Source organism: Coenobita brevimanus, chromosome 66 (assembly GCF_032717465.1).
Source record: "Coenobita brevimanus isolate Jiangsu-jjx chromosome 66, ASM3271746v2, whole genome shotgun sequence".
Classification (NCBI taxonomy): domain Eukaryota; kingdom Metazoa; phylum Arthropoda; class Malacostraca; order Decapoda; family Coenobitidae; genus Coenobita; species Coenobita brevimanus.
The window spans coordinates 1,190,372-1,334,550 of record NC_137019.1 but is presented as its reverse complement, the minus strand read 5'-3'; the positions used below and the strand labels follow the sequence as shown (position 1 = coordinate 1,334,550).

Sequence of the window (144,179 nt, the reverse complement as noted above, 5' to 3'; positions counted from 1 at the left end):
TTAGGTGTGAAGGGTTGCAACTGCTGATGACTGTTAACTCTGGGTGTGTCCATCTGTTCACCAAGTGAGCCGCCATCCATGACTGGACTGCCATAAAGGGTAGTAATTTACCTTAAGTCGTTGAGGAATCAAGGTGGGTATTACTGTCATTTTTCATTAGAGTAAACCCTTGATATAACAAATTAATTGGGGGAGGGGTGGGTCGCTATATCTGAAAGTTCGCTACATACGAGGTTCAGTATTTCCGAGGGATTACCAAACCAGTTCCCTATGTAAGTGGAGTCGTTCTGTCCAGCATGCTACCTAAAGTAATTCAGTGAAGTTTTACGTGGAGAATTCAATGGTTTACGAAGTTGTACATGTGAATATAATACTGTATGAAGTTGTACATATAAATACAATATCTATAATAAGAATACAGTATAATGTAGTACTGTTGCAGTACACTTACTGTCCCAGGAAGGGATGCTGTTGCCACTGTGGGCTGATTTGCGAACTTCCCCCTCATTTAGCGACCTTCGTTCGCAAAATCCAGGGGAAGCTCGGTCGTGATTTGTCTGTTTGTTATATCCGAAATTCGCAATACCAGGCGTTGGAATGTGAAACAATTGCTCTTACCGGCCTCACACTTCATACTGAGCAGGCTCCTCCTGCATACTGCAAGACTCTTCTGATGATGTCACCACTTGCAGCGTAACAAGTGTGTGCGTGCACACACACACTCTGACAGCAATGTGCACTAACACTCTGTTTCTCTCTTCTTAATTTGATGAACGATTCCAAGGACGAAGCTGATTGGATTATTGGCGTCCAATACACACTATGTATGCAATACTTAGGCTTTTGTTTAAGTGCCATTAAGACCCAGTCTGTAGCCACATACAAATATTTGGTGTCCCTTGAAGTACTATAATCCTTCTAGTCCCAGCTGACTGCTGCACATAGCCGCTCAGTCGAGGTACCTTTCTTGGTGAAATAGTCAGCCAGTTGTTGTGAGGTGTCCATCCAAGACACTTCATCAATCCCCCCTCGCTCCAACATGTCTTGCAATGCAGCAGTATCGTTGTGCAATCCCCTGTCTTCAATGTTCCTGCAGGAGTAAAGGGCGTCCACCAAACTCTTGTTTTCGATGAAACACTTGATCTTGAAATCTCCACACCATCACAGAATTTGGCAGTTGCATGTCCTGCTTCATAAATTTGCCACAGGCAACCTGCCCTCTTCCTTAAATGCCCAGAAAGTTTTTTTTTTTTTTTTCCACATCCCCTGGGGTCTAAAGAAATTTCTGTATTTCTACAGATTTTTGGAAGGATCTACAGAAATACAGAATTTTGTGCTTAATCTACAGATATTTTGATATATTACAGAAATTCTCAAGAAATTTTACAAGCAATATGGAAAGGAATTCAATTTACAAATACCATAGAGAAATTTAGCAGTGGGAAAGTGGACAGTCCTGAAAGAAAGCGTATTGTATACAGTAGTTAACCCTTGAAATGTAAAGTTTTCTATGAAATTGTATTTTCCTTAATTTCAAATCATGTCGCTTAAGCTATATTAGACTAGTACTTGCAATATAACAATTAATATACTTATAAACTGCTTAATCTGTGAACTAATACGAAAATTTCAATATTAAATATATACATTTTTCTACTATCGAAAGCGCCGGTGTACTGCCATTTTTGTTTACATTCTGAGGGAGTCGGAAGCAGGTATGTTAGAGTTAGTTTCGGAAGTTTGGACATATTTGGAATATATTAGTGGTGTTAGCGACTGTTCCTACGGTTATCTAATATAACAAGGTTATAGTTATTTGGCCTAGAAAGTTATGAGCAAAACGAAAAGTGAAAAAGGAGCTCGCTCTTTTAGCCCTTGTTTTCAGTATAAGTTTTCACTTAGGTTCGTGTCTAACTTGACCCATAGTAACTGTGTGTTAACCCGCATATTATGAATTTGGAATATGAAAATTCATACCATATTCTTAATAAAATATTAATCTTAGATTATTCGTATGGAATTAATCATTTTTTTTTTTTTTTTTTCTTTTAAATAAAGGCACAGATAACTTCTAAGACATATTTGCATACCTTTTGTCAATATATGCGTGAAATTGTGATCTACCGGTACAGAATTTTTTTCAAATCTCAAGAAATTTTGTGGATGATTCTACAGATATTTTAGGGCCAGCACCTGGCACACCGTGAATCCTCAGTCCACGCCTGCCTGCCTCACGTGTTTGGTGTACTTGTAACCGCGCAATGATACGAGCCTCTTGCCTCCCACTTGCTTTCCACATGGCCCCAGGACGTAAGCCAGCCCCACCAAAGGCTAATAATACAATTAGTAAGAACTCCAAAGTGACAAAACGATCAAGAAAAGTTATGACCTTAGCAGAGAAAATTGTGTTACTGGACAAGCTAAGAAGTGACTGTGCGAGTGTTTGCTATCACCAGTTACTGCATCTTTTTATTTTGTACTGTTTTGTGAATAAATGTGTAGATAATTGTGTATGACAGTACAGTGTTTACGTTTTTCCTTCATAATGGCGTTTGTGCTTTAAATCTTGTAAGAAAGTATTTCGGGATGAGTATGGAGGTTTCGGGACAATACGCAGTCACAACAAACACAAGACAATTCGCCTTCATTAATGAAGATAGCTATGGGTGACGCTAGAATATAATTCAAAACCGACTACAGTGAGGAAGAAACAAGTTAATTATTGACTAAAGATGCAACTAATAAATAATATCCGGAACCTACGCTACTGAACATAGACTTTGCGGGATCCCCCTGAAATATAGTTATTAAAGTATTGATTAATTAATAATAAGTATATTTATGAAAGTATTGATTAGTATATATATATATATATATATATATATATATATATATATATATATATATATATATATGATCATTTCGAGATGCCTGGACACACTGCGTTTGAAAGACTGGAGATCATAGGAAGCAGGAAATACAAACAGAGGGAGACAGTTCCAGAGTTGACCTGTTGCATAAATGAAAGGCTGGGAGTAACGGTTAATTCTTGCATTAGAGAGTTGGACAGAAAAGGGATGAGAGTTTGCTGCAAGACAGGTGCTACGTGCCCGTCGTAAAGGTGGGGGAATGAATGCAGACAGTTCAGAGGAGCAGAGACCATTGAAGTAGCGATAGAAAAGAGATAAAGATGCAACAGTGCGATGAAGAGACAGAGGTTGAAGGGAGTCAGTAAGAGGAGGAGAGTTAATGAGACGAAAAGTCTTAGACTCCACCCTATTGAGAAGAGCTGTATGTGGGGAGCCTTCCCACACATGAGAGTTGTACTCCACACAGGGACGGATAAAAGTCCTGTATAGAGTCAACAGTTGTGCGGGTGTAAAGAAGGAACGGAGTCGGCTTAGCACACCCAATCTCTTGGAAGCAGGTTTTACAAGAGATGTAATATGATCTTTCCAAGATACATCCCAAGTAAGTGAAACCCCAAGCATGTTCAAGGATGATGCAGGATTAAGCTGAATATTATGAAACATTAGTGTGTATACCTGTGGAAGATTTTGTCGGGTTGATAAGTGTAAAAACTGAGTCATTGATGCATTAAAAACAACCAGATTATTTTTACCCCAGGTCTGAGGGGGCTGGGTTTACGATGGAAGAGTTGAGAGGTAGGATGGGACTGGAATATATTGGTGTTGTGATGAGCAGAGGTAAATTGAGATGGTTTGGGCATGTGGAGAGGATGGAGGATGATAATTGGGTGAGAATGTTGGGAAATGTTAATATTGGGGGTGGGCTTATGAGGGGTAGAGCGAGAAAGACATGGGACGAGGTCATTAAGTGTGACCTCAGGGTTAAGTGACTGAACAGGGAGGCTGCAATAGATCGTGCAGCATGGAAAGCCGCCATTAGGTGACCAAGGCCGACTCATGCAAGCATGTTGGAGCCTTTAAAAATGAAACGATTATTATTATTATTGTTGTTATCACTATTATTATTATTTATTATTATTATTATTAATACAGACTTCGCAAATTCTTACTGCCATGTAATTAAACCTTACTGTTCCCAGGTTATATTATTCTTGCTGCTAACCAGATACTTTTGTAAATCAAGGTTTGGAAGGAAAGGACTAATGTGTACTATTTTTTCAGGTGTGTTAATTAACCCAGCTGTGGAAACTGCCAACAGAGACGGAGAAAGGGGAGAAGAAAACCACAACCAGGTGCCAAATTAATACCAACCAGCTGCCCAGTCACGGTAATACCAACCATCTGCCTCCACTCTCAGGTAAGCATCCTATTGTGACCTTTTTGAATTTTGCCAAAGGGACCTGTAGTATGGGGCCTTCTGCTCTTGTCATAATATACTTGCTACCACCAGACTCTCGTTTATATTAGGAGACGGCCATCATTGTGAAGGAATCTATCTACTACCCAGTTTCCCACTATCTATCTGTTTAAACTGCCATCTGTCCTTATTCAGTGCTGAGTTGTAACAAAAGATTAACACAGGAATAAAGCCAGTCATGAAGAGTTCGGTAAATAATGCAGAGCCGTCGGAATTTCTTGTTCTGCTGGGAATAAGGAAGTACTTGAGGGACTATAACCAAGGAATTGAGCTAGATAGATGATGTAAAATGGATTTGTTCATCTTAGGTCTTGTGTACTAGTAGTAGTTCAACCCCAGGCACAGCAGAACATTATCCCAGTGGACTGCAGGCTGAGTTACCCTTCTGTAGTCTATCATTCTCCTCTTGCGGGATAGGTGTGGCATTGAGAAGTGTAAATGTAGTCAGGCAGCCCTCCCCCCCCCCCCATCCAGCACCAATACACTAGGGGTTAATTAAGATCCATATTGAACTCCTCCACAGACAAAAGGATTAAGTTTGAACACACTTGAGATTATCTGCTAAAACCTTGCCTTATTTTCAGGGTCCGTCTGTGTTACTCAGGCTGCTGTTCCTGCGATTGGTGAGTTGGTGCTGCCATGCTGTCGTTGATCCTGGTGGTGCTGCCTGCTGGCGTTGATCCTGGTGGTGCTGCCTGCTGGCGTTGATCCTGGTGGTGCTGCCTGCTGGAGTTGATCCTGGTGGTGCTGCCTGCTGGCGTTGATCCTGGTGGTGCTGCCTGCTGGAGTTGATCCTGGTGGTGCTGCCTGCTGGAGCCGGTGGTACTGGCTAAATTTTTCTCATCATGCAATTTCTATACCCAAGGGTGGTTGGGGTTTATCATTAACGTAACGCCACTCTGGGATGAGTGTGGCTTGTTACTCTCATCTTGAATGTCGGGACCAACTTGCCCAGCCCTGGGCTCCTTCGCTGCTCATAGGGCAATACAAGATTGTGTGGTGAATGTTGAAAAATACTCAGTGGCCTCAAAACTCGGGAAATACCTCTGATAGATATAGAGGTTCCCAGTGCCGTTGATCCTGAAAACCTTTCTACATCTCAGTTCCTTCTACTACAACTACAGCTACAACCACCCGTCTGAAATGTGAGTTAGAACATTTTTGGTTGGTCCACCTTGACTTGGCGGAGAGTTTTGCCCTTGGCAGCCTAATTTCATCGGCCAGAAGCAGAGTAAGACAAGGCTAGCAATACTGCGGCTCTGCATCCTTTCCAGGTCACTTTTAAGCCAAGTTGAGATGGACAGAGTATAACAGTTGCTCCCCTACTTACGATATTTTAATAGACAACTCCTGACCCCATCGTTGGGTGGGAAGAGGAGTCAGGAATGATGATGATAATGCCTAATGATGATTTTAATTATAATCAGTGGCAGTGCTGGGCTGCATAACAAGGTTATTCCACCACTAGGGTATACAAGACCAGTTAACTTAGTCTAGGTACTGATTTTACTTGCCTATTGATGACGACGACGATGATTGATGATAGAATAATTAGTGCTAGGCTCCATAACTAGATCATTCCACCACTAGGATATAGAAGGCCAGTTAACTTAGTCTAGGTGCTGATTTTACCGGCCAATCAATGACGACGATGATTGATGATAAGCTAGGATGATGCAGTGCCAGGAGTCAATCCCTGGCACTATCAGGCTGGCAGCCACACAGCCGAATGAAATCTCAAGCCGATAAGTGTTTAATCTCAACAGCAATTCTTCTTAGCTCTTGTTCGTAAGTGGGAGAGCAACTGTCTTTATTCCAACTAACACCAGATGGTTTTATTCAACTGAGAGTGATGCATTGGGGGTCTAAGGATAATAATGAGCTTTATTTTTAAGTTATTTTCATCTTATATGTCAGGACGAACTTGCCTAGCCCCGGGTTCCTACGCTCCTCTGTGGGGCGACGTGGGATTGGATAATGGCTGATTGAATAGATTTTTAACTTATTTATATTCGTCTATGCTCAATTATCATACTTCTTGCACCGTAACGTGGCCTGGGATTTGTCCATTCACCTGCTTTTTTCATATATCTCTGTGGTAGAATAACACAGTACTACATGTGTACATCCATCCCACTGGACTTCTTCATGACTAGCATTCTGCTTGATAAACTATTGCTAAGATGCTTATTTTATGCCTGGGTAGAGTAACAAGAGTACAGTAAGTAAATTCCCCAGGTTTACCAGTAGCAGATAGTTTTGAAACCTTTCCCCTGCACTTCATGATTAGCATGTCTCCTTGCTAAGGTGTTGCCTCAGCTCAGCAATATTTCAAGCTGATAGATAAAGTACACAGATACACATAGATAGTAGATATATTGCAGTAAGTGTTAGCTAGGTAGATAACCGGTATACTGCAAGAATTTTGTGATGGAAAGGTTCCTCATGTTATTTTTGATGCCTTTGCTAGTAGTGTTTCTCTCACTTGAACAGTGTCTGGTGTTAGTTCAGTCAAAGTGGCTTGTCTTCTTTGTGGCTGGGGTGATTTCCTAACGTGATTTCTTAGCAAGCCTCCTGAGCCACTTAGAAGACACCCAAGTGAATTATACATATGATTATTGCTTGATTATTATGTTGATGTTTGTATTGTAATTGATGCACAGTGGACATACTTTTTTATAGCCTGTGGTTTGGCCAGTTGTTTAATACTTATGTATATTGTCGCTATGTTGTCCGTTTAAATCACCCACACCAATTGACCCTGCAGTTCTGGCGTTACTCATTGTTTACGAACCTCGGCCCGTCGATTCCCCTGTGTGGAAGTTATCTGCTATTTGACTGCCCTCTTTCCAACTCACACCTCCCTCCCTTGTATCTCTCCACTCCAGTCTTCCGTCTCTGCCATGGTCTCTCCTCCTCTTCACATCATACACATACCTTCTAGTCATTCTCTCATTCCCCATCCTCTGCATGGCCAAAGTATCTCAAAGTATTTCTCCTAATAGCACCACAGCACTTTTCCACTTCCTCATTTGTATATCTGTCTGTCCATAAAACTCCACACATTCCTCAGGTCATTTCCACTGCTCTCACTCTTGTGCGCCCTTCCAACAGGATCTAAGCCTCATTTCTCAACGTCTTATCACAGCTTTCAGTGATCCAGCAACCTTTCTACCCTGCTGTACCCATTCAAGCACATCCTTCCATCCTCACTCATCACTCTAAAGTACTTGGATGCACCTTCATTATCTATTTCCTCACCATCCAGTCTCACTCTGTATGCTGTGATTTCCCTCAAGACCATAACTTTACCCATACGTATATTCTCTTTAGGATTCTGTTTCTTACATCCTCAGACTCATGCACCAAGCCTTGCAGTTCACATTCATCACAATACAGTATCATAGTATCATCAGCAAGCAACAGCTCAGGAAGTTTCCACATCTTACCCTCCCTCACTAGATACCAATATATTCACATTCCTTCCTATTACCTCTCTTATAGCTTCATCCATATACAAATTGAACAGCCACTGAGACATGACATGCAGAAACACGACACACACAGACATGACACACAAAAGCATGGCACAAGGTATGACACAAACATGACACAAAGAGACAAGATTTTTGTCCTTATGCAGATTTATTTCCCTCACGTCACTGGCAGAATAAGATAGCACTGTGGCCCAACATCCTTTCCATAGCACTTCTTCATGACTAGCACCATATTAGTCATGTTTCAACTAGCATTTACAAAGGAATGATGGTAATTTACTACCCAGTTAAACGGAGCATAATTGTCAAAATACGTGCTTCCCCCATACCCGCAGACTGAGCCGACAACACCAGATATATGTGGGCAGCCCTGTATTTTGGTTTAGTAAATTGTGGGCTGCTGTTGCTGTGGTCCTGTATTCCTGGCTAAGTAGGACGGTGGCAGGTGTTTGGATATGCCTGTGTAGTAGTGCTGTAATCAAACCACTTCTCTGAACCAACATAGCATCAGTTTCAGCATTTTTGCCAGTACAGTATTTGCTGCCTATGTAAAACAGTGTCAGTTGGTTGTAGCTTATCTGTGTGTGCTGATCATCTACCTTCTTGAATGAGATGTGGCTAAATGAGCTATGAAACTTTGCTAAGGATATATGCGTGTCATTTTCCAGAGTAAACTCCTGAAAGATGCACACACACGTCTGAAGAATATTAGAGGATAATCTTGGTTGTAAGAATTTTGGAACTCCTATTGCCTCTTTTCTTTGATTAAATTCGAGTATTTAGTTTCTCCAGCATTGACTCTGATTCTTAGTAATTAAAATGAGCCAGGGACCACCACAACAGCAGGTATTATCAGCCCAAAAGATCGTAAATAACTATGGCAAATAAAAGGACTCTGCGAAAAAGCCATAGTGGTTGTTTACCCAACAATAAAAATGGGTGTTTTGTATATATTATCCCTCCTGAACTGTTGATGTTGGCTATTGTATTTGTACGCCAATTGTTATGCCCATTTTCTTGTTATATTTGCATTTTTATTATTACCATGTCATTGTGATGTACTGCACAGTCAGTCACAGGAAAAAATATGCTGAAAAAAATATGTACTCTTGTCCTTCTTTGGTTGATTGTAATTGGCGACAGGTCAACTTGAATTTATTTTTCTCAATCTCTATTTCCCTCTGCCTGTGACCTCCAGTCTTGTAAATGCAATGTGTGCAGGAATTTCAGATGTAAGATATCTTGCATTTGGCTCTCTTTTGTGTATTATTTCTTACACTCTTCAGTTTCTGCTTCTCTGCATTAAAAAGAAAAATGTATTGTCCTAAATAGCACTGAGATTTTAAAACTAACAAGCATCCTTAGTTAATGACCATTTATGTCAAAGGTTGATGAGCAACTTGAGTCGTTTCCCTTCATTTATATCCAAGAATAACAATCATTCTGAGTTTATTCCCCTCATTAAACATAGCAGTTGATTCCCTTCATTTAGGTGAGATATTAACAAGATTTTTCCGTGCTTATATACGAACATTTATCGTTAATACGGTTTATGTTTTTTATATTTTTTTTTCCTGTGGCTGACTATGTTTTATATATTGATGTGGTTCTTTATTTCTGTTGATTTATTCTATAGTCAGTTTGCTTCACCTGACAAAGATTCATAACCGTTAGCTTTATGGCCAAGTGTAGTCAGACTGGAGAGTTAATTTGACTAGTAACCAAGGAGACTCATCCGTACCCCATCTCTAAGTTTTGTACATCAGTGATTTAGTACTGAAGTGATAAAAGTTGGCTTGTTTTGTCAGATGGAAATAAACTGACTATAGTTATATGTTGAATTGGAATATGTTATACTCTTATCGGTACGTGGGAAAATGTGCCACGTGTTTGAAATTTTATAACTATATAGATTAGGGCGTCAGGCTATAGATAGATTGATAGATAGGTAGGGAGAGATCCTAGGGTGCCCATAGACTAACTATTTTGATATATCTCTTCCTATCACCCAGTCATTTGCCATATTTTCCTAAGCATGAGCAAGAACCAATTTGCCTGTCAGGTCTCTATCGTCTTTCAACCCAGGGCATCTCAGAAATCAGCAGTATTATGTGTTGAGCAGATAATTTTGTGCAGTATGCCTAGCCCTGGCTTCCTACGCTCCTTATGGGGTGACATAGGAATGGATGATAGCAGACGATGTTGTATAAAGTTGCAAGGTCTCCAACATGACAGCCAATGGTTGATACGTTTTTAGAATTACTATCGTTATGCTGATTCTTAGGCTATGCTGTTGATATTTCTCCTTCATTGTTGCGTTTGCTTGGTCTGTGTATCGTTTGGGTGTTTGTGATGGTGTTGATGTCTGTTGGGTTGGGTTGTCGTGGTTTATGATTAGAGAGAGCAAGGATGTGTGATGTCCCCATGGTTTTGTGTGTGTGTGTAAGATACTAGGATTTGAATGGTAAGTGAATGAGTGTATGAGCCATTTCATTGGGCTTGCAGTTAGTTTCACTCTCTCTTGGGTTTCCTCTTTGCTTTATGGGCCCTATGCATTTTATCCATGTGTAAAAAAAAATAAATAAACAGGTTAGGAGTGACTGCTTGAAAAAGAAAAAAAAAAATGGTTACGATGATTGAAAAATAATTGGTTACGAAGATGATGATGATGATGATGATTAGTTCACTTCACTAGGCATGGTACTGATAGTTGGCCCCCTTAATGCTTGTTTATTCTTTGCTCTTTGCTCCCACCTTAAATATTTCTGTCATGAGAGATAGAGAGACCCTGTTGTTGTAGTGCTAAAATCATTACATGCCTCTGACCCTCCTATCACCTGTATTGGCCGTCATAACCTTCCCTTCCAGCAAATTAATTCTCATGATAAATTGAATTCCTTTGTCAGTGGATGATAAACCTATTATATCAAAATTATGCTGTTTTGAAGAATATTTGCTATGTATTAGTAAATCTTGGCTTGTAATCCAACTTGACTGACTACAGAAACCCTGGCAGGCCCAAAGGTATATGTTGAAGGATTGTCTATTGTGGTAGTGTGGTGTGGTGTGTGGAAGGAGGCCTACACTGTGGTACATGTGGTGAGTGTTTGTAGTAGTGTGTTGTGGTGAGGGGGGGAGGCCTTACACTGTGGTAAATGTGAGTGTGGTGTGGTGTGGCAGGAAGCATTACACTGTGGGCATAGTGCATTGTGTGTGAGTTGTGTATTGTGTTGGCATTGAAGTAGAGAATGATGATGATTGTGTTGAAGTCTGGGTATACTCATTTCACTCTAACTTGGCACAAATTGTCATGTTTTGGTTTTTTTTTTTTGTTTACGTGTCCCACTGGCAGAAAAAAAACATTAGACCTGCATTCACTCCATAGCTTTTCATTGTGACAGGCATCATATTTTAATGCCCGTTTACTGTATTCTTACAACTCAGCATTCATGAGAGAGCATAAGCCATTTTTAGACCAAGTTAGAGTTGTGTTTCTCTGGGTATGGTTGAGTCTGAAGGGTGGGTGTCTGGTGATGGTTTTTGAAGGTTTCTGTTGTGTATCTAGGTAGTAGCTATGTACCGTCTGAAATAGTAGAAATAAAGTTTAAAAAGAAAGGAAAAAAAAAGAGTGGATGACGGCCACAGCCACATGGCGGACTGCACTTGGGCTACTGGACTGCACTTAGGCCACCGGTATTGCAGGTGGTCGGAGCCAGTGACCTGTACTGTGAAATGCCATGTGCTTTTCACAGCACAGTTCCTTTGGAATGGAGGCCGTTTTAAGGGGGTAGGACAAAATATGTATCCTTTTGAAAAATAGTGTTGGGTATAGGATGAGAATAGGTTGTAAGTACTCTTTGTAATGTAAGTTCTTATTACATGCTTTCCATAACTGTTCTTCAAAACCAGCATCATAGTTTAGTGCTTATATACTGTATTCTTACAATACAGCATCCATGAGAGAGAGTACAGGGCATTTTTAGACCAAGTTAGAGTATAAAGAGAGAGAGAGTATAGGTTGTGTTTTTCCGGATGTGGTTGTGTCTGAAGGGTGGGTGTCTCATGATGGTTTTTGAAGGCTTCTGTTTGGCTGTAGTGGCCATGTATATGTAGGTAGTTGCTATGTACCGTCTGAAGTATTAGAAATAAAGTTAGAAAAGAGAGAAAAAAAAAAGTGGATGACGGCCACAGCCACAGGTGGATCTGCACTTCGGCTACAGGTATTGCAGGTGGACGGAGCCGGTGACCTGTACTGTGAAATTCCATATGTTTTTCACAGTATGGTTCTGTTGGAATGGGGGCCGTTTGAAGGGGGTAGGAAAGAAAATATGTATCCTTGTGAATTTTAGTGTTGGGTATAGGATGAGAATATATATCTATCTGTCTGCCTACTGACAGCTGCCATAATCCTGTAAGGGGGGGCCATTTGACTTTTATTTATGGGGAGGGGCACTAGCCCTTCACCAACCCACTTGTTGACACATAGGGAGCACATATGGTTTGATTATATGGTTACCACCCAGCATTGTAAACAGTTTCTTGGCTTACCGATTTTTTTAAAGTACTTTTTGTAATGCAAGTTTTTATTACATGCCTTCCATAGCTCTTCTTCATAACCAGCATCGTATTTTAGTGTTTACATACTATGCATACAACCCAGCATCCATGAGAGAGGCGATACGTTTATGGCCATCCCATACGGGATTAAGGCGTCTGGCAATAGATAGATAGATAGATCAATGAGAGAGAGCACAAGGCATATTTAGACAAAGTTAGAGTAAAGAGAGGGTGAGAGAGAGTAGGTGTATTCGTGTTTCTCTGGGTAGGGTTGTTTGTGAAGGGAGGGTGTCTGGTGATGGTTTTTGAAGGGTCCTGTTTGGCTGCAGATTTGTGGATGTCTGTAGTGGCCTTGTGTGTATAGGTAGCTAGGTACAGTGTGAAATAATATAAATAAAGTACTGTATATATATATATATATTTATTTATAAAAAAAAGCTGTGTACACTCTGAAATAATAAAGTACTGGATTAAAAAAAAAAAAAAAAAAAAAGAGGTTGACGACCACAGCCATCGGCGGACTGCGACAAGTGCAGGTGGTCGGAGCCGATGACCTGTACTGTGAAATTCCATGTATTTTCACAGCACAGTTCCTTCTGAATGGGGGCCGTTTTAGGGGCGAGAAAAGAAATATTGACTATATCTTGTGAAATTTAGTGCTGGTGTGCAGTGTTATAGGCTTTGAATGGCTGTAGTGGCCAGGTAGGCAGTATGTACAGGATAAATTATTAACAGAGAAAAAAGGAAATAAGAAAAAAAGGAGGAAAAATTAAAATGGTTGCACATTTTATTTGGATTTAGGTAACTTTCTAATTTGGGGCAGTGGTCAAGTAATAGGTCTAGTACAACTTCCTTGGTGGTTTGAATGGCCGTAATGCTTTTATGTCCCTCTGACAAAGTGGGGCCAGACTGGAGGGTCAGTTGAACTAGTGATCAAGGAGACTCATTCCTGTCTCGGTACAAAAAATTTCAGTTTCATGGGTTAGTTATTATAAAGAGGTACATAGTGAGGTTGGGGGGAGGAGGCAGCCTTATAACTTTGTGTGGAGGTCTTGTTGGGTTGTGGTGGTGGTTTATGTGTTCGTGTTTTTCTGCATTGAGAGTCCCCTTGTTGTCCTGTGTCTGTGTGTTTAGCCACGAGGGATTTTTGGCACTGAGAACACCAGCTGGTATTGTAGTGGTGTTGGTCTGGAATGGGAAAGTCCTGGAGTTGATAATTTTGAAGCACTTATGTAGGGAGAAATATGTGAGGTAGTCAGGATTCCAGGGGCTTAAATGGTTAGTGAGTGAGCATCTGGCCCTTTTCACTGGACATGGCTTGGTTATATCAGTGCCACCACCTGAAGGTGTCTGCCCTGCACCGCAATTTTATAACAATTGGGTGCATAAGGTGAGAAGTGTGAATTTCGGGGGTAGGGTTGTGAGACAGACTGGAAAAAAAATACGAGACAAGGTCATAGGGTGGCTGCCAGAGATTGAGCAGCATAGACAGCCACCATTAGGTGACTATGGCCAATGAATGCATGTTGGAGCCTTCATGAATGGTACGATATAAATGATATAAAAATACTGAACTGTTTCTACAGGCCCATCATGTACACCTCAGTATATATATGCATAGCTTTGAAATACTGTATATATAAACACATCATCTGAGATCTAGTGGCACATTTTCCACACAGTTAAAAACAGAATATATGTAAATTGTGAGTTTTGTTTGTGTATAATGCCAGCAGTAAGTAATTCCTCATTTAATAATTGATATATATTCCCGTAAATTGCTGATTGCATGAAGTTAGGGTCGGGACCCAGCAAGAGGGACTTTTTCTCCAGCATTTAAGGATCATATGCAAGACAGAACTAACTAGCAAGATTTATTTGTGTTAAATTTTAAAAAATTATATTTTTAGATGAATTAACATTGATCTTTCACAGCACACCTTTGAGATTAATTAAGAAGTTTGTGAAGTGTATTTTTGAGTGACATTAAGAGAGAGACTGTGCTTAGTGAAAGTATCTTAAATGAGGAATTACTGATAGGGGTTTGCCAGTAAATTATTATTATTATTATTATTATTTGACCCACAAGCAGTTTTTGAAGCATAAACTAATGAAACCCCTTGCTGGCATTAATATTACAAAGGAAAACAAAGTTGAGTGTTTATTCTCTGTGTGTTTTAGTACTTCATATAGTTAAGTATTGTATTAGGCTTCCTCTTCTCCTCCTCGTTGTTCCTCTTTTCCTTCCTCTTCCTCCCCCTTCCTCCCCGTATTGTATTAGGCTTCCTCTTCTCCTTCTTGTTGTTCTTTTCCTCTTCTTTCTTCCTCTTCCCCTCCTCATTCTTCTCCTTCCTCTTCCCCTCCTCATTCTTCTCCTTCCTCTTCCCCTCCTCATTCTTCTCCTTCCTCTTCCCCTCCTCATTCTTCTCCTTCCTCCTCCTCCTCCTCATTCTTTTCTTCCTTCCTCCTCCTCCTCCTCATTCTTTTCTTTCTTCCTCCTCCTCCCCTTTTTGTATTAGGCTTCCTCTCCTCCTCTTCCCCCTCTTGTTGTATTAGGCCTCCTCTTCTCCTCGTTCTTCTCTCCCTTTTCTTCTTTCCTCTTCCTCCCTCTTCCTAACCTTACCACCCTGCAACCCACCCTACCACCCCCACCCTTGCTATGCCCTACCAGGTGTCCCTTGCTATTCCTGTCATCCTTGTCCTGTCCTTCCACCCCTGTCCTGCCATCACTTACCTGCCCTGCCATCACTTACCTGCCCTGCACCCTTGCACTTTCCTTCCCTCCCCTACAGCCATGCAATACACTGTACAACCATGCATTCCTACACCCTTGCAATATGCAGCCATGCCCTGCCACCCCTGTCCTGCCCTACACCCATGCACTGTCATCTGCACTCTTGCTGTGGCCTGCCATCCTTGGCCTGTCCTCCCCTCCTTGCTATTCTTACCCTGTGTCCTGCTGTTCTTGCCTATGGTGTCCTGCCCTTCCATATCTGCTATTTTTCCTTTGTGTGTCCTGCCCTTCCATCTCTTGCTGTATCCTGCTTGTCTTGCCTTGCTATGACCTGCCCTGTTGTGCCCTTCCATCATCTATGTCCTGCTTTGTGCCCTGCCCTTCCATCTCTTGTTGTATCCTGCTTGTCTTGCCTTGCTATGACCTGCCTTGTTGTGCCCTTCCATCATCTGTGTCATGTCCTTCCCTGTCATTGTGCCCTGTCCTTCCGTGTCCTGCCCTTCCATCTCTTGCTGTATCCTGCTTGTCTTGACTTGCTATGACCTGCTTGTTCTTGCCCTTCCATCATCTGTGTCATGTCCTGCTGTCCTTCTTGGCCTGCTCATCTGTGCTGTGTCCTTCCCTGTCATGTTCTAATGTCTTGCAGTGTCCTTCCCTGTTTTCTAAGTGCTAAATTTTGAATGTCCTGCTTATATATATATGCCATATATATATATATATATATATATATATATATATATATATCTTGTTTTGTTTGTTTTTATATATATATATATATATATATATATATATATATATATATATATATATATATATATATATATATATATATATATATATATATATATATATATATATATATATATATATATATATATATATATATATATATATATATATATATATAGTACTTATATATGTATAGTACTTTGAAAAATATCAGAAAAAGAATATACCAATAGACATGAATAGTATGAAGTGATGTCTCCTTCATACTATTCATGTCTATTGGTATTCTCTTTCTGATATTTTTCAAAGTACTATACATATATAAGTACTATACATATATATGTTTAGTACTTATATATGTTTAGTACTTATATAAGTACTAAACATATATAAGTAATATAAAAAAAAGGTATATGTATATAATAAAGACATGGTAGTAATGCATTGGTTTTATTTCCACTAAGGTACATTTAAGTAAAGAAGGTGGGAAAAAAAACTATCTCGATAAATCGGCCAGAGAAATAAGGACTGGGAACCCCAAGGGAGGGTTGCCAATCCGTATTTTCGTGGCCGATTTATCGAGATAGGTTCTGCGCCCTACCCCAAGATGCTTCCAAGACCGTGCCCTTCAAATCACTGTGTAGATGCCATGTCTTGTATTGCTCTGCCCATCTAATGCCAGGCAGAGCTATACAAGAACACATGGCATACAACAGAGTGATCAAAAGGGCTACTTAACATGCATTGCTAAACACGGTGTGCACCACGCAACGTGTGTTTGCTAAGGCATGTTAAAGCGGAAGCAATGCACCATTAATCAACATGCCATACAGTATACCAAAGACATGAGCCAATTAACCCCTTCAGTATGAGGACATTTTATTCCAGCTGATGCCACACGATTTTATTCAGCTTGGAGTGCGACCTCATACTGGAGGGGACATAGCCTCCCTTCAGTATGAGACCCCCTTCCTAAGCTGAGAAAAATCGTCTGGCAGCAGCAAGAATAAAATCATCTGGGACACAGCAACAATACACTGAGAAAAGATGTAACAGTACTGAAGAGGTTCAAAAATACCAACATGGACTGGTTGTGATGCAGGTTAAATATCAACAAAATCACATTCCACTGAACAATATTTACTCCTCACTAACTTGGCCCAATTTTTCAGTCTTTTCCAGCTGTGTCACATAAAGAGTAACTCGAGGCACAGAAAGGCAATGCTATTACTCATAATCCTTTTCACACTGTGCCTACTATCCTGTTTTAAGAAAGTTACAACTCATAATTCAGGCTGGAAAGATTTAAAATTTTAGGCCAAGCTAAAGTTCAGAGTATAATCTCAAGCAAACAAATAAAACTTTAAAAATATATAATGGCCATATTACTATAACAATGTGAAAGTGTGACATGCTATATCTACCTATAGCCAGACACCTTGATCCTGTGAGGGTACATATCTCCTCCCTGTCCACTGCCATCTACCTGCCCTCCCCCCAGATTACACCCCCTCCCTCTCCCCCCACCTCACTCACATACACCCTCCTGATTATGTTTCCTACTCTCCATTCCACCAACTTACACCCCCTCCCCTATCCCTCCATTTTGTTCACATACACTCGCCTAGTTAGTTTTTCACACCCCAACTTACACACACCTCTCCATCTCTATCTCATCCTCAGCTCCCCCCATCTCACTCACATACACTCTCCTGATTATGTTTCCTACTCTCCATTCCCCCAACTTACACTCCCCTCTCATATCTCTCTCCACTCCATCCCTCCATCTCATCCTCAGTCTCCACCTCACTCACATACACTCTCAGAATTAATCTTCCTACACCCCCCAACTTACACCCTCCTCTCTCATGCACCTCTCCACTCCATCCCTCCATCTCATCCTCAGTCTCCCCCTGCCACTTTCCCCACCTCCACCTCACTCACACAAACCCCTACTTAGTCTCACTCTCCATCCCCCCCCCCATTACACCTCCCTCTCATACCTCTATTCCATCCCTCCACCTCACTCTCATACTCCACCCCCAACTTACACCCTCCATTCCTATATACCTCCACTCATCCCTCCATCTCATCCTCAGTCTCCCCCTCCCTCTTACCCCACATCCACCTTACATACACTCCTAGTTAGTTTCCCTCTCCATCCCATTTCAATTTACAACATCCTCTACTCAATCCCTCAGTTTCCCTCTCCCCCCCCCCTCCACCTCACACATTAGGGCCGATTCACACGACACAGTTCGTCTCCGTACGGCTTTTGTACGTTATTTTATCGAAATCAATGGGGCTGTTCACACTATATTTTCCGTTTATTGTTCATCTTTTGTGCGGCTTTCACTCGTACGGATCGCCTACGTTTGGAAGAAATCTCTAACGAATGAAACGTATACGTATGGAAACGCTCCGTACCTCCACCGATCAGTGTGAACATCGATACATATCAGTCACGGTGTGTTTACAGACGACAGAGGACAACTTTAGCCTGTCACTGCTTTTGGCCATGAACAGTACTATAAGCAGTCATGAGTGACGAGAAGTTATTAGAACTGGTCAGAGGCTACGAGGAACTATATGACATGGGCAACAGAAAATACAACGATAACCATGTTAAACAAAAAATATGGACATTAATAAGAGAGGGATTGGAAAAATTGGGTAAGATATTTAAATATTTAACTATTTTATTATAACGGTGTGACAAATAGCATTTTATCCTTCATCCTATTCATTACCATTCATATGGTATCTCTTAACACCCTATCCATTACCATTCACAGGTTCTCCCAACATCCTGTTCATAACCATTGGTAGGTTCTCTCTCAACCCTCTTTACGCCCATGGAAGAGAACCAGTGAGACTTCAAGAATCTTTTAAATTTCTTTTACAGGGAATGCACCTTGTGGAGCGTTTCCTCCCTGTCTAGTTATGTCTACTAAAGAGCTTGCATTGCTCGTGACATTCATGGTTGTAACATCAGTGGCATTGTCACCTAAGTAGCTGTGCAAAAATGAATGTTGCAGCAAGCTGCTTTACACTAATTTCTGACGCTTCTTGTCGGAGCCACAGCTGCACGCAGACTGACGAGATCATGGACGTATAGTGTGAACAGTGACATAGCAAATGAACCATAACCCTACGAAGACGAACCGTATAATGTGAATTGGCCCTCTGTCTCTCACTCCAGCCCTCCATCTCATCCTTGGTCTTCCCTCCTACCTCACTCATATACATTCCTAATTAATTCTCTCCCACTCCACTCCATCCCTCAGTCTCCCAATTCTAATTTATGGTGCACAGACAACCAAATAACATATGATTTCTTACTAAACTTGTGGAATGTTGCCATAACCTACCTACCAATAACAGATCTATATGGCCACCTTATATTTTTAAAAGTAATGAAGTAATATTTCTCGCCTTTTAAGACTTCGTTCCCTTAAAAAACCTTGGAATAGCACTTCTAAAAAATTACAAGGTTACTTATGAACTGGCTGCTACAGTTTATATATAACCCTTGTTAACTTCTTGGTCATAAACAGACACACATCTTAACCAAGACTGGCTGAAGTTTAAATCTATTGCTCATGGTCTGGTGCAAGTAGGCAACTAATAAAGTACTGTATGTATAAAATCAGTAATGCTGTTCCTGGCCTACCAAGCCATTCATACCCAGGCAACAGGTCTTTTAGTCCAACATGACAGATGAACACTACAGCAGGTAATTCTTAGGCAATGTTGTTCCCACAACAATTTAAATCAATATTTTATGCAGGGAAGAAGGAACCAAATGCTAGAAAATCTGAACGACTGTTCCCTCCAACAAAAAACTAAGTTAAGGGCCAAATTCAAGATCGTTCATCTTGAGATGCCTGGACACAGCATTAAAAAGACTGGAGGGTCATAGGCAGTAGGAAGAGTGAAAAGCAGTTCCAGAGTTGACCTATTGCGTACATGAAGGTTAACTCTTGCATTTCATATCTGGACAGAAAAGGGATGAGAGTTTGCTGCTAGACAGGTGCTACGCACCCGCCAGGGTGGTGGAAGGATGCAAGCAGACGTTTCGGAGGGGCAGTGACCATTGACACAGCAGTACAAATGAGATAAACATGCAACAGTTGTAGTCACATGGAATAAAAATTGGCACGCTGCATCACTATGTGCCACTGATGCAATATGTCGAGATGTTTCAAATAATTTTTGGCCTGCACCAGGAGCATGCATTTATTTTTTTTTTTAGCTGCAGTTCTTTGGTTGTGTGTTTAGTATTTTTATTAAAACTTGCAGCAATATTTCACTCATTGGCAAAAGCAACTGACGTTAGATTTAAAAAGCACAATTAATTTTACTACCTCTCAAATATTGGAAATTATAAGACTGCCTTGTCAAAATCAACCTGTTTTTCATTAGTCTTAAAAGGCGATAAACTCTACTCCACTACACAAAATACTGAAACATTTATAATAAAGAAGCATTTACATAAAAGATGCATTTATTGGAATAAAGAAAATATGGTCAGCACATATAAATATGTAAGTAATGGATGTGGGATCATGAAGGGCCGCAATATATTAAAATCTACACGAGTGAAGTTCTGCTGAAAAATCATACGATCTGACTGACTGGCCAAGAGATGCTCCCACATCCACAAATATTGTACAGTGCATATACAGATGTCCTCGTTTAGCCACAGGTATGGCCTAAACTAACAGAATTCCCACCATACAACTGGTAATGGCAAATTCTGCACCCTGACTAAGATTTACAGAAACACTTATCAACTGACAGAATTGGAAAAAAAAAAAAATGATAGGGGGGATAGGGGTTGCATTGTTTGAAAAAATAAATAAATAGATAGAGGGGTTGCACTGATTTAAAAAAAAAAAAAAGGGAGAGGGGCAGGAGTGGGGTTGCATTGTTTGATGGTCCTTAACTATGAGGTATGACTGTCTCCTTGGTTACTTCGTTTATTTTCCTATCGCTTACAAAGGCTTCAACATGCCTGCATAAGTTAGCCTTGGTCACCTAATGGCATCTCTCCATACTACTTGATCTCTGGCAGTCTCCTTGTACAGTCCCGTATCCCGGAGGTCTCACTCTGACTTCATCCCAGGTCTTTTTTTTAGTCTGCCTCTCACAGACCCTAAACAAACACAGCTCTCACCCTCCATCCTCTCCACATGTCCATACCATCTTAACCTACCCCTCCTCATCACTACATCAGTACATTCAAGTCCCATTCTTCTTCTCAACTCTTCAACTGCAGTCCTAACACCCATCCCAAGGGCTGTCATTCAAGGATGCACTACAAACAAATCTAATCATTGTCATTACTGTATGTTTAAGCCTATGAACATCCTCATCCTCCACTGCCCAGGTCTCACCACCATACAGCATTACACTCCTAACACGTGCCACATACAAAGATCCCTTAGCACTGAGGAAGAGCCCTCTCAATGTCAGGAGGCAACAGCTCCCTGAACTTCCTCCAGCCACTCCTTACCCTAGCCACACAGCTAACACCAGCTCCACCTCCAGCACATAGCATGTCCTAAAAAACTCTACACACTCAACAGCAAGACTAATCCTTTCATGCCTGAAATCTCCATATGCTCCCCCCCCCACACACACACACTGCACACACCATGTCAGCATTTTTCAGTCTACCTCTAACACCACATACACAGCCTCTCACCAACACTGAACAAGTTGTAATTCCTTCCCACACCCTAGTGGTAATCCACACACGGCCACACTCCCTCAGCTTTGACAGTACCACCACCAGCCCTAGATACCATCACCCTTGGTTACTAGTTGTATCGACCCTCCAATCACACTACACACTGCCATCAACTGAGACAAAAGGGAACAGGGATCTGTCAGGTTTGATAACATGCTATAACAAATTTAACAGACAATGGAGAACGCTGCCTTCATGAGGTGGCAGTCTCCTTGGTTATGGCTACTAGTTATATCAATGTGCTATAGCAATACACTTTACAGCTACAGGAGGCTTGCTTTCATGTGTCTCCTTGGTTACTAGTCCTGCAGGTGGTAGGTGACTGTGATCATCCACTCACTTGATATACAGTGCAACCTCTTAAATTCGAAGTTCTTGTGTCCTTTTGATACTTTTGAAAAATTTGAACTTTTAATAAAGCATTTCTGTGGCTGTCTTAATTCTCATGGTTTAGACATGCTTTTGACACAAGCTTTGTTGTCTGGGCTAACTAGCTGGCTTCAGGCATCCTATTTTCCATTGTTAACACTACCATTTATCTCATCTCTTAACTCAAGGATCAGTACAATAATCGCTACAAACCATGAAGTGTTTCTTTTACATTTCCTTTCCTCATCTTGTGTATGTCCCCTTGTTCTAAAACACTTTGCAGTTGTATTCATATTTAACATCAATCAGTAAGTTTTAAGGGACAGTAATTATGCATTCATTTATTTACGTACAAACTACAGTACTGAACATGAATATTTACATCTTTCAGCAACCACCATCCACTCCTTGATGTAGCACTGCCCACTATCTTCATTATTTTTGTTTCTGTCCTCCTCCTCTCCCTATTTCTCGCATCTTTCCTGTCAATTTTTATTACTCCTTCCTTTTCAGGTGGCTTTACATTGAGTAACATGCCTAATGGCTTTCTGTAAGCCAGAAAACCATTTACAATGCTGGGTGGTAACCATATAACCAACCCATACGTAATGCTACACTTCACATATTGTGCACTGATTACACAGTTTATTTTATGACATTTTATGATATGTACAATTACTGCCAGTCTGCATTACTATAATCTTGCAGCAATACTGCAATCTCAGTGATGTAATACATAAGTACATTGTGTGTGTGTGTGTGTGTGTGTGTGTGAAAAAAAAAAGGGAAGATGGTGGTGGTTTATATCTACTCAAAAATATATTGCACAGTGGTTTAACTGTGATGCAAATGATCAATTAGAATTACACTAAGACTGCTGCCTACCAACAATTATGCTTCTGTCAAAAGTGAATAAAATCAGTTGATGTCTGACAAGTGGTGTTGCATAGTGTTGTGTGATAAAGGAATATTTACCATAATTCCACTCAAAAACTTAAAAACCTTATCACACTGCTTTGTAATGTCATACACTGTCAGGTTTAACACCACCACTATCTTTGACAAAACCTGCAATGAGTTATTTACTCTAGTTTCAGTTGGTACAGCACTGAGAACTGTCAAATTTGTCATACATGGTAGTTTCCATCACCAATCATTTCACAACACACACACTAAGTACTTGTGGCTGCATTCTTATACTGCATCATTTTTGTTCCCAGCACTGCACTAATTGGTAAAGCCAGGACACCTGTTTGAAGCCACAATTATGGTCAAATTTGGATAAGATAAAACTGACTCAAATAAGAAAGAGCTCACCCAAGAGGAGGAAAGGAAATTATTATTATGGGTGACCCCACACTTTATGGTGAGGTCATCAGTACCAGATGGGTGTAGCTAGGAATTTTTTTTTTTTACTAGTCTCTGCTTATTTCTGAGCTAAGTTTGGGAAATAAAAATGACATTTTCATAAATTAGGGCAATTGAACTTTAGAGGTTTGCAAACTTTTGAGGTTGCACTGTAGTACTACCTATTCTTCCTTCAACTTTATCATTCTGTTTGTCCTCACTCCCTACGTCTCCCTTTCCTTCCTGTCACTTTTTCTCTTCTTTCCACTTCATGTGGTTTTACACCAGGTGACAGGCCTAATGGTTTCCTGCAGCCCAAGAAACCATTTACAATGTTGGGTGGTAACCATATCACCAAATAATGGAGTGATGTGGGGCCTGCTATGGTGCTCACGTTAACTGGATTATGCAAATGCAGCATCCATCCAGGAACCAAACCTCCACACTATTCAACGCACCTTGCCGTTGCAGGGCTCTGTCTGCCACAGGGGAACACTGGTTCACTAAATGAGGTGGCAAGTCTGTTGCTTGCCTGTGGTTGATGGGTCTGCTTGGCCAGGCTGACTGGGGTTGATCAACAACGTACTTCAATTCACAATGCCATCAAACAAAACATGCCCCAATTCCCTCCCTTATCCTCCAAGGATGGTGGAGTACACGAGTCTCCTTGGTTACTAGTCTAATACCTCCCTATCATCCCATAAAGGAAAATGGTGGACTACAGGATAAGGGCCAATGCAGCCAGCAGACCAACATGTTCCTGTTCAGATAAGCCTGGCCATAAAATACATCACTTCAGCACTACCATATAAACCAGCCAGGGAACACACTGACAATTACTTGGATTTAACGTACATGAAAACAGCACTTCAGGACTAGCATAAACGAGGACTTTCTGTACACAACTACAGTTCTTTCACTTAAACTTGGCCAAGACATATCCTTTGACAGCTGACTTAACTTAGTTCAGTAGAAAAGACACAATCACTGGCTCTACAACCTTTCCACTGCACTGCATGACTAAGATCACTAATTTTGATCTAAGACAGTATAGCTAAACATGATTCAAAGATGGTAATTTTAGGTCGTTGAAACCTTTCCACAGCACTTCTTCATGACTAGCAAGGTATTTTAAGGCCAAGTTAAAGCAAAATGATTGAGATGCAGTTTTAACACATTACCAATCTTCTTCACACATACAGCATATTCCTCAACCCAGCTGGCTTCATCTTGCCATCTTGGTATCTTCTTCATAGATCTTGTTGGACGCCATCTGTTTCCTGCAAATACAACAACACATTAGCTGTGCTTTTACCTACACCCACACCCACTGACCTAACCTACAACACCCACAAACCTACTCTACACCTACACCCACTGACCTAATCACACACACACACACACACACACCTAACCTTCAAACACCAGCCAACTGGATTACCTAAACTCAAGATCACAAGTTTAAATTCTGTACCTAAACAACAAGAGCCTATCTGCACAGACCGCAGTCAATATTTAAGTTTCTCTTTCAAACTCAGAAAGTGAAACTTGTATTAAAATGCCTCCTTATGGCCAAAACTGACAACTGTTTAATAATCAGCTGATGCAACAGCTGACCTATCAAATCACATCAAAATTTCAAGCTGAGCAACTTTGTATTTCATAAGCCACTACAATGCTTCCTTCAAGTCAAACTGAAATGCACCCAATAGTCAGCTTAGGCAATGGCTGACATGATAAATCAACAAAAGTTCAGGCTGAGCAGCTTTGTATTTCATAAAATCACTCAAAGCTCTCCAAGAGCAGATATTTACACTTTCCTTGGAAAGAAAAAAATATTTATAAAAACTCCAAGATGCTTCCATATATCAGCCTTGATCACCTAATGGCAGTTCTCCATGCTGCTTGATCTCTAGCAGCTTCTCTGTCCAGCCCTTTATCCCTGAGGGCACCGACTTCAAACCTGGTCTTTCAGTCGGCGTCTCAACTTTACCTTCCATGTTCACACCTCTCACCCTCCCCACCCAAATGTCATCCCCCATCCTCTCCACATGCCCAAACCATCTCACTCTACCCCTCCTAATCACAACACCACTACACTCCAGTCCCATCCTTCCTCCCAAACTATCTCAGTCTACCCCCTTCTCATCACACCAATACACTCCAGCCCTATCCTTCCTCCCAAAACCATCTCAATCTACCCCTTAACTCTACCCTCAACACTCACACCTCTCCCCCGCTGCATCCAGTTGCCATCCTTCATTCTCTCCACATGCCCAATGCAATGGACAGTAAATTTCTATGACTGCACCTCTGTAGATATATACTTTACCAATGCCTTCACCCACACTGGATAAAACTTAGGTCATAACGTACCAACTGTTCCCTAATCTTTCTTGCATAGTCTACTGTATAGTATGTTAACTGCTCTAACACCTGTACCTAAATGACTTGTTAATTATGCTGAAGAAGGGCTATGGCAGAGGTTGGCAACCTGCGGCTCAGAAGCCACACGCGGCTCTTAGGACACTTTTGTGGCTCCAGAAGCTTCATGAATAACCATTTATTCTTTCAGAACAAAGGCATCATATTACACATGCAAGGCAACATTAGATTTTCCATTCAGCTTTGATAAGATCTATACTACAAGCAGATCAAACAATATCACCGTAATGTTTTGTTTAGATTTAGAATACTGCAGATTTCGGTTTATGAGAATTTTCTGTATTGCGGCTCCAAGAGTACTACATTTTTATGAAACAAAAGATCTATACTACAAGTAGATCAAACACTATCACCGTAATGTTTTGTTTAGAATACCGCAAATTTCAGTTTCAGAATTTTTTTTATTGCGGCTCCAAGAGTACTACATTTTTATGAAACTTTAAAACAAATGGCTCTTGTAGCTTTAAGGGTTGCTGACTTCTAGGCTATGGGAAAGGTGTACAGGCAAGGTAATGTCAATCTGGCATTGAGCTGTATCCCTCCACAAAAGGACAAAAAGCTATACCAATTTATGGGCTAAAATCGGTGCTTCCATCTCACTTAGATTTCTTAACCAAGGAAAAAATAATCTTGCCAGTTGGCTATACTGTTGTCTGTCCTTCATCTGATGGAACTGGCCCATTCTCACAAATTTAGTACTTAATTGATTACAGTTTCATTAATTTTATAGTTATGGAGGTAGGAATGAGTCTCCTTGGTTACTATATGTTTTCACTGGACATTACCACTTCCACATCAATACAGTGTGCTTGATGGAAATTCAGTTATATATCTATCTAATCTATCTATTGCCAGACATCTTAATCCTGTAAGGTGTGGCCACAAATATCCTCCACACTGTCCAGTCCTGTGCCATCCCTCCAACTCACACCCCCTCTCTCATCTCCATCCCTCCAACTCACACCCTCCCTCCACCATATCTACCCACACTCCTCCCTCATACACATATTCTCTCTCCCATATCTACTTGTATCTACTCTCCATCCCTCCAACTAACACCCCCTCCCATCTCTCCACTCCATCCCTCCAACTAACACCCCCTCCCATCTCTCCACTCCATCCCTCCATCTCATCCTTGGCTATAATGTAAGAATGAGTGTCCTTGCTCAATTCAACCCTCCATAGTTACCTGCCTACACTAACAGACAAACAGGAGTGACAGAAAAGAGAAAGACAGAAAAGAGACAGATAAGACAGACAAACATGAGAGACAGACAAGAGAGACAGACAAGAGAGAGACAAGAGGGACAAAGACAAGAGACAGGAAAAACAGACTGGAGAGACAGGAGACAGTACTATACCCATCACAACAGATTTCAACCTCTCCAACCAGTCGTGGCCCCTCTGCTACTCTGAGTTCTCCAGGCAGTCTCCCTTCACTCCTCTTGAACCGCCATCACGCTGCCATCTCTCTGGAACCCTGCTTTCTTGTACTTCACTTACACCCACACAAACCCAAGGCCGCCACAGGAACACCACTGCAATGATAGTAGGAATATAATACAAATTATTCACATTTAGAGTAGACAGTTATACAGTATATAGCACTACTTCTACCTTCTATTTGGCCTATATTTTGCCTTACGCAGTCCATCTCACAGTTCAGTGGCAGAACAAGGTAATGCTATAGAGTACTCTTTCCACAGCACTTCTCCATGACTACCAACATTCTACTCATCTACAGTTACAATTCAAAATTCATGATGCTATGATATTTTAAACCAAAAAAGAAGGGCAGAGCATCATATTCTAATAAAATTTTGTTACAGCCAGGTATTCAAAGTGAAAGTTGTTTTTATACCTATAGCCACTTCTGAATCAGTCACTCCTGCAAAAGAATACCAAGATGTGTTTGCATCTGACGAGCTATAGTTATGAGTTAGGATTGAGTCTCCTTGGTTACTATTCCAATTTACAACTACTAAAATCTGACTGGTCACTCCCACAAAAAATACGAATATTTGGTTGCATCTGACGAGCTGTAGTTATGAGTTAGGAATGAGTCTCCTTGGTTACTATTCCAATTTACAACTACTAAAATCTGACTGGTCACTCCCACAAAAAATACGAATATTTGGTTGCATCTGATGAGCTGTGGTTCTGAGTCAGGGATGAGTCTCCTTGGTTACTATTCCAATTTACAACTAAAATTTGATGCTAGTCCTGAACAAGTGCTATGAGTCTCCTTGGTTACTAGCTTGCTTTTACTCTACCTTGGCCTAAAATTGCCATCTCTCCATCCTGAATGCTGAACTGTTATCAGATAAACACTAGAACATGATGCTAGTCACAAAGAAGTGCTATGGGATGAATGTACAGCCATACCATTGCTTTTTTTCTGCCAATGCGCTATGTGAAATAATATACAAAGGAATGAACACCTGGGCAAAGCTATTGTGACAGTCTCCTTGGTTATTAGTCAAAACTGCCCTCCCAATCTGACTACACCTGGCCATCAATTAACTGAAAAGGGGCTAGGGAGCTTTACAAAGCCTTGGTCATGAGTCAAGAATGAGTCTCCTTGGTTACTAGCCAGAATTACCCCCCAAATCTGACAGCTTTGCCATAAACTAACAAAATTATGAAGAGCCTCCTTGGTCATGAGTAAGGAATGTCTCCTTGGTTACTAGTCAAAATTACCATCAATCTGACTACTACTTGCCATCAGCTTATTGAAAAGGGGTGAGGGATCTTTACATAGTTCCTGTATGGAATACTAGCCTTAGTTAGGGAATGAGTCTCCGTGGTTACTAGTCAAAATTACCATTCCTATCTGCCTACACTTAGCCAAAAAGTAACTGAAATTAGGCTAAGGATCAATATGTAGGGCCTTGGTTGTGTCTCCTTGGTTACTAGTCAAAATTACCCTCCCAATCTGACACCTGTCCATAAAGTAGCTGAAATCAGGCTAGGGATCATTACACAGGGCCTTGGTCATGAGTCTCCTTGGTTACTAGTCAAAATTCTCTTTCCAATCTAGCTACACCTGGCCAACCACTGACTGAAAAGGAATTAGAGATCTCTGAATAGTTGCTGCATGGAATTTGAGCCTTGGTTAGGGAATAAGTCTCCTTGGTTACTAGTCAAAATATGCATCAAAAGCATTAATCTGACTACACCTGGCATTAACTGAAAAGGAGTTAGGAGTTAGGGATCTTTGGAAAGTTGTCGCATGAAATTTGAGTCTTAGGGAATGAGTCTCCTTGGTTACTAGTCAAAATTACCTTTCCAATCTGACAACACTTGGCCAAGAAGTAACTGAATAAAAGGGTCAGAAATACAGTATATAAAGAGCATTGGTCATGAGTCTCCTTGGTTAATAGTCAAAATTACTTTTCCAATCTCTACACTTGGCCATAAATTAACTGAAAAAAGGCATAAGGATCTTTACATTATTCTAGCGCGGAATTTTAGCCTTAGTTAAAGAATGAGTCTCCTTGGTTACTAGCCCAAATTACCATCTCAATCTGACTACACAGCAATAAAGTAACTAAAAGGGAGTTAGGAATCTTTACATAGTCTTTGCAAGGAATTTTATGAACCTTAGTTATGGAATGATTTAATCTGACTACACCTGGCCAAAAAGTAACTGAAAAGGGGTTAGGGATCTTTAAGAACAGCCTTGGTCATGAAGCTCCTTGGTTACTAGTCAAAATTACCCTTCCAATATGACTACACTTGGCCATAAAGTAACTGAAAAGGGGTTAGGGATCTTTACGAACAGCCTTGGTCATGAGTTTCCTTGGTTACTAGTCAAAATTACCTTTCCAATCTCTACACTTGGCCATACAGTAACCGAAAAGAGGTTAGGGATCTTTACGAACAGCCTTGGTCATGAGTCTCCTTGGTTACTAGTCAAAATTACCCTCCCAATCTGACTACACCTGGCCATTAACAGAAAAGGGGTTAGAGATTTTACAGAAAGCCCTGTTCATGAGTATGCAATGTCTCCTTGGTTACTAGTCAAAATTACCCTCCCAATCAGGCTACACTTGGCCATAAACTGTGAAGGCTGGGGGTCTGTCACTAAAAACTCAAATTATTTTTATAAATTAGCTGGGAAAGTTATATACCTAACCCCTCCAGGTAGCATGCATAAAATAATAATAATAATAATAATAATAATAATAATAAAATTGAGAAGGTTCTGGCATATTCACCTAGTAAGTATCCAATTAAATGTCCCCCAAAGATGGTTGTGGTTGTGGTAGTTGTGGTTGTGGTAGCAGTCTCTCTACAGCTACATGGCCAATTACTGAACCCTCCAGATCTTTTTTTCTCTTCTTCATTATCAGGCTGCCTTCTCCCCAACTCTCACTCCTGAAAAAGAATATTCCTTATAAGCCATCACAAGAAAATCACAAAAAATATCAAAATATCCATACACAAACAAAACCACAATTCCACACACACAGATACCCCAAACTCCACACAGTAACCCCCAAATCTACACACACACACAAAATCTCCACAAACACAATCCAAACCACACATACACCCCAATCTACACACACACACACCCAAAAAACTACACATACACACCCCAAGCTCCACATACATACACCCCACCCCAGAGTTCACACCCAGCTCTGTCTGTTCTTACCTTTCAATCATGAGTATGCTTTAGAAACACTCAGGCCTGTTTACAATACACATTAAAATCAATATCATCACCACAAAAGCAATTAATGGAGAGAGAAAGGTAATTACTGGAAAAAGAAGGGAAAAATATCTTACCAAAATTGCATCCCCTTCCCCTGTGACTGCTGGAGCCTGACTGACTGACCAAAAGCCGGCACATTCCATCCACCCCCACATTCCTTCCCTCCCTCCCTCCCCCCCCCTAGTTTCCTCCCCACCTCCACCACCTCCTCCCTCCCTTCACAGCCCCTCTTTCCTCCACCTCTCTCTCTCTCTCTCTCTCTCTCTCTCTCTCTCTCTCTCCCCTCCTTGTCTTCCTTTTTCCTTTCACCCCTTCCTCCTCCCTGAAAAGCACTCTTCCTCCAATTCTCCTCCCTCCTGACATCCTCCCTTCCCTCCAACCCCACTAGTTCTCCCCCCCTCTTTCCTCCAACTCTCTCTCTCTCTCTCTCTCCTTTCTTCTCCTATGTCTTCCTTCTTTCTTCCATCTCTTCCTCCTCCCTGAAAAGCACTCTTCCTCCTGTCCCTCTCCCTCCTTACATCCTCCCTTCCCTCCACCCCCACTAGTTCCCCCCCCATCTTTCCTCCACCTCTCCTTTCTTTTTCTTTTTTTCTTTCCTTCCTCTCTCCTCCTTCTCTCTCCATCTCTTGTCATCAATCTTCCTTCCCTCTTCCTCCTCCTTGAAAAACACTTTTCCTCCATCCCCCCTTACCTCCTCTCTCCCCTCCATCCCTCCTTACCTCCTCTCTCCCCTCCATCCCCCCCTTTCCTCCCCCTCCTCTCTCATTAGACACACACACACACACACACACAAAGTAAAAAATAAAATACAATCCATTACGGACAAGGGAATCACCTATACACAAGAGAAGGATATTTGTGAAGCACTAAAGAATTTCCAATCAGTTTTTAAAGAAAAAATTTTTTAGAGGGGCTATGTGGAACATGCATGCCCACACACACTACCAGATATACAAATATCAGAAAAAGTAATACAGGAGGAGTTAAGTAAATTAGACAAAGGAAAAGCAAATGGTCCTGATGAAATTTCATGTTGGGTGATACATGAATGTGCAAAGAAGTTAAGTAAACCATTATCTTTAATTTTCAAGAAATCCTTGAGACAAGGTAAACTACCTGATATTTGGAAGAAAGCAAACATTGTTTCCTTATTCAAGAATGGGAATAGACAAAATCCACTGAACCACTGACCAGTATCACTAACCAGTGTTGTAAGCAAGGTATTAGAAAAGCTTATAAGAAAAGCTTGGGTAAATCATCTAGAAGAGCACAATATCATAACAGAAAGACAGTTTGGTTTCAGAAAAGGAAAACCATGTGTTAGGTACTAATCTGTTGAGCTACTATGACAGAGTAACAGACACATTACAGGAAAGAAAAGGATGAGTGGACAGTCAGTGGCATCACCAGGGGTCAGATTTTGGGGGGGCTGTGGCCCTGGTGTAGGCAGAGGGGGGGGGGTGAGCGAAGCGAGCCTATGCAGCTGGGGGGTACAGGGGGGCGCTGTAAGCCCCCCCGGAAATTTTTTCGGAAATTGAGCAGTTTTAGGGGAATTTTTGAGGCCTATAGATGAAGAAAAAGTAAAATAAGGTCTCACAGGCTATTAATAAGAAACTTATAAGACACATGAATATTGATGGGCCTAATACTAGGTATCAGTAAACCTTATGATATAATGTGTACAAGGTAATTGTATAAAGCTTTTTTGCAGATAAGTTTTTCTTAAACTGCTAGTATTATGTGGTATCATTACGGTTTCTTAGACTTACCATATTAAATTTGATAATTCAAAGAAGTTCAATGTATATAGATATAATTGCCAAGATTTATCTTCCATTACCGGTACTGATAGGAAAACAAAGCCGTACACTTTCCCACTCTGTACGTTTAGGACAATATATTTGCAACACTGAGAAATAGCCTAGGCCTAGCCAATTTAAAAATAAATCAATTAAAAAAATCCTGGCCTAAGCTTCATAAAATGACTACTGAAAAAGTTTGATATAGGGCTACTTACATGTCTGAATGGGTTCAGCTTTGGGGTTATCTGGGGTTGCTTCTGGCACCTCATTCTCAACAACAGCCACTTCTTGGCACTCATCTGAGTCATCTTTGGAGGCGCAGGTGCGAAAGAATTTCCTTGTCACCCTGTCCCTGAGGATTTTTAGATGACCTTTTCATCACCTGAGTGGCTGATGGCTGATATCCGCAAATGTATTATTGTAGAATAGCCTATAAAAGGGAAATGACATTCAGTTCTGACAGTCGAGTGTCGACTGAACCAACTAAGTACTGCCGACTCTTTGTATAAAATATAGGCTAGATCTCACATCCGTAAAAACAAAAATGAACAGGTAAAGTGAGGTGGCTAGCAATATGCCGGAACGTAGTAACGTCTATACAACCACTGAAACCAATACATTCAAATAAAGCCGAAAACAACACAGGATTTAGCCACAGTTCACGGACACTTCTCAATGTATACAAACATTTATTCCGAGTTTCGATACTCTGAACATTCGAATTTGAGAAAAATTGCATAGATCAGATATTTTAGACTGCATAATCCAATTTTAAAGCTCCGTGATTAATATATACCATATTATATATTGTAAATATATAATAAGTTTGATAAATTTAATACAATCTTGCATTCTTTGTGCAATAAATATATTTCAAAGAAAACCAAGCTTGGAAAAAGTATATGGGAAACTAATATATTATAACTATTATGATTTGAGTCATAGGTTTACGTAAATTGTGAATAACTTATCACATTATATAGTTATAAATAATATTGTATTAGACTAAACCTAACCTGCTTGGGCTAACCCCATAAGCCCTGTGGTGCTAAACTAAATTTATGTACTATGGGTTTTGTTAAAGAAAATGTTCATTGCTATGGACAGCAATGGGACAATAACCAGTTCATCTGGGTTAGGTTGAGTTATATATTTATATAATCTGTTTCTGGTTTATTTAATATTTTCATATTTTTTTACACTAACCTAAACCTAAAGTATTATTTTTTCGACCAGTTTAAACTTTACCTATCCCATTATTATTATTTTCTTATATTTATTTAATTATTTATTATTTAATATTTTTTGGGTCCATACTTAACCTAACCTGCTGGGGCTAGCCCTACAAGTCCTGTGAAGCCCGAACTCTGTATATAATGGGTAAATGATGTGATTGGTTCAGTTTGCCAATTCCAACAAGTAATGTCTGCTAAACCTAACTAAACTACAAAATTATTAGCTGATCTCGCGTTCAACATGATCTTCACTGGGGAGCACATAACAAATATAATAAATAAATAAATAAAAAATCTGCTTACCTATTATAGCGTGATTGAGGTCCAGGCAGAGGTCGCAAGTATGGTGTCAGGAGCCATGGCTTGCTGGGATATCCACTGTCTCCCAGCAAGTGACTACTTGGTGGCACATATCCTCTCTCGAACAATGCTGCCACTCCACTACCATTCAAAATACGTGCATCATGCACTGAGCCAGGCCATTTTGCAAAGATATCCAATATTCGATAGCTGGCATCGAATACTACCGGTACATTAATACTATGATATCCCTTGCGGTTGACAAACACGTCTTCCTGCTCCTTCGGTGCCACAATCCTTATGTGTGTCCCATCAATGGCACCAATAACCCCGGGGAAATTAGCGATGTTGAAGAAGTCTGCCTTGTTCGCCTCAGTAACTTGTTGGGTGGTGGGAAAACTGATGAACTGCTTGATAATGTTTATGTCTGCAAGGGCGCCAATGGTCTGGGTGATGGCTCTGCTGATGGCGGGTTGTGATGGGCCGAGGTCGTCGCTGCTGCACATTTGCATTTTTCCGGTAGCAAGATAACGTAGTGTTATGATGACCTTAAGCTCCGGGGTGAGTGGGTTTCTCCTCTTGGTGTCACTTGATAAGGCTTCCCTCACAAGATTGGTGACATACAAAATACCGTCCCTGTCTAGCCGGTATCTCTTGATAAGCTCAGCATCACTGAGCTCGTTAAGCACGTCCCTTCTTCGGAAAATATTCCTCGGCTGGGGATCTTCTTGCTGTGGTGCGGCCATGTTGACACACTTCTGACGGTCATAGGCGGCGTTAAGACAGGGTGAACCCGAACATACCATCCCGCGTCTTTTTATGGTCGTCCATAGAAGTTTATGGTCGACCATAAGAGTTTCTGACGGAGTTATGTCTAAAATGCGCCATTTTGTTTAGATATGTACGATGGACTTAGCTATGACGGTTTGTAGAATACGACATGGCTTGAGTCTGGCTCAAGCGCGGCTCGAGTCCGGCTTGAGCCTGGGCACCTCAAAAATGGGAATGGACGTTTGGCTTAAGTCTGGCTCGAGCCAGGCTCAAGCCTGGGCCTCACAAAAATGCGCCTTTAGCCTCTTCATATTATAGAGCTCAGTGGGTGGACTTAATGACCCTGTTGTTATGAGACTGAGACTATGAATATTATTGGGAATTCACCAGAGAAGATACTGTACCATGTGCAGTGTGTGGGGCGCCGGCGGCACAATCGCTGCATCATTACTATTATGTTGGATGTTTTTACGAACGACTTCTCGTTCTAAAGACATCAGCGACTGAGCGGGGTCCTCTTTCTAGAGTCTAGAATCTAGACCGACTTATTGCCTTAGTCCACCTTCCTTACAGTATACATACAATGGTACACTGAATGTAGATGGGGTATAGTGACAGGTCAATTAATATTGGTGTACAATATATCACATGGGCACTGGGCTTACACCTGAGTTATTACACAAGAGAATATCACACATATGGTGACGCTGTTCACACACTCGGTCTCTTTGGATTCTACGTGGTATATTGGTCTCTTGGCCACTCACTAGTATATTACTCTGGTGCTAGGACACTTAGGCATTAACACAGCACTCCTGATAAACTGAGTTAGAGACGCTTTATGGGTGGCTTTTCTGTCTCATTGCTTCTACATCGCATATCGGCACCGTCACTGTTAAGTCTCTAGCACGACACTGGGGTCTTGGGACGTCGTCACTGGGCTGCTGAGGCCTGAGCTTAACTAAGGTGGCGCCCGGGGGTTGGAGGGAGCCCTACTGGGGAGCCCTCCTGCAGAAGGCACGGGACAGCTCTCGGGGTCGTTGCGGCCCGGGCGCGTGTCTGTTCTGGGGTGCAGGGAGGCCTTTTCCTACTCTGGCCTCGACCTGGTGAGGGGCCCTCGGGACTGGGGCCAAACAGCGTCAGGAGTCAGGCCTGCCAGTTCTTGCTCCTAGTGGAGGGCTGACAGTGAGTGGAGCCAGAGCGGTCCCACCCTGGGGTACGGGGGCTGGCCCTGGGATACTTGGGACTGTGGTCACCTTTAGGTGGGGGTGCCGTCAGGGATTGGCTGCAGCACCTTGCCCGTGGGGCGTCCGTCAGGATCCGGGAGCAGGCTGGAGGGCGTGAACCATGCCTTCAGCGACAGGACCTTGCCACCACTCCTGAGACGGCAGCACCACCGGGGAAGCACACCTGGAGGGAAAGACATAAGGTCTGCATGCCCAACGGGAAGTAGCTGAGGGACATACAGTGGCCGTTCCCTCCCTGGTACGTGCAGTGGCCGTTACTGCAGTGTTACTCCCGTAGGAGGAGGAGGAGATGGATGAGGGATGTACAGTGGCTGTTCCCTTCACGACGCGCACAGTGGCCGTCATCGCGGTTCCACTCCTCCTGTCTTTCCCTGTCAGTGTGCGTACAGTGGCCATCATCGCGGTTCCACTCCTCCTGTCTTTCCCTGTCAGTGTGCGTACAGTGGCCGTCATCGCGGTTCCACTCCTCCTGTCTTTCCCTGTCAGTGTGCGTACAGTGGCCGTTCCTTCCCCGACACGTACGGGGCTGCACAGTGAAGGCAACGGATGGCATATCCTACTACTATGCTAGGAAGAAGGTGAGGGAATTGCATCCGACTCCCAAGCCTAATGTCTCCTATGCATTGGAGACTCAGATTGAACCTATCCCCAGCACTCCTGCCACCTGCTCTGCCCCCTCCTCCTGTAGTTCCAACTCTGTTTCTGACTGCAACTTCATACTCTCGGGCTGCTGCTGCTTCTCAGTCAGTACGACCTAAGCAGAAATCCGACAAAAGCATATAAATGTTTAATGAGATTGAAGGCAAAACTACATACACATAACAGTCTGTAAACCTAGCTTGAAACCCAAACTCTTTTTGCAATCATTCATGACACCCAAATACATCTGGCTTGTAGCCTGGGAATGGGGAATTTATCACGGTTGTTTACAGTGAAGGTTACAAGGTATTCTCTTCCTGCACTTGATGTTGTGCTGCCTTCTTTTTCCTCCACCCTTGTCATTCTTCTTCTGTGTCTGCCCACCTTTCTTCCTAGTTCATCCATCCTCCCTGTCGCTTCTTCTTGTACTCTTCATTTCACTTCAAGTGGCTCTACTTGTACACACTGTGACAAGCCTAATGGTTTCCTGTAACCCTGAAAACTATTTACAGTGCTGGGTGGTAACCATATTACCAAATAACAGAGTGAAGTGGAGCCTATTATGGTGCCTATTAACTGGGTGGAGGGATGCTTTTGTGGCGTCCATCCAGGAACCAAACCCACACTATTCTCCACACCTTTCTGTGGTGCCACAAGGGAACATTGGTTCACTGCATGTTTGCCTGCAGTTGATGGGTCTGCTTGGCCAGACAAACCAGGGTTACTTGACATCAACAACAACAACAATCTCTTTGTACACAGTTTACATTCATAACTGAAGCACTTTGTCACATACTGCAGATGCGAAGTAATTATGCCCATTTCAGTGTGGACTTGCAATAGTTCTCAAAGACTGCACAGTGCTGCAATGTAAACCTAACACAGGTCCTTGATTAGTAAAAACTATCTGAAATGAAACATGGCGAATTTGGTCACAGGTATTACTGTCAATCCACTACATTACAGTATTTATTTCCCTCCCCACCACCTCATCCTAGGGACAGAGGATTCTCACTTCTTCTGAAGTTGGATATTTAAGTAAAGTAAATGACAGAAGAAAGTGTTACTGAGAAGGAAATGGGCAAGGCAGTTAGATTTAGCAGCTAAAGAGGTAGAGGTAAAGTCATGTCAGCAATGGAGGAGTTACACTGAACCAAGTACACTGGTCAGCAATGTTTCAGATGCTAAATAAATCATTTTCTCATCTCTCAGTCAGTGGAAGAAGCTGCGAAAATGGCAATAATGTGTTGTGTACACTGAATGATTAAAAGCCATGAGGAATTCACACTAAAGGTTTTTAAAACAGATGAAACTTTGCAAATTTATTAATCCCAAACTGTAGTCCCAACAAAATGTAAGGTTCATCCTTTTAACACTAACTTAGTGTAGTCAAAACAAAACTGTACCGTACGTCATTCTTTTACAAAGTCAGCTCTTACAATAATACAGTTAACTCATTCTAAATGTGTCGAGTAAAACCCTGTTCCTGTTTAAAAGAACTATACTCCATATCCATTGCAAACCCAACATATGTTAACTGAACATCTACGTCTTGGAATGGCCTCAGGAATCACCTCCTAAAAGTTAGTATGTCAACTCCTGGAACAAATGTATATGGATGGGGTTATGAGAAATAAAAACTCAAGTTACAGAGAGAGGGTTGACGACAGTAATAAATGGTGAAGGATAGAGTATCTTAAAACTGAAATATGCAGATAATGCTGTGCTACCTCCTAATAGTGAACAAGAGCTTTGCAGACTAGTACAGTTTTGATGGTGTTTGTGTCATGCTAAGGAAGTAAATGCAGGTAAGTGTAAAGTGATAGTTGTAGAAGAGAAGGCAACTCCCAGTTTGCTATTTAGGTGAATGGAGAGAGACATGAGCTGATGATAAAGTTGAAGTACCTGGGTTCAATGACAGAATGAGAGAGGTAAATATGCAATGGAACTGGAATGTATAGCAAAGGGAAGGAAGTGCTATGAAGGCCTTGATATAAAACAGAGGCCTGAGCATGGCAGCAGAAATATTTGTACGTACTCTAGTTTTAGTGTTCACATTAACATAAGAGTGACAGACTTCAGTACAGCATGAAAAGAAAAATCAAAAGTTAGAGCAGTGGAGGTGAAATTACTGAGAATGTGTTTGCACTGCAGGAATGGAAAGGGTAGAAAATAGGTGATTCAAGAAAGGTCTGGAGTACAGAATTCTGTGGACAAGAGGTGAAGAAAGCATGCTCAGTTGGTATGGATATGTAGTGAGGAAAAAAAGAGTATATGAGTGATCTTGAAGGTGGGAGGAGGTATGGTACACCAAAAATGAAGGTGGACTGATATGGTAAATATGTAGTCAAGAAAGTGAGGTATGGAAGTTGACAAGACTAGGGAACTGACACAGAATCAAGTTAGTTGGATCAATTCTGTAAAAAAAGTGCATGGTAAATTGTTTGACATTCCTTCTTTAAACTGATTCAGATAAGTACTGTGAAGCACATATGTGTATAAAGGTGTAGCAGTGATACATAAGTCAAGATTCTAGGAGCTTGAATGGTGGGTGAATGAGAGCGAGGCCATTTCACTGGGTATGCTGCTGGTTTCAGCAGTTCTTCCACTAGCATTTTTTTTCTTGATTTCTAGACCCTACCTCACCACATCTGTGGGCAGGAGGAAAAAAAGATTGTAATGATGATGATGTGTGTGTCTGAGAGGGATGGTAATTCAAATTCAGTTGGAGATAAAAAGCAAGACAAAAAGAAATCTACCCAACAAGGAGATACCAACAGTGCATCATGCAGTGGAAGAGGGAGGTGTTAGTACTGCAGGTCTCAAGTTCTGTTCATCTTGTTACTGCCACATACAATATCCTTTCCATCATCAATGGTGGCTGTGACAAATCAGAACTCTAACCAACCTTACTTCAACTGAAATGCAGTCTTTTACACCATTCAAATCACCTTTTCCTTGGTCAATCCAGCATGCTTTTAGCAAACTGAAGAACTTATACAGCACGCCCTCATTTTATGATGAGGATACATTTGAAGATATCCATCACATAATGGTTTATTGTATACGGTCAATAATTATAACAAGGCATCAGTGGGGTGCTCACCATCCACTCATTCAATGTAGTGCTACTTTATGTGTCTGCCCTTTCCTCTCTTCCTTTCTTTCCCTTCTGTCTTTCTTTCCCTTCTGTCTTTCTTTCCTTCATTCTTTCCTCTTCCTTCTGCCTATGGATGACTCTATACTGAGTGACAAGCCAAATGGTTTCCTGTACACCAGGAAACCATTTACTATGCTGAGCGGTAACCATGTAACCAAATTATGGGACCTGGTGGTTTAGTGAGTAATTAAGGCACACCAATTGGATTGAGTCAGTGCAGGTTTATATCCAAGGGGTGGCTGGGGCTTATTGCTCACGTAACACCACTCAGGGATGAGTGAGGCTAGTCACTCTCATCTAAAATGTAAGGACCAACTCACCTAGCCCAGGGCCCCTACACTCCTCATGAGGCAACACAGGACTGGATGATGGATGGAAAGGATGGATGGATCAGTGAAGATACATTTTTGGTAAAGGGTCACCCACCCAACAAGGTCTAAAAACAAGTTTCTGACTGACCTAACGTGGTAGTTACTTCACTTCACTGCACTTCACTTGCTGCTTGAGCTCCAACACCACATTAGTCTTTCATTGCTGACATACACATGCTTGACATGCATCTTTTAACAAATAACTAAACTTGACAAGCCAAATGGTTTCCTGTACACCAGGAAACCATTTACTACACTGAGTGGTAACCATATAACCAAATTTTGGCACCTGGTGGTTTAGTGAGTAATTACAGCGCTCCAATTGGATTGAGCCGGTGAAGGTTTATATCCAAGGGGTGATTGAGGTATACTGCTCATGTAATGCCACTCAGGGATGAGTGACGCTGGTCACTCTCATCTTAAATGTCAGGACCAACTTGCCTAGCCCCGGGCTTCTACTCTCCTCATGGGACCATGTAGGACTGGATGGTGATGATGATGATGATGAAAACTAAAATTGTATGACAGTGATCATATAAACAAAAATACACTCAATTACTGACCAGTGAGGCTCCACATGGTACCATGATTATCATACAGTAAAAAAAAAAAAAAAAATCTATATTGAAAAAAGATCCCAACTTTTTTGCCAATGTAGTGACAAGCCAAATAGTTTCCTGTACACCAGGAAACCATTTACTACACTGGGTGGTAACCATATAACCTAATTATGGAGCCTGGTGGTTTAGTGGGTAATTACGGTGCTCCAGTCGGATTGAGCTGATGAAGGTTTATATCCATGGGGTAGTTGGGGTTTACTGCTCATGTTATACCACTCAGGGATGAGTGAGGCTGGTCACTCTCATCTTAAATGTCAGGACCAACTTGCCTAGCCCCAAGCTCTTACACTCCTCATGGGGCAACATAGTATTGGATGATGGATGGATGGGTGGATAAACAATTCAATGCATACCAGTTTACTGAATAACAAGGGCCTGCTCTATTCACCCTTGATCCTACACAAATCTGTGTTGAATGCTTGTGTGTTATGAAAGCTGTCTTAAGTAAATACAGCCATAGGATGCAGAAGTAGCAATGAATGTAATGTCAACACCAGTACTTTTCATGGTGCAGTTATGTTTTTATGAAGGAGTTTGGAAGCATCAGCATGCCTGTAAAAGTTAGTATTAATACTTGTTCTTTTTTGTTCTGCTAAGTGTTCAAATTTGATGCATCCATATCCATGACCTCTTCATGCCAACAATATTATTCGCTGACTCCAACGAATGTCTTCGAGGTACTACCACTCCTTAAAAAGTTTAAATTTTGAAGTGCATAATGTATACATAGCTTACCCTACACAATGTTCCAGTTTTACCACTTACACTACCCTAGTCTCTATCAAAATCTATCTTTTCCAATATGAAATTCTACCGGGTATTCATAATTCAAACCTGAAGAATAAGTCCTCAGAACTTTTCATGGGCAGGAGAATGCATGAAAGCCTACCAACTAGGCAAGATTATCATCACAAGTTGAAGGCACAAGTTTTCAAACTACTGTAGTATCTAAATTGTCAGATTAAAAAGTCATTGCACAGCAAATTATAATCTATAATTATAATCTATCAAAGGCAGGTAAAAAAAAAATTCTACTTAAAACTGCCCATAAAGTGAAGGATGATCAAAGTCGGGCATCAATTAATCCTTTCACTTTGATGATGTAATCTATATTTCATTCTTGCCATCCTAAACTGATTTTATTCATCTCATGAGACTTTTCAAACTTGAGGGGTTACAGACGGCCTTCATTTAAACAATAACTAAGGTGGGTAAGAATACATAAATTAAACAGATCAACAAACTGAAGCTGTAGCACAATCTCCTGGCTGACACCTGGCTCTGCTAACAAGCAGAATCTTATAAATTATAAACATCTAATAGATAATATAAGATGAATACCTGTGTCTTGTCATAGGTCGCATATAACAATCTTACGCATGCATTGTGCTGGTGTGAATATACATTCTACAATAAAAATTCTACATGCTTTCAATGTCAAAACTAACATAAGCATGGTTCAATAAGGCCTTGTACCATCACTACTCATACTACACCAACTGAATCATTGGTACACCTTTTTGAGAACAAGATAATCAGAGCTTTACTTGTAAAATGTGTAGTCTATCAACAGGTAACTGGAGGCCATTAAAGGATAAGTACCATAATAAACTATTTTTAAAATAAATTATTTAATTATTTAAAAATTTGTAGTAGTTGTTCTGTAGGCAGTCTGGCCGAACAGCCCCGAGTCCCTTAAGAAGGCCATGGCCGAGACTGGGCTTTCCCACAGAGCTCTCAAATAGTGTATGTTGTGTTGTTGGCATAGGTGATTGTGTGTAATGCAGTCTTCTATAATGTGCTTAATAGTATGGGGTGCTGTGTTGCATCCTGGACAGGCATCAGTGACAGAGTCATCCAGCCTCTTCTGGTAGCTTAAGAGGGCTGGATGGTGCCCACATCTCAGCCTGGCCAGGTGGACCCTGTCTTCACTAGGGAGATAGGATTCAGAAGTGTGGATGTCAGGAGGCTGTGCATGCAGCTGTGTGTTGTCTTTAAGTGACTGAATGGTGCGGAGAGTGATCTGAGTGTGGATATGCTTCTGGAAGCTGGACTGAGGTGGGCAAGGGGGGAGGAATGACAGTATTTGTGTATGGTATCGTGTGCTGGGTGTTGATGTTCCTTGGTGTGGGTGAATGTGCTGCCATGTAATATGGTGGATGTTGTGGGTTTGTGGAAGCTGTAGCAAGAAACTGGGTGCCTCTCATGTCTAGGTGATCCTTTACTTTTAGGACTTTGGTTTCTTGATGTAAGTGGTCTGTGGGTGTAGTAGCTGTGCAGCCTGTGCTTATTTTTAGGGCCTTGTTCTGTATGGTCTGTAGAGTGTTGTAGTGTGATTTGGTGAGGTTAGGACGAGGAGGACAGCATGGGGGCCAAACCACCCCAAACCCTCCCCCGGCCCCTCACGGGGCCCGAATACCTGGGAGTTTAAAAATTTGTCACACAACTGATGCGCACTGAAGCATACAAACTAACTATTGAGTGAGAAGTTAATATAACACAGTATTAGAAAAGAAAACGTGACTACCAATGCAACAAACTACTAAAATGTGACACCTGAACTGGTGGAAGATTATAGGGTAGCAGGGAAAAAAAAAAAAAAAAAAAAAAAAAAAAAAAAGCCAAGTAGTGAACTGAGAAAAAGGAAATGAAAAGTAGTGTGTCATAAGGAAGAAAAGTGGTGATGGCAATAAAGGCCCTCATATGGAATAGAGAACCAAGTACAGGGAGAAGCAAGAGGACTGAATGTGGGGGTACTAGTTTCTACACTATGGTATGGTTGCAAAACACTGGTGCAACATGAGTATGAAATATCATGATTGAGAGTAGTATAATGGGACTATTGAGGAATATATGGGTTGCACTGCTTGGACTGATAAGATTACAGAAATTCATGAAGGATATGGCATGAGGATGCCTACTGTGCCAATGAAAGGGTAAAAGATTAACAAATTATTTAAAAGATATAAATTTTATGATCACAAAGAAAGACTGAATATGATTAGGAATATAAAAAGAGTGTTCAGTAGACCTTACTATAATGGACCCAGGTATGGCAGATATAAGATTTAATGGACACTACGAAGGCCATCGAACTTCCGCTGGCTGTTAAATGGGTCCCAATAGGTCACAATACATGTTTCCTATCCTTTTTACTCCAACCTGGCCTAAATTGTGCCCCCCCCCCTCATCATGACTGCAGTGTTGTAATAACAAACTACAGTAATACTGTACTTGTCTTGAAGAAGTGGTGTAACAAGAATGTGAAACAAACTGCAAAAAGGCAAAATTATGGGCCAAGTTAGTGCAAAATGTGTATACTTTTTCATGTTTAGTACTAGAATATGCTATTGTACTCACTGATTTTCAAACATGTGCTCGAAATCCCACCTCAAGGGGGGAACCATCAGATATAATGGACTTTCGGCTTTACCCAATTAGTCCGTTATAGCGAGCGTCTTTTGTATACAGTATGCTAGGGAGTTTGAGGGTGGAAGGAGGTATGGAAGACCAAGTGGGTGGTTTAATGTGGTAACTGATAATGCAAAAGAACTGAAGGACAGAAATGTATGGATGAGGTATTTATACAGATGCATATGACCAGGGCTGCATCCTTCTTTAATCTGGACCAACAAAACAGCTCTTCTCAACTGGCACTGCAAAAGTGACTTAATCAGACAAACAATGCAGTGTGGATGGACACTCCCAGTGGGGTGGAACTGAGAACTGTAAGGGCCTGAGAGACGAGTAAATAGATCTATGACCCATCTTGCTGGGCAATCTGTTGATACCTCCAGTAATTTTGTGTTTTCCTCTTTTTTTGTTTCTCGATTATATCCATCCCATTTGTATGTAGTAAGGATGATGACGACGATAATGATGAAGACAAAGATACAAGTATGGAAAATTACCAGGCACTGAACAAGCTAAAATGTTGGCTGTAAGAGGTAAGTCTGACTTTTATCAAAACAACACGACCAGACTACAATATTGTACATGCAAGTCAGAGGTAATATTAAAACTAAGGAAGTAAACCCATAAAATAATAGCAAATGTCTAAGCTATTTACAAGGTGGTCTTAAGTCACCTACATAAAGCAAAACAGACATAACTAACAAATAACTGGAGTGCATATATACAACTTTCTTGTACTTTGAAATAATATATCTATGTATCCCTAACATTTGGTACAAATAAACTGACTCAAATATCTGCACAACTACCACACACACATCATAGACCTATTGAGTAAAAATTTCTTTACTCTCTCACTCCAATGACATTTTTCATTGTTCTCACACTTCCACCACATAAGTTTACTCTCTGAGTTAATGAAACTCTAGTACTAATGGCATTGATGAAGGCTACATCTAACCCTTCCAGCTCAAAAGTGTCCCCTAAGCTAGATAATGATGTTTGGTAGAGGCAAAAACTAATGTCATTGTAGTGTTGTTGTTTCCAAGAGACAATGAGTTAAAGGACTTATTCAGAAATACATGAAAATACGGAAATACATAAATTAATGATCTTTTCAAATTGTGTTGCATATAATATCAGCCTCTTCCCACTCTGAATGGCAGGAATGGCTTAAAACGATTACTAGATCAGATTTTATGGGTCTGACAAAATACAGTATTACATAACAACAAAACATAATAGGTGACAGTGATGTGCAAGTTATAAAAAAGGTAGGACACAAATATTCAAATATTATATGTACTGAACAACATAAATTTAAGACAAGCAATCATGACTATGATGCTATGAATAAAAAGTATCTGGAACAAATGTCAAACAAACCCAACATCAACAACAGATTAAAACTGTCCGAAGAGCAGACTAATATGTAGATTTAACACACACTGAATTCATAAGGTCAATACATCTTCCTTGTTCACAACAGTCTGGCTTAAGTAAAAAAGGCCATAAAATATACATTTATGTACCAGTACATAAAAATATAACAGTACTCCAATTTCCTAGAACTCTGCATATTCAGACAGTAAAACCATTATACAGAACCGTACTGCAAATTTTTACTTTTATTTTGGTTGATCCCAGATTTTTTTTTTTTTTTAGTTTATGATAAGACATCAACTTTCTGAGGTTAAGCACATTTGTTAGGGCAGATCATAACTCCAAATACTAAAATATTCAACAGCAATGCTAGCAAGTAGAATCAAAACAATTATGAATTTCATATCTAGCATTAAAGTTTTGTGAGTAATGTCATATAATGCAGAGTTTTTCCCAAAAAATTTGTTTAAAAAATCACCATGTGCATTATACCACGAAGGTCATGGTCTGGGGTAGGCCTAAAGGCTGTGGTGATAAGTACCAAGATCACCAATAGTCAGAAGAAAATCTCTCAATAGTCTTACTAATTATTAATCACATTACGAGTAATGCAAACTCAGATGAGAGTGCATTACCATAAATACATCCTAAATAAACAGTAAACAAAGAATTCTGTGGGTTAAACATCCATACAAGTGGAGCTTGGAGTGGCTGCACCATGCTAACTGCATTAGTAGCTTGTAGGGGAAAAAAATAAAAAAAATAAAAAACAGCTGATCATCTACTAATGAATGCAAGGCAGTGGTGCAAGATTTGTATGATTCCATAATTCCCATTTAAATAATTTAATACAAAATTATTTTCCCTCACAAATTTGCAGATACAGAATATAAATAATTAATAAATGAAACTCTAAATTTTTTTCCACTAAATATCCCTTGCCAAATCATGGTTGCGCATTATATGCCAGTGTACATTACATGGAGGGATATACGGTAATGCTTCAAAGTTAAGTCCAATGTCATCAGAGCTAAGCCAATGTAATACACACCACACTACCATAAAAAAATAATAATAACAGTAATAATAATAATAATAATAAAAGCAAAACATCTTAAAAGCAGTTACCCCAATGTTTTCAAAGACTGATCAAACATTTCATTACCCTTAACCTCTTCAATCAGGTGATGCAAAGTACCGGTATATAATATTCAGGATACCACTAGGCAATTTTATTTCGAGTTAGGAGGGAGTTCTGGCGGTGAATGGGTTAAAGATAATTAAGTTTAACTTTCAAATATGAAATTTCATCCCTAAACTGAGAAAGATCCATAATAATAATAATTTTAAATATGTCATCCTACTTAAGGAGTTAACCCTTGGATGATGAATGATTGCCCTGTGACAAGTAAAATGGCCTGGCATTATCCAAAGTACAACAGACAAGGCATCAGCAGCCACTTTGGTATTCATCAAGATATTAGGCATTTTTTTATTCTTGGATGATGGGAGGTGTCATTGTGGTAAGTCAAGTCATCTGGACATTGCATCTTTCATATTGTTTTTAGGCTCCAATGTGCTTGCATGCATCGGTCTTGGTCACCTAATGGTGGTTCTTCATGCTCCTCAATCTCCAGAAAACCTCCCCATTCAGTCCCTTATCCCTGAGGTCACACTCTGTGACCTTGTTCCAGGCCTTTTTTGATTTGCCTCTGAAACCTTGATGCTCACATTTCTCACCTTCCACACCTAACTGTCATCTTTCATCCTCTCATCATGCCCAAATTATCTCAGTCTACCCATCCTCAACACACCAATACATTCCAGTCCTATCCTTCCTCTCAGCTCTTCAATCTCAATCCTAGTCTCTCCCACCCCCCCAGCCCTGCATGCAACGATGCACTACATATCCATCTAATCATTGTCATTTCTGTATGTTTGAGCATACAAATATCCTCTTCCTTTACTGCCCAGGTCTCACTCCCATACAGCAATACACTACTAACACATGCCATACACAAAGATCCCTTAGCACAAAGGAAGAGCCCTCTCAATGTTATGAAAGACAATAGTTCCTTGAACTTCCTCCAACCTATTCTTACCCTAGCCACCACACACACTCCAGCCCCACCTCCAGCACATAACATGTCCTCCAAATAACAAAACTCCTCCATACACTCAAGACACTCCCCAGCAAGATCAGTCTTTTCATGCCTGACAATCTCTTAGACAAAGTAAAATATCGTCAGCCATCATTTAGGGGGTAACCGTGATATTTTGAACTCTTTGACAATGGAGAGCCTCCATGTGAAGAGTAAAATTATTGAGTGTTAACCAGATTAAGAAAAAACAGTGTCCCCTTTGGGAAATGTCATCATTGCATAACAATGTTTTCTCCAGTACACGTGCATATCGGTAATTACAAAGCTGACTTGCAGTCCCTACATTCTTACATTGTCTCCTGCTGCTCCATTAACTTCCTGTTGTAGCTTTCAAGGGTTGTTTGGATGGTGTCACTGGAGTACTTGCACTTCTCAGACAAGCAGGTACATGTGAAATGCTTATATTTGATCATCCAAAATTTCTCCCCATAATCGAACCTGTTAAAGTAGATGAGATAAAAATGACACTACTGCAGAATACTTACATTCCAGGACATGATAAGTCATGTCAACACAAATATAGTAATAATAAAAATAAGTAATCTATGCACTGACTGTTAGTGAGTATTAATATTTTTAATGGCTAAGAGATTGCCACCATCATCATAATTTACTACTACTATAATGGGGTGGAAGGTAGGAATAAGAAAGAGAAAACACTTATTAGGGAGAAAACACACAACAAGAAGATGATATAAGTAAAATGACCAGTGAAATGGACCACATGTAAATTCACTTAGCATTCAAGTCCTAGGATGTGAGTGGCCAAGAGACTTATCTGCCTTCCTAATGTCATGAAGATCTCTTCTAAGTAATACTCCACTAAACATCAGGGTTCAGTTGTACAAAACAACAAGAGCCAACTTAACTCTAACTGGGGATGCTAAAACATACAGGTATTGCAAAAGCCACTTAAAAAACATACGCATGAGCAAAACATACCCGAGTTCTTCATCAGCCTCAATATCCCGGTTGGCAAAAAGGGCTATTCTGGGGAAGGTTAGATCCTGGTGGTCAATGAACACTTTCACTGGCGTTAAGTTAGCCTCACAAAGATGATTGATGAAGCGAGCGATGTTGCCATAGGATCTTGCATCAATGCAAAATGTTTCACTATCCTGTAAAAGGACAAAGTTAATTTACGTCAAACTAAATGTATTATACCTAAAAAATATCAGGAAATATATCAGCACAGCTTTGGAAAGAACGCACTATTTCAAGCACAAAATATCGCAACAAAAGAGAGAGAAATTATCCAGCAATATTCAAGCACATTTAACGAGCAATTCAAATATGCTTGATTCTAAATCTATCTATCTATCTATTGCCAGATGCCTCAATCCCGTTTGGAGTGGCCACAAACAAATCGCCTCCATGTAGCCCTGTCCCCCGCCATTTCACTGCCCCGCTCCCAACTCACACCCCCCTCTCTCATATACCTCTCCACCCCATCCCTCCACCTTATCCTCAGCCTCCTCCTCCCTCTTCCCCCCTCCACTTCACTCACATACACTCTCTTCGTTAGTCTCTCACCCTCTATCCTCTCCACGTGGCCAAACCACCTCAGTGTATTCCTCCTAACGCTTTCTATCACATCCAAATCCACACCACAATGCTCCTTTATATCCTCATTTGTCAGCCTGTCTCTCCATGTGACTCCACAGGCTCCTCTTAAATAACTCATTTCCACTGCTCTCACTCTTGACTTGTGTCCTTCCAGCAACGTCCAAGCTTCACTTCCATACGTTAGAGTTGGTATCACAATACTGTCATGGAGTAACTTTTTCACTTCCATGCTCGCTTCCCTGCTTCTTATCACTGTCCTCAAGGAACCAGCAACCTTTCTTCCCTGCTGTACCCTTTCAAGCACTTCACCCTCCAAACCTCCATCCTTACTCATCACACTACCCAAGTACTTAAATGTACTCACATTTTCCAATTCCACACCATCCAACCTCGCTGTACATTCACTGACTTCATCTCTCTCAAAGACCATCACTTTACTCTTCCCTACATTCACCTTTAGATTCCGTTTCTTACACACTCTCCCAAACTCATCCACCAAGCTCTCCTTCATCTTCACTCAACAACACAGTATCATCTGCAAACAACAGTACAGGGAGTTTCCAAACACTACCCACTCTCACCAGGGCCACTCCAACATCCACTAACCTACCTTGTACCTCTTTTATTACCCCATCCATGTACAGATTGAACAACCATGGAGACATGACACATCCCTGTTTCAACCCAACCTTCAAAGAGAAAAATTCACTCACTTCACCATCCACACGCACTGCAGCCTTAGCACCATCATACATACTCTTCACAGCATTCAACAACTCCCCATCTACTCCATATATTCTTAATACTTTCCACAATCCTTGTCTATCCACCCTGTCATATGCTTTCTCCACATCCATGAAAGCCGCATACAACTTCTTTCCCTTCTCTAGAACTTTTCCACTAAAGATCTAAGAATGAATATCTGATCTACACAACCTCTTCTGTTCCTAAAGCCTCCCTGTTCTTCTCCAACTAATTCCTCTGTTCTTTCTCTAACTCTGTCAATATGTATCCTACCATACACGTTTCCTATTATACTAAGAAGACAGATGCCCCTATGATTACCACACACTTCTTTTTCCCCTTTTCCTTTGTACAAGGGAATAATTATACCTGACTTCCAATCCTCCGGGATTCTACCTTCCTCCCAGGCCAATCTGCACGTTTTCCACATCCATTCTACTACTATCTCTCCCCCATACTTCAGCATTTCACCACACACTCCATCAATTCCTGGGGCTTTCCCCAATTTAACTTTCTTCATTGCTTCCACAACTTCAATCCTACTGATTATTCTATCCTACTGATTTCTTTCTCTCTTCTCACCTCCCTCCTTCTCCCAGCCATTCCCCAGCCACTTATACTCCCATTACTTCCATCCTCTATGTTCAACAATTCCTTAAAATGTTCTCTCCATCTGCTCACTTTTTCTCCCTTCTCCACTAGTAATCTACCATTTTTATCTTTCACTCCCCTGCTAACTTCACTTCCACCCTGTCTTACTCTTTTCACCTCTTTCCAGAACATTTTCTTACAGTCCCTCCACTTTACACTCAAGTTCCTTCCAAATTCCTCATCTGCTCTCTTCTTACTCTTTCTTACTAATCTTTTCTCCTCTCTCTTTCTTTCTACATATAACTCTCTCTTCCGCCTCTCAACTTCTTCCACGCCCCTATTTCTCATTCATTCATTGTAGGCTTTCTTCTTTTGTGCCACAGCCTGTCTCACCTCTTCATTCCACCACGCTGTTCCTTGTACACCCCTCCATCTTCTCTTCATCCCACACACCACATGACATGCTGCACATATTTCTTCTGTAAATATCCTGCACACACCTTCCACGTCCCCCATCTGCTCCAATTCGTATTTGCCCAATCGTTCCTCCACTCCTCTCTTATACTCTGCCTTTTTCTCATCCTCTTGTAACCTTTCCACTCTCCTTACAAATACTCCTTCTTTATATATATATAAAAGCAGAACACTAGTCATTACTGAAAAGTTCAGTAATGACTACTGGTCTTGGTTGCAGGACCAATTGGACTTTTACCAAAAAGGCCCAATGTGAAATATGTATCTTGCAGAGAACCCTTGGGTAAACAAAAAGAATGTTAACTGACACTAACAGGACTGAAAGGAAAAGAAGATAGAGACAATTTGGATGGATGCATGGACAAGTATTTGAATATGGGTCACTCAAAGAAGGAAATGGAATTGATGATTAGCTGTGACAGAAAATTTTACATCAGCATTTGATTTGATGGCTGCAAAAGAACACTGAGATCTGGCAATCAATGAAAACAGGTACATACAAAGCTAAATAAACAAATTCCAAAAATTACCCTGTTATCTAGGTCAAAGAGGTATGAATCATCCTGCCTCTGGTCCGCCTCTAAATCTGTGATGATCTCCCCAACATACTCGCAAACATATGAACCCTGCAGGGAAAAAGACTAAGTTAGCAAGTACAACAAACAGAATATCAAGATTCCAAATCCAAAGTAACATAAAGTAATGATCAACTCTCTTATGGCATCAGACAAGATACTATACAGTAGACTATACTGCATGTGGTATTAGCTTACATCACAAAGCTTAACTTGATGAAACAAGTATAAAGTCTACGATGCTATGGAAATTAAGCAGTATTTGCTTTTAAACAAGTCTTATAACCTTTTTCAGAGTTAAAAACATATGTATAAAAACTTTTAAAACCTGATATTTAAAAAATATACAGATGCTTGAAGTTGTGGACTGACAGTGTTAGAATAATGGATGTTCAACTGTATACCACTATATGAGAAAATGTGGCAGTCCAGTACTGTACACCAATGGTACTGCAAAAAGCAAGACAGTCTCAGTAAGACAGTGTTGCATGTAATATCATTTTTGGTTTTAAGTCTGTTTTCCATATGACATGGGTAAGATGGTTCACTTGGTAGTACTCTTACACCTTGCTCATTTCATTCCAGTCTCATTATACCAACTTCTGTCATATCCCATGTTTCACTGTCAGGCAGTATGACATTCTAAAACAGGCACATAACACTTTTCTTTTTGAGGGCAACAAGAACACTTGAGATATCACGATGGGTAGCAATGCTCCTAACTTTTCCCATCCATTCTGCACACTAGCACTGGTGCTTTGCTTGGCATCATCCTTGCAATACTGACATTACCAAAGTAGCAGAACTGTTCACAATCTTCAGTGGCTCATCTATCATTAATGATCTTACTGGTCTGCCATGAGATATCTGGCAATTTCCCTATGGCTACTATCGTATACTGGAAATCCACAAATCACTGGTTTAACATCCAGCATATAATGTTACCTCAAACTGCATAATTCTATCCACTCTGTAACTGCTGACTGCCATAGCTGGTGCTGTAAAGGGATGCTTTATGTGGTGGCACCAACATGACTGGTTGGCTTCCTGACTTGGTTATAAAAATGTCTCTCATTTCCCCCCTCCCTCAAAAGGAGGATGGTAAACTGCATAACAGTAGCTTCACTCTGCAGTCCACTGAGTTCATCACCCTGGAGTCCACCAAATTTGTAATCAAATAAGCCTGAGGTTGAAGCTACTACTACCACCACACCTATGCCTGAGTTATCACAGAGGAGGGAAGGAATATCTTGATTAAACTGTAGATAAAGATCCAAAATAAATTACAACAGACCTACAAAAAATATACAGTTTGCTACCCCAGCTGTACAATGTCTTTACAGCACCCCAAGTTAAGGTGCTTCCAGCCAACTGAATTTGGCACCTGTCACCAAGTTTGGAACATCCTTCCAAATTACAAACCCGCAGTTTCCAAACTTTCAGGATGAAGGGCTGTGTACCTGCAGCTTACTATTAGTGTTACCTTCTGAATGGTTTTGAGGGCACGTACACCCCAACCCTTGCCCACAGTCCTGAAAAGCTGCATATGAGCTGAGATCCCATGCTGTACTACTCGGTTGTTGCAGGACAGCTTGTTGCACCTGCATGCTCGGTTGCACTCGAAGATCATGGGTGGGTCTGAAAACCAAATGCTGTTTACAAATATTCTGTAGCTATTATCACAAGTTCATGGAATCATTAAAAAATGCTTTAGCACTGACGATACTTGAATAAGGTACTGTATATTCTTTCCTGTAATTAAAGTCCCTTATAATCTTGTTCAAGGTCAGCAGGGCAAGGCACAGCTTATTTCTGCACTGTAAAATATTGCAATCACCTCAACATGCCAACATTACGGGCATAAATTAATAAACATTCAGAACAGGAATATACAGGCCATCAAGGTCAGTGTAATAATGAGATCTGATGTAAAGTTAAGCTTCAATTAAAAAAAAAAAAAAATAAGTGTTTTAATATCATTTACAAACACTTCATTCATTAAAGCTTGAACTCCAAAATACTGTACATCAATTACTCCAATGAAAATTCCATATAAAATTATATTATGCAAGTTTTCAGAATTGTCTGTTTATCTACTGCATCTATCTCTGGCCAGACGCCAAAATCCCGCAAAGGGTGGCTGTTTGACTGAGTTAGATGTTTTACGCAGAGGGGCACTAATCCTCTGCCAAACCACATGCTGATATATATGGAACACATATGGGTTGGTAATATGGTTACCACCCAGCACTGTACACTTGCTCCAGAAAGTATCGGTGCACTGTGGGTCCGATGTCATCCGGAATGATTCGACCATGTGGCAGTGATAGTCCGTTAATACCTGTATATATTATAACATTTACGGCCATTCCCTACTCATTATGAAGGACATAAGAGGTATCTGATATAGCAGTCATCTATCGTCAGAGATGCCTGCCTGTGGGAGGACAGAACCGCAATTTCCAGTTTCCTTTGTTCCGTGTGTCATAATATTTAACACATATTATGCACCGATACTTTCTGGAGCGAGTGTATGTGGTTTCCTGGCTTACAGGAGACCATTACGTTTGCCACTCAATGTAAAAAAAAAAATAATAATAATTAAAAAAAAAAAGTACTGATCATCAATGCTGTATCTTCAGTCTCTCACCTGAATAATTGAACTCAGGTAAGAGGCGGCCATCAGGATCAAACCAGCACTGGAAGTTGAGTTGTCCACAGCCACAATGTTCAGTGTTGCACCCATCTTCACACTCACACCACTGAGCACAATAATATTCATTACTGGGAATCAGGTCACATTGTATGCTTTCTGCCAATCTTTACATTGTTTACATTAATTCAATTCAGGCATACAAAGAAGTCTTAACTAATCATTCCACAATACTATCCCACCATTTCTTGAGGCATACTGGTGAAATCACATCCATTCCTGCCAATACTTTTTTGTATGCCAATTTGTGTAATGGTTCTACCTCAGGGGTCAGCATCCCACGGCCCATGGGCCTGACCTGATCTGTGAACCTAGTCTGAGTGGCCTGCCAGTAAGCTCCACAAATTCACAAAATTATTCCCATTTTTCACTTACTCAGAGAGTGAAAAAACATTAAGTATTACTGGCTGTTAATCACTGTGGCCAACACTAGTTAGAGTTAATTTGTCTGAAAAAGTTATTCACACTTGAAAGGAATACTCCATCTCACCAATCGCACCTCCAGCCTGAAGCCTATTATTGAGAAACTTTCGTGTGAGAAACAACACCAAATATCACACTGACTCTCATTGCCTTTAGGTTGGCAGTTTGAATACACTGAAAAGTCAAAGTAATCAGTAAGTAATGTGAATAAATATTTCCATTACACTTGGAGATAACTGTTTTAATGAGTTATGTCTTTTATTTCTAATGCATTACTTTTATAAAAACTGTACAGTAGTCAGTATAATTCTTATAAAAAACCTTGACTATTTCTACTACACATGGTGATATTTGTTTCAATGACAGTTATTTCTTTTGTTTCTAATGCATCAATTTTGTAAAACGTGCATTGAATATCATTTTAAGAAATATATATCCATCCATCCGTCATCCATCATCCAATCCTACATTGTCCCATCAGCAGCATACAAGCCCGGGGCTAAGCAGTTGGTCCCAACATTTAAGATGAGAGTGACCAGCCTCACTCATCCCTGAGTGGCATTACACGAGCAATCAATCCCAACCACCCCTTGAATATAAACCTTCACCGGTTCAATCCGATTGGAGCGAAATAATTATCCACTAAGCCACCACGCGCCAAAATTTGGTTATATGGTTACCACCCAGCGTAGTAAATGGTTTCCTGGTGTTCAGGAAACCATTTGGCTTGTCACTCAGTGTAGAGTCACCCACAGGCAGAAGGAAGAGGACAGAATGAAGGAAAGAAAGGCAGAAGAGGGAGTGTAAAGTTACCTGTAGGCAGGACAAGGAAAGAATGAAAGAAAGAGAGAAGAGGATGGAAGGAAAGAAGGATGGAGAGGAAAGGGCAGACACCCGACAGCAGCACTACATCGAGTGAGTGGATGGTGCATTTTAAGAAATATACTTTGAATAAATGTTATTCTAATTAATGTGTACAGTATTCTTATGTATTCACATTTATATTACAGTATTATTATTACTAATTATTATTATTATTATTATTGGAGGAGGCAGGTGTGGTCTTTACCATGTTCAAAACATCTGGGCTCCCAGATGAGTAACAAGACAGTTCTGGTCCTCAGTCCATCAATGGTTGCTGACTCCTGCTCTACCTCATCTTTCCCCATTGTATACAGTATATGTGACTACATCACCATGCAAACCTGAACCAATAAAGTTTTCCACTAATGTGCCATCCACTTCTCTCTTTGCATATCCCATCTGCTCTCTTGTTCTGCTGACACTATTTATTTCCTTCTAGAACAATATCTCACTGACATTGAAGTAATCTGATATTTCTTTTTATCTCTTTTTCATTTGCTCTTCTTTATTTCCAGTACAGTATTATTCTGATTTCATGCTATTTCCTACTGTGCTCCTTCCACTCTTGTACACTTCTTGCATATACTGCCCTAACGATGTCCCTTTTTTTTTTTACTTGGAGTGAGTTCTCATCATACTATTAACTACCTTTTCTTTCCTTCATTCTTTCCTCTTCCTTCTGCCTGTGGGTGACTCTACACTGAGTGACATGCCAAATGGTTTCCTGTACACCAGGAAACCATTTACTATGCTGGGTGGTAACCATATCACCAAATTTTGGCTCCTGGTGGTTTAGTGGGTAATAAAGGTGCTCCAGTCGGATTGAGCCGGTGAAGGTTTATATCCAAGGGATGGTTGTGGTTTATTGCTCCCGTAATGCCACTCAGGGATGAGTGAGTCTGGTCACTCTCATCTTAAATGCCAGGACCAACTTTCCTAGCCCCAGGCTCCTACGCTCCTAATGGGGCAACGTAGGATTAGATGATGGATGGATGGATGGATGGATTCTCTATTTCTAACAAGCTTCTTCTTTTCCATATGTAACTACCATCTCATTTCTCTTTATCTCATCTTCTTTGCAAAGCCATAGTTAATCTGCCAAGGAAGGTTCAGTAATGATACTACAGCAAGCCCTCGTTATACAATGAACTGGTATGCAATTAATTGCTTATATGATGACAAAAAAGTTAGGACCTTTTTTTGATATGACAGATTTTTCACTTACACTCGTACGATGATTATGATCCCATTTGAAGCCTCACTGATCCATATATGATCCCCCTCATGCAAGTCTACAGTCAGTTGTTTGTTCCAAGATGGCATTTGCATTTGTCACTATTGGGTGTGTTAGTGTCAGTGAAGGAACAAGAGTGTGGTGTTGGAATGTAAGTGAGCAAGTGAAGTGCTGTGAAAAGAAATACAGTAATTGCCACCTTAGGTGAATTTGAAACTTCTTTTCAGACTTATTTTTGGTGGTAAGCAGCATGTAAATTGGAATGAAAAAGAAATAAGATCCATTTTAGGTAAGATGGGCTCTTGTTTTATAATTCTGTTGGGTGGGTGACCCTTGGCCAAAAAACATATCCCCACTGAACCCAAATTATACAGCACAGGTATACCTCGATACATGATACCCCTACATGCAATACCCTGGCTAAATGATGGGGGCAGAAATACGACCACACCCGGCCTAACAACTGCCAAACCTCGGTCTAAAGATGTTTTTTTTTTTTCTTTACCGATTTTGTTGATATATTAGACTAAAATTGTGTGTTTAGGTTGATTTATAAACTGTTTTTAGACTCAGATTAATGTGTTTTTGCCATAGGTGAGGTGAACATTGTGATTTTGGGGTACAGTTTACTACGCTTGATTTTTTTCAGACAAACCTGACAAGTTTCCAATTTTATTTGTTGGTTTTAGTGAGTTATTTACAGGTGTTAGGCTTAAGTAAGCTTCTTTTACAGCTGTTATGCCATTTAGACTGGCTTTTAACTTGTTTTTGGGCTCATCTGGGTGGATTTTGGACTTGGCTGAGGGGAAAACCCAAGGCTCAAAAACACATCCAATTACTTTGCATGTTAACTCTACCCCAAAATACAACACCCCGCCTAATGGGGTATTGTTAAACCGGGGTATACCTGTACATGATAAATTGTTATGCAATGGATTTCTTCAAACACTTCCTCATTGTAAAAAGAGAGCATGCTGTACTGTGTCCAAGCTATTCCAGACTTAGATTTGATTTTCAGCAGTTACACAGTAACCTAAATGCTACAAGACAATACAGTCAATCTTCGAGTAATATGGACAATGTAGACTGAACAAGGACCATGGTACTCAAACCTGCGTCACTCAAACAATACAAGTACGTTTGCATGTACAGTATAAAAGTACAATGTAGTCTGGCCACTTTCCAAAACTGTGCACTTTTACCCATTTTTACCATTTTACCCCACATAAATTACCCCCTACTCATACCCACCATCAGGTAAAACACTGAAAGAGATATAACTGTATTGTAATTATGAACAAGAATGGTATTGAAATACAGTAGTATTAACAAAAAACAAAAGGGTAAATACAAAAGACAGGGATGCAGCAATTCGAGCTGTTTTCTTATAGACCTACACGCTCAAGGAAAATAATTTTAGTATTAGACACATCTCAGGTGATTACCATTTGACTTTTGATAAAAAAAATACTGGAAACCAAACGAAACATAGCTACCTACAGTAAACTCTCAATTACCGTCTTCTCAAAATCCGGCCCAATGCAATATTCGGCGCCGCTGGCTTGGCTCTATTAATGCAATATCCGATAATTTTATGCAATATCCAGTCTGAAACAGGATGTAACCGGCGGTTCTAAGCAATATCCAGCATCAAGGTGTATCAACCAGATTGTAAATGGTTGCCAGCCAGCACTGTATTTCTCTATTTTATCATTAATTTATTGTATTTTCAGCTTAATTTTCATCATTTACTCATGGGAAAGTTTTTCAGATAGAAAACTGAGATAGATAATAATCCAATATCCAGCTCAGTGCTGAATACTGAGCTGGATGCAATATCCAGCATTGGGCTTGACTGAATTACGCCGGATAAATGGGGGTTTACTATACTTCGTGATATTACAGAAAGCTGCCTGAACGTCCTCAACAGTGTGGTTACTGTCGATCTCACTGACTGGACATGATGTCAACACACCCTACAAATTTAAATGTATACAATTTAAAACCACAAATAGCAGTGGAAACCTAACTGTAGTCATTGGAAGCTAACTGGGGGGCTTTGCTTCCCAGATCCCCCTCAATGATTATAACTCACCTCACAGCATGCAAACTAAAATGTGCAATAGGTAAAACTTGCACCAAAACAGTATCGTACGTTAAGAGCGTTCATTAATCATGGTGCGTTCGGCAATCATCACACAACCATGCAAAAAGCAAATCTTTATATACATCACAGAGGAGATATCCAATAAAAAATTATACAGGTTAGCAAAACAGCACTTGATGATTAACCCGTCACGTCCCGTCGACGTATGTTGTTGGCCTCAACCTGGGCGCTTCAAACTCGATAAGCGATAGTGGTCTTGGGGAGAGATAAGCATGTATGGTCATGCATTTGATGTGTGCCCGAAAGCAGATAACCGCGATAGATGAACGCGCGATAGCAGGGGGTGGTGTATTAAGAATATATCAAGTAAATGGAAAGCTGTTGAATGCCATGAAGAATATGTATGAGGGTGCTAAGGCTGCAGTGCGTGGATAATGAATCGAGTGAATTTTTCTACCTGAATGCTGGATGGAAACAGGGATGTATCATGTCTCCATAGTTGTTCAATCTGTGAATGGATGGGTTTATAAAAGAGATACATAGCAGGGCAGTGGATGTTGGAGCAACTCTAATGCGAGAGGACAGCCTTTGGAAACTTCCTGTACTGTTGTTTGCAGGTGATAATATACAGGTATACCCCAATATACAATACCCCTAGATGCGATACCCCGGCTTAGCAATGGGGGTAGAAATACCACCATACCCCGCCCAACGATGGCTTAACCCTGGTTTAACGATAGGTTTAGATTTTTTTTTACCGATTTTGATGATATTTTAGCCATAAATTTTGTGTTTTGGTTGATTTATAAACTGTTTCTAGACTTATATTAATGTGTTTTCATCATAGGTGCAGTGAACATTGTCATTTTGGGGTACAGTTTACTAAGTTAGATTTTTTTCAGACATATATTTAACAATTTTCAGATTTTATTTTTGGGTTAGGTGAGTTATAAACTGCTTTTAAGTGTAGTTTAGCTTGTCTGAAAGCTACTTGGAGGTTTAGGTGAACAAGAAACTTGTTTTCAGACTCATTAGGGTGGGTTTAAGACTTGGCTGAGGGGGGAGGGACTTTAGACTCAAAAACGCATCCCTATACTTTACATGTTAAATCTACCCCGATATAAGACACCCAGCCTAGCGATGGACTTTTACTTAACCAACTTCATCATTAAACTGGGATATACCTGTATTGTTAAGTGAAGACTAAGGGAAACTGCAATGCTTGGTGAATGAGTTTGGGAGAGTGTGTAAGAAACAGAATCTAAAGGTGAATGTAGGGAAGAATAAAGTTATGGTCTTTGAGAGAAATGAAGTCACTGAATGTACAGCGAGGCTGGAGCATAAGGAAATGAAAAGTGTGAGTACATTTACATAATTGGGCATACCCGTGTGATGAGTAATGGAAGTTGGAGGATGAAGTGCTTCAAAGGGTACAACAAGGATGAAAGGTTGCTCATTCTTTGAAAGCAGTGATAGAAATAGGGAAGTGGGCAGGGAAGTAAAAAGGCGCTGCATGATAGTATTGTGATACCAACTCCATCATATGCAAGTGAAGCATAATCATGTTGGAAGGACACAAGTCAAGAGTGAGAGCAGTGGAAATGAGTTATCTGAGAGGAGCATGTGGAGTTAGTTACATGGAGAGGCAGATTGACAAATGAGGAAGTGAAGGAGCACTGTGGTGTGGATGTGGATGTGATATAATGCGTTAGGAAAAATACACTGAGGTGGTTTGGTCATGTGGAGAGGATGGAGAGAGAGAAAGACTAATGAAGAGAGTGTATGTGAGTGAGGCAGAGGGAAGGAGAGGGAGGGGGAGGCTGTGGATGAGATGAAGGGATAGAGTGAAGAGGTATATGAGAGAGGTGGGATGTGAGCTGCAGGGGTGGGCAGTGAAATGGAGAACAGGGCGACATGAAGGTAACTTGGCTGTGGCCACCCCTTTATGGGATTGGGGCATCTGACAATAGATGGATAGAGATATCCTAAAAAAAAAAAAAATAAATAAAAATAAAAAAAATAATAATGTCAATATTTCATTCCAATGGAAAAAATGGAAATTCTGCATCACTACTGCACATAATAAATAGCAAGAGTTAGGCTCTACCTGTATGTCGTTGATGTGTGGCTCCCCGGCACTCTCCCTTCACTCCCCACCCCGACTGTTGTTGTCACTGCTGTGATGTTGCTACTCCTGCACTTCCTTCTTCAATATCTAAGTTGAATCCTTCAATGCCCAAGGCTGAAACAACAGAGCTGTCCTCATCGGAGGAGGTCGATGTACCCGGATGTAAGTCTGTCAATCATGGCGAGTCTAGCGGGTAACGGTACCGCAAGTGACATTCACTGCGTCGCCCGGCCAGCTGACACTTTCCGCATAAGCTCAAGATTGTCCCCATGTTGATTATGACCTGTCGCATTATGCTGACCACGTAGGTACAAAACCGTTTTACTCAATCACATGTTACTCGAGGATTGACTGTATTACAACTAAGATCACTGTAGCATGCTCTGGCTCACCTTCAGTGATGTAATAGTACGGTCAATGATGACATTAGATGCCTCACAGTTTTCAGCAATATACAGGTAATCTTTAGGGAGAGGGGCATCATCAACACCATTAACACAAGGGATTGGAACCTCCTCCTTTCCTCCAGCTATATCACTGAAAATATAAAAAAATAAATAAATAAATAAAAATTCATAACAACTTGAACAAACGTCTCTAAAAATTCCATCCTCAAACATCTACAATACACTGTAATACAATACAGTTCATGCCACAAATCCAAAGTGAAGAGATGCCATACTTTGGTTATATGGTTACCACCCAGCATAGTAAATGGTTTCCTGGTGTATGGGAAACCATTTGGCTTGTCACTCAGTGTAGAGTTACCCATAGGTAGAAGGAAGAGGAAATAATGAAGGAAAGAAAGACAGAAGAGGTAGTGTAAAGTCACCCGTAGGTAGAGGAAAGATGAAAGAGTGAAGGAAAGAAAGACAGAAGTGGAAGGATGGAAGACGAGAAAGGGCAGACACTCAATGCAGCACTACATCGAGTGAGTGGATGGTAGGATGGAAGACGAGAAAGGGCAGACACTCAATGCAGCACTACATCGAGTGAGTGGATGGTGAGTGCCCCCACCACCCACTTTTGTTGTTTTTATTTACTTATTCTATCTATCTATCTATTGCCAGATGCCTCAATCCCGTATGGGGTGGCCACAAACAAATCGCCTCCAAGTCGCCCTGCCCCCCGCCATTTCACTGCCCCGCTCCCAACTCACATCCCCCTCCCTCATATACCTCTCCACCCCATCCCTCCATCTCATCCTCGGCCTCCCCCTCCCTCTCCCCCCCTCCACCTCATTCAAATACACTCTCCTCATCAGTCTCTCAACCTCCATCCTCTCCACATGGCCAAACCACCTCAGTGTGTTCCTCATAACGCTTCCCAGAACATCCATATCCACACCACAACGCTCCTTTATATCCTCATTTGTCAGCCTGTCTACATGTGACTCCACGGCTCTCACTCTTGACTTGTGTCCTTCCAACAACGTCCAAGCTTCACTTCCATACGTTAGAGTTGGTATCACAATACTGTCATGTGGTAACTTTTTCACTTCCATGCTCACTTCCCTGTTTCTTATTACTGCTTTCAAGGAACCAGCAATCTTTCTTCCTTGATGTACCCTTTCAAGCCTTTCACCCTCCAAACTTCCATCCTTACTCATCACGCTACCCAAGTACTTAAACTTACTCACATTTTCCATTTCCTCACCACCCAACCTTACTGTACATTCACTGACTTCACCACTCTCAAAGACCATCACTTTACTCTTCCCTACATTCACCTTTAGATTCCATTTCTTACACACTCTCCCAGACTCATCCACCAAGCCTTGCAGCTCCCCTTCATCTTCACTCAACAACACCATATCATCTGCAAACAACAGTATAGGGAATTTCCAAACACTACCCTCTCTCACCAGGGCCACTCCAACATCCACTGCCCTACCTTGTATCTCTTTTATTACCCCATCCATGTACAGATTGAACAGCCATGGAGACATGACACATCCCTGTTTCAACCCAACCGTCAAAGAGAAAAATTCACTCAGTTCACCATCCACACGCACTGCAGCCTTAGCACCATCATACATACTCTTCATAGGATTCAACAACTTTCCATCTACTCCATATATTCGTAATACTTTCCACAATCCTTGTCAATAATGCTGGGTATTTTTAGCCTGACCCTGGTGTCCCAGTATTTTGCAATAATGGCTTGTACACTAAATTGCTGTCGTTTTCACTTCCTTTACAGTGAGTGCGGAACACTGACATAATTATTGCATGCTATTGTTTGAAAAAAAAAAAAAAAAAACGAGCTGGAAAATTCTGAAGGGTGGGGTAGGGGGGGTTGGGGTAGGGGTAGGGGGGAGAGGAGGAAGAGAGGGGGAGGGTGATGGGAGTGGGTGAGGAAGATCATGGGAGGGGAGGAATGAAGGAGGGAGGGATGGGAGTGCATAGAAAACTGGAGTCGCCCTGCCTGGAAGGGTAACTTTTTTTCAACTTTGACAGGCTATAACTCATGAATCAGTTGGTCTAACATGCTCTGGTTTGTGGCATAAGGTGTGTAAATTCAAGCTCTAAACCTTAGGCATAAAACTTTTTACTTCTGTTTGAGCTGAAAAATCAGCTCCATATACAGGTTTACAAGGAAGTTCGGTCGATCGAACTGCATATCCTAGGGGTTAAATAGTTTAGTGTGATGCAAAATTAAATAAGAAAATGACATATTCCCCTCTGTGTCTTTCTCAGATGAAAAGAATCAACTGATAGGAGACAGAACAATACTTAAGTCATATTCTGCCTGAAAAAAATATTAATGCAGGTTGAATCCATCTGAAACCATACAAAACAAACTGCACCAACTTTAAATTATATGATGGCTGAGTGTTCAGTAAAAATCAGAATGGCAAGATTTGGAAATCTCATTAAATATTAACACTTATATTTACTTTCAGCTATCCTGCAACAGGCTGTCTTGTCTTACAACATATACCGCAGCCATTTTAATGAATAGGCAACATACCTGCTCAAAATTTTTTCTGTCCTGATATTGTTCTGTTTCATTATGTCCAGCACCTTGCTATTCAGTGTCAGCTGTAGATAAACATCAGAATCTGGTACAGCACAGTCTATGGGTGTCTGTCCTTTTGTGTTGACGATGTCCAGCTGCGCACCCCTGGCTAGCAACAGAACTACAGCATCTGTGTGGTTCTGCCGGGCTGCAATGTGTCTGATGATACAAGAGGCAGGCATAAACATCATTCATTCATCATCCAATCCTACATTGCCCCATGAGGAGCATAAGAGCCCGGGGCTAGACAGTTGGTCCCAATATTTAAGATGAGAGTGACCAGCCTCACTCATTCCTGAGTGGCATTAAATAAGCAATCAACCCCAACCACCCCTTGGATATCAGCCTTCACTGGCTCAATCCGATTGGAGTGCAATAATTACCCACGAAGCCACCAGGCGGCAAAATCTGGGTATATGGTTACCACCCAGCGTTGTAATTACAGTAGTATTACAGTAAAAGTCCAATTCTTCGGCATCCAATTCCCCGGCAAATCTGACATTTCGGCAGTTTTGAGAAATAGTACCATTTACGAAAATCTCTGATCGTTCGGCAGATTTTCCAATTTTTTTGGTCCCCTCTACTGCTGGGGACTTCTTCCAGCAGTAGCAGACTCCAATCAACCCCTTCTATTGTACATATGTAAATAAGGAACCTACTATAAGTTTAGGTAAGTGCATGTGAACTTGTAGGCCTACTGTATCATTACATTTATATACAGTACGTTCACTAATTTCTTTATTTTTCATATTCATGTATAGTACTGTATTCATTACAGTATTGTACAGTATCAAACAGTATACAGTACTCTCTCCAAACACATTTCTAATGATATGAGTAGTGATGATAATGTTCACCGAAACATATAAGGTACTGAGTGGGTAGGGTTTTTGATAATTCGGCAATTTTGATATTTCGGCACTTGCCTGGTCCCATAGATGCTGAAAAATAGGACTTCTACTGTACATTGTTTAGTTCCTATTGCTACCTGCCACACAATCCTCATTCCTTTGGTTCCTTCTAGCTCCATATGTAAACACTATACAGTGAGAGGTATATGAAGACAAATTAGCCTGGATACAGTTTTCTCATAACAGTCTCCTATTGGAGGGTTCCCAGGAGGAAGCAGGACATTTAAGATGTTGACGATGATGATGATGAAAAAATTAGGATGCCTCCAAAAAGGAAGTCAGCCACCTGCTTGAGGTAGATTTTTTTTCGCTCCAATGACCTTGAGCTTTGACCCATGCCCTTTATACCAGGAATTTTGCCTGAAATTACTATTACTATAAATTCATGGTAGGTGGGGGCACTCACCATCCACTCACTCGATATAGTGCTGCTTTCAGGTGACTGCCCATTCCTCTCTTCCTTCCCTCTTTCCTTCCTTCCTCTTCTATCTTTCTTTCCATTATTTTTTCCTCTTCCTTCTGTCTATGGGTGACTCTGCACTGAACGACAAGCCAAATGGTTTCCTGTTCACCAGGAAACCATTTACTGCATTGGGTGGTAACCATACAACCAGCTTATGGCGCCTGGTGGTTTGATGGGTAATTAAGGCGCTCCAGCTGGATTGAGTTTGTGCAGATTTATATCCAAGGGGTGGTTAGAGTTTATTGCCCATGTAATGCCACCCAGGGATAAGTAAGGCTGGTCACTCTATATCTTCAATGTCCGGACGATCTTGCCTAGCCCCAGGCTCCTATGCTCCTCATGGGGCAACACTGGGTAAGATGATGATGATGATGATTACTATTACAATTATTATTATTATTATTATTATTATTATTCATTCATTTATTCTTTCAACATCTAATCCTGTGTTGCCCCATGAGAAGCGTAGGAGGCCAGGGCTAGGCAAGTTGGTCCTGACATTTAAGATGAAAGTGACCAGTCTCACTCATCCCTGAGTGGAATTACGTGAGTAATAAACCCCAACCACCCCTTGGATATAAACCTATTATTATTATCATCTCCCCCCCCCCCCAGCTTGGTAAGTGTCAGCAGAGCAGAGTTAGCATGCCAGTGAAGTACAGTGGCTCAGTGAGTAGTGGATGGCTCAGGCCCAGACATTTTGAATGCTAAAAATACTGTACTATCACAATCACTAATTTCTTTAACCCCCTGACACAAGGTGCGGCGAGGCCAAGCTAGGAGACGTGCCAGGCAAACAGACGCAGGCCACTTCATTATGAGAGGCTCACTTACCTGAGCCACATCTCAGTCTTACGAACAAAACACATGGGAGAAGTTATGAAGCAGTTAGTGAATCATATCAGACTGCTAAACTAACTGTCTGAACGCCTGGTTCTATTTCTGCCCTGACTTTGACATCCCTCGAGCCAGATGGGTAAAGAAATTAGTGATTGCGATAGTACAAGGCTTTTACATCAGACAGAATTCAACTTTTCCAAAAATGCTTTAAACACACACACACACACACACACACACACACACACACACACACACACACACACACACACACACACACACACACACACACTCTCACTCTCTTTTTCATATTACAGGTAGCTGCACCAAACCAATATATACTAACAAGGGAGTGTCTCCATGTGCATTCATGGAGCGAAGGGAGCAGCCACGGTCAAGTACCATAGAGCAGATGTGCGTAGATCCAGAAAACGCAGCCCAGTGCAATGCAGTATTTTGTTCAACATCACACAGTTGTGGGTTACCTCCTCGGTCTAGCAGGAATCTGAAAGCAACTGATAAGTAAGAGCAGCAGTGGTGAAGGAGTATTTCAGATCTTATGTATGAAGATGATAGTTGCTCCTTCTTTAAAATGAACAGGACTTTGCAGTTTGGTTCCAAGTTTTGTTAATATCTAAGTGGCATGGCTTGAAAATAAATGTAAATTAGAGTATAGGTAACCCTCTTTTAATGATGGGGTTACTTTAACCCCTGAAACGCGGAGCATCGCGTTCGCGACGATTGCCAAAAAGGACATAACGGCGGATCGTCGCGTTTGTGATTCGAGTTAATTTTGAATAAACGCGGGCAAGGATGTTCCAACTAGTATTTTCTATCAGTACCACCACCCTTTAGCTACAATTAGCATACTTGACCTTTGTACTACTGACCTCCGTTGTTGCCAAGTATCGCGTTTTTTCCTCCCTCCCCCCCCCCCACCACGGCCCAGCCAGCCTGGCTGTGATATATGGCAGTGCTCTGACTGCTCAGAACTGTAAATCTGCGCTTTCCTCTCACAAGCAGTTTATGCTAATAGGAAACACTTGTTTCCCCAGTTGTCACACTAGCTTTTTTTTGCACAGTTTGCCCCTGTTTAGCGTCAGTTTACTGCAGGCTTTCACAGTGACAGGTGTATGGCACTATCACTTACCTTATTTCATTTTCGTATATATTATTTGGTATAAGAATAGGGCACAGGGCTTATTTCAATGGATGAAATCAGTGGAAAATTCCAGGGAAGATTTACTTAGCATAGAATACGGTGTGGTGGCCTGCAATAATTAGGTAGTTCCTGGTGAATGTAAATATCACTTAGGCTTCTCCCTTCCTTTCTTATATATATTTTTATTACGAGAATAGATTCTACGGCATATTTCAAGGGGAAATAAACAGCAAAAACCAACAAACGAGTGCACGTGAGGTGTTGTCAGGTGATAATTAGCCAATTCTAGGTGTATGGCACTCTCACTTATCTTATTTCTTTTTTGTATATATTATTTGGTATAACAATAGGGCATAGGGTTCATTTCAATGGATGAAATCAGTGGAAAATTCCAGGGAAGATTTACTTAGCGTAGCAAGGCCGGGCAGGCGAGAGGAGAGGGTAATGGAGGGGAGGTAGGGAGGGGAGTCAAGAATGGGGAGAAATGGCTAAATTGTCAACAATGGATGGGAGTACAGATGAGATTAGGAGTGCTGACTAGTGTTCGACATTGGCAGTACTGATAGATGATACAAGCCACCACTTGAAAGCCCGGGTGAATTCAAAATAACACAGAATCACAAAAGTGACGCCCCGCAGTATGATCCCTTGCTCCCAAGCATCACGAAAATGACGCCCCGCGGTTAAGGGGTTAATGACACCAGGGTTAAACACAGGTAGCATTTCTTTTCTTTTCTTCTAAAGGATTCCTGCTGAAAGCATGGAAAAGCTATCTGAAATGTGTAAAAAACTTTTAATAGTCTGAGTCTCAGCTTGAACTTCATTTACTTGAAGCTGAGTTCCTTGCCAAGTTACTATTGGAATGCTTTTAGTCAAATACAACACATATTGCTGAATCTCTCAGAATTGGGACAGCCACCTATTACTCATACAAAATGCCGACAAAAAATTTTTCAATTAAACAAATACAACACCTGGTATCATGACTACCACTATACTACAGAAAACAACCAATTCAAACTTTCCTAACAATACTAGTAAAAATTTGTCCTTTAAATTATAATAATATGAAAAGTAAACAAACTTACTTAACAACAACAGTATACTTGTTCTCAGATGCCCACACAAGAGGCGTCCACCCTCCTTCATCCTGCATATTCACAGCATGCCTGGTCAACCTCCCTGAGTCCAAAATGTGCTGACAAGCATTTAAGTTGCCACACTTTGCTGCCAAGTGAAGACATGTCATGCCATCCTGAGTCTGGAACAATAAATATGAACACATGATCACATCTTTATTCAGAAATACACAGAAAGTTGTACTAAAAATCTATTGTTATACTGAGACAGAACACTGCATAACTGAATCTTTATGGAATCAGTAAGCCAAAAATTTAGCCACATAATCCAAAACCTTATCACAGTAATCTTTCCCTAATTAAGCTTACTTCAAGAAGGAATATTCAGCCACATAATCCAAAAACCTAATCACAGTAATTCTTGACTGATGGGCTTACTTAAGGGACAGAACAAAAAAGAATATGTTACATGCACCAGTAACTCAAAGACATCTCACTTTAACCAAGTAATACAGCACTCATATAGCTAAATATTCTCACACCAATTCAGTCTACTTCCTTCCTCCAAGAGTTAACTAGAATTCTCAGCCCTACTGTACAGATACCTCCACTTCTAACAAGTGCAGCGGGTGGTGTGTTTGGTGAAATGTGACACCACTGTGTTTGTTTACATTGTATTAATAGAAAGTGAATGGGCAGACCCGGCAGAGCTACCCCTCCGCTACAGTATCTAGTACCCACAGAAACAATGTTCTATCAAGTCATACTCTGTCTGCAAATCCAAGTGTTCACCACGTATGTATTGTGGAAGGTAGAGAGAAAAACCAATAGTAATGCCACTGGATCCCACTGTTTCTCTGACAGGAGATGACTGTGAAGGGAGGTGGAACGGAGGAGAGGGGGGACAGGTGGTAGGGGCGCATGTATTGAAACTTTGTCGTGTTTCGTTTTGAAAGATGAAGGGTGTGATTATACAGATATTCTGAGGTGATCTCTAACTCCATATGCAATAACGTATATTGGATGAATGTAAGAGTCTTAATGTTCGTCATACAAAGTGGTGAACAACTGTAGTTGAGCATAAATGTTAGGTGTGATGTTTGGTGTCTTGAAACGTGGTTCACCTGAGTCTAGTGAGTGTGCGACTCAACTGCTGTAACATTTTTGTGGCTGAACCGAGGTGGCCATAAATGATTTATGATTAAGCATGTGACACAATGGTCATGCCATGTTATGCATCATCCAGTCTGTTTTACTGTGAGGAAAAACAGTCATTATATTCTCAAACCATGATTTACCTGGATGGTAAAACCCAACAACCACGCTTCGGAAAAATACCCCCAGCTTTTGAAGCTATCCCATGTCATCCTGTACATTTACACAAGGTCGTTGATAAGGCTGCAATCTTGTTGTAGTGATACGATATGATAAGGAAGTCAATATCAGGTCTCATTACCCATTAAACGAGGAAGGGCTGGAGTTTTGTGTGTGAGTGTGGGTGAAAGAGAGACAGAGACAGAGACAGACAGATAGACAGACAGACAGACTGGTGCATTCATGGTGTCATTACAAGTTGCTACAATATGATATAATAACAGACCCAGTGAAGGATAAGGGTCCATGTCTCTGTAACAGTGAGTACTGGCCCGATACAATCCTTGCAGTTTCATTGACAGATGTGGACACATTGTATATCAATCGTAGGACAAAGGGAAGCAGAACCTAAAATATCATGATGTTTAATGCGCTGGGGACTTTGATGGTGGTGATTGTGGATGGGAAGTGAAAAGTCATTGTGGTATTGTTGTTTTGAGCCATCATACGAGATTCATAATAACAAGTTCGACAATAGATTTTGATATTATGGATATCTGTGATGCTGTGTCCCATGATGCTGAACACTGAAAACGATACATTCCCAAGGCAGTTAGAAATAGATTAGAATATTTGGTGGGTAAGGGGGTATACTTGAAGAGAGGTTGGTCAGTGGGGTGGGGTATTAGGAGAGGAAGGAAGTGTTACAGGAATAGAGAGGGTGGGAGGGCTTGACCACCCTGCTTGGTGGTAAGGTGTGTGTGGAAGTGTACTGTTGTGGAGTAGGAGCAAGTGAGGAGGTGGGCAGGTGGGAGTGGGGTCATCACCAACATATGTGCTGTTTGGTGTTGGTATGGGGAATATTGCTCCCTCTGCATTAATAGTGTGTGAGTGTAGACACACGATTAAATAGTATAACGCGTTTGGAGCTAAGAAGGGCCTGAATGTGTAATACTTGTATGAAAACTAATGTATGAATGTTCTGAAAAGAATATAATGAATGATGATCAATGTTTGTGGATTGAACATCCGTAACACCATTATGTCAATTATTATAATACAAGATATGCATTCATCATGCAAATACAGTACCGTACCTCATCACCTCCGCGTGATCCATCAGTATGATGAGTGCACAACATTTCAGCACAATAAGCCAATAGCTGTCCAACAATCAAAGTAGCTATAATCCTATGCAACAGAACATCTACTTATACCATGGTATGAGAATATAATGACTTTTTCCGCACAATAAAACAGACTAGATGATGCACAACATGGCATGACTGTTGTGTCACATGCTTAATCATAATCATTTATGGCCACCTTGGTTCAGCCACAAAAATGTTACAGCAATTGAGTTGCACACTCACTAGACTCAGATGAACCACATTTCGAGACACCAGACATCACACCTTCTAACATTTACGTTCAGCTACAGTTGTTCACCACATTGTATGACGAACATTAAGACTCTTACATTCATCCAGTATAAGTTATTGCATACGGAGTTAGAGATCACCTCAGAAATCTGTATAATCACACCCTCCATCTTTCAAAACGAAACACGACAAAGTTTCGATACATGCGCCCCTACCACCTGTCCTCCTTCCCTTCCATTCCACCTCCTTTCACAGTCATCTCCTGTCAGAGTAGCAATGGGATCCAATGGCATTATTGTTTGTTTTCCTCTCTACCTTCCACTATACATACATGGCAAACACTTGGATTTGCAGACAGAGTATGACTTCATAGAACATTGTTTTTGTCGGTACTAGACACTGTAGCGGAGGGGAAGCTCTGCCGGGTCTGCCCATTCACTTACTACGATGTAAACAAACACAGTGGTGCCACATTTAACCAAACGCACCACCCGCTGTACTCGTTAGAAGTGGAAGTAACTGTACATAAATGATTTACTCTACAAGTATCTCCCTCAGCCTATAACCAACATCAAATACCCAACAGAAACAGTAAACACATGCCTAAGACTTGCACCCTTGAAGGTGCAACCATTTTTTTAACAAAATAAAACAAAATCCATCTATCTATCTATTGCCAGATGCCATCATCCCGTAAGAGGTGGCCACAAACTAACCGCCTCCATGTTGCCCAGTGTCCTACCATTTCACTACCCTGCTCCCAGCTCACACACACACACACACACACACACACACACACACACACACACACACACACACACACACACTAAAATGCAAAGTTAAATACATGGATAAATGAAAAAAATTACACCAGATAGCACCATACAATTTCTAATGATGGTCAGGGGTAGATTAACTGCGAAGCTGATTAGGCTCCAGTCAAAGGTTCCTACTCTTGAAAGGGTACTTTTTATTAGAAAAAGAACATAAAAATAGAAAATGAATAATAAAAAATAGAAACTTAAATATATAAATAAATGGATAAATGATGAAAATTACAGCAGCTGACATCATACAAGATCCAATGATGGTTAATAAAATTTTCATATGGAGGCCCTACACTTGGTAGGGGACCCCATATCTACTTTAGCCTAGGGCCCCCATTGAGGCTAATCTGGCACTGCCTACAGTATAACCTTAAGTCTTAAATGTAATACGTCCAGCATCTCTAAATGAACGGATACTGGTTTCAGCTTTCTCTTGTTCAACTTTCATTGGGAAGAATAATTTCATGGATCTCAGCTTCTCATTCTTTATCTCTACATAAGAGAAATCCACAAAGACTTTCTCAAGACTCTACAAATGCCTGGTTGTGTCTTGTAGAGGGGTTTCAAACCCTCTCCAAACTACAAATTTTTCAGGTTGCAGAGGCAGAAAAAGAACTTTAGATGTTTCTACTGACTTACATAGGTACTCCACATTCTTTTTCTGTTTTGCATCAAGGGCTTTATAATACCAGTCACCTTTGCTTCTTCAGCCACCTTTCTCCACTTCCTTGAAACATTTACCTCTCTCTTCTATCACTGCATTGAGGTATCTTCACTCATGGATACAGACGAAGTAAATGACCTTACTTTCAGTATCTAGAGAACATGGCCTATCTACCTACCTTTGCCATGAGAGAAGCTCCTGCTTGTACTAAATAGTGGACGATGTTATTCTGGTCCTTAGTGATGGCAACCATAAGTGGCGTCATGAGCTGCGTGTCTGTCATATCAATGGTGGCACCTGACAATATCAACACATGTAGGGCTGCCAGACTTCCATATGCAGCTGCAACATGCAGCCCTGTCTGGTTTCCATATTCTTTGACCTTCACATTGGGACTCAACCCATTAACTGGAAGAAGAAAAAAAAAAAAAAGTTAAGCTATACACTATGTCACTTAAATATATCATCCATCCATCCATCCACATCCATCCATCATTATCCATTCATCCATCCATCATCCTGCCCAACTAGCACCACAGGAACAATAAGCCCTAACTATCCCTCAGATGCAAACCCTTGTGAGCCCCTACCAACTGAATTGCGCCAACACACTAGACAACCAGATGTCAATTACAGTAATCCCTCATTTATCCGGACCTAACAGAGCCAAAGGCATGTCCAGGTAGTGGCAATTACTGGATAATGATCACTAATCCCCTACCATACCTAGACCCTACCTATACCCAACCTCCAACCTAGACCTAACCTATTTGTACAGTATCTATGCTTAAATGGGCAGTGTTTTCTGGTCATTCTGGGATATATAGATGTCAAAACACATAAAGAAATATCCAAAGTAATGCTAAACACCAAGAAACCCATTCAGAAAAAAACACTGAGAACCAAAAAACACTCTACCTAAACAGTACCGTATGTACAGTACCCTTCCTTATTTTGGCAGTGTTTTCCAGTCATTCTCCCATATTTTGACATCAAAGCATACATAGGATTATCCAAAACAATTTCCAACACCAACAAAACCATGAAAAAAAAAAAAAAAAAAAAAAAAAAATGAAAACCAAAAAACATTCTACCTATACACCAATGTATATACAGTACCCCTCCTAATTTTGGCATTGTTTTTAGGCCACTCTGCCATATTTGGACATCAAAACACACATAGGATAATCCAAAGTAATGCTAAACACCAAGAAAACCATGAAAAAAAAAAAAACACTGAAAACCAAAAAACACCCAACCTACACCCTACTGTATGTACAGTACCCCTCCTAATTTTGGTATTGTTTTCCAGACATTCTGCCATACTGAGACATCAAAACATACACAGGATTATCCATATTAATGCTAAACATCAACAAAACCATGAAAAAAAAATAATGAAAAGCAAAAAAATGCCCAATGTATACACACTACTGCATGTACAGTACCCCTCCTAACACTGGCTCTGTTTTCCTGTCATTCTGCCATTTTGAGACATCAAAACATACACAGGATTATCCATATTAAATGCAAGATATCAAGAAAACAATGCATAAACAACAAAAATCCACAAAAAAACTGAAAAAGGTTTGAAAACCTGTTGGCTGTGATAAGTGATTGCTCCTAGGGCTCAAAAAAAATTTCCATGGCCAAATATGCCACCGGAAATTGGTTATATTGGCATAAATGGTATACCACCATCTTCGATGGTGTTTATAAGATAAGCTAATAAACACACACAAAACTTTTAAGTAAAAGACAGAAATGCAGCAAGAATAAAGTGTTCAGGAGTAAAACTTACCCTCATATAACTTCCCACCATCCTAGTGCAAAATTTTGCCAGCACCTTCCAAGAGTTAAGCACATGTCTAGATGCAGAATTTCACTGACTTTCCCGCGGCAACTTCGGAATTTTGATACGACCAAAAGCAGTCAAATAAATCTCAAAAAACTTTGAAAACTCATGAGTCAGTGTTATCATCATGGAGGAGGGTACAGACTGAGGGAGTGAGGGGGAGCCGGGAGGGTATGAAGGAGGGATAGGAGTGTGGAGAAGCGAGGAGTGTGTGTCAACAGGCAGACAGGCACTTTTACCGTACATTTACTCGTGGTTGTGGTCTGTTTAAAGGGGTATCACACGGTACCTGAAATCATGGTTTGCCAAAGAAATCGTGGTAACCGCCCAAGAAACCATGGCAGCCGCCGAGGATTTCATCGGCAAAACTGGATTCGGCTCAAATTCAATCCTGCCGACAAAACCAGGAACAAAACGTATTCTCTGATAGCAGAGCGAGCTGAATGGAGAATTGGAGGCTATACTGCAGTATTTTGTTTAATTTTTTTAAAGTTATAACTCCCTCCTAGAGTGCTTGTTATTTTCCATTATATATATTATTAAAAATGAAAGCTTAAATAACATTTTATATCGTGCACAGGTGAAATAACAATGTCGATAACTCAGTGGTTTACACTGGGGAGTGGATACAGCACACCACACTGGGTGAAAGCGTATTGTATGTATCTCTCCGTTCATTCAACACTGCAGATACGATGGCATCTAGGCAGATAGTATGGAAAAGGACTGCTGAAACTGCCCTCATTGAAAATATAAGGCCACTCCCTTGTCACAAGAGCCGCCTTCTCATGGTTTTGGCCGTCGCCGCTTCTTTCTTCTCAAGTGCCACCACTGCAAGAGCCAATGCAGCAATCACTCTCCCCTCAGTGAATGAAGAAAAAGTCATGTTGCGTCTGATACATGTGGCTCGTGTGAGACGGTGGGACAGACTCCGGTATGCTTTTTGCCGAGGAACATGTGTGATAGGGTTTGTGCCTGGTTCCCACAAACCATAGGCCAGGTTGGAAGAAAATGGGTATTGGCAGTGAAATGGACCACGCAATTTTCCACAACATTCAAGGCTCTGGAATCCAGATTAAAATGCTTACGTTCTTTCCATCCTTAACCCCTTCAACCAAAACACACCTTCCTTATTTAATTCTGATTACAAAACAGATTATCTGATGCAGTTTAGGGGATATCTCTTGAAGTGAAGTTGTAAAGAACACTATAACCTACCACACTTTCTAAAGTTTCTCCCAAGCTCATTAACACTGTCTGCTGGCAGCAAAAATGTAATGAAAAATACATCATGAGACAAAGAATTAATGAAATAAAGTAAATTGGACAACAACCTACCAATATCAATTTCACACAGACAGAGCCACCATACTTGAACTAAGTTTATATGCTCCCACATCAACTAGCAGTAATATTAATCAAACATTACAGACTTGATATTTACCTAAAATATGAAGCAATTTCTCCAGATCATTCTGTTTACATGCCCAGTACATTGCTTTGGCTGATGGTCTGGAAAGGAAGTGTTGATCGATCAGGCATAAATAAGAGATCATTACCCATTTATTTACTTACAAAACATACAAGATCCACCTCTTGCTTGGTATATTTAGTATTTTTAATGCTTAATGCATTCATAAAATGAATTACATTAATACTGTACAAGGCTTCAAATTAAATGATATTCATTTCATTGATATTCATGTTTCATTATAGTTTCATGATAATCAACGCAAATGTATCTAGTAAAAGGCAAAGTGAAATATCTGTTTCCCCCACCCACCCCTACATAACTACTATTCTTAAATAACAAACATGAAAAAACACCAAGTTAAAAGGCTAGCCCAAGCAAATATTAAAAAATGTCATACAAAATATATGTATGCCACACGAAATTAAATTACCATACTAACACCATAACCCTTTTTCTCACATTTGTTTGCAGTGGGAGAACTTATACTGTACAAGAGCTCTGTGATCAAACTGGGAATGTAAAATGGATGAAAAAAGGTAGCCAAAAGTACTGTCTCCCCCTCCTTTTGTGAGACAAAAGGGAAGTGGCTGCTTGAAGTAAAAAAATGGAATTACCGTAACATGATGCATGCAGAAAGGTTTCAAACCTTCAACTCCTGCCTTTTTTAACTGCCTTTTATGAAATGCACGAAGGAGATGAACAGCAATTTTTTTCCTCTCTAACACAAAGGATTAATGGAGAAAAAAAAAAAAAGGGGGGGGGGAGGCAAACTAGAATCCAAACACACTTATCATTATCTCAACATAACCAGGGAACCCACTTGTTATTCAATGTCTTGCCAAGGTTGATTGAGCGGATGGCATCACGGAGTCTATCTCTAGCTGGACCCAGAGGTAGATTATTTGCAGATATCACATGGCCGGTTTTCAACTCTAGAGTAGGTTCTTCTTCTGGCAAAATCCCTGATCCAGGGGCATCTTCTTCAAGGGTTTCACCTTGCTTGGTCCACGTCATGCGTGCAGATGATCTGACAATAACCAAAATGTGAGAAAAATAAATTTCATGTCCAACTATATTTCATCACTGTGAAGCTTAAAACAAATAATACATAATAAATGCAACCTACATACCAGTTCAATATCAATGTACAGTACACAACCAAACTATCATACTGTATCATTTATAAAGGTTCCAACATGCTTGCATGTGTCAGCCCTGGTCACCTAATGGTGGCTCTCCATGCTGCTCGATCTCTGGGAGCCTTCCCATTCAGTCCCTTTTCCCTGAGGTCAAAGTTTATGACCTCATTCCAGGTCTTTTTCGGTCTGCCTCTTATAACTCTACTCTTGACATTCAAACCTCTCACCTTCCTTACCCAACTGTCATCCTCCATCCTCTAACATGCCCAAACCACCTCAATCTACCCCTCCTCACCATATCACCAATACATTCACGTCCTCTCAAGTCTTCAATTGCAATCCTAGCCCCCCAGGCCTTGCACTGAAGGATGTACTACATATTCATCTAATAACATCATTTTTGTACATTTGAGCCTATAAATATCCTCTTCCTTTACTGCCCAGGTCTCACTATCGTACAGTATAACATGCCTAACACACGCCACATACAAGGATCTCTTAGCATGGAGGGAGAGCCCTCTCAATTTTTGGAGAAGCAAAAGCTCCCTGAACTTCCTCCAACCACTCCTTACCTTAGCCACAGTGCTAGCTCTACTTCCACCTCCAGCAGATAACATGCCCTTCAAATACCAAAATACCTCCACACACTCAAGAGACTCTCCAGCAAGATCAATCCTTTCATGCCTCTCAATTTCTACATGCTCTCCCCAACACACTACACACAAACAATATCAACATTACAGTAATCCCTCCAAGATCCGATGTAATAGAGCCAAAGGTATGTCCGGGACTTGGGTTTGTCTGGGAACTGGGAAAATGTCCCCTGGACATGTAGTTATGTACCCTAACCCAACCTAACTTTGAAAACCACATAACTACCTGCACAGCACCTATTTAAGACCCTAATCACACAAATAAGGGACAGAAACCATGAAATAAATGAAAAGGAACCAGAGAACGAGAAATCAGAAGTGAGTATGGAAAATATTTAGCAGGGTATAGGGTACTTACGACCCGTCTGTGGCCGCCACGAAGATTAACCCACCTCCTCTATGGCTCTGAGAGTGGTGAAGTGCACTTGAAGCACATACAGTAATCCTATGTTGTGTTGCACTTAATCCTTTGCACTGTGAATTATACCGTAATTGTTTAACACTGCACATTCTGTTCTTACTTGCGCCACGCCAGATGCAACACGCCAGTGTTGCACTCTGCACTTAATCCTTTGCACTCTGACTTATAATTTCTTAACACTGCACAAAACTGTAGATTCCCATGTGGTCTAGTGGCAACATATTGCAGTTTATTCACTGTTCATTCACAAAAACGAGCCATGGGCAGCCATGGCGACGAGTGTGCAGTCACGACGGTAGGTAGGCGGGAACTGGGGAGGAATGCAGGGGTGCTCTAAGTCATCAGGGTAACTACGCAGAAAAACACAGCTGTTAGTCACCAAACAGCAAATTTAAAGTAGGGATGAACACATATCGGCTTTTTTTTTTTTTTTTTTTTTTCTTCGTTTTCTGGCCATTTCTGATGTCCAAAGACCCATGCCCACAATGTCCGGGACTTGATGTGTCCGGGTCTTAAAGGGATTACAGTATTTTACAACCTATCTCACCACTACATCTCTTATGCACCCACTATCACAAATGCTGCACAACACAGAGTTACTTCCCATACTGTTGTGACAAATTGCACATGGCTACACTCCCTCTGGTCTGAGAGTACCGATGAATCTTAACTAACTAACCGCCACCAGCCCTAGATATAATCACTTTTGTTTTATCTGAAATTACTCTCAAACACATGTCCCATTCCATCTCTCCACTTCCAAAAATTTTCCTCCGCCCTCCCTTTCATTTTCTCCATTCAACACTAATAATCAGCATACAATATCTCCCATGGGAGTCCATTCTGAAGTCACGTGAGAGAGCTTCAGGGACCAACAAACAATAAGGAGCTCAAGACTAACCCCAGAAGAACACCAAAAATCACTGAAAACTTATCACTCAAATCTTCATTCACTCTCACCTGGGTGTGAGCAACCACATGCATAGCCATAACCACTCTAACTAGTCACTCTTCGAGCCCACGTCACCACTTCAGTAGGGACTCCATCAAAGGTCGTTTCCAAATCAACAAAAACAAAGTACAACTCCCTTTTCTTTCCTATACATTTTTCCTGAAGTGGTCAGGCAATGAATATGGCATCAGTGGTTCCCTCTGCCTGGCAACCCAAACTGCATCTCATCAATATTCACTCTTTCCCTTATCATACACCTTCGAGAACTCTCTCCATTACTTTCATTACCTGATCCAAAAGTTTTATGCCTTTGTAATTTCTTCTTGTGGTAGGTGGGGGCACCCACTATCCCACCCACTGACTGTAGTGGTACTCTGTTTTTATGGTAGCTCTACAATGAGTGGCAAGCCAAATGATTTCCTGTAAACCAGGAAAGCATTTACAACACTGGGTGCTAACCTTATAACCAACCAATGTGTTCCCTACGTGACAACAAGTGGGTTGGCGGAGGGTTCGTGCCCCTCCCCAGAAAACAACTAACTAAAAATACAGTACAAACAAGAAGCCTCGGACCAGGACTGACCAAAAGATAACGACTAAGGACTGAACAAAGGACATGGTACGGATAGATAAAGGGAATGTAAGGGGTCCAAATGATGAGATGAAAGAAAGAGAGATTGTCCAGGTATTTAAGGGCGTGAAAGTGGATGTATGTGAATTAACTGAAACTAAATGGTGAGGTGAGAGTGTGAGAGATAAGGAGAATGGATGGGGTATATGTGAAGGGGTAGGTGAGAATGAGAGGGCAAAAGAAGAGTGTGTATTGTTGTAACAGGTGGAAGGAGAATATAACAGAGTATGGATCAGATGGCTCAAGGCTTGTGTGGGTAAGACTGAAAGTTGGACTACAAATGTGGGTGATTGTGTGTGTATGCGCCAAAGCAAGATCATGCAAGTAGAGTGAGAGAAGAGTTCTGGACAAGTGTGGAAGTGTGCATGGAAAAGTTTGAATGGAATCAGAGAGTGTTTTTGATTGGAGATACAAATGGAAAAGTACGGAATGTGAAGGTGGATGGAGTAGTTGGTGAGTGGGATGTGCCAGCAGAGGTGGATGAGAATGGCAGTGCTTTAGTGTACATTTGTGGGGGAGGGGGTTGGTGATAGCCAATACCCTCTTAATGGACAAAATGATCCACAGGTATATGTGGCAAGTGACTGAGAAGGGTGGGTGGTGAATTGAATGAAAGGAAGGCAATGACTGATAATGTGAGTGTGGATGACAGGATGAGAGGGGTGTGTAATGGATGCAAGAGTATATAGAGGATGGGAGAGCGGACTTTCTGACCACCTCTTGGTGGTGGTCAGAATCAAGGTCCAAATGAAATATAGAAATAGAAGAAAGGAAGGATAGGAGGAAGTAGTGCATACAAGGAGGGTGGAAAGGTTACAAGAGGATGGAAAAAAAGCAGAATATACGAGGGAAGTGGAGGAGCGACTGGGTAAACATGGATTGGAGCAGATGGGGGACGTGGAAGGTATGTGCAAGATATTCACAGAATACTGTAAATATGTGCAGCATGTGAGGTGGTGTGTGGGGTGAAGAGAAGACAAAACGGGATGCAGGGAACAGCATGGAGGAATGAAGAGGTGAGAGAGGCTGTGGCAAAAAAGAAGAAAACATGTAGTTAGTGGATGATGAGAAACAGGGGCGTGGAAGAAGTTGAGAGACGGAAGAGAGAGTCATATGTAGAGAGGAAGAGAGAGGTGAAAAGATTAGTAAGAGAGAGTAAGAAGAGGGTGGATGAAAAGGAATTTAAGTGTAAAGTAGAGGAAATGTAAGAAAATGTTCTGAAAAGAGGTAAAGAAGGTTAGACAGGGTGCAAAAGAAGTTGAGTGGGAAGTTAAAGATAAAAATGATAGATTATTAGTGGAAAAGGTAGAAAAGGTGACCAGATGGAGAGAACACTTTAAGGAATTGTTTAACATACAGAATGAAAGTAATGCAAGTGTAAGTAGCTGGGGAATGGCTGGGAGACGAAGGGATGTGAGAAGAGAGGAAGAAATCAGTAGGATGGAAGTTGTGGAAGCAATGAAGAAATTCAAAATGGAGACAGCCTCAGGAACTGATGGTGTGTTTGGTGAAATGCTTAAGCATGGGGGAGATATAGTAGCCGAATGGATGTGGAAATGTGCAGATTGGCCTGGGAGGAAGGTAGAGTCACAGAGGATTGGATGTCAGGTATAATTATTCCCTTGTACAAAGGAAAAGTGGAAAAGGAAGTATGTGGTGAACATAGAGGCATTTGTCTTCTTAGTGTAATAGGAAAAGTATATGGCAGGATACTTATTGACAAGGTTAGGGAAGCAACAGAGGAATTAGCTGGAAAAGAACAGGGAAGTTTTAGGAAGGGAAGAGGTTGTGTAGATCAGATATTAATTCTTAGATTTTTAGTGGAAAAGTTTCTAGAGAAGGAAAGAAGCTGTACGTGGCCTTCATGGATTTGGAGAAAGCATATGACAGGGTGGATAGACAAGGATTGTGGAAAGTATTAAGATTATATGGAGTAGATGGGAAGTTGTTGAATGCTGTGAAGAGTATGCATGAGGGTGCTACGGCTGCAGTGCGTGTGGATAGTGAACTGAGTGAATTTTTCTATTTGAAGTTTGGGTTGAAACAAGCATGTGTCATGTCTCCATGGTTGTTCAATCTGTAGATGGATGGGGTTATAAAAGAGATACAAGATAGGACAGTGGATGTTGGAGTGGCCCTAATGAGAGAGGGCAGTGTTTGGAAACTCCCTGTACTGTTGTTTGCAGATGATACTGTGTTGTTAAGTAAAGATGAAGGGGAGCTGCTAGGCTTGGTGGATGAGTTTGGGAGGGTGTGTAAGAGACGGAATCTAAAAGTGAATGTAGAGAAGAGTAAAGTGATGGTCTTCGAGAGAAGTGAAGTCAGTGAATGTACAGTGAGATTGGATGAGGAGGAAATGGAAAATGTGAGTGCATTTAAGTACTTGGGTAGTGTGATGAGTAAGGATGGAAGTTTAAAGGGTGAAGTGCTTGAAAGGGTACAACAAGGAAGAAAGGGTGCTGGTTCCCTGAAAGCTGTGATAAGAAAAATGGAAGTGAGCATGGAAGTGAAAAAGTTACTACATGACAGTATTGTGATACCAATGCTAATGTATGGAAGTGAATCTTGAACCTTGCTGGAGGGACAGAAGTCAAGAGTGAGAGCAGTGGAAATGAGTTATTTGAAAGGAGCATGTGGAGTTGTGGTGTGAATGTGATAGGAAGCGTTAGGAGAAACACATTGTGGTGGTTTGGGAATGTGGAGAGGATGGAGAGCGAGAGACTGACGAGAAGAGTGTATGTGTGTGAGGTGGAGGAGGGGAGAAGGAGGGGGAGGTCAAGGATGAGATGGAGGGATGGAGTGGAGAGGTATATGAGAGGGGGGTGTGAGCTGGGAGTGGGCCAGTGAAGTGGTGGGGGACAGGGCAACATGGAGTCGATTTCTTTGTGGCCACCCCTTACGGGATTAGGGCATCTGGCAATAGACTGATAGAGCTAGAGTTGACAGCTCGGAGGGGAGGGGAGGGGGGAAGGGAGGTTAGGTGAGGGGAGGGGGGAAGGGAGGTTAGGTGAGGGGAGGGGGGAAGGGAGGTTAGGTGAGGGGAGGGGGGAAGGGAGGTTAGGTGAGGGGAGGGGAGGAAAGGGGAGGAGAGAAGAGGGGAGGGAGGGGATGGAGGTATGGGGAGGGGAGAGGAGAGGAGGATAATTTGTACTATTTATCACATTTTTATTGAGGGGGTTCATGACCATTTTCCCTAGGAAGAGGAGATTGGAGGTATGGGGAGAGGAGAGGAGGGGAGGATAATTTTGACTATTTATCATATTTATTTGGGGGGTTTGTCACCATTTTATTTTTTTCTAAGCATATTACAATGGTTTATAACATCTGTACACACACACAAAAATTGATTTTGGTGATTTTTGTATGTATTTTTGTGAAGAAAACAGGTGCAAGTGGCGTATTTTCTTTCTTGCCGGGGCCGTGATGGGTAACAATTATCAACTTTGAAGGGCCATAGCTCGGTAACTATTGGGTCTAGGAGGGTGGGGTTTGCGTTTTCGGGTGTGTAAATTCAAGCTCTATAAATCTGGCATAAAACTTTTAACCTTTGACATAATTGAAATAAAGGCCTGTTTTTGCATCTTGGGGGGTAGTCAAGATTGGAGAACTGCGTACCCTAGGGGGTTAAAAGAGAAGTCCTTGGGTTGAAGAGGCTAAAGAAAAATACACCCAAAGTGAATACTCAGAAATACACACTCCTTCCTCTCTTGGTGCTGTTTGAGATAAACAACAGGTTTCCTGCTAAGCTTCATTTCCAGCTGCACCTCCCGGGAGCCATCAGCAGCACCACAGTGTGGACAGAGGGTGGCACCACCGAGCACCAATGCACACAGCTTGTGGTAGTAGTGACGAGCACCCACGGAGTCCCACGAACATTCATAGAATACACCCTGAGAAATATGGAACCAATTAGAAATGACAGCTTATTTCTTCCATGGGTGATATGACTTTATCAAGCAGAACTAGTAACAATAAACTTCCTAGACCTTGATGTGCTGGACAAATGAAACTGAACCAAACCAAATTTTCAATGCTGGAGTTCAATTCTATTTCCACATCAATTTAAGCAGCCTAAAACAAACCCTGTCAAAACAGAAGAATACAGTCACAAAGCACTGTAGTACATTTTATCCATCCATCCATCCATCATCCAATCCTACATTGCCCCATGAGGAGTGTAGGAGACTGGGGCTAGGCAGATGGTCCCGACATTTAAGATGAGAGTGACGAGCCTCACTCATCCCTGAGTGGCATTACACGAGCAATCAACCCCAACCACCCCTTGGATATAAACCTTCACCGGCTCAATTTGACAGGAGTGCAATAATTACCCACTAAACCACCAGGCGCCAAAATTTGGTTATATGGTTACCACCCAGCATAGTAAATGGTTTCCTGGTGTTCAGGAAACCATTTGGCTTGTCACTCAGTGCAGAGTCACCCACAGGCAGAAGGAAGAGGAAAGAATGAAGGAAAGAAAGACAGAAGAGGGAGTGTAAAGTCATCCGTAGGCAAAAGGACAAGGAAAGAATGACGGAAAGAAAGACAGAAGAGGATGGAAGGAAAGAAGGATGGAGGAGAGGAAAGGGCAGACACCCAACAGCAGCACTACATCGAGTGAGTGGATGGTGACTGCCCCCACCCACCACTAAGTATATTTTATAATTATAAATATTATCCCAACATGATGAAATGATAGTTCATTACAGTCCTGGAAATATAACGAACATGATAAGCATATTGTACTACTGGATGAGGTACTGGAAGATAAAAGAAATATGGGAGGGATGTAAACAAGAAAGTTCATCAACATCACAGCTATCAGCCTGCAAAACTGTCAGCTGGCATAAATGTGAGAGCAATGGTTGAAATAGCTTATTATTTTCCTGTGTGTACTACAAAGGAACAAATAACTCCAGCAGTCACTTTGGGCTACTTCAAGTACTGCTGCATCCATTCCAATGCATTAGGTCATACCATCCATGTTCAGAATTAATCAGCAATTTACTCCTGCACTCCAGTAATGTATTTCTTGACATATTCCTGCTACCTTCAGACAATTTTATTCAGCTTGGGACAGACTTGTCAAACTGGAAGGTTCTGATATAGCCTTCACTAATGCATTCAACACTGGAGGTGTGTTGTATGTCGAGTAAAAGTGCCTGGTGGCAGAAAAAATAAAATAAGAAATTGCATCACTGGATTCAGTGGGTTAAAGTCCATTTTGTCAGTTCAGGCCCAGTCAGGTCAATTTTGGCCTATTAAGGTCAGCCCTGGTCCGGTGAGACCAGCTCACATCATTCATAATCATTCTTGGTCAGTCATATCAATGCAGAGTCATTCATATTAGGTTCTTTCAAAACCTGCTAAGTTCACTAACATTCATCAATGCCACTTCAGGTTCAGTCAGGCCCATCACACTGATTTCAGATCAGTCGGATCACTTCAAGTTGGCTCAGGGCAAGTCAAGTCCAATTGGGTCTTTCACAACCACACAGTTCAAATTCATTCTGGGTCATTCAAAACCCAGTGAGATCCACACAAGGTCTTCACATCCAGACAGGCCCAAGCTGACCAATTAGGAACCAGTTCCATCCATTCATGTCAACTTATATCTATTCTGGTATTTCTAGTTTACTTCAGCTATGTTCAGACCTATGTAGATAAATTCAAATACTGTGTATATAACCCCTTCACCACGATGATGTTTATACGTTGTCATAACCCTCCAGCGCATGTACACTGTGACGCCTCTGTGTCGTTATATATAACCGCCAGCAAAGGAGACAGAAGAGGGTTTAGTTTATTATGCTAGGGCCTTTCATATTCACTCGTCTATGTTACTGAGGATAAAATAAGCTCCATCCACTTTTTTTTTTCGGCCAATTCCAATATATATGGGAGGGCACATGATTGACGGCGTAGTGGACAGTAACTCTGCATCTCGCCAGGGTCAGTCTTGGCTGTGTGTCATAGGAGAGTGTATTGTTGCTCCCTCAACAATGACTTGTGGCCGAATCACAGAGTATTCTTGAGGAATCTCGCGATTCCTTGAGTGATAGGATTATCAGCCGTCAGCTCAAGACTCAGATATTGATGACTTGTTGAGTCAAGAACTTGAGAGTGATGAATTTGATGATATTCATGAAAAAGATATCGAAGGTGTCTGGCAGTTGATAAGCGACATACAGTATTTGCTGACACACATCCCAACCACGTGCCTGAATTTACGACTGATTTTTTCAGGCTGAACCCAGCAATCAGTGAATTGCAAATTGTGTCGCCTTTGGACTCATTCAAGCTATTTTTTGATGTAGATGTGGTGAAGCAAATTTGTGAGAGGACAAATCAGAAAGCAAATAAATTTTTCAGTGAACACCCACAGAAAAAGGGTAAACAGCATTCTTTGGTGTCCAGTTTCAGAAAGTGACATGTACACTTTTATTAGCCTTTTGTTTCCCATGGGAATAACATTTACATGTACTGGAGCAGAAGTATGTTGTACACTATCATCAGTGGCACAGCCACGATAAACCACAGCCTGGGCCAAGCAAGGGTGAGAAGGCCAAGGAAATGTAGGTCTAGATTTGAGTTCAGAGGAAACATTTCTATTAGGTAAGTACCGTACATTGAATTAATTCGAATACATATAATCTTTCACTGCACTGTAATTTTGAGGATAAACCTACTCAAAAATATTTTTCTATTTATATTATTTTTATTACAAGCACAACAGTGGTAGATGGTGGCGACCATCATCCACTCACTTGATATAGTGCTGCCTACTTCTTCCTGTCATTCATTTTCCGTGCCTGCCCTCCTCTCTTCTTATCTCTCCCATCTTTCCTGTCACTTCTTATTGCTTTTCTTATTGCGAAGGAGTTAAGGAAATTTTGGTCATTTCACATCACTTCAGGGTCATTATGTCAGTGGATGTCAATACTGATCTATTTCAGTTGTGCCTACGAATGTGTGCCAAAAATCAGTGTGAGTAGTAAGTTTCTGACATTTCATGTTTTTTATTTCTTTCCAGTACCTTACTCCACTCTTTCATGACCATGTGTGTGTGTGTGTGTGTGTGTGTGTGTGTGTGTGTAACTCACCGGGCCGGTTAGGATTATGTGATGGTTGTGATCATCAGCTTTTTACCCAACAAGAAGAGAGCTGAGAGCTCACACAGTCATATCTAAGGGCAAAGCCTTGACCTTCACACACACATACACCCATCCTCTTGCCCACCTGCTTCATCAGTTAGACTTTTCGCATCCCGAGAAAGGTGCGAACACCAGTCTTGGCAGGTGCTAGATGACCCGGCAAGCAGTGTGTGTGTGTGTGTGTGTGTGTGTGTGTGTGTGTGTGTGTGTGTGTGTGTGTGTGTGTGTGTGTGTGTGTGTGTGTGTGTAATTCACCGGGTCGGTCAGGATCACCTGATGGACGTGATGGTCAGCTTTTTACCCCCCGGAAGGGAGCTGAGAGCTCATATAGTCCGATCTAAGGGCAAGGCTGTGACCTTTACACACACACACCCATCCCCTTGCTCAAGGGGGACAGTAACCACTCACTTCATCAGTGAAACTTTTCGCAACCAGAGCGAGGCGCGAACTCCCGTCCACCAGTTGGCAAGCGAGAACGTTACCACTGCACCAGCGAGAGGTGTGTGTGTGTGTGTGTGTGTGTGTGTGTGTGTGTGTGTGTGTGTGTGTGTGTGTGTGTGTGTGTGTGTACACACACATGCACATGTGCATGTTTATAATTCTTCCTACAACTAAATAAGGTAAGGCTGTGCACAGATGCTATGAAACATTTCACCACGGTGCTCATCTCCATATGTTAAACCATAGAGTCTGTGACTGGTCATTTGCTCAATATCTTTTGATACAAGTACACTGCATCAGCCAGGTTACCAGTTACCTTCACTAAGTGTTATCCTATGCTAATACAGAGCAGTTTCTTAAACTTTTCAGGGAACTGTTGATAACTCTCTCTCAGATAAGGTAGTGTATATGAAGAGGCAGCTTGCTACATCATGGCAAATGCAGACAGTAAATGGCTGAAGACCAAGAGAGGGCAGAGGTAAAACATGAACACTTAAGGAATTCTAGCTCCTCCAGAGCATAGGTCAACCAGTTGCACTGTCCAAGCCTTCTCCCTTACCATAAGGAAATATTTGATCTTGAGGATTTGTCACGGTCTGGCCCACCACAATGTACCCTGTACCTTATAAGCCAAGGTATGGAAGTGGTTAAAGTCCATCAGACCTTCCCAGGCCATGACTAATTATTTTTGTGCCAAAAATCAGCACTCTCAGTGCCATAGTTTTTTATATATCAATCGGGCCTTTTCAAGACAGTAATGTGAGTGAAGATAGTGGGTAGGATGAGCTGGAATGGGGTGGGTAAGAATCCATGACAGGAGAAATATACCCTACCCTGTGAATATTGGTGCTGTAGATTAGCTGGTGGTCCAGACACTCAACATTATGATGGGCCACAGCAGTGTACAGATCAATACAGTTCAGTTCAGGTCATGTTTATGAGAGCATGTACTATAGAATTAGCCCTTGTGATGCAATTATTCAGATAGCCAAGTTCCTTCAGGTCTTCCGTGAATGGGTGGGATGGGAGGGATGAGCTGGAATGGTGATTGAGTGGTGGGCCATAATAGTGTATGTATGTATAAACCCTCTTTAGTGAATATGGGCAATGTAGTTCAGCCTGTAAATTGAAGGGCAAAACTGGAAAAAAAAACACTATCCTAGTCACACCACCTCCCAGCATTCTGTCCACATATCCATTACACCTCAATGCAACTTTCTTCATTCACTTCACATCACTACATTAGAGAACTTCCTTGTCCTTCCTCCAAAGAAAAAATTTATTTTTTTTATTTAATTCATCTGGTTTTAGGAAGTTCATTTCACCTGCTGGAACATAATACAATTCTCCATCACTTACTGTCTGCCCATAATAGTTGGCAAGTGTACAATGTATCTCCTTGTCTTCACCATTCTGAAGCCAACAAATCCCTTTCCCATTAATATTATTCTCCAATCTATCTCTTTCTTGGGTTTGTTCTATTTTTTACATCACCATCCAGGCTTCCAATCTGCAAATTAAATCTCCTAGGATTTGAACTAACTCTAACACTTCACTTCCCATGCTAAAGCTACATTTCAAGTTATACTCTTCTGGCACCATATATAAACCATTACTTAAAATCATGACTTTAAACTCTTTCCACTTACACTTTATAATCTTATTTTTACATGAATCTGCCTTAAGTTTCTTCCCAGACACCACAAAAAATAATCTACAGTACAAAACATGGTGCAGTTAGCCAGAACTGCAAAAGATAATATCTGACCTGGGTGCAGAAGAGGCCACAGCAGGGACAACAATTGTGCTGCCTCAGACGCCCGTGGTGGATATCACAAAGTAGCATGAATGGAATTTTCCCACTCACTCGGAAGTACCTATGGATATAAAAGGGTATGCCTATAAGGATCACTTTTCCTTTTTTGTGCAAAATAATCACCTGCTGTATGCTAGGACTTGGCACTTCCTTAATTGCATGCAGGAAGTGTGAGTTAAGGGTGACAAATAGAATGCACTAGAACGATCATCTCTTGCAATGTAGCCCTACTCAACTTCTGAAGGTGCATGTTTACAATAGTTAACAAATCTGTCTGCTGCTTGCATAAACACTGTTGCAATGATATCTGACATCCAAGTATACAAACTTTATTAAATCTCACTTGTGGCTTGCAACAACATTGCAGCATCCAATCATACGTCCATCAAAGGAGTCCACAGCCTGACAGTACACATCCCCACTGATATCAACTGCAACGGCATTTTCTCGCAACTGGCATTTGCACAGCACATTTGTAAGGGTTGGGGCAGCCTGAGGAGGAATGCCAAAAAAGAGAATTAAAATCATTACTTAATTCATTAATTCAACTTATGAATTATTGTTGTCGGCAAAAAAATAATAATAATAATAAAATAAAAAAACTACTAAAAAATTTACAGTCCGGAATGCACTATACAAATAAGAGTACATAACAGCTAGCCTTGAGAGAATCTACAAACAGGAAGAATTAAAACATACAAAACGAAGACTTTCATAATAGACTAACTGGGAGACGAGCACGTGTGTTGCTGCTAAAGTCCACTCTAACCATTATTAATACTTAAGTGGTATAAAACAGCAACCCTATTCTATTATCTGAATAAAATTTTGCCAATACCGTACATTAATACTTTATATAAAGTACTTTTATGGCCTGTTTGTAGTGTAATACAAGGAAAAATATATAGCACAGAAGTAAGACTTTTAGACATCTTTTGAAAATGCTGAAAGTGTCTAATAAAGGAAGAGCCTTTTATATAGTGTTCATTAGAGTATATGGAGGGTTCATTGTAATTAAGTAAAACAGGAAAGCAGTACAGTTTATCTCATCCTCTCAATTACTATAGCCAAATTATTATTTTAGTTTTGGAGAGGTATCTTGTAGGGAAGGGGTTGCAGAGATCTGTGTTGTTCTTAAAAATTTTTTAGTAAAGAATAGCCATGGACTACGGAAGCAAAAGCATGGAGATAGACTTATCGCCAATCTCGGCCAGACAGACTGGGGTCGACCAATAACAACAACAAAACAAGCACAGGGCTCACTTTTACAGTCTTGTCTTGTGATAGTGCAAATCTAAAGCCTACATTTAAATTTTCTGAAGTTTATGTAAACTTTGTATGATATAACAGAAATGAATATATAGTACAGTACACAACTGCGATGCACCTCGCTTTTGTATTCCGAGATTCAACTAATAAAGGATTCATACACAATGCCTGTTCTGTATGCAGTCGTTTTTAATTTCTATGATATTCGATACACTTCCATATACTAAAATTCCTGGAAAAACAACTTAAAATCATGCAAGCCAAATCTAACTGCTTACGGGGAACTTTATTTGGGATGTGACCTTGACAACCTTACTGATTTTTCAGCTTTTGGCCACATCAATTTTTTATATCCTACAAGCATTACCATACCAACTACATGACACACAGAGCAAACTAAAGTATTAGCATCCAAGCAAAATAAATTTATCACAGAAAGGTAAATATGAAAGAAAGGCACAACTGCACAAAAAAATTAAATAAATACCCCTGTAATTCAAAAAATAATAATAAACAGGAGGGAAACATGACAATCCAACAACAAGCCTCAGGGTCACCAGACATGGGGAACAGGGGACCATAAATATCTGCAACCCCACCAGGCCCCTCTCCTGGTGACAACTAAACAAGATGCTCTGAAGCATTGTTTGCCATGCTTTCTATCAATTTATGCAACATTCATGGGCTTTCCAACAATTTCCTTTCTACTGAACATCACCTCTCTTCCTCTCAACCTCACTTTCCTTCCTCACCAGAACAGCTGATAATCACTGTCAGCAGCTTCTGTTCTGTATCTTCTACTTTTTCTATCCTAATTTCAATGCCAGAGATGGATTTTACTGTATATGTATGTGCCCAACAACCTAACTTACTCTGTTTTTCCTGAATTTAATTCATCTGAATATTTTACACTTCTGCTGTGGCTATCCTGTTAATTGTTTCCTTTACAAAGGCTCCACCATGCATGCACGCATCAGCCTTAGTTACCTAATGGAGGCTCTCCATGCTGCTCAATCTCTGGCAGTCCCCCCATTCATTCCCTTATCCCTGAGGTCACACTCTATGACCTCATCTCAAGTCTTTTTTGGTCTGCCTCTCACAACCCAACTCCCAATTTTCAAACTTCTCACTTTCTGCACCCAATTGTCATCCCCCATCCCTTCCACATGCCAAAACCACCTCAATGTACTCCTCCTCATTACAACACCAATACACTTCAGTCCCACTCTTCCTCTCAACTTTTCCATCATAAACCTAGCCCCCCAAGGCCTTGCATTCAAGGATGCACTGCATATCCACCTAATTATTGTCATTTCTGTATATATGAGCCTATGTATATCCTCTTCCTTTACTGCCCTGGTCTCACTACCATACAGCATTACACTCCTAACACATGCCACATACAAAGATCCCTCAGCTTAGAAGAAGAGCCCGCTCAATGTCAGGAGAAGAAACAGCACCTTGAACTTCTTCCAACCACTCCTCAATTTAGCCACAGAGCTAGCTTCAGCCCCACCACCAGCACATAACATGTCTCCCAAGTAACACAACTCTTCCACACACTCAAGAGACTTGCCAGCAAGAACAATCCTCTCACGCCTGATGATTTCCACATGCTCTCCCCGACGCGTTGCACATATGAAATCAGCATTATCTCAAAGTCTACCACTAATACCACTACATCTCTTATGCTCCACTTATTACAAACACTGCACATGATGAAATTACTTCCGGCACCCTTGTGGCAAACTGAACATGGCCACTCTCCCTCTTCTTTGACAGTACTGCCACCAACCCTAGATACAATCACCTTTGTTTTAACTGCATTTACCCTCGAGCCCTTGTGTCCCATACCATCTCTACTTCCTAAATCCATGCATAATATATACATGCTGTTCATTTATCCTCTATCCGAGGTTGCACAACAACAACTTATCCCATAATTCCACTGACTAGGCATAATTCTTTGATTATCTTACTTCTAAAGTGGAACATTTTCTTTTCAGTGAAATCTCAGTTTTAAAAGATTTAAATGTTCACCAGCACCTTTGGCTCTCTTCTCCATTAACTAAGAGCTGCAGTGGTTTGGTGATAGAATAAGTGCATAAGCCGTGATTTTAATGCTTTGCCCCTCACTGTGATGGACACTGAAAGTGGGCACTGGTAGTGCCTGTATGTCCTTGCATTAAGCTACATATGTTTGCACTCCGTTACTATTACCAATGGCGCATACCAGTACAGACTAACAAACACAAACACAACTAATAAAACAATTCCACCTTCATATGCATTACTTTTCCTACAGACAACCCATCCCCAATCACACTCTGCCATAACTGAGAAGGATTAATTTTGGCAATTGCTCTCCCTCCAACCACAAGATTCAATTCTGCAGTGAACCTAATATGAACAGATACTGAGATACAGATCCAGTTACAGATCCATCTGGTGAACAAGCCTACATCTTTTCTACTCTTGATCACCTAGAGGACCTTGTACAGCACTCAATACGAATCCCTGTTTGGCTTGCAGAATTTCAATATATTCTGACCCTTTTCATAAAAGAAACTGCCTATTCTGTCAATCTTTTTCCCCACTGAACTCATCTTACCATAACTTTTACTTAGGTAACCTGTCCTACTGCTCCCGTAATGACAGTGGGTCCTCCCAAGAAGCGACATCTGTGGAATTTGGTGCTGCAAACTTGGAGACCCTCAGGCAGTACATGTAATTCCTTGACTTTCTTCAGAATTACTACTGCTTCCAATGATGAAAGCCAACTAAGTTTGCTACACTTCATGTGCATAAACCTCTCCAGCAAGGAAGCACAATCATAAAACTCTGAACTGTATATTATTCAATAGTTTTCCGTTCACATCATGAATTCATTATATTTTCTCTAATTTCTTCTCTATTCACTTTCCCAGATCCATGAATGCCTAACATTCCTCCACGCATGCTTACTTCACTGCAAGTCTTAACTGCAGTTGTTAGACCTCTACCACTCCCACTCCAAAATCATTATATTCATAACTTAGCAGATATTCTGACATATTCCTTTCTACCCACCTCCAAAATCAATTACCTGTGTGCTACCACACCTCAGCTCTCATCATTCCCACTATTAGCCTTATAAACTGTTCTTTCTATGTGATCCTTACTTTGCTTCCAAGCACTGGTTTTGGGTGCACCATAAAATTTTTTAACACTGTAAAAGTGTGCCACAGTTTAAAAAGGATGACAACCACTGCACTGGAGCAGCCTACTATATTTTTAAGATTAGGCATAATATATTTGCATTATATAGATAGAGACAATGTAACAATTATCTGCAATTGTATATGAGAAAAAGACCTAATGGAGTATCGAAAAAGGAATATGAGTACATTGTAACCTTGTAAAAGTGCAGCTGTGAAATGCAGTTTTTACTCACTGCATAATGTTAATATTCAGAAATACAATATGTGAAAGTGATAAACAAAACATACAGCTTGCAAAATGCCACGCTGATGAGAGGTGTGGGTCAAGTTCCCAGGTGAGGACAGGCTATTGGATTGGAGCTCCCCTGGTGAAACTGGAGTCTGGGGGCCAAGAGGAAGGAGTGAGGTGGTACTTCAAAATAGTGCTCAATGCACAATAGTACTGTACCAGCACTACAGTACTGAATTTCCACTCTGAAATGTTCAATATGGCTGTGATGTTTATTAAGAAAATTATATACAGGTACATTAATTGTAGTTCTACTGATGTCCATGCAACATAAAATAATACCCCTTTATTTTGTCCACAGTTTGGCTTGTGAGATGAGAGGATAATGAAATAGGCAAAGACTGAAACACTGTTAAAAGACAGGATAACATACTTCTGACCACAGACAGCTAGTGTCTCTTTTTTTAATAGGTATAATATCACGTTACATACACTATATCCTTAGCTACATGGAAGGATATTATCATAATCATCGTGAAGATCGCATGGTATGGGTGATGTTAGGTGGTGGCAACCACCATCCACTCACTTGATGCAGAGCTGCCTACTTTCTCCTGCAAATTTATCATTCTTTTTCTGTTTCTCCCATCATTCCTGTCACTTTTACAGTACAGTATTACTCTTCTTTCCATTTCAGATGACTTTTCCCTAGGTGACAATCCTGATGGTTTCCTGTAGCCCAGGAAATCACAGGAAACCATTTTTAGTGCCAGTCAGTAACCATATAATCAAACAACAGGTTGATGTGGAGCCAACTATGGTGCTCCTGTTAACTGGGTGGGGGGAGGCAAATGTAGCATACATCTAAGAGCTCCTCCACAATCTACTCCACATCTCATTGTGGCAAGGCATTGTCTGTCCAAGGAAACATCAGTTCACTGCGCGAGACAGCCTTGCAGGGGCAACTGCTTGCCTGCAGTTGATGAGTCTGCTCAAACAGACAGATCAGGCTTGATCAATAAAGACATGGGTTGGGTTGACACATACCAGGGATCTTTGTTCCCTTTCAGGACATGCAATATTCACCTTCTCTTATGCTGAGGAGGTATAAGGCAGCTTGCAGCCAATGTGCTGAATGGTGAGACTGTTACATCTTTATGCTAATATACAGTATGTAGGGAAAGGGGAGGTTTCAGCCCCAACCTCCTCCTTCTCACCCCTGTTAATTTCCTTTTAAAGGGATTGGAAAGAATATCTATCCATCCATCCATTCATCATCCAATCCTATGTTGCCCCAGGAGGAGCATAGGAGCCCAGGACTAAGCAAGTTGGTCCTGACATTTAAGATGAGAGTGACCAGCCTCACTCATCCCTGAGTGGCATAACATAAGCAATAAACCCCAACCATCCCTTGGACATACACCTTCACCGGCTCAATCCGATTGGAGCGACTTACTTACCCACTAAACCACCGGGCGCCGTAATTTGGTTATATGGTTACCACCCAGCATGGTCACTCAGTGTATAATCACCCACAGGCAGAAGGAAGAGGAATGAAGGAAAGAAAAATAGAAGAGGGAGTGTAAAGTCTCCTGTAGGCAGAAGGATTAGGAAAGAATGAAGTAAAGAAAGACAGAAGAGGAAGTAAATAAGGAAGGAGAAGAGGAAAAGGCAGACATCCGAGAGCAGCACTATTTTGAGTGAGTGGATGGTAAGCGCCCCCATCTAGATTAGAGTAACTATATTCACAACATAGCAAAGTAATGTTATGATTCTAAGGAGTCGAGAATGGAATAATGAAATGACATACTTTGAAGGCCAATTAAATGGGGTATTACTGTAATACAGCAGTGGTAAATGAAATCTACAATAGCATACAGTACTGAAAGACACAGAAAAAAAGAGTAAAATTTGGTCTGTTCAGAACATATCCGACCTTAGGCTCTAAAAAAAATAAATAGCCGAGCTATTGAGCTAGGACACTAATCCCCATCAAAGTAGGCCCCTTCTGACTTGACACAAGTAGCCCAGCATTCTTTGCACTGCCTGAAACGTTTTTCAAAGTCAGTTTTTGGTACCCCTTGAGGGGGGGCTTCGTCGCGGTTATCGTGATCTCTCCCCTCGAATGAACAAGACATGCTGGAGTGTGCAAATCGTAATCCAGACTTTCTGAAGACTGTCATCACTGGAGATGAGACTTGGGTGTATAAGTACGACCCAGAAACCAAGGCACAGACGTCCCAGTGGAAGCATGGAAGGTCGCCTCACAAAAAAAGTCTGCAGCAAGGTGAAGTACATGGTGACAGCTTTTTTCGACTACCATGATGCTGTGCATCATGAGTACGCACCAGAAGGTCAGACTGTCAACACACATTACTACCTCAAGGTTACCCAGCAACTTTGTGACTCAGTTCAGCGGAAGACACCAGACCTTTGGAAAGCAGCAAGATGGAAGGCGAACCATGACAATGCCCCTGGCCATTCTTCTCAACTGATTCGGGAATTTCTGGCCGAGCACAACATCCCCCAAGTTCAGCAGGCTCCCTACTCACCAGACAAAGGTTCCGTGAAACTTTTGGTTATTCCCCAAGCTCAAAACTCAACTGAAGGGTTCTCGATTTGAGATGAGAGAAGAGATTATAATAAGTGCAACGAAGTACCTGCAAGAGATACTGAAAACTTACTTTGGAAAAAGTGTCAGGCAGTGGAAAGAATACTGGACTACGTGTGTCAAGCCAGAAGGGGCCTACTTTGAGGGGGATTAGTGTCCTAGGGCAACAGGTTTGCTATTTATTTTTTTTAGAGCCTAAGGTCAGATAGTTTCAGAACAGACCTCGTACCTATACAGAAGGAAAAAGCATCATCCAGTCCTATATTGCCCATTGTGAGGCACTGGGACTTAGAGCAAGGCTTCTATAGTCCAATAAGGATATGTGGCTGGCCTATGCCCCAAGCAGAGGCTGCCTCTTGTGAATTTACTTTGCATTTAGTAGATGACTGCAATTGCTCCCAACTGGTGCCTCAAACCATTCAATCTCAGAGTGAAAGTATTAAATCTTGTACACATCAATCTGCATCCACAAGAAATAAATGGAGATTTTCATATAACTAATGAATCCACCAGGGGTGTATGAACGTCACCTACAGTAGCAATGCCTCAGGCTCCTACATCGCACAGGAATAATATGGGCCTGGATATAACTGCACGTCAAAATTCAAAACACCTCCAAATATTAAAGACATGCAAAAATATCTACATAACCCATGAATCTTAATATTGTATCTAGTTTGAAAACAACACATGTACAAATTAAAAACAGAAATACAATGCAACACAGCACAGTGGAAAACCAACACATACAGTGAATACAATAATGCAATCATGCACACTGAACTCCAACCCAGAATATTAATAATGAGCCCTATAGTTATTCAAAACAGCAGCAGCACTATCATAACCACTAAACACAAACTGTCAACAGATTTTTTTTCAGGTAGGAGAATTATGTAGTTGATGATATAATGTCTTAAAGCAGGCACTTCACTCACCTGCTCCTCTTTCTCTAACTAACAATTATACCTGGCAAAATTAACTGCTAATTAGTTTCACTGTGAAGTCTGGCGCTAGAGAGGAACACTTTCATGTGGTGGCATCGATATAGCCATGTGGCTCTGCTGCCGAGTTATACAAACATTCTTCAGCTCCCTCCCTGCCCTCTGAAAGGGGGATGGTGGACTGCCAAAGAAAGATAAACCTAGTCTGCAGTCCAATGAGTTCACATTTCAGATAAACCTGGAGTTACAACTACTACTATCTACTATTACTGTGCAGCTCAAACCTAGATAAGGATGTACTCAACCCATTCTTAATCTAATATGCAGTCCTTAATTCCACTTCAATCCACCGTCTTGCATATCAAAGCTCAACAGTACCCTTCTCGATGATAAAATAAGTACCTCTCTAACTTCGCTTACTTGTTCTTGCATTCCCAAACCACTACTGAATCATCATTCATCATTTTCAGTCTTTCATCTGTTTTCCATGTACTGTGGGTCTAGTGGGTTCATCTGATAGTACTCCTCCTTTTTTTGCTCTGTCCCACACCAGCTCTCTAGTAACAACTCAAGATCTATAGTCATCATACATCGAATCATCGATGTCTTCTTGGTTTTCCCTGCTGTTGACAGCCCAGAGCCTCAAAGCTTCTACATCTCCTCACTCAATTCCCCAGGTCCATCCTCTCAACATGTATAAACCAGCTTATTCTTCTTAATGCTCTCCACTCCTGGCTGCCTTCTCAGTTCGTCTGAGGATGTCCTGTCTTCTGGCTTCAGTTCACACATCCACTGGATCATTCTAATATTGTTTTGTTCTACTCTCACTATATTCTACTCATTTACACTCCATCTTTCACTGCCATACAAAATGACACTCTTAATTCAGGTTCCAAACATTTTCCCTTTCATGGACAATGAGAACAATCACAATGTTCAGGATGGGTAACTATTCTCTAAACTTTTTCCAAACATTACACACTTTAGCAATGGTGCTCTATGGGGGACCACCACCTGTACTGATGATATCACCAAGGTAGCAGAATTTGTCCACAACCTCTACTGACCCACCTGTCATCAAGTGGTCCGGCAGTGCTCCTACATCTGCTACACCTAAAATCCACCTGTAGCATCTGGCTACCACACAGTTCATTTCTCTTCTTTGAATCCAGTGATTGCAACCAGTATACAGTAGGCACTCACAGGACGCAAGTTTATGGGCGGCAGAGGAGGTCGCGTACTAGGAATTCACATACTGTGAATACATAAACTTATGAGAAAAATTACATATGGGCGGCACCCCCCTTCATCGGTAACCCTTGAGACTCCTTTCAGACCTAAGTATTGTACTGTACAGGGAAATTATGTAAGACATATTCCCTAAGATAAAGTAAACCAACAAGATTATGGCTTTACTAAATCAACAAGGATATGGCTTAACTAAACCAACAAGAATATGGCTGCTCACCTTAACCCACGAGGACAACAGGCTTGATGGAGGCAGGGTGAGGCACATAGCATGCACCTCCTGCACCACCTGCCACACCACCCAACACACCACCTTCCTCACCATTCTCGTCACCAGCACTTTCGACACTTCACTACCTAATTCACTCACTACGTTCATAAACCCTTCAAAGTCTATTTCTGACACCTCAGTCATCGCATCATCCTCAAGATCCTCCCCAAGAAATGGCTCTTCTGATGTTGAAGGGAGTGATTCCTCACTTTCTTGAGGCTGCAGGTAACAGGTGATGAGGCTTTGCTTCCTTCTGTTACCCTCCTGGTTATGCCTGTCTGCGTAGTAGCAGAAGGTTCTGTCCAGTGAAGCCATCACTTCACTCACAACTGACAGTGTTCGATGTCCTTGAATTCTTCCTTGAATTTATCTAGGGCAAACAGTACCCAGCTGATCCCCATCATCGATAAGTCTCCACTCTCCATCACTGATGCTGCTGGCTGTTCTCGGGGTAACCCCGGATTTTGGCCACTCTTTGCTGCCGTCTCACCTATTAAGGTTCAATTCAAGCACTATTACAAAAATACACTAAAATTCGATAATAGGTCCTCGCATACTGTGGATTCGTGTACTGTGCGTACTCACTGTATATCATTTCATACTGTTTATAAAGGCTCCAGCATGCTTGCATGCATCGACCTTGGTCACCAAATGGTGGATCTCACTACACAATATCTGGCAGCCTCCCTGTTCACTCCCTTAACTCTGAGCTCACACACTCTCTCTCTCCCTCTCTCACTGTATGCATGCGTGTGTGTGTGTGTGTGTGTGTGTGTGTGTGTGTGTGTGTGTGTGTGTGTGTGTGTGTGTGTGTGTGTGTGTGTGTGTATACCTGTGTGTGTGTGTATATATATATATATATATTGCCAGATGCCTTAATCCCATACAGGGTGGCCACAAACAAATTGCTTCCATGTCACCCTGTCCCCTGTCATTTCACTGCCCTGCTCCCAGCTCACAGCCCCCTCCCTCATATACCTCTCCACTCCATCCCTCCATCCCATCCTTGGCCTCCCCCTCCCTCTCTCCCCCTCCACCTCACTCACATACACTCTCCTCATCAGTCTCTCACTCCCCATCCTCTCCACATGGCCAAACCACCTCAATATATTTCTCCTAACGCTTCCTATCACATCCACATCCACACCACAATGCTCCTTCACATCCTCATTTGTCAGTCTGTCCCCCCATGTGACTCCACATGCTCCTTTCAAATAACTCATTTCCACTGCTCTCACTCTTGACTTGTGTCCCTCCAACAATGTCCAAGCTTCACTTCCATACATTAGAGTTTGTATCACAATACAGTCATCTAGTAACTTTTTCACTTCCATGCTCACTTCCCTGTTTCTTATCACTGCTTTCAAGGAACCAGCAACCTTTCTTCCTTCTTGTACCCTTTCAAGCACTTCACCTTCAAACTTCCATCCTCACTCATCACACTACTCCAGTACTTAAACGTACTCACATTTTCCACGTCCTCCTCATCCAACCTCACTGTATGTTCACTGACTTCACTGCTTTTGAAGACCATAACTTTACTCTTCCCTACATTCACCTTTAGATTCCATTTCTTATACACTCTCCCAAACTCATCCACCAAGCCTTGCAGCTCCCCTTCGTCTTCACTTAACAACACAGTATCATCTGCAAATAACAGTACAGGGAGTTTCCACACACTGCCCTCTCTCACTAGGGCCACTCCAACATCCACTGCCCTACCTTATATCTTTTTTATACCCCATCCATAAACAGACTGAACAACCATGGAGACATAACACATCCCTGTTTCAACCCAACCTTCAAACAGAAAAATTCACTCAGCCACATGCACTGCAGCCTTAGCCCCCTCATACATACTATTCACAGCATTAAACAATTTCCCATCTACTCCATATATCCTTAAGACTTTCTCCAATCCTTGTCTATCCACCCTGTCATATGCTTTCTCCAAATCCATGAAGGCTGCATACAACTTCTTTCTCTTCTCTAGAAACTTTTCCACTAAGGATCGAAGAATGAATATCTGATCTACACAACCTCTTCCCTTCCTAAAACCTCCCAGTTCTTCTCCAACTAATTCCTCTTTTATCTCCCTAACTCTGTATAATAAGTATCCAACCATACACTTTTCCTATTATACGAAGAAGACAAATGCCCCTGCGATTACCACACACTTCTTTTTCCCCTTTCCCTTTGTACAAAAGAATAATTATACCTGACTTCCAATCCTCCGGGAGTCATGGACAGATGGATGAGAGACTTTTTGGAAGACAGACAAATGAGGACAGTAATAAAGGACAGGATATCTGGATGGAGGGAAGTAACAAGTGGAGTCCCACAGGACTCAGTGTTGGTGCCAGTAATGTTCCTGATTTATGTAAATGATATGGTAGATGGAGTGAACAGTTACACAAGTCTGTTTGCTGATGATGAAAAGAGCTTGAGGAAGGTAAAGGTTGAGGTGGATTGTAAAATGCTGCAAGAGGATCTGGATAGGATACATGATTGGAGCCAGATGTGGGAAATGAAATTTAATGCTAAGAAATGTAAAATATTGGAAATGGGTAAAAGTACCTGGAGGCCATCACTGAATTATTTGATGGGTAATGAACCAATCACAAAAGCGAGAGAAGAGAAATATTTGGGAGTGTTGGTCCAGGACAGTTTGTCACCTGAAAAACACATTAACAAGGCAGTTAAAGAGATGTATAAACTCTTGACTAATATAAGAGTTGCCTTTCATTATATGAATGAAGAGATGATGAAAAAATTGATAGTGGCCATGATTCGCCCCAGGTTAGAATATGCAGAAGTAGTGTGGTCCCCACACAAAAAGAAAGATTTAAACGAGATTGAGAGAGTACAAAGAACAGCAATCAAAATGGTCCCCAGTCTGGCAGATCTGTAATACAGAGAGAGGCTGGAAAAGCTGGGTTTGCCTTCCTTAGAAGAAAGGAGAAAGAGAGGAGACATGATTGCAGTGTTCAGGACCATGATGGGAGTAGATAAAATTGACAAAGAAGATCTGTTTTTATGGGATAAGAGAGTAACAAGAGGACACGGAATGAAACTGAAGAAACCAAGCTGCTTGAAGGATATCAAGAAATATAGTTTTCCTTATAGATATATAGACCTGTGGAATAGCCTGGACAAAGAGATCGTCCAGTCTAAAAACTTAAACAAGTTTAAAGCTAAATTTGACTTACTGAGAAACAGAAACGGGACCCCACAAGTGTAGCTCATTTCCTGTATATCACAATTAGGTAAATACATCGCCAACCGTATCATGGGCTTTGTTCGGTCCTTTGTCATCATCTTTTGGTCAGTCCTGGCCCGTGGCTATATACATATCTTGACTATACAGTATATATATATATATATATATCCAACCATCCATCCATCATCCAATCCTACATTGCCCCATAAGGAGCGTAGGAGCCCAGGGCTAGGCAGCTGGTCCTGACATTTAAGATGAGAGTGACCAGCCTCACTCATCCCTGCATGGCATTACATGAGCCATCAACCCCAACCACCCCTTGGATATAAACCTTCACCGGCTCAATCCGATTGGAACGCAATAATTACCCACTAAACCACCAGGCATCAAAATTTGGTTACAGTATATGGTTACCACTCAGCGTAGTAAATGGTTTCCTGGTGCACGGGAAACCATTTGGCTTGTCACTCAGTGTAGAGTCACCCACAGGCTGAAGGAAGTGGAAAGAATGAAGGAAAGAAAGACAGATGAGGGAGTGTAAAGTCACCCATAGGCAGAAGGACAAGGAAAGAATGAAGGAAAGAAAGACAGAAGAGAATGGAAGGAAAGAAGGATGGAGAGGAAAGGGCAAACACCCGAGAGCAGCACAACATCGAGTCAATGGAAGGTGAGCGCCCCCACCTAACACCATATATATATATATATATATATATATATATATATAGATAGATAGATAGATAGATAGATAAAAGGGGGAGGGAAGTGGGGGGGGGGTTGAGGATGATACAACAGGGAATTCCCATTCTTTCACCTTTTCACACTATTCTCCACTTCTGCCACTGACACATTCTTGGGCACCACATTCATTTCATGCACACCACATTCCTTTGTTGCAGACCACCCAGTCCAATCCTCTTTAAAACTGCTCTACTCTTGTAATACCCATTTACCAATTATACAATAAAATCTTTGAATTTCCTTCATATTTCAATTTCAAATTATTGCATTCTTCAGTTTTCATTGTCATCATTCTCCCACATTCATTTCTACAAAAATCACTGGTTCAAAATTTCTTCCTATCTGCATAAAAATTTATATTCTGTTTTCTCCCACAATCTTCCCTTAAATATTGTTCTCCTCTCTCTTTACTAATCTCATTCTATGAATTTTGTTCTAAACATATTTCCCCTTTCCTTTATGTGACTTCCTTTGTTACAGTCAGTCCATCTGGTTAATCTTTTTCTCTTCCAGCATTAACTTAACATTCACATCCCTCCATTCTGAAATCCTCAGGACACCTTACAAGTTTTTAGCATCCATAACTAAACCCTTGTCATGTGCTCTATATGAGTTTCCTAAACTAAATTGTTCCCAATTCACTAACCTTAGCTCCTCTTCCATCTTGTGCTAATATTCATCTGCCGCTATTCTGTTTCCATTTCCTTCCCCTTCCCTTCCCTTTTTTTTTTTTTTTCACTCTGAGTACCCCTCTTTTTTCCATGCCCTTCTCTATTTTAAGCCATACAATTGAGCAGTTGTGGCACCAAGTTATAATTAATGCAATTCTCTATTCTACCTTCCTTACCATAGAGAAGGCTGTCCCATGGGAGCTTTTATATACAAAGGATCTCATGCTGATGGCAGAGAGTACTGAAGAACTGGATGTAAAATTCCAAGAATGGAGAGATGGTATAGAGTTCTATGGTTTTAGGGTAAACAACAGGAAGACAGAAGACATGATCAGTGGGTGTGACATGGAGCAGGTTACTAATACAGGTAACTAACCATGCACTGAATACAGGAAGGGTGTGAGTATTAATAATATTTTCTGTACTGGTTGCAGTCATAATATTTTCAGTACTGGTTGCAATCACTGAATAATATTTTATGTACTGGTTGCAAATGCTGGACTGAGAGGAAGTGTGGAGAATTATACTGCAGCCTGAAGCTGGGGCTGATTTTGTGGATTTTAGGTGTAGCAGACATAGGGGCGCTGAAACATCACTTGACTGAAGACCAGTAAGATTTGTCATGGCAAGAGATGAGTCACACGTGGTTGTGAAAAAATTCTGTTACTTTGGTGATGTGATCAGTGCAGGCTGTAGTGCTGACTAGAGCACCTTTGTAAAGATGTATAGTGCTTGGAAAAAGTTCAATAAATTGCTGTGCCGCCCACCCTGACATTATGAGTGTTCTCACTGTCAACAAAAGGGAAAGTGGTAACTTTGGGTACTTTATCTACAGTATGTTACAAGAGTCACACTGTATGGCAGTGAAACACAAGACGCAAAAGAGAAGGCTAGTGAAATGTCATGAATATAATCTGATGGATGTGTGCAGTGATAATGGAGGATAAGACACTGTCAAAAGAGCAGAGAAGGCATCTAGGTGTTGATATCATTAGGAAGGAAGCAGAAAGGAGTAGACTAAGACAGTTTGGATATACTGAGATAATGGATACAGTGATTAGGGCGAGGAGGTGTACAGGTAATCGATGACAGGTATGCTGAGAAGGACATGGACGAGGTAGTGGATGCTGACCGTAGATCTAGAGGTATTGCTAGAGAGAAGGTGTGGGACAAAGAAAGATGGCAGAGTGCTATCAGATGAACCCATCTAATCCATATTACATTGAAAACAGACATGAAACTAAATATGATGATCATACTGATGATGATGATGATAATAATCAGATAATTCTCAGTACTGCCCCCTCTCAACTTTGATGTCAATGACAAACCTCACATGTGTCTTCTCAGGGTCAAGTAAGGCATTAATAATGAAAGTTATCTAACTTATGGTATGATACAACATACAACTCTTGTTGCACAGAGCATTATCACTCACCAATCAGATTTCAATATTTCCAGTCCGGTGAGAAATAACATTTCAGAAGAGAACAGACAATACAGAGGAAAGAGGTCTGGTAAATTTTAGGCAATTAACTACAATGTAACCCAGTACCATATGATGACTCTACAGCACTGTGTATACCTGTTCTGATGTAATAATTAGAATTAAACCACGGGAGAAAAATTAACAGCACAATTAAACAATGCCACAACAGAAAATAGTATAACACTCTTGGTGTATGATGTGTAAGAAGACAGAGCATGAATATGTCAACAATGCCCAACTTCAAAAATATTACATTAACACCTGCAATTCCTAATGATAAATGTAAAGTCTCTTTCACTGATTCAGTGATATCCATGAGATATAAAACGTGGTTCAACAAAAATTATGTACCTAGCCATTAAAAATGGGACAACCCTAATTTTCAATTTATTCTGTAAAACAACATAAAAAAAGAGACATTACTCACAACATTTGCTGACTGTGTGCCAATGGGCTTGGCCTGACTTCTTCCGCCACCTTCTGGGGAGTGTGGGGCAGCAATGGCAAGTGGATGTGGCGAGCTGTTGCGACTAAGTCTCTTGCTTTTCCTCACTCCCTCATTGTGAGGTCGGACGTCACTTAGGGAATCACTTGAGTCTGAATTGTGACCTTCCATACCCAAGTCATCCAGTTTTCGTTTGCTAATGCTGTGTCGACGCCTGCTTGAAGTTCTAAGGCAAATGTCTGCTGATGAATTTGATGTGTGGTGAACAGAGTGTTCTGTTTTAAGTGGGTGTTCATGCAACACCGAACGTCTGCTCTCCAACCTGTGATCATGCTTGTCGTGGATATGTGTACATTCAGATCTCCTATTTGTGGTTTCTGCTGTGTTGGGTGCCACACTGTGTACAGTAGCTGAATTACTACCCTCCATCTCAGAAACAAAGTTCTCCTCCTCCCCTCCTTCCTCCTCCTCCTCCTCTTCCTCCTCCTCCTCCTCATCTTGATCCTCTTCCTGAAGCCCATTTTCACTCCCTGTGGGAAGTGCTGGTTGGGATTCAGTTGGAAGGGATGCCTGAGGTTCCAATGGAAGGGAGGGCTGGGATTCACAAGGAAGGGAGAGTTGAGGTTCCGACAGAAGGGAGATCTGAGGCTCAGATGGAAGAGAAGGTTCTTGTGCAGATGGAAGGGAGGGCTGGGGTTCAAGTGGGAGGGAGGGCTGGGGTTCAAGTGGAAGGGAGGGCTGAGGAAGAGAGGGCTGAGGAGGGGAGGGCTGAGGAGGGGAGGGCTGGGGTTTAGATGGAAGGGAAGAATCGGGTTCAGATGGAACGGAGGGTTCTGGTTCAGATAGAAGGGAAGGCTCTGGTTCACATGGATGGGAGGACTGAGATTCCGACGGAAGGGAGGGCTGGGGTTCAGTAATGGAGGGTTTGGAGTCAGCTGGATAAATGGGCTGAGGTTCTAGTGCAACTGTAGGTTCTGTTTCAGGAACACAGGATGGAAGTTTTGCTGTATGAGAAGAGGAAGGTGTAGATGTTACTGATGACTGGGGTTTCAAGGTAGTTTCTGAATGCAGAATGATATCTAACTTGGAGTTTGAGGTATGCAAAGGTTTTGGCTCTGAGGAGATTTCACATGGCTCTGATGCAGAAGCTGGGGAACTTTGGGGAGAGCCTACCGGCTCTGTCACATCTGATTTACCCAATTTGTCCTCTTTAGTTTTTGCCTCATGCACAATTTCCTTTGGCTTACTTTCCTCTTTATCATTTGCCTCAGGTTTAATTTCTTCACTTTCCTCGCATGCTTTGAAGCCAATGGTGACTGAACCTTCACTGGCTTTTCTTACACTTCCTTTCTTGGTAGGGCTTAACTTTACAGACTGTAGCTCTAAAGAAGTGTCCACAGCTGAAGATTCCTGAATTTTACTGGCACCCCCTTTTCTGGTATTATCTCCACTGCTCAATACTTTAGGTTCAGCAACTGAAGCAGCATCTTTGGTAGGACTGCTTTCCTTAACTCTTTCTGAAGTATCAGTCAAAATGTCTTTTTTATCATACTTTACCAAAGACTTTCTTGGAGATTTACTGGAAGTTTTCTTGCTGTTCCCTGTCCCGACACTGTCGCTGATAGAATTTTTCTTTGAACTGACCATATCTTCACTTACAGCTTTATCAATCACATTTTCTTCATCCCTACCTTCACCTTGAGTAAGTTCATCCTCAGTTTTCACTTCCTCTTTTACAATATCTGCACACTCCTCACCCTTGTCCTTCTCTTGAGTGACATTTTCTGAATCCTCTGCAACTGATGCTTCAGTCACTGTGGCATCTTCAGGATTATCAACAGTGTCTGAATTTTCACCGTTATCCATCTCATTATCATCATTATCAGCAATTTCTGAAAGTCCATCATCAACGGTATCTAAATCTTGGATTGATGCTGGCTCTGATGGCACATCCTGTGAAGAGGAATCTACAGATTCTATGTCAACTTCCTCAGACATGACTGAATCTGTTTCTTGAGCAGTGTCAACACTGGTCTTTACCTTTCCTTTATCCTTATATACATACTTCTTCTTCTTTTGGAATGAATATCTTAGTCCTCTGAAATGCTTCTTTTTCTTCTTTCCTGTCTTAGTGTATCCTAAGTGATATTTGGACCTTCCAGTTGCACCTTCCTGCTTTTTCACAGTTTCTGAGATGGTGTTCTGTTTTTCTTTCTTTACAGTTGAGCTGGAATCTTGGCTTGTATCCCTTGGCACTGACATTTGCTGGGAACGCTTCAATTCCGAGGATGGTGTAGAGTCACCTCTTACAGGAGTCATGCTGCGTCGTAATTGACTACTTAAATCTATTTCAGAGCCTCCATCTTTGTCAACATCTACCTTCCCTCTGGACCTTCGTGCATGGATAAAAGTTGGTGAATTACTTGTGGAGTTATTCATGGGATCTTCACTTTGAACTTTACCTTTACCTCGACCCTTCCCAAGCGCAGAAATTCCTGAGCCCTGTTCTTCAGTTTTCTCATTTTCCTTAGATGGTCCTCTTACAGGTGTAATACTATGACTATGTTGACTACCTGTATCTATTTCAGAACCAACATCCTTGTCAGCATCCACTTTCCCTCTTGATCTTCGTGTGAGAATACATATCGATATGCTACTATTAGGAACAGTGGAGATTGTGGGAATACTTCCAGTTTCTTCATTTTGTATTTTCTCTCTTCCTCGACCTTTTCCTGGAGTACCAGTAACCATGCCTTGTTCCTCTGCTTTCTCATCATCATTTTTCTTCTCACATACATTAACATCACTGACTGAGTCTTCTTTAATCAGTACTCTGCCCCTGCTCTTCCCTCGTACAACAGGAGTTACTGACTTGACCTGAACTGACACTTTGCCTTTGCCTCGACTTTTGCTGGTACCAGCTGGTGATGACTGATCTGGAATGGTTACTTGTGAATCTTCTCCTGAACTTAATCGAGCTTTACTGCGGCTCTTGAGGGATCCAACAGGAGATTCGGTACCTGAATCATTGCCTTCTTCTTCTTCCACCAAAAGCCTGCCTCTTGCTTTGGCTCGTGTCTTTCCAAGGGTACCTGGGATGTCCTCAACCTTTGCTTCCAATTTTGCAGCCTCAGTAGCACCCTCTTCATTACTTTCCTTCTCTCCTCCAGACTTCCTTTCCTGAGTGCTCCTTCTGGTTCGACCAGGTGAGGTTACTGCAGGAGTAACCACAGTATCCACACTATCCTTTCGAACCTTCTTCAGAGCACTAGTGATAGGATTCGGGAGAACTAGTTTTGGACTTGGGGTTCCTGATGGCTGTGATGATGATGCTTTAGGGACCACTTTTTCAGGTGTCTCCAGCACTTCACTCTTTCTTTTCCTTGTAAGCCTGGGCATTCTTGTACTTCTCTTCAGATCTGGTGGAACTGAACCTTCTGGGATGCTTGCAGAATTAAATTCAAGTGACATCATCTCAAGTATCTTGTTCTTTTGGTCCCCATCCTGTCCTGAACAATCCATGTCTTCAGGGTCTATCTCTTCTACAGGCGAGGTATCTCCAGCTTCCTCTTCACTTGTGGTGGTATCTGCTTCACTTAAATTCTCTTTGCTGGTGGAAGCTTCATAACCCTGACTGCTTTTGCTTAACGAGTCCTGTAGATGGCACTCTTTTAATGAATGTTCTTTGTCCTTCTTATCATCATCCTGAGTGTAGTTATTTTCAGAATCTTTATGCGTGAGGAATTTTCTTATTCCTCTCTGTTTTTCTGTTCTTGTTTTCTCTCCATCTGCTTTTTTCTCTTGCTGTTTTCCCTTGCTCTTATACCACCTATTATGAGAAGACAAATGTTAGTTTACAATAATAATATTAAGAAATGGGCTAAAAATGTCTAATTTATTTATAAAGTACAAAGGATACTGTAAGTAATCTCATTTTCTGTCAAGATAAACACTACAAAAGCAAATACAGAAAACATTATTATGAGCAAAAGGAGCAGCTATAATAATACAATTTAAGTTCTTTATTCACTTTGTTTCATTCATAAAGACTCAAACATGCTTGCATACGTCAGCCTTGGTCGCCTAATGGCAGCTCTCAATGCTGTTTGATCTCTGGCAGCCTCCCTATTCAGCCCTTAATCACAGGGGTCACACTATGACCTCATTTCAGGTCATTTTTTTTTTGTTTTTTTCTGCCTCTCACAACTGTTAAGATAATATAAAATAAGGTGTAGGATTCCAGAGGTTTTTGTTGTTGTTGAGTATCCCTGGCCTGTCTGGCTGTGCAGACCCATCAGCTGCAAGCAAACAACCACCATCACTGGGTTGTCTCTTGAAGTGAACCAATGCTCCTTTGCAGTACACAGCACCTAGCCACAGTGAGGCACAGGGAAGTGTAGAGGTTTGGTTCCCACATGGACACCATATTTGTGACTCTCCACCCACCTAACAGGGGCACTGTAGTAGGCTCCCCATCAACCTGTTATCTGGCTATGGGTTACCATCCAGCACTGTAAATAGTTTCCTGGGTTACAGGAAACCATTAGGCTTGACCTTCTGGGAAGAGCCACCTGAAGTGGGGAAAAAAAAAAAAAAAAATGACGAGATGGATGGAAGAAATAGAAGAGATGGTGTGATGGAAGAAGTAGGGATTCCAGGGGTTTGGGCATCAATTCTGAACAGGGTAAACAAAAAATAATTTCCAATTTGTGAATATTCCATTATACTGGCAGGCAGGGCGCTAAAAGACATGTATAGGTAAGAAAATTAGACTCACCTGCTTCTGCCCCTCCCCCTTCTCCCTCTCCTGTTGGTACTGAGTCCTGGCTTATTTCTGTTTATGGGTACTTTTCCTCCACCTCCTGGGAAGAGTAGGACATGGTGAAAGCTACACTTGAATAAATATCTTAAACGACCATTGCAAAAAAAATCTTGACAATATACTAATTTTGGGATGAAGAAGTATATTTAATCAGTTAGTAAAATACCCTACTCAGCTCAGATGACACTTTTGTCTCTAATTTTAAAAGAATTTTAATACAGGTTTTGTATTCAAAGACAACAAATTACCTGTTTGTTCCTATCCTCAAACTGAATAATTCAGCACGGCAGACCCTCATTTTACAATGAACCCACATACAGTCAACCCCTGCAATTCCTGGGTTCACATATTCGCAGATTTTTCTGGGAAATTATTGCAAGATATTTCCTGCTTTTCCTGCAGCATCAGCTACTCCTAGTGGTTCATAAGTGATTTTTTTTGCATGTTTTCTGTGAAAAATACTCTTATACGGTTAACTGTGCAGTTACCCTGTACAGGTATGTTCCGTTCAGCATATGGCAAACTCTCCTCGTCATCGCTGCATGGTGAGTACAACACACTGTACTCAGAAGGGCTTGTGTATCATCCTGTACTGTCTTTTAGGAAATATTAATGAGCCCTAAAATGCATTTACAGGGGTTAGAGTGGGTTTGTAGGTAATAGGAATGGCCCAAACATTGAAATCAATGACTTCTCTGGTAGGTTTGGGCTATTCACTGAATTCAACATTCACAGCGTATTCTGGTACATAACCCCTGTGAATAGTGGGACCTGACTGTATGATGAATTGCTTATATGATTACTGAAAAATTATGACCTTTTTTTCAATACACAATTGCATTTTCACTCATACAATCACTAAATCCTATACGATGCCTCACAACAGTTGATGTGACATAACTACTTTTGCTTATACAATCACCAAAATGGAAGTTTACAGTCATTTGTTTGTTCCAAGATGGTCTTTGAACTCAGTCACTATTGGGTGAGTTAGTGTCAGTGATGGAACAATAGTGAAGTGATGGAGTTGAAGCAGCAAGTGAAGTGCAGCAAAGTGAAACAACAACCAGTTCTGGAGAGTTGGATACTAATTTTTAAACTTATTTTTGGAGGTATGCTGCAAGTGAAGTTCAGTAAAGTGAAATGATTACGAGTTCAGGTGAGTTGGAATCTTGTTTGTAGACTTTGTTGGGTGGGTAATTCTTGGTCAAAAATGTATCCCCACTGAACCTATGTTATACTGTAATTGAACTGATACATGATCAGTCATTATGCAATAGATTTACTGTAAAAGAAGGGAATGCTGTAATAACTTTAGCCAGAACAAACTCTACTGGTACTTACAAAATTAACTATCAAATCTGGTGACTGCATACTTCAATAATATGGGGGGAAGGGGGGGTGGAGCTTCCGCATTCACATCAAAAGTACAGTTTCAGTCCAAACAAGTATCCAGGCCTTCTTGACATCAGGGCTAGAAAACCCAGCATGGTTTGGTAGCCATTGGACACAGAGCCAAACAACTCTTCCCTTCCTACTCCTCCCTCCCCAATCATTCCTCAACAACAACCACCTCACATGATGAAGAGAGAGTTCACTGCTTTGTATGATGATTTGAAACTGTTCACAACACTCTGGATGTGTTGTAGAAGCAGCATTAAGTAAATACACCTGAAAACATTCAGAAAGTATAGTAACATGACAAAAGTGCATCATACATAAATAACTGAGTGACACAGTAACTTCAAATATAAGTTGATGATACTATTGTACAATTATTAGAAATCAAGCTATCAGACTACTACTAACAATTTCTCACTTACAGCAGCATCTGCTTGGAAAGAACAGATATCAATAACCCATTCTTGCAACAGAATTAATGGCACAAAGGTTGTAAATTATATGCTTATGACTTTTGCTCCTGCTACCACTGTAAGACTTAGGGTTATACACACCAGGTGAATGGAAACTTAAATTGAGTAATATTATCTTGCTACCATAGTACTGTACATTTTTTCTGCTTAAGTGAGAAATGAATCCCACCATAAGAAAGAGACAGACAAAGACTGATGATCTTACAACATACTCACTACTTTTGACTCTATTATTCCTGCTACTGCAAAACAATTTCATACAACTTAGATGAGATCCCCTCTCTTAAGAACATGTGATCAACAGACACAATTAATGATAAACAGTAAGACAGAAAGAAAGGGAGTCTGCATTATTCATACACAGTGATTGAAAATTTTTTCTTGCAACCTCCAAATGATGATATTACTATTCTATGAAACATGCTCACCCCTTAATGAAAAAGTAAGACAGACAAACTAACAAAAAACAAGATAATTTCTGCATTGGATTCACCATGATTATTATTTTACCCTTGCTCCCACCAGACAATTTTTTTCCCTTAACCAGGGATTACAGCCCTCCCATAAGGAAAGAGCAATGTACAGTTAAATACAAACATGGGTAAACAGCTTAAAGATAAACTGACAGAGCGAAAAGCATACTCTTTACAAGACTGATGAATATTCCTAATTTATTCTTACTACCACCCAACTTTATCAAACTAAGGTGAAAATATGTAACTCACAAAAGGAAGGGGAAACAGACAGACAACAACACATAAACAGACATACCGGTACTCCTCTGAGATTCAACATGCTTGCAATATTTGTCTCGCTAATCCCATTTTCATCCACTTGAAAGTAAGAAAATGACCCCCCTACAGTCAGACACACAAACAGAGCAAATGCAGACTCTGCATTACTGATTCACATTTATTGCTATTTTATTCCTTTTACCACCTGACAATTTTATTCATGGTCCAGCAAGATCATGTCCCTCCATTAAGGAGGAGGAGGTTACCAGCTGATAGAAAAAGATGAACAGACAGACAGATCAACTAGTAGTCTTTCATTACTGATTCAATATACAGTATCTGCTATTTACTCTTGCTTCCTGCAGTTGACTGTAATCAGTTTAGGATAAAACTAATCATACAATTACCAGGGAATTTAAATAATTCATATCATCAGCTATCCAGCAGTTATAATTACAGTAGTGGTCAGATTTCTTGGTCATCAAGCATTCCTACCAGCCCTTACCAGCATTATTCTCACCAAAGAAAATACACACCTGAACTTCTTTCTCTGACACACCATTTCAGACTATTTTTAATATTTAAAAAGTTTATAATTATAAGACAAGAGAATTAAGAGGAAAGCCCATCCACAAGACCAGTGGGCACTTGTGATATACCAGCAACCAATTCATTAGTTGTGAAACATGATGATGGAACACCATAAACATCAACAGGAATGGTGCAGATTGGCCTGGGAAGAAGGTAGACTCCCAAAGGATTAGAAGTCAGGAATAATTATTCCCATGCACAAAGGAAAAGGGGAAAAAGAAATTTGTGGTAATCATAGGGGCATTTGTCTTCCTTGTATAACAGGAAAAGTATATGGTAGGATACTTACTGACACTTAGGGAAAAAACAGAGGAATTAGGTGGAGAGGAGCAGGGAGGTTTTTGGAAGGGAACAGCATGTGTAGATCAGATATTCATCCTTAGGCCTTTGACGGAAAAGTTTCTAGACAAGGTAAAGAGGTAATAAGCAGCCTTCATGGATTTGGAGAAAGCACATGATAGAGTGGAATGACATGGAATGCAGAAACTATTAAGAATATATGGAGTAAATGGGAAGTTGTTGAATCCTGTGAAGAGTATGAATGAGGATGCTAAGGCAGAAGTGCGTGTGGATGGTGAACTGAGTGAATTTTTCTATCTGAATGTTGGATTGAAACAGGGATGTCATGTCTCCATGGATGTTCGATCTGTGTATGGATGGATTATAAAAAAGATACACAGTGCAGCAGTGGATGCTAGAGTGGCCCTAATGAGACAGGGCAGCATTTGGAAACTTCCTGTTCTGTTGTTTGCAGATGATACTGTATAGTTAAGTGAAGATGAAGAGGCTTGGTGAATGAGTTTGGGAATGTGTGTAACAAACAGAATTTACTGTGAAGGTGAATGCAGGGAGGAGTAAAGTTATGGTCTTTGAAAGAAACAAAGTCACTGAATGCACAGTGAGGTTGGATGATGAGGAAATGGAAAATGTGAGTGCACTTAAGTACTCGGGTGGTGTGATGAGTAAGGATGGAAGTTTGGAGGATGAAGTGCCTGAAAGGATACAAGGAAGAAAGGTTACTGGTTCTTTGAAAGCAGAGACAAGCAATACTGAAATGAGCTTGGAAGCAAAAAAGTCATTGCATGATAGTACTGTGATGCCAACTCTAATGTTTGGATGCGATGCTTGGACCTTGTTGGAAGGACACAAGTCAAGAGCGAGAGCAGTGGAAATCAATTATTTCAGTGGAACATGTGGATTTACACGGAGAGACAGACTGGCAATTGAGGAAGTGAAGAAGCATTGTGGTGTGTATGTGGATGTCATAGAAAGCGATACGAGAAATACAATGGGGTGGTTTGGCCACGTGGAAAGGATGGAGAGCGAGTTATTAAAGAGGAGTGTGTATGAGAATGCAATGGAGAGGGAGAGGGGGGGGGGAGCCTGAGGATGAAATGTAGAGATAGAGTAGAGAGGAAAATGAGAGAGGGGGGTGGTGAGCTACAAAGGAGGGCAGCAAAATGGTGGGGGACAGGGTGACATGGAGGCGATCTGTTTGTGGCCACCCCTTTCAGGATTAAGGCGTCTGAAAAATAGCAATAACTATGAATGGATAATGCTGACATTCTCTGCCTACTTGTCTGTCACTCTATCACTTCTTCCTTTTAGTAGGTGGTCTTCTCACCTAAGCAGAGGTCACCACAGGTGGAAAATTACCAATAACAATATGAAAGCATTTGCACTATCATATTATAAACCTGTTGTGGTAGATAATCCTTGTTTTAAATGACCATTTTAGACATCAGATGTTGCTGTTTTTTACTGAACTAAAAACTTCTTCCCAATTACATTAGCCTCAACACAGCTGCAAATGAGTCTGATTTAATAAAATTACAATGTCTTTCCGCTACTCTCAGTGTTCAGCATCACTCACTCAGTTTTGTGTGATGCACTTTTGTTATGCTACTAACTGTTCAGAATGGTTTCATGTGCATTCACATAATATTGCCCCTACATCCTACAACACATTATTAGTGTCACAAAGAGGTGATGGGTACTGGAGGATGGATGGGTTGGGAGGGAAGAAAAAGGGAGAAAGGGGGTGTCAGGTCTGTGTCTGAATGGCAAGCCCTTCTTGGTTTGGATACTGTACTTATTTTGGACTAAAGCTGTACATCAAATTTCACTGATATTTCAACTATGCTAACAAACAATATAAAAACAATGCACTAGTTATATCACTGGGACAACATTTCTACATAGTCAGCTGTGACAGTGGAAGATGGCAGAGCAGAGGTGAATACAATTCAGTACTAGCATATGAAAGCTCATCATTTCAACGGTGTACTTTAACCTTTTTGTTAGTGAAGCCTAGGGAAACAAAGCAGAAACAAGATGCACAAAGGCAGCCATTCCATTCAAAGAATACATCCATATCCAGAACTAACAACAGAAATGGCTACAAAACAAGCATACCACATCAAGTCAACAGCATTATGAATCTGCCTTACTTGGATGCACTATTCAGAAAAATATTCAACTCCCCACTGCAAGCACAAATAAACTACAACAATGAACTGACAGCCCTGAAACTTAACTGCCTGGCTGAAGTGCAAAATTGTTAAAAAGGATCTCTAGTTAAGGAAAATTTACACATTTATATATACAGTATAATAATACTGTGCTGGACACTGATAAACAAGTCTTTTATCTACATTATTGTGGTGAACATAGTTGAATTGGTCAGGCAGTCCGGACCACTTTTGGCTTTATTGGACTTTTTCCGATACGTAAGAATTTATTCTGGTCGGCTCCTCGACACGGATAAATGCGAATTCCTGTATATTGCAGTCCATTATATCAAGGTTTTACTGTATATACATTATATATATATATATATATATATATATATATATATGTATGTATGTATATATATATATATATATATATATATATATATATATATATATATACATATATATATATATATATATATATATATATATATATATATATATACATATATATACATATATATATATATATATATATATATATATATATATATAGACACAGTACCCTCGCGTCCAACACGCGTTAGTCCAGCACGATTCGGGTCCAGCACAGAGAGCAATTAATTAATATTATTTAATACGATTTAATTACTGCAACACGAGTGTGTTAGCATAACACGCACAGAGCTCCGTGAAGTGGGCGAAATCCGCAGAGTTCACTCTAGCACGATCACCCCCGGTCCAACACGGTCATACTGGACATTCCCATGATGATGATAGCCAATGAAAACTTCTGGTCAAGTAGCCTTCCCCGCCCGCTATTGTGACGTGATCGTGATGCCGCCCAATTAAAAATGCTTCTGGTGTCACGTGATGTTTTGCTTAAATTTCTCCCGCCACAGCGCCACTCAGTTGCATAATTGCATTGGAAGGTGCTTTTTTCTTGCTGCATTTTCTGCCCTTGTTACTGCATTTTACCCTGCTCACGACGCCTAGGAAGCCTTCTGAGAACCCCAAGAACCATCGGCACCTCCCTCAGGCCACCAAGCTAGAAAGCATCGAGAGGAAGAAGAAAGGGGAGAGGAGAGTTGACATTGCCAAGGCCTACGACATGAATGAAGCCAACGTGATCATAATAAAAAACTAAGACAAGATCCTGGCAGCCGAAGGCTATCACACGACGCTTCATACCAGGTTTGCCGAGGATACGATGGTAAATTGGAACGGTAACGTGGTAAAATTGCCGACGATACCAAGGACATTTGGAATTCATCTGGATGGATTCCTGCCGAGGATACGACGGCCAAATAGTGACCAAAACCCAGGCGACTCGACAGAGAATGTATCGTACTACGGCACTAAACATTTAGCCTGACACTGAATACATATTAATATTTTAGAATAAATATCAAACGTTTTGAAACCCTTCTCATTGGCGTGAGTACCAGTGTATAAACAAAGTTGCTTCTCCTTATTCTCTACCGAGTCAGCGACAGCGATCACTTTCCACAGTCACGAGACGGGGCTCTGGCAACAGTATGAGAAGCATGCACTTTGCCGAGGATTACAGTGCTAGGACAGGCAGAAGCAGGACTTTCCATGGCTCTGGACGAAGATAGTGATTCTGAGTGTGATTTCGAAGGATTTATGAGGGAGGTTGAGGAGGAGCAACAGCCATTACCCGCTAGTGATGCCAGCAGCCACCCTCCGGGTACCCAGTAGGACTACCTACAGCCTTGGATATCACCTTCCATTCCCAGCAAGCCCACCAACACTATCCTAAAAGGTTAGTTATCATTCATAGCACAGTACCATTTATTATAATTACAATAGTACCAATATATGTATAGGTATATGGAAGGTATTTAGGGTGACTTTTCAGAAGGGTTGCTGACATAATTCATTTTTCCCCATATGCTCTATTGTTTGTCCAACACGTTTTTGGTCCAACACGTGACCCATGCATGACAATATTACCGTGCTGGACGCGAGGGTACTGTATATCTATATACACACACACACACACACACACATATACTGTATATATATATATATATATATATATACCAGTACAGTATATGTGTCTAGGGGCAGTCACCATCCTCTCACTTGATGTGGTGCTGCTCTCAGGTGACTCCTCTTTCCTCTCTTTTTCCCTTTTTTCCTTCCTTCCTCTCTTGTTTTTCTTTTCTTCAGTCTTCCCTTATCCTTCTGTCTATGAGTGACTCTGCCCTGAGTGACAAGCTAAATGGTTTCCTATACAACAGGAAACCATTTACAGTGCTGGGAGGTAACCATAAAACCAAATTATGGCACCTCGTGGTTTAGTGGGTAAGTAAGGCGCTCCAATCGGACTTAGCCTGTGCAGGTTTACATCTGGGGGGTGGTTGGGGTTTACTGCTTGTATGGTGCCACTCAGGGATGAGTGAGGATGGCCCCTCTCATCTTAAATGTTGGGACCAACTTGCCTAGCCCTGGGCACCTATGCTTCTACTGGATGATGGATGGATGGATGGATGGATGGATGGATATATATATATATATATATATATATATATATATATATATACTATATACACAGTTTATATAATATAAAACTTTTGGTAGTAGGTGGGGGCTCTCACCATCCACTCATTCGATGTAGTGCTGCTTTGGGTGTCTGGCCTTACCTCTCTTCCTTCCTCTTCTGCCTTTCTTTCCTTCATTCTTTCCTCTTCCTCCTGCCTATGGGTGACTTTACACTCCCTCTTCTGTCTTCCTTTCCTTCACTTTCCTCTTCCTTCTGCCTATGGGTGACTCTACACTGATTGACATGCCAAATGGTTCCTGTACACCAGGAAACCATTTACTATGCTGGGTGGTAACCATGTAACCAAATTATGGTGCCCGGTGGTTTAGTGGGTACTGAAGGTACTCCAAGTGGATTGAGCATGTGTAGGTTTATATCCATGGGATGGTTGGGGTTTATTGCTCACGTAATGCCACTCAGGGATGAGTGAGGCATGTCACTCTCACCTTAAATGTCAGGACCAACTTGCCTAGCCCCGGGCTTCTACATTCCTCATGGGGCAATACAGGATTGGATGATGGATGGATGGATATACAGTATAACTTTTTATTAAACACTAGTAGTCTGCTTTGTTCTGTCCCCTTTTACATACACTGCCACAAATCCACTAACTCTTTCTCTTCGTTCATTTCTAAACTCAGTCCCTCTTGCTTACAGCAATCAGAAAGTAGCTGTAACTTTTACCAGTTTCAATCATTACCATAAGTTCTCTGCACTCAATTTCTTCTTACTGATGGCTCTTTCTCCTTCCATACATCCAACAGTTCCAAATTCAAATATCTTCTTTATTACATTATTATCTAATCTTCACAATACTCCATCCTACTCAACTGATTTCACATTCATTACTCTTCCTTTCATCCTCCAATTCACATCTGCATAGTTATATACAGTATACCACGTAAATGGATGCTGGAACGAAACAATAATAGTTAGCAACATTATACAGTACCTCAACCCAAAAAATATACTAGTTCAATGAACTGAAAGGAAAATACAAAAGAGCTTAAGTGCCACACCAGTAGATTTCTCTTCAAAGATGACCATGCTGTAATACACTACAATGTTGTAGTGAATACTGTTTCCCTAATAAAATATATTTTTTATAAGACTAACAAACTGCACAAAAACAAAAAGAACAAAAAACATAGCGATGTTAGTGCTGCGTGCCAGATCATTTTTAAAGCAGTCATCCCTCTTCATGCATGGTGAAGATACACCTGCAATGAGGCACTTACTCTTCACAATATCGAGTAACAATTCTGAATAACTCTGTGGAGGGGGGTCGTTTTGTTTTTTGTTTTTAACAGGAGATACCAAGAGATGGTGACACAAAGCTGCAAACTTGGAGACACCAAGGGCAGCTCAGGCAAGTGTACCTTTACCCTGGATATCTTGGGAACTCATCTTGCTCCAGTCAGTGTCTCTGCATCTAGGCCTCACGTCAGCAAAACCTGAAAGAAAAGGATATCACCAAGATATACTGAACAAGACTACTCCAGACGTATTCATTTTACGAGACACAACAAGGCCCCAATGATGAACAAAGATGTCAGACATAAAAGTGGATGATGTGAAAAATGAATGGCAAAGCAAATTAGTTTGGAAAACACCTATCTATAGCCAGATGCCTTAGTACAATAACTGAAGTCTTCCAAAGGTTCAGTATGGGAAACATAGCTTCAAGCACTACTGTACACCCTTTGAGCCAGCAAAATGATGATTATATTCTATAATCTCCAAATGTGAATGAGTTTAATGGTGGAAGGTGGCATGACCGGCCATGACACTGAATGAGAAATATGTAAAAAAAATGGAGTATCAAAGATGATGGGCACCCTTTTCAAATGATAGCTGACAGACTGACTCTATTAGATAGGCATAGGCTATGTGAAGTGAACTGATTAAAAAAATAAATAAATAAATGAATAAAAACATAGTTAGCTTTTAAAAAAATAATAATAAGTGAAGCTTGATGGCTAGGCCTGTGAGATGGAGCCAGGATTCTGGGAGCTTGAATGTGCAAACAATTGCCTCATCCACTGTACAAAAGATGCTGTCAACAGTTCTCCATTTTTTGCACTTTCTTTTCCTTGTCTTCTGAACCCTATCTCATCCCATCCTTCAGTGGTATAAAGGTTATGAAGATGATGAAGGAATTTTATTGTGATGTGTTAGACAACACTATACTCAGGCTATTAAGGATACTCTGTAAACTAAAAAGCATGTGATGTTTGTACTATAACCGTCTGTACCAGATAAAGTACCAACAGTCTGAGAAGAAGAGATACAGTTGTTATATTACAGTCTGCAGAGGTGTAGTAAAACCTCTATGAAAGGCTGACTATAAGAAATCAACTTCTAGGGAATTTTAGCAATTGTCCCAGGTGGATGTTTTTGTGTTTATCTAAGGCTGTGCTGCTCCTCAGTGGGCATCAGAGGAACCATCAACACAATACTTTACTATAAGGCGACTCCTGAAAACTTCTTAAGTAAAAATTCTTATTTTTACTCAGTTTTGTTGACCTGGAGAATGATGTTTGTCCTTGGATGACTGTCTTGGGCACTCCCATTGGCATCCACTTAGCATACTTCCTCAAAACTCATGAGCAAAAGACAGTAGCCACTTTGGGCTGTGAGTCTGTCTGGAGGGCTTCTGAGCTCATCTTCCCACATCATGCTTTGTTAATGATGTTATCCCAATATTTAGCATTGTGGGGGAGGTTATGCTGGTATCATGGAACATATTAGGAGTTAATTTTGTCATAGTTTATTAAAGTAGTTATTAAAACAGTAACTTACTGAATCATTATACAATAACTGTGGTAGATGGGGATGGCTCCATGATGAAACAAGCCAATAAGTTTCTTGCTGATGTTGGGTGGTAAATATAATCTGGTAGTCTAGTGGATTAAGGTGCTCCAACCAAATATATGCCTCGAAAGCTTAAATCCATGGGAAGGCTGGGGCATATTGCCCGCATAATGGTACTTGCTGGAAAGCAACTGATCACTCTTGACTTAAAAGACTGGATTGTGTAGCCTGGTGGTGAGTCCCTACACCAGGGGTGGGGAATCTTCCTCCTATTAAGGGTCATTAGGATATTTTCAACATCATTCGCAGGCCATGCAAAATTATCAACTTAAAATCAACTGTAGCCCAGTACATTATATATATATAAATAAATATATACGGTTTGGCCATGTGGAGAGAATGGAGGGTGATAGACTGACGAGGAGAGTGTATGTGAGTGAGGTGGAGGGAGGAAGAGGGAGGGGGAGACCGAGAATGAGATGGAGGGATGGGGTGGAGAGGTATATGAGAGAGGGGGTTGTGAGTTGGGAGCGGGGCAGTGAAATGGTGGGGGACAGGGAGACGTGGAGGCGATCTGTTTGTGGCCACCCCAAACGGGATTGAGGCATCTGGCAATAGATAGATAGATATATATATATATATAAATATATACAGTAGGCTCGCACAGTGCGCAAGAGATTGGGCGGTCCACAACCTCGTGCACTGGGAATTCGTGTACTGGGAATACATAATCTCATGGGAATAATTACATATGGGCGGTACCCCCTCATACCTGGACATTTTTTGGCCCTTAGAGACATAAAAAAGGTCAAATTTTTCAGAACATTGTACTACAGGTATAGCTGCAATAACAAAAATATGGGCAGTCACCTTAACAACAGTAGACAACAGGCCTGATAGATTTAAACAACAAGAGTTCTGAGGCACAGCAACGCACTTACAGTGCCCCCGCCACCACCCCGGCTGCACCACGCTTGTTTAACGGTTGCCAATGTTGTATTATTCCAGGTTTTGACAAAGAAATTTACAGCCTGTTGAATGTTACATTTCTTCCAGAATGCAGCAACAGTCATTACAGTGGGGGTTGCAGGTATGCCAGGTGAAGCAGGTGAGTCAGGTGGGGCTGTGAAGGTGGAGAGGGAGGTGGCTGGTGAGTCAGGTGGGGCAGTGGAGGAAGGCGGTGGGCGAGTCAGGGGAGGTGGTGAGGGGAGGATCCTACCTCTCCTCCTCGCTACTGCTCACATTTTCGGCAATTTCCTTCATCTCTTCTTGCTTGTTTCTTTCATTCCTCATCTTGTTATGGACATATTGGCAGTATAACAACTTGGTATTCACGAAATAAACATCATTATTATAGAAACTGGGTATCTATTCTGGTTACGGCAATGTATACAGGTGTTCGCATCCAGGTCAGAGTGACTGGAGATTTGAGTGATAAGTTTTCTGTGAATGTTGGTGTGCCCCTTACTCTCTGTCATGGTGCTTGAAGCTCTCTCATGTAACTTCAGAAATGGACTCCCATGGGAGTCCAGATATAATGGACTAATGGCATTAACAGATATGAATTCCCCTCAATTAAGTCTGTTACAGCAAGGGTCTGCTGCAGAGTCATAAGACCCCTTTAGGTCAACTGAGATGGTCAGCATAAACATCCCTCGGCTGTAAGTACAATGAATTAGACACCACATTTGGCACAGGACAACCATGGTGCCACAGTGAGGGCAAAATCCACACTATTACTCCAAAAGCAGTGACTGGAATTCCAGCCATCATGAGAGATGATACACCACCATCTTCCCCACACATGATAGTAGAACTAAAGCTAGGCCTGTACAATAATGGAGTAGCAGAGTCATGTCCTGGTTTGGGGAATGGCATGCGTGGATTCTTTCCAGCCACCTGGGGGCACACCCTGACATCAAATGTGGTTGAAGATTTCCAGAAGGCTGTCTTGCAGCTGGGGAGGAGGATGTCAGAGGAAACTCGCTGGCCACCATGCCAGGGTCCAATGCCTGACCCGTAAGTAGGGTAGCTAGCACCCTGGTCAGCTCAAAGACACAGAATGGACAATCCAGGTCAGAGGTAAGTGGTTCTGAGATACTCCATTGTATCTCCTCCTCATAGGTGGAGAGCGAGGGTAAGGAAGGTGGGAGATTAAACTGAGTACGAAAAACTGACAAAAAGAATCCTCCCTGGACAAACTGTCTTGTAGGTTGATACCATCACAACAGTGGGGGTAGGGATATGTGACTGGATGGCAAGCCATTGCCTTCATAAACTGCCCAATTCGAGTGGAGGAACAGGAGAAAGGGAGACTTGCACAGGAGTTATAGGCCTTCCTTTTTTCTGACAAGACTGTTTGACTGCATTCAGCATCCAGGCAATGATATTGTTCCCCAAGAGCTGTGCATGGATGCTGACTCCAGGCATGCCAAGCTTGATAATGGGCCCTGACTGCTGCAACACATACCTTTGTCCATCAGGGAATTCCTGCCTGCTGTAAGCAACAGTGAAATTCTTGCCTCCTGCCTCCACTAACAGGTGAGAAAATTCTTGGGCAGTCAATCCTGCAGAGCCCTAGCTACCTGGAAAGAATTCAGATGGCTCAGTAGTATAAGCAGGCCACTTGTCAAACCGCAGTCACCAGAGGGCTAACTCACACTGAACAGCTTTGGTGACAACCCAGGAACACTGCAGCACAATGGCAGATGATCGCTGCCCATATATATGCCTACCTCCATCTTGGGGTATTGAAAAGCTGCATCCCCGAAGCTGATGTCCAATATACAAGTCCTCCCAGCGCAGGGATCAAAACGTGTGCCACGAACTGGAGAGATGAGGGGTCCAACGTGCAGGGAGTTCAAATGAGTTTGAAAGAGTGATGATCCAGCAGTGTTGGTGGTGTCTCAGAGGCTGTGATGAGCATTAAGGTCACCCATGATAAACAACATGACTAGGAGATGATGGAACCAATCTAGAAATTCCTCCCAAGTGACATCTCTGCATGGGTTATGGCAAAGAACTAACACCCAACCTGATCACAGATCTACACTGATGGCTAACACCTCCAACAGACTGTCAGGAATAGGGGTGAGTAGCAACTGCACACTCTAGGACTACACCAGCACAGCTATGACCAGGCTTCTGCCCCTCCCCTAAGGAGAGTCAGAGAGAAAGGCAGAGTAGCCACTCAAGTGGAAACAGAGGTGGGGCTGCATCCAGGTTTCACAGACTTCCACCACACTGGGGCACCTATCAGCCACCAACATAATTTAAAATTCTGGTTTTTACACACCAGCAACCTCACATTCCACAGCATGAAAGTCAAGCATGTTATGCCTGGTATGATGATGACAGAAGAGTGAGTATCTTGAGCCAAAGGCATGAACATATATCCATGAAGGACAACCCTTCCGATACAAATACAGGACTTTGATTAGTAAGACAAAGAAGGTTCCATCAGTGCCCGCTCCGTCACTAACACTCAGCTGGGAAGTGTCCTGGCAGCAGCACAGACTGGGAGCAGGGTGGGAACTGGTGGCCTGGTTGGCAGATGTCTGGCAGAAGGGGTAAACGGTTGGGCATAACTGGCTGGGAGGGGGGGAAGATGCACAGGCCTGGATCCCACTGTGGCTCCTTGGAGACTGATGAATGGGCATGGCATCATTACTGAGACGGTCGCTGGGGTAGAAGTACTCTTCTCCTTGCAGGATCAAGATCTCAGCCTGAAACATCAAATTAATGGAGACCTACACCAGGCCTTTGACCTGCTTGGGGCTGTCCTCTTGATCCTGGTCAGCGGGTACATCATACCGGTACCTGTTCATGATAGCACAGGCGTAGTTTGTCCTGTCCTGTCCCCTACACTGGCATCCCTGGGAGGCATGAGTGCCACAGATAGGTTGGATGATGTAGAATGCCAAGGTGTGGACTACAGCGCAAGATGTCTCTTGTTGATGTCCAACGAGGACACACCATCTCCATGTACCGAAGGGTGACATACATGTCACGAGCTTCCAAGTACACCAGACATCATTGAGACACCATCCTGTGGTGCCCACCACACACGTAACACTTGGGGTTCTGCGAGAAATTTTGGTATAGTGGTCAGCATGGGCATTACCCAGTAGGTGGTCCCATATCTCACTGCAGATTCAACTAATGCGTATATCAATATTCATCTTAACTTTCCCTAGGTGTATACATATCATTAAGTGTTAAGGAATATACTTACGATATTTAATAAATGGTGCTAAGCTAAATAAATACCAAATCTTTGCAATTTCATTCTGGCTACAGGCAACTGCAGTACATTCACCTTAAGAGTCCCATCCTGCAAGTTTCCAATAACCCTTTCAGCATGTGAGAAATCTTAATCATTTTATTCCTGTTTCTAGCCATCAATACTATACTGATTAAAAGTAATTTGCCATCTTTTCGCCTACCTTAAGTTATGGTTACCAACTGAATGGGTGACATTATGGCCGAGGGTTACCTTTAAACTAATACAGCTAATAATGAATAACAAAATACAAGAGGTCTAATATACTGGCTTCCTGGAGAGGCGCCACTCCTAACACCGCAACTTCCATCAATTAATTACCACCCAAGCCAAGTGGGTGTTACACGCCTACGGTAGTATACTAACTACAACATCATTTACCAACATTTAAACCCTCTGAATGACTGGTATGTTCTAAAATTGCAAAGACATAACCAAATACCTAATAAAGAATGCAGAGAGCCATAGTTTTCCTCTTGTAGTTATCGGATGTTTACAGTCTGACGACCCCCTCCGCTTGCCTACAACAAGGACCATCTTGAATATTGGCTTTGGCTTTCTTCTCACCCTTAAAACAATTCTATCTCCCAATCGTCTTAAATAATTTCTGTTGAATTCGCTGATTTATACTCAAGTCTTAAACTTCTGTGTAACGGGATTACTGAAACTGAGGTTAACTTTATATACAGAATGAACTACTTTATGAATCTCGACCCTCAAGATGGATAATTCAGAAAAGTTATTTGTAGTTTCTGCTGACCAATATGTATATATATATATATATATATATATATATATATATATATATATATATATATATATATATATATATCGTCACCCTCATAAAGAAACTGCCTGTTGTTTTTCTACTTTCCGCGAAATCGAAAAAAAAAACTCATTTTCTTACTTTTCAATGACTTAGGGAGAAACTTGAGGCGCATTTTAGATCACTCATTGGTAAAGGAAGATATACCAATAGATGCGCCACGTGATGAAGAATGGTTTAAGCAAATATCCAGAAAACGCCGAAAAATGACTTAGGCAGTTTCTTTACGAGGATGACGATATATAATTTACAGACAAAACAGCGAAGGTTTCTAAAAATGACATGAGTAGTCTTACCTCTACGTTCATTCTACTTTTCCCCATTTCCACTTCCAACCCCGTATCCTCCCGTCTCTAGCCCACAGTGCAAAGCTGTCTACTTTTTTGCTAGACTTCTACAACAAGCACTCGCTATGCGAGAACGAATGCTTTGTTAGACGTTGTGTGTAATTCACCGGGTCGGTCAGGATCACCTGATGGTCGTGATCGTCAGCTTTTACCCTCCCGGAAGGGAGCTGAGAGTTCATACAGTCCGATCTAAGGGCAAGGCTGTGACCTTCACACACGCACACACCCGTCCCCTTGCTCAAGGGGGACAGTAACCACCCACTTGTGTGTGTGTGTGTGTGTGTGTGTGTGTGTGTGTGTGTGTGTGAACAAACTAATAAACAGTTTATCCAGTTATAAAGCAAACTTGTGGAAGCGTTGGGGGACTTTTTTTTCTTTTTTTTTTTTAAAGAACTGCATTAAAGGCCATTACAGGACCAGGTCAAAGTGTCACTCAGCCAGATCAGTTTAATCAGATTTTATCAGATTTATATAAAGCTTAATGAAAGGGTTGAGGGTAAGGCAAAAACGAAGTTAAAGACAGGTGTAACTACTGTAAGATTTTTAAAAATGAGCTGGCCCGGAGGAGTGACTAAGTCCTGTCATGAGGTGGCCCGAGAAGAACTTTTAGCTAATGGGGCGTCCGGGGGTACTCTCCCGGAAGTTTGGGTTGATCCCTGGAGTGGCCAGACATATTTCAGGGGTGGCCATGGCTATCCTGGTCACCCGCTGGCTACGTCACTGATTAAAGGTTAAGGTCAAAGTTCGGCGAACTGTATGTAAATAAGGTAACTGAAATGCGTGATTTACAGCATATAGTGCCCCCAGAAACTCACTGACACCCCCACCCGGACCCCACAGAGTAGTAGCATCCGAACCACGGGATGCCGTGTGACAACGGCATAAGTCAGCCCAGGCCGTGCGCCCCTATAGCACCCAGCCGCCACACAGTCGCCCTAGCAGGAAGATGACACTACCTTCAGGGAGTGGGACTGCCAGATCAGCTCGGGGTGGAGCTGTCTGTCCAGCTCCAACTAGCGCCCCTCAGGAGACGGCAGATAGCCACTTCCGCCTTCTACAGGAGGGTGCCTTCTCTTTAAGGGACGGCTGATAGCCGCCCGCTCCTCGTAAGGGAACCGGTGTCTCACCGGCCTGAGGGTAACGAGGAGACAGCCGATAGCCACTCCCGCCTTTGTCAGAAGGTGTCCTTCCTGGGACAGCCGATAGCCGCCCAACACCCCCCCCCACAGGAGACAGCCAATAGCCGCCCAACACCCCCCCCCACAGGAGACAGCCGATAGCCGCCCAACACCCCCCCCACAGGAGACAGCCGATAGCCGCCCAACACCCCCCCCCACAGGAGACAGCCGATAGCCGCTTCCTCCTTCTCCAGATGGTCGATAGCCGCTCCAAAGGTGTTGTCCCTGAGACGGTGGATAGCCGCTCACTCCTCCGGCAGGAGATGGCCGATAGCCGCTCCCTCCTCCGGCAGAAGATGGCAAGAGGCCACTCCCACCTTCGTCAGACGGCCGATAGCCGCTCTGAAGGTGCTGCCTCTGAGACAGCCGATAGCCGCTCCCTCCTCTGGCAGAAGGAGACTGCCAATAGCCGCTCCCGTCTTCGCCAGATGGCCGATAGCCACTCCGAAGGTGCTACCCCCGAGACGGCCAATAGCCGCTTACCCTCCCTCCTGCAGGAGACGGCCGAAAGCCACTCCTGCCTTCGTCAGACTGTCGATTGCTGCTCCGAAGGTGTACAGAGGCGCGCTGAGTCCCCCACTCAGGCCACGGCCAATATCCGGGCCTTGGCGCACTATAGTTGAGCCCTTGGGCAGCCACGGCCGATAGCCGGGCCCCACGGCCAGAGAGAGGTGTCAGAAGTGTCATCGCCCCAGCGTGAGACGAGAGCCCGGACCCCCAGCACCGAAGGACTCCAGAGAGGCCCTACAGCTTCCCCTGGCCTCTGCTTCCTACGCCTGGCCCTGGAGAAGACCCACCTGACGGACCCCAACTCAGGTCGATGCCGCAGCCCTCCCTGACGGCGCCCCTTGACTTTGGGCGCCGCAGCCCTCGGTTACTCCGGGCCCTACCCAAGACGCCCGGGCGAGATCTCTCCAAGCCCCGACGGCGAAAGACCTCCACCTCCGGCCGAGACCTGAGCCAGAGATTCCTGGACCTGTTTGGCCCCAGTCCTGAGGGCCACACTCCTGAACCTAGCCCGGAGACTACGGGCCCCTTCGCCTCCTGCAGCCCTGGACGAGAGAGGATGCCCCTGCGAGTCGTCCCATGCCCTCTCGCCACGCCCTTCCTTGGCGGTGCCCCTACTCCGGCAGAGTTGTCGCCGGCGTGTCTCCCCGCCGCCCCCACTATATGAGTGAATTATGTTAAGTGTGGTGTTGCCCCAGAATTAGTTTAGTGACTTATGCTAAGTGTGACGTTGCCCCAGAATTAGTGTAACAGTGACTCAGTGTATGTTGAATACGGGGCGAGTGAAATCACGGACAGATGAATAATAGTGCAGAAACTAAGTTCTGGTGAATCAGACTCACGAGTGACGCCCTTGTAGAAAATCAGTAAGACTACTACCCCGAGAGATTCTCTATAGTAAAATATACAAATGTCCTTTGCTATCAGGAAACAGTAGAGAAAAATGTTAATAATATTCTCCCGCTTGCATTACCATATATACAGTGAATTCCCCGGTGTCCTCCACCCTCCCTTAAAGAATCTCCTCCCAGCAGTCAGTGTGTACGGACGAGAAATAGAATCCCTTTGCTATCAGAAAATACTAAGTTCGAATTAATAATACTTACTCCCTCCCAATATTACTATAACTGTTCTGATCCTCCGGGCGTCACCCCTCGCTCTACCCCCTCCCCCCCGTGTGAGACTCGCTCCCGCTCACACGCGCACCGCACTCCTGTGTTCCCTGTACACCTGTGCACTAAAATTACGGTGTTGGCACCAGTATCTGTTAAGCCAGTATCCTGCGAGATACTCATATCCTAGTTAAGGTTTTATTTTCTGTCACATATTGTGTTGCAATATCTGCTGTTTTTGTCCTGTGTCTGACTATGGTAATATACTTGTAAAGGTTATTGCCTGGAGTTTTTGTGTCCTACCTCTCTTTATTGCAATAAGCCCCCGTCTCGAAGGAGGACCCCGCTACACGTTAGGTATTCAAGGACCGAGGAGTCGGGCCTTTTTCACCTAGCATTACAGTAACTAAAAGAATCTTCATCTGATCTGGACCAAAATTGATGGATCTATCGAGGATCAACCAAGGGACTGACTTTATGGTTTTTGAGAACAGTAAGCCAAAGGTTACTGACAAAGTCAGTTTTAAAATCTTTACCCAGTTTAGACCAGATTTTGTGGAAGTATTCAGGATAAGGTAAGGATAAAGGAATTCGTTCTGAGAGCAGTCAGAAAATTGTGAATGACACGAAGAAAACTCAAAGGTTAAGATCACAGGATAAGGGCAACTCAAACAAATTTCATCTGATTTGGACCTAACTTCGTGGAAGATTAACAGTTAGTCAAGAATAAAGCAATTCGATTTGGGGGAATAATTGGTGAAAGATCAAGGTACAGGGCAAAGCCAAATGCTCAGCCCTTACGTCACTTGGTTGGCGGGGTGTACTGCACTCCTTGAGTGCTCTTTCCTGATGTCTCTTCATTATTATGAAAAAAAAAAAAAGTGCGTGGGATCCATATGGCCTATTAACGTCGTAAAATCTGGAATTATACTGCTGCATCAGAATTTTCCTCAGTTAGTCTAACTCTAACACCTTCCGGTATCACAGACAGATGGAAATGCAATATTAAGTGTACAGTATGCGGGTCTGTGTGTTGGTTATGGATAGCGGAATATGAAGTGAAGTCTCTTTTATCAAAATCCTTCAGTCCATCAAGTACAAATATTGCACTGTAAAGTACAGTTTGTGCTAGATAAGCAACACAGTGTTCATCACCATGATCCTGGCCTCTTTCCCCATCCAGTGAGTGGGCGAGGCAAGGTACAGAAAGCAAGAGAGAGAGAGAGAGAGAGAGAGAGAGAGAGAGAACATTATAGTGCGAGAGAGACTCAACATCATGCCCAGTGGAACAGACTCCACCTCACAGGCATAGCTGTAGATCATTATACATAGATGAAACCAATTAACCCAAACAAGATCTCCGCCCTGATTCACGAACAAAGTGAATATAAAACATCTGTTAGCTCAAATCTGTTTGTACAGGAAAGAATACAGTCGGTTAATTTTCATCTGCTGGAACTAGGCTGCTCTCACAACTTGAATATTATGTCGCAGTAGCATTAAAATCAGTGAACCTTAGCTATGAGATCTTTATTAGATGAAAACAAACCGACTTAAGGAAAGGAGAGAACAGAAACTTCCCAGGTCTCTTGTTCTTCTTGCAGATGAAAATATAGGTAACGAGTGGGATTTGACTGTAAAGTTGTCTGTGAATTTGGCCACTGTCTTATCCAGCCTCCCGCGGAGGTGCTAGTGGTGGTAACGAGGGGGATGGGAAGATGATGAAGGACGTTAGGTAGTGGCTTCTCCATTACCTGCAGACTCTGTCAAGGATCCTTATCATTACCTTGTTTTTGCAGTTTAAAAAATATTGTCCAGTACTCATGAAACTTCTCATACCAGTCACTTGGGGGGAAGGGATGCCATCTAGGACAGGCCAGATTGCGTCTTTCACAGGTCAGTGACAGGGCTGTGCAGACGTGGTCACAGTTCAACCACTCCTTGGAAAAAAAAGATGTTCACGAACTCATTAGGAAGCACTGAGCAACATAAATAACTATGAATTCTGTTATCGCTAAACAATGTAGCCAAGGGAAAGAATACAAAGAGGTGACTGGTTTCCCCAGCCTTCCCTTGGGAATTAGAACCTACAGAGGAGGTCACTAGTATACATCTGGCTTTATTTTTCTTATTAAGGAGAACTGATTTAAGCCTTAACTATGCCCCACTACGTCTAGTCTACTAAACTCTTTCTCACAGGGTGCACGACCTCTTGTCTTGCCCCACCACCCGCCACCATCTTCCCTCTTCCCTTTGCTCTCACTTATTGCTCCCCATCAAATTTCGAGAAATGTTTGTTGCAGATAGGCTTTGGTCATGGCTGTAGGCCCCCCCCAAAAAAAAATTTTTTTTTTCTCCATACCTCCTTTCAAATTCGCCATATCGACCTGAAACCAAAACCCATACGTGCGTCTTTCAAATCTGCATCCTGCAGGGGTGGATCCAGGAATTTTCGGTGAGGGGGTCTGATTCGCTGATTCACTCAAAGACTTGAAGCGACATACTGATGTTTCAATGTTGAAATTGCCTCTTTATTCAATGATGCATGGCCGGTGGGGGGAGATGCATCCCCCCCATCCCCCCCTTGGATCCATCCCTGGCATCCTGTAACACGCCCCATTACATCAGGGGGTCACCACCCAGTTAGCTGAAGGGGAGTTAACGTCAGGTGGGCTGGGCCTACATTTCAAATGGACATAAATGCGTAAATTTTCACCAGATTTACTCTAAATTTGATATGTGACATCTTTGACTGTATATCCTGTTGTGTTTATACGTCATCTACCTTGGCACCGCTTCTTCGTCTTCTTCTTCTTGGTATTATCATTATTATTATTATTATTATTATTATTAATGTTGTTGTTGTTGTTGTTGTTATTATTATTATTATTATTATTATTATTATTATTATCATCATTATTATTATTATCATTATTACAATTAAATCATTATTATTATTATTTTTATTATTATTACTATTATTATTATTATTATTAGTAGTAGTAGTAGTAGTAGTATCATTATTACAATTAAAATCATTATCATTGTTTTCATTATTATTATTATTATTATTATTATTATTATTATTATTATTATCATCATCATCATCATCATCATCACCATCATAGATATATATAGGGTTTGTTTGTGTCATAGCTGTACTAAATATACTTAAGGATTAACCTAGGTATTTGGTATGAGTTAGGTACACATGGATATACAGATAAACAGGCATTATAGAGTAGTAATGTTTACTGTATAAGGTAATTATTATATACTGTACAAAGAGGTCAACAGGAAGGAGGATAAGAGACGAAGTGAGTGCAAGGAGAGTGGGATGAATACACAATGAGATTATAACGCATGAAATTGGCACGGCTTATTAACTTCTAGGACTTCTCTGCCTTTGCTGTCGCAGATACTCTTGACACACACCTTCCCTCGCCCCTCCACCCCACATAATCTCGAAGCTTAATCAGATAGTTTAATCGATCTTCCTCTTTCTCTCTCTGATAGTGTCTCAGAGTCGTTCCCCCTAGACAGTGCCTTGTATTCTCTCCTCTCCAGACTTGCTCGCCTCCGTTACCCCCACCAGACTTAAAGCACCTTCCCATCCCCGTTCCTCTCACTTTCCCTTCCCCAAATTGATCTTTTTCCTCCATTCTCCATTTAGCTGTAACCTCTCTCTCTTCCATTATAGTTTCCTCTTCGTCCTCTCGTCCCACGAACACTCTCTCCCACTTTCCCATCCCTCTTACGTTCCCTTTACCTACTTGCCCACTTAATTCCTTTTACTGTTCTTTCCGCACTTTCTCTCCCTCTTTCTTCCTCATTTGGTTGAAATTTCTGTAGCTGCGTGGCGTACATTATAGGGAAGCTAAGGCAGCAGTTATCAGTTGTTTGCCTGGATGATACCCGTGCTGTACATAACAATTAATCTTTTCCTCCTCATCTTCCTTTTCCCCCTCCTCCTTCTCCTCCTCTTCTTCTTCCTCCTCCTCCTCCGTCTTCTTCTTCTTCCTCCTCCTCCTCTATCTTCTTCTTCCTCCTCCTCCTCCATCTTCTTCTTCCTCCTCCTCCTCCATCTTCTTCTTCCTCCTCCTCCTCCATCTTCTTTTCTATTTTCTCCTCCTCCTCCTCCTAATCCTAATCCTCCTCTTTCTCCTCCTGCTCCTCCTTCTACTTCTTCTTCCCTCTTTCACATTACAAGCACTCCCCCCTCCTTTCCTTCCCCCCACTTCCCCTTGCAAAGCATTTCGGCTCCTTTTCCTGCGGTAACCTGGTCTTGAGGGGCTTCCACTAGGTCTGTGACCCACTTCATTGTCGCTGCATTTGCACTGCCTGTCACATTTTTTTTTTCCATCTTCATCGTCTGTTTGCTTGGGAAAGCTCAGCATTTCAACGATGCACTGAGCCCAGGGTCGTTTAAATATTTTTGCTGTATTTTTGAGTTCATGAAATCGGAACAATAATTTAGCTTTAAGTTACTGAGAAACCTTTTAATATACAGCGTCTCTGGCTCCCGTCACTACACAACTGCCCTTTCAGGTGAACAATTGAATGGGGTGATGACTCAATAAGCATGTGTCAGGTGGATAAATCAATGAATGATAAATGCAGAAAAGATGAGTATCAAGACAAACTTCTTTACCAGCACTGGCCTTTTAAACCAGATATAATCGTCTGGCTATAGCGAGAAACAAAGTCTTGATACTGATGGGAATTGATGGGTTTTGACTCCTTCAACACCCGAGGCCCTGTAGCTCAAAATCCCTGTAATACCGTATGGCAGCAGTAAGGAAAAGTATGAGGATGTCGTGGTACTGCAGGGGTTAACTCTTCCACTGGTATTGCCGTGCGCATGTATTGTTTGGCTAACGCAGGGTTATTATATTCAGCAATGAGAAATGCTTGCCAGTCGGAGGGTCAGTAAGTGAATCCCGGTAAATCATGCTAATAAATAATTAAACTGAGTTAAAACTGACGATTGCCACAACTACCAAAGCCACTACCATCGTTACTATACTGGTGTTATTCCTGTCATTACCACTATTGCTACAAGCATTATCACTATTTCAGCATCATTATTGTGACGGCCACTATGAGATATTGACAACACAAGAACAGCAACAATAACAACTGCTTTTTCATAACAACTATTACCCTTTCTATACAGCATGTATCACTAATGCAAATAGCAATTATAGGCGTACCTGAAAGTACAATTTGGACAGCATTCCTTTTCAAAATATATTTTCCCCTTTCCCCTTCTGTCCTTCTTCGACTCCACTATAAATATCCCCTCCTCCTCCTTCTCCTCCTCCTCCTCTATAAACTTCTCCTCCTCCTCTTCCTCCCCTCTCTCTCTCTCTCTCTCTCTCTCTCTCTCTCTCTCTCTCGATGTCCAATCCAAGTTTTATTGTACACATCTGACGTTCGTGAAAGATTTCCATGACGAACACATCAGGAAGTTAGGGGGTGAACTACGTAGCTGTCTCCTGTATCAGTTATCTTCGTAAAGGAACCTCACCCGCAAGGATAAAGTGAATTTTCTCTGATGGATGAATAATATAAAAAGGAACTGGCCCTTATCCCATTATATGCTGTGAAGGAAGCGATGTGTGTGTGTGTGTGTGTGTGTGTGTGTGTGTGTGTGTGTGTGTGTGTGTGTGTGTGTGTGTGTGTGTGTGTGTGTGTGTGTGTGTGTGTGTGTGTGTGTGTGTGTGTGTGTGTGTGTGTGTGCGCGTGCGCGCGCGCTTTAATAAAGTCAATGATGAGGCCACCTTCACCCTCTTCAGTCCACCAATATCTTCAACTGACCGGTTCCTCCAAAACTGCTGGGAACCAAGGGCCATGAGTTAATGGAACGTACAGTAATTCAGTGGGAAAGTTGAACCACAAATAGCAGCACCGGTTCTAAACGAATTTTTGTCTGATCCACGACAGTGAATCTGCCGCGTATGGTTGTGGGCTACCAGTCTACAGTATTGCACAGTGGTACGATTCAAGCTTCTAACAGTAATTTATTGGGTAAGTCTTTAGATTCTAATCCTGTTGTTCCCACTCCACAGACAGCTGTGAGTGGGCAAGGCATGGCTCGTTTCCGTGACGAAAGGGAGGAGGAGGGTTTTAAAAAGCGTTGCTTAGCAATCGGATCCAAAATGGTTTCAGGGCTAACTATACAGTTGTTAAGGAAGTCGTTTTAGGGCTGTCTGAGGTATTATTTGTGTTTTCTGTGATTTTGTGGGTTTGACAAATTGTTCTGCTGTAGAAAGGCTATGCAGTTTTGCTGTGCATGTTGATGTGATGAAATCAGCTTTGATCTCGGTGGTACCCCCAGATTGAGAAGTAATGAGCTTAACATATCTCTCCATATCTAGAAATAGTTTTCTTGTCCATCTTATTTTTCTGTTTATTAAAGAAAAAAAAAAAGATATACCGCTGGGCTCTATCTGGATTCAGCTCGAGTCCCTCATATCATCCCAACTCACTGTCGTATATACTACTCATCTTAATCTTTCCATCTTCTCTGTAGTCTAATCAGGACAGAAGCTTTTACTGTAGTTATGATATTTTAGTCGCATATTGACTAAGGGACCAAGGATAAAATTTTGTGAGGTTGGTGAGACAGGGAGACAATGTATGGAAAAAGTGAGGGTGACAGGACAGGATTGCTGTTGATCTACCCAAGTCTGTCTGGCCAAGCAGACCCATCAACCACAGGCATGCAACCGTCCATGCAGGACCATCCCATGCAGTGAACCGATGTTCCCTTGTGGTTGACAGCGCCTCGCCACGCCGATGGGCGGGGAAATGTTTAGAGGTTTGATTCATGGGTGGATGCCGCATCTTCGTCTCAACCCAGCTAACAGGGACACCATAGTAGGCTCCACATCACCTCGTGATCTGGTTATATGATTACCACCCACCTTTGTAAATGGCTTTCTGGGCTACAGGAAACCGTTAGACTTGTCACTCAGTGTAGAGCTACTTGGAGCTGGACGACGAGTTATAAAATGTAACAGGAAGGAAAGGGAGAATTAGGAAGAGAGGAGGGCAGACATAGAAATAGATTAATAAAGGCGAAAGAAGAAGTAGGCAGCCCTACATCAAGTAATGGATGATGGCCGCCACCACCTATTACTACAGGACAGGGTGAGGGAGACGGGACAGTGAGAGTGCGCACAGGACAGAGTGAGGGTGACTGGACAGAGTGAGGGTGACAGGACAGGATAAGGGTGACTGGACAGAGTGAGGGTGACAGGACAGGATAAGGGTGAGAATGGCAGGATAGGATGAAGGTGACAGGACAGGTTGAGGGTGACACAGGAAGTGTAAGGGTGACAAAGCAGAGTTTGAGTTGATTTCAGAGAACTGTGAGTCTACCTCGTGCAGGTGTGGGTGGGAATGAGGGTGAGGGGTGTGGGTACTGTGTTGTGATGCCGGACAAGTGCTGCACAACTTGGAGGGAATCGCTGCTGCAATGGTGCTAGGTCATGGATTCATATAGACTAACCAGTTTTTTCCAGCTGTCCTAAACCTTAGTGTGCATAGTAGTTTTGAGCCATTGAAATGTGAGTTTATAAATATTTCTGTATTGATCAATGGTATATTACAGTAAATATAGCTATGCATAATATCTTCAGATGTAGGGATAAAATTTTTTTTGGTTCATAGGTCTCAGTCTTGGCTGAATAAAATAGTTTGATGGTAGCTGAAACAGCATACTGTAGTCCCGATAATAAGAGGGTTAATGGTGCCAGTAGTAACATTTTCATGCTCCTTTGACTCGCTCTCAGTTAAATATTGTGTTGTTTTGGCTGGAATAGAATATTAGAGTTAAGCAGCTTGTGATTATTAGTGTTCTTGTTAATTTGCTAAGGGACGTTAAGTTGAGTGCAAGGTAATGGTCCATCCGCCCCTCTCCCGGTGACGACTCAACGAGTTGCATGGAACCACTGTCTGACTCAGTTCTTCATTTCTGCAACATTCGTGGCCTTTCCTCTAACTTTCTCTCTGTTGAGCACCACCTCTCCTCCTCTTAACCTCACCTTCTCTTCTTAAATGAGACTCAGTCGTCTGAGACAACTGCAAACCCTTTTCTGTATCCTCCTACTTTCTTTATACTAATTTCAAAGCCAAAGGTGACTTGTGTATATGTACGCAATGACTTATCTTGGCCTCGTGTTCCTGAACTCGATTCTTCTGAATTCTCTACTCTCTGGCTTCGGCTGCCTTCCTGATTAAATATATCTGTGCTGTTTACTTATCCCCTAATTCTACTGACTATGAAAAATTCGTCGACTTTCTTACTTATATGATGGAACACATCCTATCCGTTTCTCCTTTCTCTGAAACCTCCATTCTAGGAGATTTCAATGTTCACCACCACCTTTGGCTCTCCTATCCTTTCACTGATCCATCTGGTGAACAAGCCTATATCTTTTCTATCCTTAATGACCTAGTGCAGCTTGTACAGCATCCTACCCGCATCCCTGACCGTCTTGGAGAGAGTTCCAACATCCTTGACCTCTTCCTTACAACTAATCCTTCTACTTACGCTGTTAATCTTTCCTCTCCGTTGGGCTCCTCCAGTCACAACTTTGTTACCTTAACCTGTCCTATTGCTCCAGTGCAACCTGTGAACTCTCCAAAGAAACGTCAGTTGTGGCACTTTGGAGCTGCTACTTGGGAGGCCCTCAGGCAGTACTTTGATTTTCCCTGGAATGATTATCACTTCGATGGCCATATGAGTGTGCCTTGCACATTACGGAGGTTATTCTCTCGGGCATGGAAGCATGCTCAGATGCTTTGACTAATGCAAAAAATCCTTTGTTTAATCATGCTAGTTCTAATGCTGTCCACAACAAGGTACCAGGGGGAGGCGGTGGCTCGATCGGTAGAGAGGTGGCCTGCGGTCCAATTGGACCCTGGTTCAAATGCTTGCTGGGGCATGGAACAGTTTAAGGATTTGAATTTCATGTAAAGCAGACTTTACCGATCTACCAGAAGACCTGCCGACGTGTCGTAAAAATTCCCCCGCTAATACCAATACACCAGTCTTGTATGAGACAGCCCTAGCATGTATTCAATATGGACGGTGGGTGTTAACGCCGAAGTGGTGACATGTAGAGGTGTATGATATGTAGGAGGACTACTGGGCCTTGGGAGCAGGCTGTGAAGCCTATACCCAGAGTCGAACACACACACACACACACACACACACACACACACACACACACACACACAAAATCCCTGAATCACATCTTTTATATGTTTCTGCACGGAATCGTGCTAAGTCTGTTCTTCACTCTGCCAAAAATAATTTCATCCGTACTAAATCCTCTCAACTCTCCAACTTGAATTCTTCCCGTTCCTTCTGGCACCTTGCCAAAAACCTTCCTAACAACTTTACCTCATCATTCTTCTCTCCTCTTTTCTACTCTGATGGCTCTGTAGCAATTTCCTTTACTGATAAGCAGATTTCACTCGGACTTTCTCCTCCAGTTCCACCTTAGACGATTCCGCTGCTGTCTTCCAACTCTTCCCCTCTCTGACTTTCTCATGGCTGACATTAAAATTTCTCCAACTGATGTATTTTCTGCCATAACTGACCTTAATACTAACAAGGCATATGGGCCTGTTGGAGTCCCTCCTGTTGTCCTCAAGAACTGTGCTTTTGTGCTTACACCCTGCCTAGGTAAACTCTTTCTCCTTTGTCTATCAACTAGTACCCTTCCTGCTTCTTGGAAGTTTTATCTCATTCAGCCTGTCCCAAAGGAGGGTGATCATTCCCAGCCCTCTAACTATCGCCCAATTGCTTTAACATTCTGTGTCTCAAAAATTTTCGAGTCAGTTCTTAACAAAAAATTTTTAAAGCATCTTTCCTATCATAACCTTCTTTCTGATCGTCAATATGGGTTCCGTCAGGGACGCTCTACTGGGGATCTTCTCACCTACCTTTCAGACTCTTGGTCATCCTCTTTTAGGGACTTTGGCGAAAGCTTTGCCATTGCACTTGACATCTCAAAGGCTTTCGATCGAGTCTGGCATAAATCTTTAATTTCCAAACTCCCCTCTTACGGTTTCTATTCTTCTATCTGTGTCTTCATCTCTAGCTTCCTTTCTGGTGGTTCTATAGCTGCTGTTGTAAACAGCCACAGTTCTTCACCTAGATCTATCAACAATGATGTTCCTCAGGGCTCTATCCTATCACCAACTCTCTTCCTTTTATTCATCAATGACCTATTCTGTACATCTAACCCTATCCACTCATACGCTGATGATTCCACCCTTCACCTTTCCATTCAGTTCCCGCAACATCTTTCTCAGCAGTTACTTCAACAAACAAGGAATGAGGCTATGGCACACCTAATGTCTGACTTGGTTCGTATCTCTGACTGGGGTAAAAATAATCTTGTTGTTTTTAAAGCATCAAAGACTTAGTTCTTACACCTACTGTATCAACCCGACAAATTCTTCCACAGGAGTACCCACTAGCGTTTAATAATATTCAACTCAATCCTGCATCATCCTTAAACATACTTGGGTTTCATTCTCTAGGGCTATATCATGGAAAGATCATATTACATCTCTTGGAAAATCTGCTTCCAAGAGATTATGTGTGCTAAACCGACTCCATACCTTCTTTACCCCTGCACAACTGTTGACTTTATACACGGGTTTTATTTGCCCCTGTGTAGAGTACAGCTCTCATGTGTGGGGAGGCTCCCTTCATACAAGTCTTCTCAACAAGATGGAGTCAAAGGCTTTTCGTCTCATTAACTTTCCTCCTCTTACTGGCTCCCCTCAACCACTGTCTCTTCGCTCACTGTTGCATCTTTATCTCTTTTCTGTCGCAACTTCAATGGTCACTGCTCCTCTGAACTGTCTGCTTGCATCCCTCCACCTCTACGATGGGCGCGTAGTACCCGTCTGGCAACAAATTCTCATCCTTTTTCTGTACAATTCTCTAATGCAAGAGTTAACCGTTACTCCCAATCCTTCATTTATGCAACAGGTCAACTTTGGAACTGTCTCCCTCTGTCTGTATTTCCTACTTATGATCTCCAGCCTTCAAACGCGGTGTGTCCAGGGATCTCGAAATGAACGGACCTTGAATTTGGCTCTCTGTCATTTCTTTTTCTTTTTCTTGGAAGGAACCGTTTTTGGGCTCCTAGCATTTGACTCCTTCCTTGCATTAAAAAAAACAACAAAAAAACTAGGGTCGTTTCTCATTGATTAAGGAGGCCCCCTAACAGAGCCTCCAGAAATGAGGAAGCGTGATATCTAGCAAGATTGCCAATTAAACAATAAAGCAGATGTGCAACTTCTTCTTGTGCTTCAGAAAAAACATTGAAACTGCATACCCACTCTTGCTATTTGTATGCTGGTTTCTTTGAAATCCATGAAGCCACAAACTGCTATCTCTGATCGCTTTTATTCTGGGGAGGGAGGCTGACTCCCCCAAGAATCACTGGGGGAGAGTCACGCTCCCTAAATATCGCATTATGGATAAGAGTCCATTGTACAACATTTGCTAAGACGTGAAGACCATATATGTTCTTCTTTCACTATTTCTGAGAATGTTAAATTTGGTGAAAGGGGCTGGACCCCCTAAAATCGTGGCTAGAAAATTATATATAGTGAAAGAACGTCCGAATAACTAGGCGAGCTCATCTGGGAAGTTTACTTAAACCTTTCTTCCATTTCTAATAGCTTTTTTTTTTTAGAGAGAGAGTTCCCCCCTCCACCCCAAGAAGCACTGGGGACCATGCTCTCCAAGTATCGCATTACGGATGAGAGTCCATTGTACAACTTGTACTATGATATTAAGCCATATCTGCCAGCCTTTCTGTACTTCTGAGAATTTATAGAAAGGTGGAGGGGGGGGAACTGATCCCCTAAAAATAAAGTGGAAAACCTTATTTAGTGGAGACATTATCAAGGAACCAGGCTAACTGACCTGAGAAGTTTCGTTGAAATTCACGTGCTCACTTTCCCCAGTTTCCGGTAGCTTTTATTTCTGGGAGAGGGTCTGGCCCCCCCCCAAAAAAAAAAAAAAAAAATAGGGGTTCACGCTCCCCAGTTACTGCATTATCGATAAGAGTTGATGGTGCAACATGTACTAAAATATCAAAGCCATATCTGCCCCCTCCCCTTTTCACTATATCTGAGAATTTAAAAAAAATGGTGAGGAAGAGCTGACACCCCTAAAAATCATGGTTGCAAAATTGTATATAGTGGAAAACTTTCCCAGTCACTAGCCGAACCCTGGGAAGTTTCATCCAAATCCATCAAACAGCCTAGGAGGAGCTAAAGCACACACACACACACACACACACACACACACACACACACACACACACACACACACACACACACACACACACACACACACACACACACACACACACACACACACACACACACACACACACACACACACACACACACACACACACACACACACACACACACACACACACACACACACACACACACACACACACACACACACACACACACACACACACACACACACACACACACACACACACACACACACACACACACACACACACACACACACACACACACACACACACACACACACACACACACACACACACACACACACACACACACACACACACACACACACACACACACACACACACACACACACACACACACACACACACACACACACACACACACACACACACACACACACACACACACACACACACACACACACACACACACACACACACACACACACACACACACACACACACACACACACACACACACACACACACACACACACACACACACACACACACACACACACACACACACACACACACACACACACACACACACACACACACACACACACACACACACACACACACACACACACACACACACACACACACACACACACACACACACACACACACACACACACACACACACACACACACACACACACACACACACACACACACACACACACACACACACACACACACACACACACACACACACACACACACACACACACACACACACACACACACACACACACACACACACACACACACACACACACACACACACACACACACACACACACACACACACACACACACACACACACACACACACACACACACACACACACACACACACACACACACACACACACACACACACACACACACACACACACACACACACACACACACACACGACCATCAAGTGATCCTGACCGACCCGGTGAATTACACACACACACACACAACCTGAGTCTAGTGCACCGGCATAGGGCGCATTGACGAAAATAATACCATTCTGCTTCGCAGGACTGATATTAAAGAAAGCTCATTTACGTTATTTGCTTTATTCACAGGAATACAATTATTTTGGCTAGTGCAGGTGCAAAAAGGTATTTATTGCATATATTTTGGTAAATAAGGTGTTCTTTTATTATAAGTAATCACAGGTCAGTAGGAAATGCGGGGGGGGGGGGCGACGTACACCCCCTATACCCCATCCTATCAATGCACACCTAAATGTACATACGTTCTCTTTACCATCTTATTTCTGTATATGACTAGTTGATATATTTAAGTGCCATATATACTGATAACCAAGAAGACATAAAACCATACAACAACATTGGGAGGTGTAGTATGCAATATTAATTGTTACAGAACAGGGGATAGAAAAATGTTAGGGGGGGGGAGAGAAAACGGTCTCCATACGATCTGGCGAAGATTCGGTGACCCCTACTCTCACCTCACTGTCTTTACAATTTCAACCATAGGGCGTAATTATTATTTACTATTCTTGCTATCTCCTTACGATTTTATTCAGCTTAGGATAGACTTTTCAAACAGAAGGAGTTTGATGTAGCCTTCAGCAACTTCTGCACTACCAAGAGTGGTCACCTTAAGTGAAAAGAAGTCTTCTGGTGGTAGCTAGACTAGAATATAAAAGACATCGCAGTGAAGTGGGTGAAGATGTCACCTCACAAAAAAGTCTATGCTCAAGAAATAACCAGTTTTAATGTCGTGCTACGAACCACCGCACACGTTCAGTATCATTTATGAGAAATTGAATGAAGAATGCGTTCGAAAACCACTTCAGTATAATTATGTATTTTAAAAATTTATTCTTACCATCTCCAGATAATTTGCTCAATTTAGGGAAGATGATCTTTACTGTAGGGTTTAATGATGACTGTATCTAACTCCTCCAGTTCCAAAAGTCTCCTCAGGTAATTCTAAAAGTCTGAAGATTGTGAAAAAAGAAAAACTACGTCGACAAAGTGAAGTACTTAAAGTGCTGCTGTTGTTGTCATTGTTTTAAGCTGTTGTCACTGACCTGGGATAAAGAAATTACTGTACTTTACGTGCGGTGGTGTGCAAAGGTTAGGCGGGGGGAAGCCAGAATGCAGTAAGGAGTGGGAGCGGGGAGAGAGAAAATTAGATTTGCGAACA

General features: G+C 41.6%; 2 protein-coding genes across 2 annotated transcripts; both read right to left on the bottom strand.

Moving 5' to 3' along the window:
• Positions 1-47,894: 47,894 nt before the first annotated feature.
• Positions 47,895-105,767, bottom strand: G9a (histone-lysine N-methyltransferase G9a). Its single transcript, XM_080276778.1, has 17 exons — positions 105,540-105,767; positions 93,980-94,072; positions 89,566-89,714; positions 89,175-89,283; positions 83,508-83,701; positions 76,836-77,042; positions 75,986-76,053; positions 72,865-73,094; positions 68,509-68,681; positions 66,605-66,763; positions 64,000-64,206; positions 61,419-61,563; positions 54,208-54,319; positions 53,041-53,195; positions 51,513-51,608; positions 48,550-48,725; positions 47,895-48,045 (listed from the first exon to the last, which is right to left on the bottom strand). Exons 1-17 carry the CDS (start codon positions 105,726-105,728, stop codon positions 47,895-47,897), a joined length of 2,613 nt encoding a protein of 870 aa, XP_080132904.1. The 5' UTR covers positions 105,729-105,767.
• A 746-nt stretch (positions 105,768-106,513) lies between these two features.
• On the bottom strand, positions 106,514-126,201 carry LOC145405256 (uncharacterized). The gene is made up of 5 exons (XM_080276674.1): positions 126,139-126,201; positions 119,980-120,054; positions 110,335-110,419; positions 106,731-109,386; positions 106,514-106,561 (listed from the first exon to the last, which is right to left on the bottom strand). Exons 2-5 carry the CDS (start codon positions 120,005-120,007, stop codon positions 106,514-106,516), a joined length of 2,817 nt encoding a protein of 938 aa, XP_080132800.1. The 5' UTR covers positions 120,008-120,054; positions 126,139-126,201.
• Positions 126,202-144,179: the final 17,978 nt, after the last annotated feature.

Coding starts and splice junctions, on each gene's coding strand:
- G9a (XM_080276778.1), bottom strand. CDS start 105,728: ATGGAAGGTCACAATTCAGACTCAAGTGATTCCCTAAGTGACGTCCGA. Junction 89,715..93,979: donor AGCGTGGCATTTTGCAAGCT/GTATGTTTTGTT, acceptor ATTCCTCCTCAG/GCTGCCCCAACCCTTACAAA. Junction 54,320..61,418: donor GTACTATTACATCACTGAAG/GTGAGCCAGAGC, acceptor TATTGTGCTCAG/TGGTGTGAGTGTGAAGATGG.
- LOC145405256 (XM_080276674.1), bottom strand. CDS start 120,007: ATGAGTTCCCAAGATATCCAGGGTAAAG. Junction 110,420..119,979: donor CCAAGATATCCAGGGTAAAG/GTACACTTGCCT, acceptor TACTCTTCCCAG/GAGGTGGAGGAAAAGTACCC. Junction 109,387..110,334: donor AGGGGGAGGGGCAGAAGCAG/GTGAGTCTAATT, acceptor TTCTCATAATAG/GTGGTATAAGAGCAAGGGAA.